This window comes from Salmo trutta, chromosome 19 (assembly GCF_901001165.1).
Source record: "Salmo trutta chromosome 19, fSalTru1.1, whole genome shotgun sequence".
NCBI lineage: Eukaryota > Metazoa > Chordata > Actinopteri > Salmoniformes > Salmonidae > Salmo > Salmo trutta.
In genome coordinates, this window is record NC_042975.1 from 11,232,280 (window position 1) to 11,376,458 (window position 144,179).

The following is a 144,179-nucleotide window of genomic DNA, read 5'->3' on the forward strand; positions in this document are numbered from 1 at the left end:
CCAACTTTGATGTAATGTCCTTAAAACAAGTCAAAATGAGGCTCAGTAGTGTGTGTGGCCTCCATGTGCCTGTATGACCTCCCTACAATGCCTGGGCATGCTCCTGATGAGGTGGCGGATGGTCTCCTGAGGGATCTCCTCCCAGACCTGGACTAAAGCATCCGCCAACTCCTGGACAGTCTGTGGTGCAATGTGGCGTTGGTGGATGGAGCGAGACATGATGTCCCAGATGTGCTCAATTGGATTCAGGTCTGGGGAACGGGCGGGCCAGTCCATAGCATCAATGCCTTCCTCTTGCAGGAACTGCTGACACACTCCAGCCACATGAGGTCTAGCATTGTCTTGCATTAGGAGGAACCCAGGGCCAACCGCACCAGCATATGGTCTCACAAGGGGTCTGAGGATCTCATCTCGGTACCTAATGGCAGTCAGGCTACCTCTGGCGAGCACATGGAGGGCTGTGCGGCCCCCCAAAGAAATGCCACCCCACACCATGACTGACCCACCGCCAAACCGGTCATGCTGGAGGATGTTGCAGGCAGCAGAACGTTCTCCACGGTGTCTCCAGACTCTGTCACGTCTGTCACGTTCTCAGTGTGAACCTGCTTTCATCTGTGAAGAGCACAGGGCGCCAGTGGCGAATTTGCCAATCTTGGTGTTCTCTGGCAAATGCCAAACGGACACTACGCTGACAGACACAGCAAATCTTCTTGCCACAGCTCGCATTGATGTGCCATCCTGGATGAGCTGCACTACCTGAGCCACTTGTGTGGGTTGTAGACTCCGTCTCATGCTACCACTAGAGTGAAAGCACCGCCAGCATTCAAAAGTGACCAAAACATCAGCCAGGAAGCGTAAGAACTGAGAAGTGGTCTGTGGTCACCACCTGCCGAACCACTCCTTTATTGGGGGTGTCTTGCTAATTGCCTATAATTTCCACCTGTTGTCTATTCCATTTGCACAACAGCATGTGAAATTTATTGTCAATCAGTGTTGCTTCCTAAGTGGACAGTTTGATTTCACAGAAGTGTGATTGACTTGGAGTTACATTGTGTTGTTTAAGTGTTCCCTTTATTTTTTTGAGCAGTGTATAATCCAGCTAGAATCAGGAATTCCCCAGGGTAGCTGTTTAGGCCCCTTGCTTTTTTCCATTTTTACTAATGACATACCACTGACTTTGAGTAAATCCAGAGTTTCTATGTATGCGGATGACTCAACACTATACATGTCAGCTACTACAACGACTGAAATGACTGCAACACTCAACAAAGAGCTGCAGTTAGTTTCAGAATGGGTGGCAAGGAATAAATTAGCCCTAAATATTTCTAAAACTAAAAGTATTGTATTTGGAACACTCACTAAAACCTAAACCTCAACTAAATATTGTAGTAAATAATGTGGAAATTGAGCAAGTTGAGATGACTAAACTGCTTGGAGTAACACTAGATTGTAAACTGTCATGGTCAAAACATATTGATGCAGTAGTATCTAATATGGGGAGAAGTCTGTCTATAATAAAGCGATGCTCTGCCTTCTTAACAACACTATCAACAAGGCGGGTCCTACAGGCCCTAGTTTTGTCGCACCTTGACTACTGTTCAGTCATGTGGTCAGGTGCCACAGAAAAGGAGTTAGGAAAATTGCAATTGGCTCAGAACAGGGCAGCACGGCTGGGCCTTGGATGTACACAGAGAACTAATATTAAATATATGCATGTCAATCTCTCCTGGCTGAAAGTGGAGGAGAGACTGACTTCATCACTACTTTTATTTATGAGAGGTATTGACATGTTGAATGCACCGAGCTGTCTGTCTAAACTACTGGCACACAGCTCGGACACCCATGCATACCCCACAAGACATGCCACAAGAGGTCTCTTCACGATCCAGAACAGACTATGGGAGGCACACAGTACTACATAGAGCCATGACTACATGGAACTCTATTCCACATCAAGTAACCAACACATCAGTAAAATTTGATTTAAAAAACAAATAAAAAAAAACACCTTATGGAACAGCGGGGACTGTGAAGCAACATAAACATTGGCACAGACACATGCACACACACACACACACACACACACACACACACACACACACACACACACACACACACACACACACACACACACACACACACACACACACACACACACACACACGACATACACACTATAAATACACATGGATTTAGTACTGTAGATATGTGGTAGTGGTGGAGTAGGGGCCTGAGGGCACACAGTGTGTCGTGAAATCTGTGAATGTATTGTAATGTTTGATTAACTGTATAAACTGCCTTCATTTTGCTGGTACCTAGGAAGAGTAGCTGCTGCTTTGGCAAATCATTGTTCTCTTATTGCTCCTGGACATCTAAAAAAATCTGATCTATGACCTGTTGGGCACTGAAACGCGCACTCATGGTCATCAAATCAAATCAAATCAAATTTATTTATATAGCCCTTTGTATATCAGCTGAAATCTCAAAGTGCTGTACAGAAACCCAGCCTAAAACCCCAAACAGCAAGCAATGCATGTGAAAGAGGCACGGTGGCTAGGAAAAACTCCCTAGGAAAAACTCCCTAGAAAGGCCAAAAACCTAGGAAGAAACCTAGAGAGGAACCAGGCTATGAGGGGTGGCCAGTCCTCTTCTGGCTGTGCCGGGTGGATATTATAACAGAACATGGTCAAGATGTTAAAATGTTCATAAATGACCAGCATGGTCAAATAATAATAATCATTGTAGTTGTCGAGGGTGCAACAAGCACGTCCGGTGAACAGGTCAGGGTTCCGTAGCCGCAGGCAGAACAGTTGAAACTGGAGCAGCAGCATGGCCAGGTGGACTGGGGACAGCAAGGAGTCATCATGCCAGGTAGTCCCGAGGCATGGTCCTAGGGCTCAGGTCCTCCGAGAGAAAGAAAGAAAGAGAGAAAGAGAATTAGAGAGAGCATATTTACATTCACACAGGACACCGGATAAGACAAGAGAATACTCCAGATGAAACAGACTGACACTAGCCCCCCGGCACATAAACTACTGCAGCATAAATACTGGAGGCTGAGACAGGAGGGATCAGAAGACACTGTGGCCCCATCCGATGATACCCCCGGACAGGGCCAAACAGGCAGGATATAACCCCACCCACTTTGCCAAAGCACAGCCCCCACACCACTAGAGGGATGTCTACAACCACCAACTTACCGTCCGAAGACAAGGCCGAGTATAGCCCACAAAAATCTCCGCCATTTTTCAATAAAATAAATGGCCTGCTCTCCAACTTTATTTAGAAAGGAAAGACCTCAAGAGTCAAATTGACTGTTTTACACTTCCCTTATAAAGCTGGAGGTCTTGGACTACCTCAGATGAAGATGTATTACTGGGCTTCACAACTGCGTTCACTTCAACAATGGACAGCAGACTATCCTTGTGCATGGAGGAGTATTGAAGCCATAAATGTAATACCTTATGAACATATTCACTACTTCGGGTCCAAGGCGTTGAAGAAAAAAACAGACAATCCAATGATTCTCAATTCCATTAGTATTTGGGAAAATGTAGATAAATTCATGGGGTGGAAAGAACTAATATCGCCAGGCACCCCTATTTGGAATACCTTTAAGTCCCTAAGATCAGAAATCTTATTTAATCGCTTCAACAGAATCTGGATGAACCAAAAGCATTTAGCATAGAAAAAATACTGAAAGAAGCTGCTACGCCAAAGAAGTGAATTGCCAAGTTATATAAAGGGTTAGAAAGAGGAGAAAGGGAAGCACTACTAAGGTACACAATAGTACATTTTGGTAGACAGAAGATGCTCTTTGGTAAAAGGGGTGAATTGGTCATCAAAAAGAAAGGAGGACCAAGGCACTCTTCATATAATTAATTAAAATGCCTTTATTTGTATGGCATGTTCAATAGAAACAAAGTTTTAAAAATCCGACACGTTTCGGCTGCATGGCCTTCGTCAGGGAGTAGCCGAAACGTGTCGGATTTGATTTTTAAAACTTTGTTTCTATTGAACATGCCATACAAATAAAGGCATTTTAATTAGTTAAATAAAGGGTTGTCTGAAACTCTACCTGGTGGTTCAGAACCTATAAAGAAAACATGGGGAACAGATCTAAAGGAAGAAACTGAGAAGAATCATTGGTCACAGAGATGTGAAAATGTTCATACCTGCTCCTTCTACCTAAGACATAAACTACTGCAATTTAACATAACTCATAGGACTTACTACACTCCTGCCAGAATGCATCTAATGCACCCAGAAATGTCACATCTCTCTTGGATTTGGAAAAAGCACAAAGGAACCCTATTACATATGCTGTGGTCCTTCAAAACGGACACCATTTTGGGATAATGTATGTGCTATCATTTCTTTGTGTCTAGGAATTTATATCCATCCGTCTCCATGATTATGTCTGTTGGAAAATGTAAATATTGGTGATCAATATCAGAGAAAGTTTTGTAATGTAGGTTTTATTGTTGTAAAAAAAATATAGCGCCCTCAAATGAAAAGCCTCATATTCACCCTCAATAACAAACTGGAGGACTATCTACAGTGAGGGGAAAAAGTATTTGATCCCCTGCTGATTTTGTACGTTTGCCCACTGACAAAGAAATGATCAGTCTATAATTTTAATGGTAGGTTTATTTGAACAGTGAGAGACAGGATAACAACAACAAAATCCAGAAAAACGCATGTCAAAATGTTATAAATTGATTTGCATTTTAATGAGGGAAATAAGTATTTGACCCCTCTGCAAAACATGACTTAGCCCTTACACAGCCTGGAGGTGTGTTGGGTCATTGACCTGTTGAAAAACAAATGATAGTTCACTTTAATATTTTGCTCAATAAAAAATAAAAAATAAAAATAAGATGAAAGAAATGGTGTGTGTTTGAATTAAAATGAACAGCTTAGTATGAGTTAAATGTCATACTAGCTCCATCCTCGTATCACAGTGGACCAGTTCCATGGATAGAGAACAGAAGATCGTAGGTTCGAAACTTACTGACACTGTGACACAATAAAAAATAAATGTGTTTCCATGATTAATGCCTAAGCAGATGAATTTCAGTTAACTGAAAACAGTTAACCCAAACCACGATGTTATTAAAAGACTTGAAACATAACCTTTCATTTCCGTTCTCACAAAATTAATAAAACCTCCCAGGAAAACTTTTAGGCAACCATAGCAAAATGTTCTCAGAACCTCCCTGCAACCTAAAAATGTAAGTTCCCAGAACAGGCTACATTTTTACTTCCGTTCTCAGAACGTTTGAAAAATGTTCCGTTTTACCGGTCAGGCAACCTATGGCTTCATTCCCAAAATCAGTGGGAAACCAAAAACGTAAGTTCCCACAATGCCCAAGGAACCAAATGTTCTAGCTGGGTTAGCACTTTACGGATCATACTTCCTTCACACAAGCTAATTCCCAAATGTACTGGCTGTGGAAAAGGGAGCGCTGATTCCGGGAGCCGAGCAGCGGCTAAGCCTGCCCTCTACACCTCACTGCCCTATTTATTAGACTGGTGCACAGAGAGAAACTGTAAAAGGCAACATGACCCCTGACCTCTCAAAGAGAGAAATGGACGGAGGGAGAAAGAGAGATGGAGGGAACGAGAGGGTGAGAGAGATATGGAGAGAACGGGAGGGTGATAGAGAGATATGGTGAGAATGGGAGGGTGATAGAGAGATATGGAGAGAACGGGAGGGTGAGAGAGAGATATGGAGAGAATGAGAGGGAGAGAGAGAGAGATAGATAGAACAAGAGGGAGAAAGAGAGATATGGAGGGAACGAGAGGGAGAGAGAGAAAAAGGAGTGAATAGAGAGAAAGGTGTGAGAGAGAAAAGAGGCAGAGAGAGGGGAGAGACAAAGAAAGAAAGAGGCGGGAAGAGAGAGAGAGAGAGAGAGAGAGAGAGAGAGAGAGGCACGAAGAGAGAGAAGGGTAGAGAGAAAAAATTAACATAAGGAAATAATTAACCTAATCCAGGAGCAGGCCGTGTATTTTATGGTCGCCCAACAAAGTCAGCATGATGTCTGGCTCTGGAGCGGGCCTGTAACATACATCCATTATATATTTATTTATTCCTTGAATTACTTATTTTTCATGTTTCAAGGTTTTTTAAATGGGGATAAAACCATTGATTAATATGTAATTCTAGGGAGTAAGTCAAGGGAGTGGGTTTTTCATGGGTTTTTTAGGCACTCACTTTTTTTGTTTTGTCATTATTATGATTTTTATGAAGCAAACATGGGTGTTTGATGTGGCTTTTCTGCATGTGGTTGATATTTGGCTTTTGCTGTAATGAGTATGTTGTGCTTGTGGCCCACTTATGTACGGGGAGAATAGCTCAGTCAAAGCTGAGGGTTGTGAAAGTGACTTTGCAGTTTGCTACAATGAATAGAAAGATCTGAACTGCAACACTATCAACTAAATGAAGTTATTCAAGAGTTACTGCATGGAGATTGAGGATAGTACTGGGAAGGGGATGCCTGGGTGTACTGGGAATGCTTGTCTGTACACATCAGAGATTTACAGTTCATCTGGATAGCTAGTAATGACAGTGCAGAGCAACTTGCAGACATAAACGTTGTGAACACATGCAGACATTAGGGGTGATTCACCCAAATGCAGCTCTTCCCCTTGGTTTTACAGCTTCATAATCTGCATCCACCCATCTCTCCTAGAGGGTTCCAGAGGCCCCCACCCATCTCTCCTAGAGGGTTCCAGAGGCCCCCACCCATCTCTCCTAGAAGCTTTCAGAGGCCCCCACTCATCTCTCCTAGAAGCTTTCAGAGGCCCCCACCCAGCTGTCCTAGAGGCTTCTAGATGCCCCCACCCATCTAGCCTAGAGGGACCATCTCTCTGATGTGAGGAGGAGAGCTTGGTGATGGTAGGGAGCAGGAAGGGAGCATTGTCCTGGGGGAGGAGGAGGAGGAGCAGGTGAGAGCACTGTCCTAGAGAAGGAGGGGGAGGAGGAGGAGGGAGCACTGTCCTGGAGGAGGAGGAGTAGTAGGAAGAGGAGAACTTGGCAGTGGCAGGTAGCAGCGAGACACCAGGGAGGGAACATTGTCCTGGAGGAGCTGGCGCGGTCGATGATGAGTCTAAGAAGCTTGTTTTTAAATCAGCGGTATGGTCGGGGAGGGACAATTCCTCAGTGACATGTTGTATCATATCCTAAGTGCAACATCCTCTCTGCAGGATAAATAAAAGAGCCGCCTGTGATCAGGGGGAGATATATGATCCCCTCTCTTGGCTGAAGTGAGCCTCTGGTGACGTGTGTCGGCTCCCAGCAAGCTTCGCTCGCTTCGTGGAGAAGGGCAGATAAATTCCCTGTTTGTTTTGTTTAATGTGACAGCAGGAAGGAGAGCAGATTAACAAGCACCGGGCCCTAGGCACCCAGGCACATGTTGATTGCACAACCAGGCAACTACTCTGACACACACACACACACACGCATGTACAGTACGCACACGCACACACACACGCGCACAAACACACACACACACACACACACACTTCTACGCCTATTAATTTCACATTCATATCAACATAACAAGGAAACCCTCCAATCACCCACAGCAGCACACACATTTATTAGTCTCAAACATGTCGCTGGTACACCATAGCGAAGCTGGTATAATAGCTATACCTACATTTTAGAAAAACAGGGTGATTAATACAAACAGACATATACTGTTAAGCTCAGGGAGACAGTTGCAGTCTGAAGACAACATCTCCATCTATGATCATAGGGGTAACTAAGTGGAGTCAGACTCAGAACTGGAATGAGGGAGGGCTGCAGGGCTGCAGAGCACAGGGCTGCAGAGCACAGGGCTGCAGAGCACAGGCCTGCAGAGCACAGGGCTGCAGGGCTGCAGCGTACAGGGCTGCAGGGCTGCAGAGCACAGGGCTGCAGGGCTGCAGGGCACAGGGCTGCAGGACTGCAGAGCACAGGGCTGCAGAGCACAGGGCTGCAGAGCACAGGGCTGCAGGGCTGCAGCGTACAGGGCTGCAGGGCTGCAGAGCACAGGGCTGCAGGGCTGCAGAGCACAGGGCTGCAGAGCACAGGGCTGCAGAGCACAGGGCTGCAGGGCTGCAGAGCACAGGGCTGCAGAGCACAGGGCTGCAGGGCTGCAGAGCACAGGGCTGCAGGGCTGCAGAGCACAGGGCTGCAGGGCTGCAGAGCACAGGGCTGCAGAGCACAGGGCTGCAGAGCACAGGGCTGCAGAACACAGGGCTGCAGGGCTGCAGAGCACAGGGCTGCAGAGCACAGGGCTGCAGGGCTGCAGAGCACAGAGCACAGGGCTGCAGAGTACAGCCACAGTCAAACATCTTCTCCAGGTGGAGTGTCTGCTATTATATTAGGCTGTTCCCGGACAAGATTTGTCCTGTGCTGAAATATCGTCCCTGTGATTTACTGACCCACAGGGCCCATGTGGAGATGTGCTGGAGCTTGGGAGGTGGATAGGTGAAGAGAGAGGGAGAGAGAGAGATAGAGGGAGAGAGAGAGATAGAGAGAGATAGAGAGAGAGGTGGAGAGAGGTGTAGAGAGAGGGAGAGAGAGAGGTGGAGAGAGAGAGAGAAAGAGAGAGAGAGAGGTGGAGAGAGGGAGAGAGAGGGGTGGAGAGAGAAAGAGAGGTGGAGAGCGAGGCAGTGAGAGGGGTGGAGAGAGGGAGAGAGAGAGGGATGGAGAGGGAGAAAGAGAGAGAGAGGGTGGAGACAGAGGCAGAGAGAGGGGTGGGGAGGGAGAGAGAGAGAGAGGGTGGAGAGAGAGGCAGAAAGATGGGCGGGGAGATAGAGACAGGGGTGTAGAGAGAGGCAGAGAGAGAGAGGCAGAGAGAGAGGTGGCGAGAGAGGGGTGGCGAGAGAGGGGTGGCGAGAGAGGGAGAGAGAGTGTAGCGAGAGGGGCCCTTACTTATAGTACTACGAGCTGAGCATTCACATATTATTACACATTCCTATGGTGGTTCTGTCATGCATCTATCATGCATCTTATTTTGCAAGAGACTTTGAAAGATAGTACAGTTAGAAAGTTAAATGAAAATGTCAAGTACATATCATCCAGTAAAGCACATCACTTCAGTTCTACTACTGGGTTTGTCAATTACTCATCCTTCATCCTTTTCAGTGTATTGGTTGTAGACAAATACCTTTGATGCAATACAACAGTACCAGTCATATGTGATGCAGGGACAGTTAACAGTGTAACCTGGGTTTTGTCATGTGTTGATTGGAGAGCACATACACAGTATGGGGAGGTTGAGGGCTTGTGTATGGTTATGATGACCAGCCAAGCAGAAAGGACCCCCCACCTTACCCATTAACACGCTGTGACCTCTCACCTCTGACACCTGACCTGCCAGAATGAATTATTAATGGAGGCCAGACGCTAACGCCAAGTGGGCTGGAGTTGTGGGGGGCGCTTGGCTCGGCTCGACTTAGTGGACAATTCACCACTGTCTTGGGACTCTGCGTTCACCCACTCTTTTTCCCTCAGGAGCAAGCAGAGTGAGGGGGGGAGAGAGAGAGAGAGAGAGAGAGAGAGAGAGAGAGAGAGAGAGAGAGAGAAAAAAATACTCAGAAGAGGAAGTTTACACAGCCGACTGGAGTGCTGCAGGAATATGGCTATTTTTAAAGCTAGCGATCCCTTGCTAAAATTAATAAATACACACAATTGAAGGCATCCTGTTATTTTGCGGTGAGCTCTGAGGAATTTATTTTGTGGTACACTGATCGTTTTGGTTAGAACACCAGGCTATAAATACTGTCAGCTCTGCATACCCGCGCCCTCACTCCAAATGAAAAACTGTTGTAGCAGAAAAAGAAGTGGGTTGTGAAAAATAAAACGTTTACAACTGTAAAGTCCTTCAATCTCCAATCTTGTTAGATTCACTGTCACAACTTTTCTCTGTAAGACGTCACCTTGGCATTGAGAACAAACGTGGCAAAATATTTCAAGGGCATGTTAATATTCCAGATGCTACTGAATGGTGAATCGCTCAGCGGATGTCTATCACATCAGCAGCATATCTCCAGCCTGCCACCAGATCCCTGTGGTGGGTCAGTCAGCCAGTCTCTCTGTTTGTTTAGGCTAGTCCCTGGTGGATAGGTTTTTATATGGAGCACTAGTTCGTAATGCTCCAGTCCAATAGAGGGTCCATCCCTCCCTACTCCTCAGCAGCACTTGGCCAGTTAGCCTCCCCACTGGCAGTCTGTCTCCAGTCTACTCACTGTGGGACCCAGACACACTCCCAGAGTTCACGGGCTCCAAGAGTAAACTTAGAGGAGAGGAGAGGAGAGGAGAGGAGAGGAGAGGAGAGGAGAGAAGTGGAGAGGAGAGGAGAGGAGGGGAGGGGAGAGGAGGGTAGAGGAGAGGAGGGAAGAGGAGGGTAGAGGAGGGAAGTGGAGAGGAGAGGAGGGAAGAGGAGGGAAGTGGAGAGGAGAGGGGGGTAGAGGGGAGGAGAGGAGAGAAGTGAAGAGGAGAGGAGGGGAGGGGAGAGAAGTGGAGAGGAGGGGAGGGGAGAGGAGGGTAGAGGAGAGGAGAGGAGGGAAGAGGAGGGTAGAGGAGGGTAGAGGAGAGGAGAGGAGTGGAGAGGAGGGGAGGGGAGAGGAGGGGAGAGGAGAGGAGGGAAGAGGAGGGTAGAGGAGGGAAGTGGAGAGGAGAGGAGGGGAGAGGAGGGTAGAGGAGAGGAGAGGAGGGGAGAGGAGAGGAGGGAAGAGGAGGGTAGAGGAGAGGAGGGTAGAGGAGGGAAGTGGAGAGGAGAGGAGGGGAGAGGAGGGTAGAGGAGAGGAGGGTAGAGGAGGGAAGTGGAGAGGAGAGGAGGGGAGAGGAGGGTAGAGGAGAGGAGAGGAGGGGAGAGGAGAGGAGGGGAGAGGAGGGTAGAGGAGAGGAGGGTAGAGGAGGGAAGTGGAGAGGAGAGGAGGGGAGAGGAGGGTAGAGGAGAGGAGGGTAGAGGAGGGAAGTGGAGAGGAGAGGAGAACACAAATTAGCTCTGACCATGGTTTGGAAATGTCAACGACAAGAAATGTGTAATGACTAGGCTATTGGGCTAGGGGTCTTTCCTGATTACGTGACTGACCGTCACAGGATAAACTCCAGCGGCCTGGCTTATACCCTATAACTAGGACCCCAGAGTTGTTCCTGGTCAGGTCACACATGGTCAGGAAAAAAAACCTGGCCCTGAAAAAGACAAACCAGGATTCCATCACAGATATGAGTCTCAGGTCATCTAAGGTCGTAGAAAAAGCCAGACCTTCAGATTTAGTATTTCCCTATGCACCCCTAGTTTGTCCCTTTAGTTAGAATGTCCGACAGCTCATCATTCAATCACCCCTAACTTTTAATCCAATCAGAGACAATCTATTTAGCCTGCTTGTTGTAAGTCCCGCCTCCAGCCTGTGAGTTTCGTTTAAGACAGAGAACAGACAGTTTGTGATTATCCACAGAAGTAATAAGAAGAGAAGTTGCAGCATGTTTAACTGTATTTGTGTGTGCATCTAAAAGTAAGAATATGTAATGTTTCTCATACTGTATGTATGCTGTCAGGGGGTGATGAAGTAATCTGGTTTATTATAAAGTTGTAATTTGTAATTGCTTATGCATCGTCATTGCTAGCAACTACGTTAGCTACGTAGCCAGGCTAACTGTTTTCTATGCGTCATGGACACAGTGCATTGCAGTTATGTTTATGCTTTAGATAAAATATTTAGGTCCCTTTATTATCGTGGTCATAAGATGCAGAGTTTGTTTACATTGTACAGCCTGCTGGTAACTGCAGCAGCTTAGTAGATATAGCAGGTTTAAGTTATGTTAGTGAGCGCTCTCGCTCTGTCCCACCAGTTTCATGGTCAGTTATTTCAACTTCCAGTTTTCACCTGTCCTTGCGGGCCACTTTATAATCGACCGTCCATGTTAGCATACTAGAGCTGTATTCTATGTTAGCATACTAGAGCTGTATTCTATGTTAGCATACTAGGGCTGTACTGTGTAGCGGTGTATGGACTGCAGCTGTATTCTATGATAGCATACTAGAGCTGTATTCCATGTTACCATACTAGAGCTGAATTCTATGTTAGCATACTAGAGCTGTATTCTATGTTAGCATACAAGGGATGTACTGTGTAGCGGTGTATGGACTGCAGCTGTATTCTATGATAGCATACTAGAGCTGTATTCTATGTTAGCATACTAGAGCTGAATTCTATGTTAGCATACTAGAGCTGTATTCTGTTAGCATACTAGAGCTGAATTCTATGTTAGCATACTAGAGCTGTATTCTATGTTAGCATATTAGGGCGGTACTGTGTAGCTGTGTATAGACTGCAGCTGTATTCTATGTTAGCATACTAGAGCTGTATTCTATGTTAGCATACTAGAGCTGAATTCTATGTTAGCATACTAGAGCTGTATTCTGTTAGCATACTAGAGCTGAATTCTATGTTAGCATACTAGAGCTGTATTCTATGTTAGCATATTAGGGCGGTACTGTGTAGCTGTGTATAGACTGCAGCTGTATTCTATGTTAGCATACTAGAGCTGTATTCTATGTTAGCATACTAGAGCTGAATTCTATGTTAGCATACTAGAGCTGAATTCTATGTTAGCATACTAGAGCTGTATTCTATGTTAGCATATTAGGGCGGTACTGTGTAGCTGTGTAAAGACTGCAGCTGTATTCCATGTTAGCATACTAGAGTGGCGCATCGGTCACTACAGCGCAGCGGTCACTACAGCACAGCAGTCACTACTGCGCAGCGGTCACTACAGTGTCACTACATTGTCACTACAGCCTCGGGTTCAATACCAGGCTGTGTCACATGAGGCGGCGCACAATTGGCCCAGTGTCGTCCGGGTTAGGGGAGGGTTTGGCCGGCCGGGATTTCCTTGTCTCATCGTGCTCTAGTGAGACCAGGCGCCTGCAAGCTGACTTCGGTCGTCAGTTGGACTGTGTTTCCACCGACACATTGGTGCGGTTGGCTTCCGGGTTAAGAGAGCAGTGCGTCAAGAAGCAGTGGCTGCTCCCGAGTCCATAGGGGAGTTGCAGCGATGTTACAAGACTGTGACAATTGGATACCACAAGAAAAAGAAGAAGAAAAAGAATGGTGGTTGATGGTGGTGACAAGCCAGTTAAGATGCCATCCATACTGCTCTAGCCTGCAGCCTTATAGTGATTCAATATCCAACCAAACAACCTAGTTTAGCTATCAGACACAGGTTTAACCCTGCCCTATTTTACAAGGCCATTATCATTAACATTTGTTACACTGTTGTTACACTGTTGAGCTCCCTCTAATGAACCCATCTCTCCTACAGTCCCCGTAAAGCCTGATTTTCCACTGCACCGCAGGTGGCAGCCATCATCTGCCACAGTGAGGCAGACAGACATCTACACAGACTTTAACTACCAGCAGTTGCTTTAAGAGGTCCACCCAGCTTGAACATTAGTAACCTTTCCCACCTCTCCCGTCCCCGTCCTTGCCGCTGGCGGCCTAGCCTAGGCAGCAGCGGGTAGCTTGGCTGCCGTGACCCTGGCCTGTTGCCGTGGGATATGAGCTGGAGCCAGCCAGGCTTGTTTATGGCCTCTGAGCGGCAGGAAGTGCCGTGAGGGATTCCTGTTGGATCTCGTAGTTCATTTTACTGCCACTTTTTTATTTACTTGTCATTCAGAGGAAAACAAGGTTTGAGCTTGTTACCGTCCTCAAACCCACCACCTTTTAACCCCCCTCCTCTTCCCTCCCTCCCCCATCCTCTGTGGAGGATGATAGTGAAAACGCAGGTCGGGTCAAAGAGAGATGCTGATATCATTCCTTTCAATCAGCGGGACTTGTCCTGGGAGTTATCCCCGGGCATCGGAGCTCTCTGTTTATTCCTCTCATATGTTTAACTCATTGAAGGACATCTTGATTAGCCAAGAGGTCTGTTTTTCATTCAAGATGTAAGATGGGAAAGAGAAAAGGTTAACCACAGAAATCATGTTGTATACACTTCTGTAATGTCTGTTAAGGCCCGAAAATAAAACTTGACTGATCAAAGTCACATTAAGCTATTGACTAAAGGTTGAATTAGAGCTCACATCTACATAGTTCGAAGCTGCTGTAACAACAAGAATCATTTAAATCAATGACACAGTGGCTTACTTTATTTTCTCTCAAAATACAGATGTTGATTTGGACATGAAAAGCACTGTTTGTGTTTTTGCCCTGGGAAGGACACATGTGTATAATGTAAGAGGCAAGCGACTTGGTCCAAGAGGCTTTACAGAGAGCATATCTCCAGTGTTCACGTGGCATCCGCCGCTATCCCAGGGTGCTCCACTCTAGGGCAATGTTTATGTGACCGGGCCGCACTCGTGACAGATAAAGACTGGCAGAGTAAACAGGACTGGCGATACTGTGCTGATAGAGTGTTCCCATGCTTCCGCTACCTTCTATTTACCATCTGATGAAGTGGCCAATAAGCCATGTCGAGCTGTGTGCTGTGTGGGGGTTGCGTGTGTGCTCGTGTGCACGTGTGCATGTGTGTGTGTGCGTGCATGCCTTTATATGTGTATACGTGTGTGTGTATGCCTGTATGTGTGTGTGTCTGTGCGTGGGCCTGTATTTGTGTGCAGTGATGTGCACACTGGCCAATTGGAGCAAAAAGCCTGCTGCAGCTGGGTCCCATTTCCACCTGGAGTGCAAATATTGTCAGATGGACATCAAAGTTAGGGGCAGGGTCAGACGGTGGTGCTCGTAAGGCCTCTCTCCTCTCCTCTCCTCCTCTCTTCTCCCCTCCTCTCTTCTCCTCTCCTCTCTTCTCCTCTCCTTTCCTCAGGTTGAACACGTGGCCCAGGGAGACAGACGTGGATCCCCGTCCCACAAGGTAATCAGTCGTAACGAAATCACAACCAAGCTGAGCCCAAACATCTATTCTCATGTACAAAGAAAATAGCAATTAACATCCCAGAGTTGAACGGTGGGAAAATATCCGGTAGCACCTCTGTCCTCCAACCACACACACTTTAATAATCACCGGAGAGCTGCTGCTGCCGAGGCACGTGGAGGGCAGGAGACAGACAGCAGTCCCAAACACTCATACTTATTAAAGGCTAATGTTACCTCATCCACAGTGTCTCTGGCTTTGGGCTTGGAGAGGTCTTGACTTGTATGACGCTTGAGGGATCTAAACATAGATAATTCCAGTATGCTCATACTTCAGATTTCTGATATTTTTCCCCATTGGCTACAGCAACATTAATGGAGATTGATCTGCATACAAAATGGAACCCCATTTCCTATATTGTGCACTACTTTTGACCAAGGCCCATAGGATAAGTATCGCACTGTATAGAATGTAGGGTGCCATTCGGGATGCACACTGATATGAAGAGGACTTGCACCACGATCCCAGCAGCCAGTGTCTCCATCATCGTAGCACTCGGTGTCGCCACATTCCACCCCCAGGTACCGGTGAATAAAGAGCCATGGCGTGAAGGAGGAGGACTACCAGACAAAAGCTCTCACGCTTCACTGCCAGGGACACCCTGTCATGCTCTTGACCAAAGAACAATTGTGTTCTATCGGACCATGGGAATAAAGTCGATGTGCATAGGGACTTCTGTGGGGGTTGCGATAAGCAGAGAACACGTCTTCTACTTGTTTTTGTCAGTTCTGCAGCAGGAACATAGAATAATACACTGTAGAATTACACATTATTAAAGCTCTATTCAAACAGACAGACAGAGACAGACTACTAGTAGATGGAAGTGTACAGCCTCAGGGGGAAAAGAGAAATTCCTCATGTTGTGAGAGGACTATGGGAGGCCTATCCATGGCCGTGGTTGGCTGAGGCCGGCTATATATGAGCATGCAGGGAGGGAGGGAGGCAGGCAGGGAGGGAGGCAGGCAGGGAGGGAGGGAGGCAGGCCCTGACCATGGCAGCAGCAGCACACATTGGGGAAAAGTCACAGATCAGTGTAGGAAATTGGGAATGTGAGGCATGCCAGATTAGAGAAAATCTGTGCCCCTGTAGATGAACACAGTCCTCTTTCCTGGGAAAACAACTAGCCCTGCTCCAGGGGAAAGGCTCTCTCCGTCCTGACCATAGAGAGCTCTTATTTTCTATGGGAGAGTAGGTCAGGGCGTGACTGGGGGGGTTTTATCTAGTTTATTTAGTTCTATGTTGTTTGGTTCTAGTTTCTGTTTTTCTATGTTGGGTTTTTTGGATGATCCCCAATTAGAGGCAGCTGGTCATCAGTGTCTCTAATTGGAGATCATATTTAAGTAGTTGTTTTTCCCACCTGTGTTTGTGGGAGATTATTTTTGAGTTAGGGAAATTATTTTTGTCGTCACGGTTTGTGTTTTGTTTTGTGTTTTGCAAAGTTTCACATTCAAAGTTTCACATTCACAGTTTTGCAAAGTTTCACATTCTAATAAAAGATGTTGAACGATAATCACGCTGCGCCTTGGTCTCATTCTACAAACGGACGTGACACCAGGAGACAGCAGACTTTAGTCGTGTTTGTTTGTTTGTTTGTTTGTTTGTTTATCTTTATTTAACTAGGCAAGTCAGTTAAGAACAAATTCTTATTTACAATGACAGCCTAGGAACAGTGGGCTAACTGCCTTGTTCAGGGGCAGAATGACAGATTCTTACCTTGTCAGCTCGAGGAATCGATCCAGTGAGTGGGGTCATTACCAGCACTCAACTACAGGCAAGTACAAGGAGAATAACAAAAAGTATCAATATACTTTAGCTACATTCAGTATCTTGTTTGAAAGTTAAGAGTGTTAAAGTTTGTTTATAAAAAATTACAATACTTCAGTTAATGCATCTCCATTAAACAAAACACTTGTTTTTTACTTATCTATTTTTTACTTAACACTTATTTTTCTTGAAACTGCATTGTTGGTTAAGGGCTTGTAAGTAAGTATTTCACTGTAAGGTCACCACTTGTTGTATTCGTCGCATGTGAAAAATAAAGTTTAATTTGATTTTGACTTCACAGTCCTCCAAAGCTGAAGCTGCTGATAACAACAAAGGTTATAGAGAGACAGACACACTGTGGCTGGAGTAGGGTTGGTGTGTGGGGTTTAAAGGCCTTGTTCTGTCCTGTCCAAAAAGGAGGGAGAAAACAAGACAGACAAAAGTCTGCCCAACCCAGCCACCTGCCACATTCCCCGACAAGGACAGAGCCAGCGGAAGGACTATTATTCAGGAAGCCCGGGTGGCTCAGCAGAGCCTCTTAAACCCATTACCAGTGAGAGAGCCAGCACGCTTGACTTGAGCGTTTCAAAGCAGGAAGGAGCTAGCCGCCACCGTGCACATTTAGGAGGAAGTGGGGGGGTAGGAGGGGATGTGGGGGAGGGGCAGGGGGGCGGGCACGAAAGGATTAAAAACAAGCATTAAACTCGCCGGCAAGCTCCCACACCTGCCTCACCTCAGAGGTAGTGGGCGGGCGTTTTGGGTTTGGGCAGATTTCCTATGGCTTACGGAATGGGAGGAATCCCTTCTCTGAATGTGTAAGTGAGGGAGCAGAGACAAACTTAATCGGAAGAGAGGAAGAGATCAATTCTGCACGGAACTTGGTGGTGTTATCCATCCATTGCTCACAGAAGGCTAATTTGCTCAAATGATTTGATCATATGATGATTTATCATATGATAAACAATAAGAAATATAACTGATACTCTTCATCTTCACCATCTTCTTCTTCACTATCCACTTCTTCGTGGTTTATTTACACACACAAACACAAACACACTCCCAAACTTGTAATCAAGAAATATGGTATTGGTTGCTATCCCCAGCCATAAGCCCATAACACTGATTGGTCATTCATGAAATGTGAGAGGTGAGGAGCCCTGGGATATCAGTATTACCATGGATACAGAGCCCCCTGATTTATTAACAAGGATTTCCACCACCTATACATTTAGAAAGTTAAAAAAAATACACAGCCTTTCTCTGTGTAGCATATAGTAATGGCTTTCCTGAAACTAAACGCAAAGCTAAACAAAAGCACCATCATTCCACAGGCCAAGGAAGGCAGCAGGAACATGTGAAAACAGTGTCTGTGTATTTAATAACGCTCTCTTTTGTCCATGTTTTCTCAGTCATCTGTGCTAATTTAAGACCATTAAAGGCCACTCAAAGACTCCAGCTTAAAACCACTTAAGATTAGGACCTCTCCCATTTCCCATCTTTATCCCCCACATCAAAGATCAGAAGAGGACAGCCGGCACACCACCTCATAACCATCCATGCGAGAGGGGATCCGCAAAAATCGCCCTTTTTTCAAGTGAGGTCACTGCCAATTAGGGCTCAGCCCTGGGCCTCAATACACACAATCAACCCAGGAGGGTCTCAGCAATAAAGAGGAACCACAGCCCAAATTCTCTCACTGACAAAACCTCTCTGCTCTCTCTATACACACCCAGCCTGCATGGAGTGGACCTCCAGCCTCACCCACAGGTTCTCCCTTTGTCCCTTCACTACACACTGACATGCTCAGCTCCAGCTCAACCTCAGCCCTCGCACCCCGGGTGCACCTACCCGGCATCCAGCACCTGTGCCCCTCCGCAGGGGGAGTTCTGGAGAGGAACCCCTTCAGTTCCCAAATTACACCTTCATTACCCTTCCTGGCCCTCTGGCCAGCACTTCCTCTCAACGATGCAACACTTCACAATAACTGGCTGTTACTCCAACACCTCAGCTGCTGACAGCTTCCTGGGAGCACAGAGTAGGCCTCGGTGAACAGGCTCCCATCCACCACACCACCTCTCTTCCTGCACCAAGCACAACACATGTCAACTGTCATCTGTCAATCACATTCTTTAATAGGCTCACTACAATTCTACTTCCATGGGTTTGTTTCCTCAAGCCTCTTTAGTGGAGATATCAAGAGGACACAACCCTCCTGAGCATGATGTCATGGAAGTGGAATGTGTGTACAGAGAACTAAAACAACCCCTATGGCTTTTCACTGTGTCCCACTGTAAATGTTGATCTGAGGCCAATGGAAGAATCCCAGCAGAGCCTTGATTGATAATGACCATGAATTAACCACTCGTTACAGAGTCTGTGTCTCATTTTCCAACCTTTGAAATGGGCCAAAAGTGAAATCATTAGTTCTGATAGGAAGGCAGAAAATAGATGCACCTAATATGCATGAGCAAGTGCCATTTGTATTATGTATTTGTATTTATGGATCCCCATTGGCTGTTGCCAAGGCAGCAGCTACTCTTCCTGGGGGCCATAAAAATTAAGTCAGTTATCATTTTTTTTAAACATTATAATACATTCACAACAGATTTCACAACACATTAAGTGTGTTCCCTCAGGCCCTTACTCTACTACCACATATCCACAACACAAAATCCATTTGTACGTGTGTGGATAATGCATATGTTAACGTGTGTGTGTGTGTGTCTGTGCCTATGTTTGTGTTGCTTCACAGTTCCCGCTCTTCCATAAGGTGCTTTTTTTAAATCTAATTTTACTGCTTGCATGGGTTACTTGATGTGGAATAGAGTTCCATGTAGTCATGGCTCTATTTAGTACTGTACACCTCCCATAGTCTGTTCTGGACTTGGGGATTGTGAAGAGACCTCTTGTGACATGTCTTGTCGGGTAGGCATGGGTGTCCGAGCTGTGTGCCAGTAGTTCAAACAGACATTCAACATGTCAATACCTCTCACAACAATACCTTTCACAAATACAGGTAGTGATGAAGTCACTCTCCCCCCACTAATAGTGTGGACTATTCAGCAGGAGTGTGGGGTGCTAAGAGGTATCTCAAAAACAAACATGTCCATAAGGAGCAGTACATTACTTTTTAGGTGTCCACAAGTCTGTGCCTATACTTGTAATAACTGGGGACGTGGGCTGGGAACCCTGTGAGGTGAGATGGAAGGTGTGTATGGTGAGACTTTGGAATAGACTGCAGAATAGCCAGTAAAGTTTTTCAATGGGATCTATCTATAGGGGGAGCCTGGGCAACGGAAATGTCTGACGTTTTTCAACAGTCTGACTGTGAACATCTGTACAAAAATCAAATTAAGGGAAACAGACATTATTAAAAATCACCTGTTGATGCAATATGAAAAGAAATAGGTGGAGAAGATTCGTCATAAACCCAAATTGAGAACCTTTTGTTTGATTAAAGGTGAATTTGTGCATGCGAGATATATTATGTATAACCTACCTAAAAGCAAGAGATCGCTATGTGCACAGGTCAGATCAGGGATATTGCCTCTGTGTATTGAAACAGGTCAGATCAGGGATATTGCCTCTGTGTATTGAAACAGGTCAGATCAGGGATATTGCCTCTGTGTATTGAAACAGGTCAGATCAGGGATATTGCCTCTGTGTATTGAAACAGGTCAGATCAGGGATATTGCCTCTGCGTATTGAAACAGGTCAGATCAGGGATATTGCCTCTGCGTATTGAAACAGGTCAGATCAGGGATATTGCCTCTGCATATTGAAACAGGTCAGATCAGGGATATTGTCTCTGCGTATTGAAACAGGTAAGATCAGAGATATTGTCTCTGCGTATTGAAACAGGTTAGATCAGGGATATTGCCTCTGCGTATTGAAACAGGTTAGATCAGGGATATTGCCTCTGCGTATTGAAACAGGTCAGATCAGGGATATTGTCTCTGCGTATTGAAACAGGTTAGATCAGGGATATTTCCTCTGCGTATTGAAACAGGTCAGATCAGGGATATTGCCTCTGCGTATTGAAACAGGTAAGATCAGGGATATTGCCTCTGCGTATTGAAACAGGTAAGATCAGGGATATTGCCTCTGCGTATTGAAACAGGTCAGATCAGGGATATTGCCTCTGCGTATTGAAACAGTTCAGATCAGGGATATTGCCTCTGCGTATTGAAACAGGTAAGATCAGGGATAATGCCTCTGCGTATTGAAACAGGTTAGATCAGGGATATTGCCTCTGCGTATTGAAACAGGTCAGATCAGGGATATTGCCTCTGTGTATTGAAACAGGTCAGATCAGGGATATTGCCTCTGCGTATTGAAACAGGTCAGATCAGGGATATTGTCTCTGCGTAACTATGTAACTATTGTGACCTCGAAGAAATAGAGAATGAAACACATGTTATCCTCTATTGTCCTTTCTACCACGATATAGGCTTGCTCTTATTCCAGAAAGCACACCAGATATACCCTGGCATTATGTGGCTGAGCCATGAGGAGACAGACCACCAGATATACCCTGGCATTATGTGGCTGAGTGATGAGGAGACAGACCACCAGATATACCCTGGCATTATGTGGCTGAGTGATGAGGAGACAGACCACCAGATATACCCTGGCATTATGTGGCTGAGCCATGAAGAGACAGACCACTAGATATACCCTGGCATTATGTGGCTGAGCCATGAGGAGACAGACCACCAGATATACCCTGGCATTATGTGGCTGAGCCATGAGGAGACAGACCACCAGATATACCCTGGCATTATGTGGCTGAGTGATGAGGAGACAGACCACCAGATATACCCTGGCATTATGTGGCTGAGTGATGAGGAAACAGACCACCAGATATACCCTGGCATTATGTGGCTGAGCCATGAAGAGACAGACCACCAGATATACCCTGGCATTATGTGGCTGAGTGATGAGGAAACAGACCACCAGATATACCCTGGCATTATGTGGCTGAGCCATGAAGAGACAGACCACTAGATATACCCTGGCATTATGTGGCTGAGCCATGAGGAGACAGACCACCAGATATACCCTGGCATTATGTGGCTGAGCCATGAGGAGACAGACCACCAGATATACCCTGGCATTATGTGGCTGAGTGATGAGGAGACAGACCACCAGATATACCCTGGCATTATGTGGCTGAGTGATGAGGAAACAGACCACCAGATATACCCTGGCATTATGTGGCTGAGCCATGAAGAGACAGACCACCAGATATACCCTGGCATTATGTGGCTGAGTGATGAGGAAACAGACCACCAGATATACCCTGGCATTATGTGGCTGAGCCATGAGGAGACAGACCACCAGATATACCCTGGCATTATGTGGCTGAGCCATGAGGAGACAGACCACCAGATATACCCTGGCATTATGTGGCTATTTTAATGGACAAAAAATTTGCTTTTCTTTCAAAAACAAGGACATTTCTAAGTGACCCCAAACTTTTTGAACGGTAGTGTACGTTTTTCCAACAACAGACTATGATCGATAATGTCAAAAGCCGCACTGAAGTCGGTAGAATACCTCATGATAAGCTGTCTACCAAGAGAGTTCTCATCTATATTATTCGTAGCCGTCAATTTACCACCACAAACCAATGCTGGCACTAAGACCGTACTCAACAAGCTGTATAAGGCCATAAGCAAACAAGAAAATGCTCATCAGGGGACTTTGATGCAGGCAAACTTCAATCTGTTTTTACCTCATTTCTACCAGTATGTTACATGTGTAACCAGAGGGGGAAAAAACTCTAGACCACCTTTACTCCACACACAGAGATGCATACAAAGCTCTCCCTCGCCCTCCATTTGGCAAATATGACCATAATTCTATCCTCCTGATTCCTACTTACAAGCAAAAACTAAAGCAGGAAGTAAGTACCAGTGACTTGCTCAATACGGAAATGGTCAGATGACGCAGATGCTATGCTACAGGACAGTTTTGCTAACACAGACTGAAATATGTTCCGTGATTCATCCATTGGCATTGAGGAGTATACCACCTCAGTCACCGGCTTCATCAATAAGCTCATCGACGACATCAAATCCACAATGACCGTACGTACATATCCCAACCAGAAGCCATGGATTACAGGCAACATCCACACCGAGCTAAAGGCTAGAGCTGCCACTTTCAAGGAGCGGGACACTAATCCGGATGCTTACAAGAAATCCCGCTATGCCCTCAGACGAACCATCAAACAGGCAAAGGGTCAATACAGGACTAAGATTGAATCCTACTGACGCTCGTCAGATGTGGCAGGGCTTGAAAACTTTAACTGACTACAAAGGGAACCCCAGCCGTGAGCTACCCAGTGACGTGAGCCTACCAGACGAGTTAAATTCCTTTCATGCTCGCTTCGAGGGAAGCAACAATGAAGCATGCATGAGAGCACCAGCTGTTCTGGTTGACTGTGTGATCACGTTCTCCGTAGCCGATGAGCAAGACCTTTAAACAGGTCAACATTCACAAAGCCGCGGGGCCAGACGGATTACCAAGACGTGTACTCAAAGCATGCGTGGACCAACTGGCAAGTGTCTTCACTGACATTTTCAGCCTCTCCCTGACCAAGTTTTTTATTTTTTATTTCACCTTTATTCAACCAGGTAAGCTAGTTGAGAACTTGTTCTCATTTACAACTGTGACCAGGCCAAGATAAAGCAAAGCAGTGCAACAGAAACAACAACACAGAGTTACACATGGAATAAACAAGCGTACAGTCAATAACACAATAGAAAGAAAAGAAAGTCTATATACAGTGTGTGCAAATGGCATGAAGAGGTAAGGCAATAAATAGGCCACAGTAGCAGAGTAATTACAATTTAGCAGATTAACACTGGAGTGATAGATGAGCAAATAATGATGAACAGATGAAGGTGTGTAAGTAGTGATACTGGTGTGCAAAAGAGCAGCAAAGTAAATAAAACAATATGGGGATGAGGTAGGTAGATTGGTTGGGCTATTTACAGATGGACTATTTACCGAGTCTGTAATACCTACATGTTTCAAACCGACCACCATAATCCCTGTGCCCAAGAAAGCGAAGGTAACTTGCCTAAATGATTACCGCCCTGTAGCATTCACATCGGTAGCCATGAAGTGCTTTGAAAGGCTGGTCATGGCTCACATCAACACCATCATGCCGAAAACCCTAGACCCACTCCAATTCGCATACCGCCCCAACAGATCCAAAAATTACGCAATCTCAATTGCACTCCACACTGCCCTTTCCCACCTGGACAAAAGGAACACCGGTGTGAGAATGCTGTTCATTGACTACAGCTCAGCGTTCAACACCATAGTGCCCACAAAGCTCATCATTAAGCTAAGGACCCTGAGACTAAACACCTCCCTCTGCAACTGGATCCTGGACTTCCTGATGGGCCACCTCCAGGTGGTAAGGTTAGGCAACAACACATCTCCCACGCTGATCCTCAACACTGGGGCCCCTCAGGGGTGTGTGGTTAGTCCCCTCCTGTACTCCATGTTCACCCACGACTTCGTGGCCAATCACGACTCCTACACCATCATTAAGTTTGCTGACAACACAACAGTGGTAGGCCTGATCACCGACAACGACGAGACAGCCTATAGGGAGAAGATCATAGACCTGGCAGTGTGGTGCCAGGACAGCAACCTCTCCCTCAATGTAAGGAAGACAAAGGAGCTGGTTGTGGACTATAGGAAAAGGAGGGCCGAACAGAACCCCATTAACATAGACGGGGCTGAAGTGGAGTGGGTCGAGAGTTTCAAGTTTCTTGGTGTCCAAATCACCAACAAACTATCATGGTCCAAACACACCAAGATAGTTGTGAAGAGGGCACGACAACACCTTTTCCCCCTGAGGAAACTGAAAAGATTTGGCATGGGTCCCCAGATCTTCAAAAAGTTCTACAGCTGCACCATCGAGAGCATCCCGGTTGCATCACCGCCTGGTTTGGCAACTGCTCGGCATCTGACCATAAGGCGCTACAGAGGGTAGTACGTACGGCCCAGTACATCACTTGGGGCAAGCTTCCTGACATCCAGGACCTATATACTAGGCCAGAGTGTCAGAGGAAGGCACCAAAAATTGTCAGACTCCAGTCACCCAAGTCATAGACTGTTCTCTGCTACCGCACGGCAAGCAGTACCAACCAGAGTGCCAAGTAAAGGACCAAAAGGCTCCTTAACAGCTTCTACCCCCAAGCCATAAGACTGCAGAACAATTAATTAAATGGACACCCAGACTATTTACATTGACCCCCCCCCTTCTGTTTTTACACTGCTGCTACTCGCTGTTTATTATCTACGCATTGTCACTTTACAAATTACCTCAACTAACCTGTGCCCCCGCACATTAACTCGGTACCGGTACCCCTGTATATAGACTTGTTATTGTTATGCCATTTTCTGGTCTTACTTTTATATTTTTAATATGTTTTTGTTTATTTAGTAAATATTTTCTTAATAACTCTATTTATTGAGCTGCATTGTTGGTTCAGGGCTTGTAAGTAAGCGTTTCACGGTAAGCGTTTCACCTGTAAGCGTTTCACCTGTTGTATTCAGCGCATGTGACAAATAACATTTGATTTGAAGTCTAACAAAACAGCCCCCCCAATCTTTTTATCATCAATTTCTCTCAACTAATCATCAGTCATTTGTGTAAGTGCTGTGCTTGTCGAATGGCCTTCCCTATAAGTGTGCTGAAAGTCTGTTGTCAATTTGTTTACTGAAAAATAGCATAGCATCTGGCCAAGCACAATTTTTGCCAAACATTTTCAAAAAGTTGGTAACAGGCTGATTGGTTGGCTATTTGAGTCAGTAAAGGGGAAGGAAGGCAAGCAGTAGGGAGGCAGGCAGCAGGGAAGGATGCAGTAGGGAAGGGCAGGCAGGGAGACAGGCAAGCAGTAGGGGGACAGCCAGGCAGGCAGTAGGGAGGAAACAGGCAGTAGGGGGCAGGCAGGCCGGCAGTGGGGAAGGACTGACTGATGACAGACCACTTCTGCAGTGGGATGACAATGGGATGACAGTGGGAGTGGATGGATGAGTCATAGCCAAGGCTCTCTTATGGAGAGTGCTTATAAGTGTTTCTCTGTACAGTGTACAAGAGGTGTTAAGGACATCCTGTTGTATCCAAATATAACATTGCCTATCATTGTTAGCATCTATGAAATCATCCAGAGGTCATTACATTGTGGTTGCTGTATTCCGTGGGCAGAGGGAGGGACATGAAGATCAAAGAGCATTGACACAGGACAATAGAGGCACAGTGATAGGATTGTCATTGCTTGTGACATTCCAAACTCCAACTGAGCATGCTCTTAAGCCACTCACAAGCTCTATATCCACCCCACCTCCCCTCACACACAAACATCTTCCCAAGCCTCCTCCATCTCTCTCTCCTCTCTTCTTCCTCCAGCTCTAAGGAGCAGCATCCAAATCCATTTGGTTAGATCATCGCAAAGCTATAAGCTATGCAGGCAGCTAATTATAGGCCACACTTTGGAGCGTAGGGCCGGATGTGACAGCATGCAGCGTTGGTGTGTGTGTGTGTGTGTTTGGCCAGGCTTCCAGCAGGAGATCGAATCCTAGCCCCTCCCACAGAGCACTGCAGCACTGACTCATACACGATCAAGGCAGAGACGGCCAGGGTCTGCTGACTGACAATGAGCACATGCAAATACATTCCTCTATTAGCATCACGCACACACCCACACCCACACACAGTCTACAGAGCCCAGCTGGTTATCCAGGGATACATTAACAGAAGTGTATGCACAATTCATTGATGAAGATGCTACATGCTGGGCTCTGTCCATTCTAGACTCTTTACCTTGACCCACTTCCTTTCAGTCAATGTAGCACTGGAATGCATGCAGGTTGCGCCGGTATTTGTATGTAGCACTGGAATGCATGCAGGTTGCGCCGGTATTTGACAAAGACAATTACAGATATTCAGATACATGATACAAGATGGCAAATATCTACAGGCATTTCAGTTTGAATGAATAAAGGACAACACTCATTCACAAATACTGTACACGTAGAAACAGCCTACGTAGGTGGCAATGGATGAGATCAGCATAGAACTCATTTCAGACATATTCAGCCCAGCTGCTTTGGGAGCTCTAGCTTGCCTTCTTTTTTTAGTTGTGAATGTGTGACACTGCTGCTTGGCTCCGTGAGTCCCCCCTCCCTCATTCCCCTCCTCCACCCAGTGAAAGCAGAGAGGTCCATTCATGCATTCAGTCAGCTGGGAGAGAGAGGAAATGGGGGAGGGCTGTGACGAACATATACAGTATATATATACACACACACACATACATACATACACACACACACACACACAATATATATATATATATATATATATATACACACACACACACACACACAGTTGAAGTCGGAAGTTTACATACACTTAGGTTGGAGTCATTAAAACTCGTTTTTCAACCACTCCACAAATTTCTTGTTAACAAACTAGAGTTTTGGCAAGTCGGTTAGAGCATCTACTTTGTGCATGACACAAGTCATTTTCCCAACAATTGTTTACAGACAGATTATTTCACTTATAATTCACTGTATCACAATTCCAGTGGGTCAGAAGTTGACATACACTAAGATGACTGTGCCTTTAAACAGCTTAGAAAATTCCAGAAAATGATGTCATGGCTTTAGAAGCTTCTGATAGGCTAATTGACATCATTTGAGTCAATTGGAGGTGTACCTGTGGATGTATTTCAAGGCCTACCTTCAAACTCAGTGCCTCTTTGCTTGACATCATGGGTAAATCAAAAGAAATCAGCCAAGACCTCAGAAAAAAATTGTAGACCTCCACAAGTCTGGTTCATCCTTGGGAGCAATTTCCAAACGCCTGAAGGTACCTCGTTCATCTGTACAAACAATAGTACGCAAGTATAAACACCATGGGACCACGCAGCCGTCATACCACTCAGGAAGGAGAAGCATTCTATCTCCTAGAGATGAACGTACTTTGGTGCAAAAAGTGCAAATCAATCCCAGAAGAACAGCCAAGGACCTTGTGAAGATGCTGGAGGAAACAGGTACAAAAGTATCTATATCCAAAGTAAAACAAGTCCTATATCGACATAACCTGAAAGGCCGCTCAGCAAGGAAGAAGCCACTGCTCCAAAACCGCCATAAAAAAGCCAGACTACAGTTTGCAACTGCACATGGGGACAAAGATCGTACTTTTTGGAGAAATGTCCTCTGGTCTGATGAAACAAAAATAGAACTGTTTTGCCATAATGACCATCGTTATGTTTGCAGGAAAAAGGGGGAGGCTTGTAAGCCGAAGAACACCATCCCAACCGTGAAGCACAGGGGTGGCAGCATCATGTTGTGGGGGTGCTTTGCTGCAGGAGGGACTGGTGCACTTCACAAAATAGATGGCATCATGAGGGAGGAAAATTTGGTGGATATATTGAAGCAACATCTCAAGACATCAGTCAGAAAGTGAAAGCTTGGTTGCAAATGGGTCTTTCAAATGGACAATAACGTCACGCATACTTCCAAAGTTGTGTCAAAATGGCTTAAGGACAACAAAGTCAAGGTATTGGAGTGGCCATCACAAAGCCCTGACCTCAATCCTATAGAAAATTTGAGGGCAGAACTGAAAAAGCGTGTGCGAGCATGGAGGCCTACAAACCTGACTCTGTTACACCAGCTCTGTCAGGAGGAATGGGACAAAATTCACCCAACTTATTGTTGGAAGCTTGTGGAAGGCTACCTGAAACGTTTGACCCAGGTTAAACAATTTAAAGGCAATGCTACCAAATACTAATTGAGTGTATGTAAAGTTCTGACCTACTGGGAATGTGATGAAAGAAATAAAAGCTGAAATTAATCATTCTCTCAACTATTATTCTGACATTTCACATTCTTAAAATAAAGTGGTAATCCTAACTGACCTAAGACAGGACATTTTTACTAGGATTAAATGTCAGGAAATGTGAAAAACTGAGTTTAAATGTATTTGGCTAAGGTGTATGTAAACTTCTGACTTCAACTGTGTATATACTGTGTATATACACACACACATACATACATACATACACACATACACACATACATACATACATACATACATACATACATACACACACACACACACACACACACACACAGTCTGACACACACACTTCCGTGGGGTCACTTAGAAATGTCCTTGTTTTGAAAGACAAGCACATTTTTTGTCCATTAAAATAACATCAAAATGATCAGAAATACAGTGTAGACATTGTTGATGTTGTAAATGACTGTTGTGGAAAAGGCAGATTTTTTATGGAATATCTACATAGGCGTACAGAAGCCAATTATCAGCAACCATCACTCCTGTGTTCAAATGGCACGTTGTGTTAGCTAATCCAAGATTATCATATTAAAAAGGCTAATTGATCATTAGAAAACCCTTTTGCAATTATGTTAGCACAGCTGAAAACTTTGTGCTGATTAAAGAAGCAATAAAACTGGCCTTCTTTGGACTAGTTGAGTATCTGGAGCATCAGCATTTGTGGGATTGATTACAGGCTCAAAATGGCCAGAAACAAAGTACTTTCTTCTGAAACTCGTCAGTCTATTCTTGTTCTGAGAAATGAAGGCTATTCCCTGCGAGGAATTGCCAAGAAACTGAAGATCTCGTACAACGCTGTGACTACTCCCTTCACAGAACAGCACAAACTGGCTCTAACCAGAATAGAAAGAGTGGGAGGCCCCGGTGCACAACTGAGCAAATGGACAAGTACATTAGAGTGTTTAGTTTGAAAAACAGATGCCTCACAAGTCCTCAACTGGCTGCTTCATTAAATAGTACCCACAAAACACCAGTCTCAACATCAACATTGAAGAGGCGACTCCGGAATGCTGGCCTTCTAGGCAGAGATGCAAAGAAAAAGCCAGATCTCAGACTGGCCAATAACAAGAAAAGATAAAGATGGGCAAAAGAACACAGACACTGGGCAGAGGAACTCTGAATAGAAGGCCAGGCCTTTCTACTGACTTTGAAAAACACTAAAAGATAGATTCCCAGGGTCCCAGCTCATCTGCGTGAACGTGCCTTAGGCATGCTGCAAGGAGGCATGAGGACTGCAGATGTGGCCAGGGCAATAAATTGCAATGTCCGTACTGTGAGACGCCTAAGACAGCGCTACAGGGAGACAGGGCGGGCAGCTGATCGTCCTCGCAGTGGCAGACCATTTGTAACACCTGCATAGGATCGGTACATCGGAACATCACACCTGCGGGACAGGTACAGGATGGCAACAACTGCCCGAGTTACACCAGGAACACACAATCCCTCCATCAGTGCTCAGACTGTCCGCAATAGGCTGAGAGAGGGCTTGTAGGCCTGTTGTAAGGCAGGTCCTCACCAGACATCACCGACAACAACGTCGCCTATGGGCACAAACCCACCATCGCTGGACCAGACAGGAATGGCAAAAAGTGCTCTTCACTGACGAGTCGCAGTTTTGTCTCACCAGGGGTGATGGTCGGATTCGCGTTTATCGTCGAAGGGATGAGCGTTACACCGAGGCCTGTACTCTGGAGCGGAATCGATTTGGAGGTGGAGGGTCCGTCATGGTCTGGGGCAGTGTGTTACAGCATCATCGGACTGAGCTTGTTGTCATTGCAGGCAATCTCAGTGCTGTGCGTTACAGGGAAGACATCCTCCTTCCTCATGTGGTACCCTTCCTGCAGGCTCATCCTGACATGACCCTCCAGCATGACAATGCCACCAGCCATACTGCTCATTCTGTGTATGATTTCCTGCAAGACAGGAATGTCAGTGTTCTGCCATGGCCAGCGAAGAGCCCGGATCTCAATCCCATTGAGCACATCTGGGACCTGTTGGATCGGAGGGTGAGGGCTAGGGCCATTCCCCTCAGAAATGTCCGGGAACTTGCAGGTGCCTTGGTGGAAGAGTGGGGTAACATCTCACAGCAAGAACTGGCAAATCTGGTGCAGTCCATGAGGAGGAGATGAACTGCAGTACTTAATGCAGCTGGTGGCCACACCAGATACTGACTGTCACTTTGGATTTTGACCTCCCCTTTGTTCAGGGACACATTATTCCATTTCTGTTAGTCACATGTCTGTGGAACCTGTTCAGTTTATGTCTCAGTTGTTGAGTCTTGTTATGTTCATACAAATATTTACACGTTAAGTTTGCTGAAAATAAACGCAGTTGACAGTGAGAGGACATTTCTTTTTTTGCTGTTTATATATACACACACAAGACATGAAAACTATGAAATAACACATATGGAATCACATAGTAACCATAAAAGTGTTAGACAATTCAAAATATATTTTATATTTGAGATTCTTCAAAGTAGCCACCCTTTGCCCTGATGACAGCTTTGCACACTCTTGGCATTCTCTCATCCAGCTTCATGAGGTAGTCACCTGGAATGCATTTCAATTAACAGGTGTGCCTTGTTAAGAGTTAATTTGTGTAATTTCTTTCCTTCTTAATGCATTTGAGCCAATTAGTTGTATTGTGACAAGGTAGGTGTGGTGTACAGAAGATAGACCTATTTGGTAAAAGACCAAGTCCATATTAAGGCAAGAACAGCTCAAATAAGCAAAGAGAAATGACAGTCCATCATTACTTTAAGACATGAAGGTCAGTCAATGCGGAAAATCTCAAGAACTTAAGACAGTTTCTTTAAGTGCAGTTGCAAAAACCATCAAGCGCTATGATGAAACTGGCTCTCATGACGATCGCCACAGGAAAGGAAGACCCAGAGTTACCTCTGCTGCAGAGGATAAGTTCATTAAAGTTAACAGCACCTCAGATTGCAGCCCAAATAAATTCTTCACAGATTTCAAGCAACAGACATCTCAACATTAACTGTTCAGAGGAGACTGCCTGAATCAGGCCTTCATGGTCAAATTTCTGCAAAGAAACCACTACCAAAGGACACCAATAAGAAGAGACTTGCTTGGGCCAAGAAACACAAGCAATGGACATTAGACCGGTGGAAATCTGCCCTTTGGTCTGATAAGTACAAATGAAAGATTTTTGGTTCCAACTGCAGTGTCTTTGTGAGACGCAGAGTAGGTGAACGGATGATCTCTACATGTGTGGTTCCCACTGTGAAGCATAGAGGAGGAGGTGCGATGGCACTTTGCTGGTGACACTGTCTGTGATTTATTTAGAATTCAAGGCACACTTAACCAGCATGGCTACTACAGCATTCTGCAGCAATATGCCATCCATTCTGGATTGCGCTTAGTGGGACTATCATTTGTTTTTCAACAGGACAATGATCCAAAACACACCTCCAGGCTGTAGATATTTGACCAAGAAGGAGAGTGATGATGCTGCATCATCCAACCTCAACCAAATTGAGATTTTTTGGGATGATTTGGACCGCAGAGTGAAGGAAAAGCAGCCAACAAGTGCTCAGCATACGTGGGAACTCCTTTAAGACTTTTGGAAAAGCATTCCTCATGAAGCTGTTTGAGAGAATGCAAAGAGTGCGCAAAGCTGTCATCAAGGCAAAGGGTGGCTACTTTGAAGAATCTCAAATGTAAAATATATTTTGAGTTGTTTAACACTTTTTTGGTTACATCATGATTCCATATGTTATTTCATAGTTTATGTCTTCACTATTATTCTACAATGTAGAAAATAGTAAAAATCAAGAAAAGCCCTTGAATGAGTAGGTGTGTCCAAACTTTTGACTGGTACTGTATATGAATAATTCACCTGAATTACATCACTGCTCTAGCAGAGGGGGGGAGGGATAGGAGAAAAGAGCAGACCCCCTCCCTCACCCTGCTCCTCTAGTATGAGTCAGACAGGCCAGTTCCCTTGATGCACTGCAGAAGCATAGTGTGACGTCTCAGTCTCCCCCCGTCTACCCCCCCCGACTGAACCAGCTTTCTGTCTCACACACACACACCAACACCACAGAGCAAGTGTCATTCACAAACACACAATCATCCTCACCAGTGAAATAACAAATGAGATGCGGAAGACAAGGGATGCGACACTCCAAAATAACTTCATTCATGAGCAACATTCAGATGTTTCCTGCCAGGTTTAGCACAGAGACAAAAAGGCATGATTCACGTTAACAATATAAGCCTGTTTTGAAATGATGCCACTGGGGTAGGCGAGGCTGAGGGGGAGTGAGTCAGAGTGGTGAGGATGAGGTGCAGGTGAGGATGAAGATGAAAGCGAAGCTGAGGGGGTGTGCTGAGCGGAGCGCCAAGCCAGCACGTGTGGTGTAGAGCATCTCTGGACTACCTGCTGTCTTTCCCCCGTGGCAACGGCAGCTCGACAATGAGTCACCGCTGCTCATCCGTAACCCCCGGCGACCAGCCCTCCCTCCTCCCACCAGCCAGTGCTAGCATCCTCTCCTCCCACCAGCCAGTGCTAGCATCCTCTCCTCCCACCAGCCAGTGCTAGCATCCTCTCCTCCCACCAGCCAGTGCTAGCATCCTCTCCTCCCACCAGCCAGTGCTAGCTAGCATCCTCTCCTCTCCACCCACCAGCCAGTGCTAGCATCCTCTCCACCCACCAGCCAGTGCTAGCTAGCATCCTCTCCACCCACCAGCCAGTGCTAGCTAGCATCCTCTCCACCCACCAGCCAGTGCTAGCTAGCATCCTCTCCACCCACCAGCCAGTGCTAGTATCCTCTCCACCCACCAGCCAGTGCTAGCATCCTCTCCTCCCACCAGCCAGTGCTAGCTAGCATCCTCTCCACCCACCAGCCAGTGCTAGCATCCTCTCCACCCACCAGCCAGTGCTAGCTAGCATCCTCTCCACCCACCAGCCAGTGCTAGTATCCTCTCCACCCACCAGCCAGTGCTAGCTAGCATCCTCTCCTCCCACCAGCCAGTGCTAGCTAGCATCCTCTCCTCCCACCAGCCAGTGCTAGCTAGCATCCTCTCCACCCACCAGCCAGTGCTAGCTAGCATCCTCTCCACCCACCAGCCAGTGCTAGCTAGCATCCTCTCTTCTCCTCCCACCAGCCAGTGCTAGCTAGCATCCTCTCCACCCACCAGCCAGTGCTAGCATCCTCTCCACCCACCAGCCAGTGCTAGCATCCTCTCCACCCACCAGCCAGTGCTAGCTAGCATCCTCTCCACCCACCAGCCAGTGCTAGCATCCTCTCCACCCACCAGCCAGTGCTAGCATCCTCTCCACCCACCAGCCAGTGCTAGCTAGCATCCTCTCCACCCACCAGCCAGTGCTAGCTAGCATCCTCTCCACCCACCAGCCAGTGCTAGCATCCTCTCCACCCACCAGCCAGTGCTAGCATCCTCTCCACCCACCAGCCAGTGCTAGCTAGCATCCTCTCCACCCACCAGCCAGTGATAGCTAGAATCCTCTCCTCCCACTGTCAGGATGACCTTATCAGTAGAGTCAGCCCCTTTCACAGCCCTGCCTCCCATCCCCCGACAAACACTCTCTCTCACACACACACACAACAGTACCCATATGAAGGGAGCAAGGGAATGGGAGATGGGGAGGGCCAGGCTGACTCACATGTCAGTGGTGACAGGCGACACACCTTCCTCCACACCAACCTGCTTGCTAAACCCCTTCCCCTGAAATCTGTTTATTTTTAACAATGAGGTCATTTGACTGTCTGCAATTTACATGAGGCTGATGTGGGTTGTTACCAATAGCAAGTACTAAGTGCTTCTTTCTCCCCAAGGAAGTCACACAGGACAGGGGAATGAGGTGATGGCCACTTAGCACCTGGGAGCCAGTACACATGGGCCATAACACTGAAGCAGGAAGCATTTCCATCAAATCTAAATGTCCCTTGATACACTATTTATACAAAAGTATGTGGACACCCCTTCAAATGAGTGGATTAGAACATTTCAGCTACACCCATTGCCGACAGGTGTATAAAAATCAATCATTTAGACAAACATTGACAGTAGAATAACCTTACTGAAGAGCACAGTGACATTCAACGTGGCACCGTCATAGGATGTCACCTTTCCAACAAGTCAGTTCGTCAAATTTCTGTCCCGGTCAACTATAAGTGCTGTTATTGTGAAGTGGAAAAGTCCAGGAGGAACAACGGCTCAGCAGCGAAGTGGTAGGCCACGAAAGCTCACAGAACGGGACCGCCGAGTACTGAAGCGTGTAGTGTAAAAATCTGTCCTCAGTTGCAACGCACTACAGAGTTCCAATCTGCCTCTGGAAGCAACGTCAGCACGAACTGCTGGTCGGGAGCTTCATGAAATGGATTTCCATGGCCGAGCAGTGGCACACAAGCCTAAGATCACCACTCTGTATCGGCATTGGAAATGGCTTCCCTAGAGTGATGAATCACGCTTCACCATCTGTCAGTCCGATAGACTTATCTGGGTTTGGCAGATGCCAGGAGAACGCTACCTGCCCCAATGAATAGTGCCAACTGTAAAGTTTGGTAGAGGAGGAATAATGGTCTGGGGCTGTTTTCCATGGTTCGGAATTGGCCCCATAGTTCCAGTGAAGGGAAATCTTAACGCTACAGCATACAATGACATTCTATACGATTCTGTGCTTCCAACTTTGTGGCAACATTCTGGGTTCCTGTTTGAGCATGACAATGCCCCCGTGCACAAACGAGGTCCATACAGAAATGGTTTGTCGAGATCGGTGGAAGAACTTGACTGGCCTGCACAGAGCCCTAACCTCAACCCCATCGAACACCTTTGGGATGAATTGGAACGCCGACTGCGAATCAGGCCAAATCGCCCAACATCAGTTCACAACCTCACTAATGCGCTTGTATCTGAATGGATGTTCCAACATTTAGTGGAAAGCCTTCCCAGAAGAGTGGAGGCTGTTATAGCAGCAAAGAGGGGACCAAGTCCATATTACTGTCCATGATTTTGGAATGAGATGTTCGACAAGCAGATGTCTACATACTTTGGTCATGTAGTGTACGTTGAGAACAGCGATAGGATAGTCTTGGTACCAGTCAGTTAGGCTATCATTCCACTCCTTACCATGCTAAACATATATCTTAGGCATATGACATGGAGTACAAGGTGTGGAATGTTAGCTAAATATACTTTTTTTACCCAGGCTAGGTATAAGATACAAGTTGACAGAAGATACTCTTTTAGATGACAAGTAACAAGGAAGCTCCACCCCCTCACCACTGCCTACTTTATCGCCGACGTGATGCTATGGGGTGTACACCATGTTAACCCAAAATGCAGAAGAGAAGAGATCAATGAAAGTGTTCTTATTCAGTTACTTACAGCCAGTGCATTCAAATACGGTAGGTAAAACAACATCAGTCATAAAACTTTCCTCAACATATTTTGACATAGTGATTTATTTAATGAAATCTAGAACACACAAATGCTCTGAAAAGTGTACATGCAGGCTCACATTACTTAAAGCGTGGGATTTCAATTTGGTGATGCATTATTTCAGTCCCTCAAATGTTTATAAAATGTGAACAAATTGTAGATGTGTACAACAGTTCAGCCATGGTAGGCTAGTTGTTCTCGAAGATTAGCTATTCCAATCTTCAGACTTAAGCAATTTAGGTAAACATTGCAACATCGGGGAGAAGTGAACTTCAAACCATCAACATTTTTTTTAGGTGAAGGCTCTTTCACTCTACGTACAGCCAAATGAAGAAATCAGGGCATAAACACATCAGCTTCTCCTTCCCCCGTCTTCAGATAGGGGAGTGAAAACGGCAGGTAACTCAGTTGATCATACGATACATTAAGGAACCACCCAGCACCTATATCTTCATGTGTGTTACACCAGATTCACTGACCAACCCCAAACATGGAGGGAACTATTCACTGCAGACGTGTACTCTACTACCCCAACATCCATCTCAACCCAACTTCCCACCTCCCTCTTAACCGCAGTAATAGAGAAATACATTAGATACCCCAGAACAATTGTTAAAAAACAAAATGCAGTAGACTGTAGAGATCGGTAATTATGGTGATAATAACAAACCGAATACTGATTTACAAGGGTTGTGTACAAAAACCTGTGCCAATCAAAACCGTCGATGCAAGGATTGATGAGTGTCAAATAGGATTGGTACATAAACCTGAACAGTTCAACCAATTTTTGGTTGTCATGCAGACCTCCCTTATAAAAAGAAGAGCTTAGTCTCAAGGGTCCCTGCTTAAATAAAAAGGTTAAATCAATTCCTCGGATACTCCTTAAATGTCTGAAATGCACTGACAAACCCTAGCAACAAGGTTCCAATGCCTACCTCCATGACTGTATTGACTAGGATTTCCAGAGTGAAAATGACACTTGAATACAAAATCATTCAGTTTTCTACACATTGAAGGTAACATCTTAAGACAGACTTTAATTTCATTATCATATACACATCAAGAAAAAAAAAGCACTGCTTTTGATAAATTTGACTCAATGCTCCGATCCACAGACAGAACTCCACAGACCGAACTCAATAGTACTGTCACAGGTTCAGCATACAGCTGAGCAGTCTCCATATCAAACACTTTGAAAGAGGACAGAAAAAGACAAGACTGCCCCCTATTGGCTAAAAGGGGTAGAGTACATACCATTGCTACAAACTGATAATAATATGTAAGGCATTATTTATACATCACAGATTTGATTGCAAATAGCACTTGACGAACCACTAATGATTGAATAGTTACAGAATTGTCAGCATCCACCAGTTTACATCAAGAGACCGAAAGTGTATCGTCCGATTCAACGGCAGCAAAACATTTCTCAGCCTCCCGTGATGGAGTTTAGAAGCCAGAGCAAACTTCTCTATAGAAGTCGGATTTCCACTTTTAGTAGATGAAAAGGACTCTGGTTCGCGGAAGAGTAGAAAACGAGTCAGCCATTTTGCGTATCTTGGCGTAGTTGATGAATCCTCTGAGGAAGAGCAGGAATCCTAGAAGACAGAGAATACAGGAGTCATTTTTCTACGATGTTTTTTGGGGCAGCAACTCAACTCCAGGCATCAAACAAGGCATTCTTGTTAGTGTGCGTTAACTCTTCATGCACACTGTCCATTCAATAGATACTAGAGTTGAATGGCGGGAACATGGTTACCGAGATTTACCTCCCAAAACCACTCTTTTCCCGGGAAAAATAACTGCAAGAAACCGGTAAATTCTAATAAATTATTTATATGAACAGCATGGCGTAAACTGGAACTGTTAAATTATATGAGATGTCTAAATCGGTCTTCTCTACAGCCTCTGCATGATGAATCATCAACGCTGAGGATGGGCACAGACCCATCTTAGATTGGAGCGCAGTTCACAAATGCATGCAGATCTTATCTCATCATGGTAACTGTTTTTCTTGTGACAGGTAGGCCTACATTTGCGGCAGCATAGTCTATAATATAAAAGACAGAATGTGCGTCTAATTTACCCATCTCCACCTGGCTTTCGGGGGTCACCTTATTTGTTTTAATGTAAATATCTCTTTTTTTATTGCAGCTGCAGAGTTTTAAAAACAGCCTGTCACTCAAATATTGTTGCTTTAAATCTCTCCCGCTCTCTCATTGCATCCAAAATAGATAATCCAGTTGTAGAGTGATACATAGCCCTATATGTCCTGGTCTACCTGTTTCAGGTAATACATTTAATGCAGTATTAGCCTTATATTTTTATAATTAATGACGGCTTATGAATAATAAGCTTCTTACTTATAGCCTCTGTCTCTTGCGCAATACGCAAGCACCTGTGCTCCACTAGCCTTGGAGTCCCATGCAGGAAAAGTTAGACTAGAATAGCTTGCTGGACATTTTTTTATACCAATAGACTATTCAAAGAGGTAAGCAAGCGCGTATGCTGAATGTTAAATACAGCAGCCAATAGAAATCACAGGTAGTTTGAAAGAGCAAATGCACGATGGCAGTAGGCTATAGAAGTTATTTATTTAGACCCATAACTATTCAATTATCTTCATCAAGAGAAGTGAAATCCTTCTGCATCTTATTCTAGTCCTATAATATTCAAGTATGTCATTAGAATGACGAAGATAAGGACAAAACTTATTTCATTTAACTGTTGAAAGCGAGGAAGAAATTAAACAAGAGAGAGCCTACTAGGTTAATAACATAAGGGGAAATATACTGCTCAAAAAAATAAAGGGAACACTTAAACAACATCCTAGATCTGAATGAAAGAAATAATTTTACTAAATACTTTTTTCATTACATAGTTGAATGTGCTGACAACAAAATCACACAAAAATAAATCAATGGAAATCCAATTTATCAACCCATGGAGGTCTGGATTTGGAGTCCCACTCAAAATTAAAGTGGAAAACCACACTACAGGCTAATCCAACTTTGATGCAATGTCCTTAAGTCAAAATGAGGCTCAGTAGTGTGTGTGGCCTCCACGTGCCTGTATGACCTCCCTACAACGCCTGGGCATGCTCCTGATGAGGTGGCGGATGGTCTCCTGAGGGATCTCCTCCCAGACCTGGACTAAAGCATCCGCCAACTCCTGGACAGTCTGTGGTGCAACGTGGCGTTGGTGGATGGAGCGAGACATGATGTCCCAGATGTGCTCAATTGGATTCAGGTCTGGGGAACGGGCGGGCCAGTCCATAGTATCAATGCCTTTCTCTTGCAGGAACTGCTGACACACTCCAGCCACATGAGGTCTAGCATTGTCTTGCATTAGGAGGAACCCAGGGCCAACCGCACCAGCATATGGTCTCACAAGGGGTCTGAGGATCTCATCTCGGTTCCTAATGGCAGTCAGGCTACCTCTGGCGAGCACATGGAGGCCTGTGCGGCCCCCAAAGAAATGACACCCCACACCATGACTGACCCACCGCCAAACCGGTCATGCTGGAGGATGTTGCAGGCAGCAGAACGTTCTCCACGGCGTCTCCAGACTCTGTCACGTGCTCAGTGTGAACCTGCTTTCATCTGTGAAGAGCACAGGGCGCCAGTGACAAATTTGCCAATCTTGGTGTTCTCTGGCAAATGCCAAACGTCCTGCACGGTGTTGGGCTGTAAGCACAACCCCCACCTGTGGACGTCAGGCCCTCATACCACCCTCATGGAGTCTGTTTCTGACCGTTTGAGCAGACACATGCACATTTGTGGCCTGCTGGAGGTCATTTTGCAGGGCTCTGGCAGTGCTTCTCCTGCTCCTCCTTGCACAAAGGCGGAGGTAGCGGTCCTGCTGCTTGGTTGTTGCCCTCCTACGGCCTCCTCCACGTCTCCTGATGTACTGGCCTGTCTCCTGGTAGCGCCTCCATGCTCTGGACAGTACGCTGACAGACACAGCAAACCTTCTTGCCACAGCTCACATTGATGTGCCATCCTGGATGAGCTGCACTACCTGAGCCACTTGTGTGGGTTGTAGACTCCATCTCATGCTACCACTAGAGTGAAAGCACCGCCAGCATTCAAAAGTGACAAAAACATCAGCCAGGACGCATAGGAACTGAGAAGTGGTCTGTGGTCCCCACCTGCAGAACCACTCCTTCATTGGGGGTGTCTTGCTAATTGCCTATAATTTCCACCTGTTGTCTATACCATTGGCACAACAGCATGTGAAATGTATTGTCACAGTGTTGCTTCCTAAGTGGACAGTTTGATTTCACAGAAGTGTGATTGACTTGGAGTTACATTGTGTTGTTTAAGTGTTCCCTTTATTTTTTTGAGCAGTGTATGATAAATATATACACATTCTTCAAAGTAGCCACTCCTTGCCTTGAGAGAATTGCACACTCTTGGCATTATCTCAACCAGCTTCACCTGGAATGCTTTTCCAACAGTCTTGGAGTTTCCACATATGCTGAGCACTTGTTGGCTGCTTTTCCTTCACTCCGCTGTCCAACTCATCCCAAACTATTTAAATTGTGTTGAAGGTAGGTGATTGTGGAGGCCAGGTCATCTGATGCAACACTCCACTCTCATTCTTTGTAAAAAAAACGTATTTAACTAGGCAAGTCAGTTAAGAACAAATTCTTATTTACATCCCTACCTTGTCACAACAACTGATTGGCTCAAATCCATTAAGAAGGAAAGAAATTCCACAAATTAAATTTTAAACAAGGCACACCTGTTAATTGAAATGCATTCCAGGTGAGACAATGCCAAGAGTGTGCAAAGCTGTCATCCCGGAGTTGCCTCTTCACTGTTGACGTTGAGACTGGTTTTTTGTTGGTACTATTTAATGAAGCGGCCAGTTGAGGAATTGTGAGGCGTCTGTTTCTCAAACTAGACACTAATGTACTTGTCCTCCTGCTCAGTTGTGCACCGGGGCCTCCCACTTTCTATTCTGGTTAAAGCCAGTTTGCGCTGTTCTGTGAAGGGAGTAGTACACAGATTTGTATGAGATCTTCAGTTTCTTGGCAATTTCTCGCATGGAATAGCCTTCATTTCTCAGAACAAGAATAGACTGACAAGTTTCAGGAGAAAGTACTTTGTTTCTGGCCATTTTGAGCCTGTAATCGAACCCACAAATGCTGATGCTCCAGATACAACTAGTCTAAAGGCCAGTTTTATTGCTTCTTTAAAATCAGGACAACAGTTTATCTGTGCTAACATAATTGCAAAAGGGTTTTCTAATGATCAATTAGCCTTTTAAAATGATAGCTAATCCAAGTTTAACACAACATGCCATTGGAACACAGGAGTGACGGTTGCTGATAATGGGCCTCTGTACGCCTATGTTTCCAGCTACAATAGTCATTCAGAACATTAACAATGTCTACCGTATTTCTGATCAAAGTTATTTTAAATGGACAAAAAAAATAAAGTGATTTTCTTTCAAAAACAAGGACATTTTAGTGACCCCACTTTTGAATGTTAGTGTATGTGTCAGCCTACCAATTATACAAATAGGCCCTACTATATTTCAAAATTAAATTTGCTAGCCTATACTTGTAACTTTGTAGGCCACATGTGCGGACCCAGAATCGCATGTTCTCTCCCTGCTTTATCATGGTTTGAACGATGTGCCTAATTCCAGTCCATATAATACAGTTCACACTCAAAAAGATTGGCCTACTGAAGCTAGTTTCATTTATTTACCCAAGAGGACATATAAGCTACATCTATGGGCTTTTCTGAAGCGCAGTAGCCTACATCATTTATGTATTGGATAACACTAATCATTTGGGCTTGGGCTCATTAAAATGTATTTCATGTATGGCTCAGGTAGCTTCAGGCTTGAATTAATCAAATCCAGGCATATACCTATTTATATGCTTTAATGATTAATTAATGCTTTTGAATGACACTTCCGGTTTTAGCGGGAAATACTGGGTTACCCAGGAGAAAAGTGATTTGTTCTCGGGATGGAACATTTGTAAAACACCGGGAAAATATTCAACCCTAATAGATACTGCTGGGTATTTCTATAAATAAAAATGGGGCCAATGTGTGACAGGATGAAAAAAATCTATATGTTTGAAACAAATAAAATGGACTTTCATGCAGTTCCATGTGCACTAACGAATAAAGTGAATATGCAAATTGGCCCATAACTCCACCTATACACCAACATAGGTCTAGGACTATACATCCTTTAAGCACGGTTCATACAGACATTGGCAAGTCATTCAAGGATTTTCAGAGACTTGATCAAGCACTTCATTGTAATTTAAGGACCTCAACATTACACAATTGTACAATTGATAATTGTACATATAGGGCCTAATATAGTAGCCTGTGTGGCCAACGCAGGCACACATAATGAAGCCATGAATAGCCGTAGCATTAATCTCACCATCTGAAAGTCACTAATGCGGTTTTTACAATGAGAGAGTGACCAAAAAACATGTTTATTTTTTAATGAAAGGATTTGTATGGAAAACCAAGTTGATGCCAACAGATGTCGTCCTCATAATCACCGCACGTGGTTTTACTGCAAGAGTGGCGCAACACCCTCCAACTGAAGCGACGGGAAACAAACAAAAGTGGACACATCTCCCACAAAAACAAATAAGTATGAGGGACCAGGAGAACTTAGAAACTGGGTACAATAACTTTTTATGCACCAAATTGAGGAAATGTCATTTAAAAAAAAAAAAGGTAGGCTTATTACAGTACTTGAATTTCTGAGCTCCAAATTCAAGTAGGCTACTTCAAGCCCCCTGTATGGTTTAAAATTGCAGGTCTAACATGGAAAACAAAATGTATGTTGTCATTTCATTACCAGATCATATCATGAATAAGCCAGTCATTATATCCAGAATAATTAATAGGAATAGCTTGGGTGTTGCATAGTAGTCTATTCTACACAATTGTGCACAGTAGACTCAGCGCCCAATCCGAGGCATAAAAACATTAACTTGCTGCTTTTTCTGTTTAATCTAACGAGACCCTGCTGTAAATTAAGCAGACAACAGATCAACATCAATTCTCTAGGGATATTAGATCCAACGTGGATCCAGGCACAACTGTCTTCACCGGCATAACGAATGAAACACCAAAATATTCTGGACATTCCTCACAAGCACCTTTTTTCCAGCACTTGGGCTGTTGTTGCGTCGCATGCGCTTCCACAACAGCCGTTCATCACTTGACTGTCATTAGGAAAACTCCTTCCTGTATCACCACGTAACTAATCAGCTGGACACCAAATGCGCATCCAACAAGTATTATGCATAATTATAGAAGAACCACGTTAATGACAGTATCGATTTAGGTTAAGCATCAAAGGCAGGCGACTTTCAGTTAGAAGCATTTGATTTTGCAATGCATACATGATTATGTGCCCATGAAAACTGTTTCAACCCCGTAACATAAGGAGACACAAAATGTTACGTAGTTACACTGAATTTCTGAGATCTCTACACAAAAAATTAAATAACTAAATAAAACTGTCCGACAGTTAATCTCATGACATAACTTACATTGCCATAAACGCAAGGTTTATGATATGTTTAATGTAACCATTTTGGACAAATCCGACAACATAGGTTTTAAAATCAACTTGTGAATTTTTTTTGAAAATAGCTCTGATCCCCATTTATATATTAAATGTAAATGAAAAACTGGCAGATTATTATCAATGACTTAACAGCTGTAACAAGTTGTCCAGTGTAGGAAATCGTCACTGGTACCCTAATTTATAAAAAGACCCCTCTACACCAATGCTACAATGCATTTACCCGTCTAGTACTACAAATTAAAACTACAGAGGAGTGGTTGTACCTACCCATTACCAGGAACACCCACCACAGCCAGTACTGCCCATCAAAGTACCCAGGGAAGTAGGTGGAGAACTGGGGGAAAAAACAAACATTAACAGATAAGTGGACCAGTCAGAGTAAACATGAACGTGATCTTGGGCTCTGGAAGAGGGAAACCTACACCAAACTGAAGTACTTTGCCATCAGATCACTACTCCAAGATGCCAACTTTGATTGTTGGGAAAGAGCTCACAAGTTTAGCATTTCACTGCACTGTTTTATACCCACTGTATCCTGTGCATGTGACATTAAAACTTAAGCTCAGAGGGTGTTGGTAGTGATATCTTGTGTAAAATAAATAAATAAATAAATAAATAAATAAATAAATAGGCACACACTAAATACTGCCTGGCCACGCCCACAGACGTTAGTTTCTCCTCTGCAGTGAGTCTGGATCTGAGTACCTCCCTGACCCTTCACCATGGGTTGGGCCATAGCCACGTGGGTAAAGCGGAGGTTTGAAAATGTGTCATTGGCTTTGATACTCGGATTAGTTAGAGACGATCCAAATCGTGCCCCTCGTCACCACAAGCGACTTCAAATGATTGCTACATTCTTGAGTCTGAAACTGCAATCTACAGAACAGCGGAATCATTTAGTGGGAGTTGTCAGGCTACTGTAAATATGCTCCCAATAGTTGAATGGGTAAACTGAAATGTTAGTGATATGTTACCCGGACGATGAGGATCCACTTGATGAGAGACAGGCCAAAGCCAGAGATGGCCCCATAGCGGCCAGCTGCTGAGGTGGTCAGACAGAAGGACAGGAAGAAGCCGATCCAGTTGAAGAGGAATGCCACTGAAGAGGAGAGAGAGAGAGGAGGAGCTTTAAAACAGACCTGTTAATATGGTTGACTAGGATGGGCTGTTTCTCAACACAAATACTATTCTAAGATCACATCAAATACCTTTATCATCAAATAAATACACGACATGCCTCTTCATTTTGCTGAGTGTATTATACTAACCCCAGTCTTCACCAAGGAGAAGATTCAACATCAAGATGTGACTTACTAAAAAAGGTCAACATGAAAATCCCATCGTTGCCTATCTGCAGCTGGTCCGCATCCTCAAAGTCATCCCTGGCTGCAAAGTCATCATCCTGCAGAGATAAAGAAATGGTGGAGATGATCGTCAAGTTATTTTTGATGATGGAAACCTCACTGCAGTCTATATCAACCAAGACAGCAAACATTCATGCTACGATGTCCTTCTCTTTACATTGCCCTAAAGTAGTGGATGTACAAGTTATTCAGCTGGAGATGTTCCAATTCTAATTTTGTCATTTTAATTTAAACTAGGCAAGTCAATTAATAAATTCTTATTTACAATGACGGCCTACCCCGGCCAAACCCTAACGACGCTGGGCCAACTGTGCGCCACCCTATGGGACTCCTGATCACGGCCGGTTGTGATACAGCCCGGGATTAAACCGTTTCAAAACAGACTTGACCTATACCGAGTACAGTATACAGCGCCTTCGGAAAGTATTCAGACCCCTTGACTTTTTTCACATTAGAGCCTTATTCTAAAATGGATTAAATCTACACACATTACCCCATAATAACAAAGCAAAAACTGGCTGAGACTTTTGCTAATTTATAAAAAAAATACTAACCTTAAAAAGCTCACATTGACATAAGTATTCAGACCCTTTACGCAGTACTTTGTTGAGCACATTTGGCAGCAATTACAGCACTGAGTCTTCTTGGGTATGACGCTACAATCTTGGCACATCTGTAATTGTGGAGTTTCTCCCATTATTCTCTGCAGATCCTCTCAAGCTCTGTCATGTTGGATGGGGAGCGTTGCTGCACAGCTATTTTCAGGTCTCTCCAGAGATGCTCGATCTGGTTCAAGTCCGGGCTCTGGCTGGGCCACTCAAGAACATTCAGAAACTTGTCTCGAAGCCACTCCTGCGTTGTCTTGGCTGTGTGCTTAGGGACGTTGTCCTGTTGGAAGGCGAACCGTCGCCCTTGTCTAAGGTCCTGGGCAGGTTTTCGTCAAGGAGCTCTCTGTACTTTGCTCTTTTCATCTTTGCCTCAACCCTGACTAGTCTCCCAGTCCCTGAAAAACATCCCAACAGCATGATGCTGCCACCACCATGCTTCACCGTACGGATGGTGCCAGGTTTCCTTCACGAGACGCTTGGCATTCAGGCCAAAGAGTTCAATATTGGTTTCATCAGACCAGAGAATCTTGTTTCATGGTCTGAGAGTCTTTAGGTGGCTTTTGGCAAACTCCAAGGAGGCTCTCATGTGCCTTTTACTGAGGAGTGGCTTCTGTCTGGCCTCTACCATAAAGGCCTGATCGGTAGATTGCTGTGGAGATGGTTGCCCTGATGGAAGGTTCTCCCATCTCCACAGAGGAACTCTAGAGCTCTGTCAGAGAGACCATCGGGTTCTTGGTCACCTCCCTGACCATGGACCTTCTCCCCCAATTGCTCAGTTTGGCTGGGCGGCCAGCTCAAGGAGGAGTCTTGGTGGTTCCAAACTTCTTCCATTTAAGAATGATGGAGGCGACTGTGTTCTTGGGGACTTTCAATGCCGCTGGAATGTTTTGGTACCCTTCCCCAGATCTGTGCCTCGACACAATCCTGTCCCGGAGCTCTACAGAGAGTTCCTTCTTCATGGCTTGGTTTTTGCTCTGACATGCACTGTCAACTGTGGGACCTTATATAGACAGGTGTGTGCCTTTTCAAATCATGTCCAATCAATTTAAATTTACCACAGGTGGACTCCAAGTTGTAGAAACATCTCAAAGATGATCAATGGAAACAGGATGCACCAAAGCTCAATTTCGAGTCTCATAGCCAAGGGTCTGAATACTTATGTAAATAAGATGTGTTTTTATTTTTAATACATTTGCAAACATGTCTAAAAACCTGTTGTTGCATTGTCATTATGGGGTATTATGTGTAGATTGATGAGGATATATATATATATTTTTTTTAATCCATTTTAGAATAAGGCTGTAACGTATCAAAATGTGGAAAAGGTCTGAATACTTTCCGAAGGCACTGTATAACTACACACACCCATGGTTAAACAAGCGCACTTTGATATTATATGCAATGGGGTTCATGGAGTCATTTTCAGAAACTAGCCCGCATCCAGCTCAATGTAAATAGTACACAAAACTGAGGCACGGTTGGTTACTTGGGAGATCAGCCACACCATCAAAAAAAGAATGTAGAAAATGTACTCAGGAAGTATTCTGACCGTCAATAGACAGGGACTGAATTTCTTTCTGCCACACCCACAACACTGAGGAACAACACAGAACCTGGACGAACACAAAATAGTCCAGCAAAACTACAAGGGATGGTTGCGTGGAGTTTGTAGTGCTGGAAGACTCACCCTTTCAGCCACCAAGGGAACATGGACTTCAGCCTTTGTTCTCTCTGCCTCGTCATAGGAAGGGAGAGTTGTGGCCACGTTGTATGACGGTGGCTTGGGGAACCCCCCGTCCTCTTTGTAGTCAAAATAAGCTAAGGGAGGTAAATAAGTGAAATAAGCTGCTGTGTTACACTTGAGTGCAATATATCCCCTTTTGGTAGGCTAATTGCTGTAACACCATAAGTAAACCTAATGCTAGGCTAGCAGGGAAATCGCCTGTTATAAAAAAAGATACTTGACTTGTCCTAGTTTAGTTCTAGACTGTAATTGTCCAATGACTCGGGGCAACGGTAAAGACATTGACCCCCAGGCCAAACCATAACACTCCACTGTGATGTGTGTATTTGTGTATGCATTGAACTATTACCTGCATTATCTGCTGCAATGCTGCTGTAAGGGGGTGGGGCTTCAGCTGCCACCTGGAGAACCTCCTCTGGCTCCTCTTCATTGGGCAGCTGAATAGGGGAAGAGTCAATAAACTGGTTATGCCTAGCTGACAGAACATCAACATGACCTAGTGAAGAGATCAGTTCAAGGCCTGGAGAAAGTGCTCTTGTTGTATTCAGGCTCTAAGCTAAAGGGTCAGGCGAACACATATTATAGCAGACTTCTGGACAGAAAACAAAATAACGAACGCCAGCCGTTCTCAGTAGATCACCTGCTGGGTGACGAACTGTGGCGATTCAGCACGTAGAATCATCAGGAAATTAACAGAAAATGAAGGCCGATGTTCTGTAATCAGAAGAGACGAGGCTGCGCGGTCGACAGCTGCTGTTTCGTTCCCTCTCGTAGAATAAAAAGAAGAAGTGGTCACACTAGGTTCCAGCATCACGCTTTGACAGGAACTCACATGACCACCTACTTATTTGACAAAATGGCAAGCGGACAGTTCCCCATTTTGGTTGTTATTTCTTTCATTTTCATAACAGGTCGCTGAACGATCTATGGGAACTCCTTCCCCGTCACACGGTATGATTGAAAAAGCATAATATCAAAGAAGTTTAGTCACGCCACGCACTTACTGTACCCAGGTGGCGATCACTACAGTGGGGGGAAAAAAGTATTTGATCCCCTGCTGGTTTTGTACGTTTGCCCACTGACAAAGAAAGGATCAATCTATAATTTTAATGGTAGGTTTATTTGAACAGTGAGAGACAGAATAACAACAAAAATATCCAGAAAAACGCATGTAAATTGATTTGCATTTTAATGAGGGAAATAAGTATTTGACCCCCTCTCAATCAGAAAGATTTCTGGCTCCCAGGTGTCTTTTATACAGGTAACGAGCTGAGATCAGCAGCACACTCTTAAAGAGTGCTCCTAACCGTAGCTTGTTACCTGTAAAAAAGACACCTGTCCACAGAAGCAATCAATCAGATTCCAAACTCTCCACCATGGCCAAGACCAAAGAGCTCTCCAATGATGTAGGTCTACAATCTTGTCCCTGACAAGGCTGGAATGGGCTACAAGACCATCGCCAAGCAGCTTGGTGAGAAGGTGACCACATTTGGTGTGATTATTCGCAAATGGAAGAAACACAAAAGAACTGTCAATATCCCTCGGCCTGGGGCTCCATGCAAGATCACCTCGTGGAGTTGCAATGATCATGAGAACGGTGAGGAATCAGCCCAGAACTACACGGAAGGATCTTGTCAATGATCTCAAGGCAGCTGGGACCATAGTCACCAAGAAAACAATTGGTAACACACTACGCCGTGAAGGACCGAAATTCTGTACTTTGTCTGCTGTACTGGTTTTTGTATATGCTCAAGAATACATATACATGCCCGTCTGAATTCTGCCAATGAACATCTGAATGACTCAGGACAACTGGTGAAAGTGTTGTGGTCAGATGAGACCAAAATAGAGCTCTTTGACATCAACTCAACTCGCCGTGTTTGGAGGAGGAGGAATGCTGCCTATGACCCCAAGAACACCATCTCCACCGTCAAACATGGAGGTGGAAACATTATGCTTTGTGGGTGTTTTTCTGCTAAGGGGACAGGACAACTTCACCGCATCAAAGGGACGATGGACGGGGCCATGTACCGTCAAATCTTGGGTGAAAACCTCCTTCCCTCAGCCAGGGCATTGAAAATGGTATTACAGCATGACAATGACCCAAAACACACAGCCAAGGCAACAAAGGAGTGCCTCAAGAAGAAGCACATTAAGGTCCTGGAGTGGCCTAGCCACTCTCCAGACCTTAATCCCATAGAAAATCTGTGGAGGGAGCTGAAGGTTCGAGTTGCCAAACGTCAGCCTCGAAACCTTAATGACTTGGAGAAGATCTGCAAAGAGGAGTGGGACAAAATCCCTCCTGAGATGTGTGCAAACCTGGTGGCCAACTACAAGACCCGTCTGACCTCTGTGATTGCCAACAAGGGTTTTGCCTCCAAGTACTAAGTCATGTTTTGCAGAGGGGTCAAATACTTATTTCCCTCATTAAAATGCACATAATTTTATAACATTTTTGACATGCGTTTTTCAGGATTTTGTTGTTGTTATTCTGTCTCTCACTGTTCAAATAAACCTACTATTAAAATTATAGACTGATCATTTCTTTGTAAGTGGGCAAACGTACAAAATCAGCAGGGATCAAATACTCCCCTACTCCCCACCCCACCGTACAAAGAGGTATGGCGCGACTAACTTTTTTCCTCACCATCCCAGAGTGCAATTTCAACTGTCCCAAACAGAACTTGATCATTCCCAAAATGAAAAAACAATTTATTTTATTTTGTTATGCCAACATGGGGCTAGGACTAGGTCATTTGCAGGGCTTTTAAAGTAATTGGTGTATATTTCATAACCTTAATTTGTTAAGAAAAACGTTTAGCATCATGAAGTATATTGTTTAATTTATTTTGTGACATGAGTCTTTTAAATCAAAATATCACAGATGAGACAAATGTTCACCTGGTTACCGTAGTAATGCGACTCCAGTCATGTTTGTGTGATTGAGAGTGACTAGTATCCGGGGTGCTTCTCTTCCCTAGCAGTTGAAACTAAACATTGAAAAACAACCTAGCTTGTGAACAAAACAATATAAATAGCCAAGGAACACAAGCACAAAGTCTCACTTCTGTAGACTGTATGCCTGTACGCAGCAATTCTAAAAATATATCTGTCACTCAGCTCTTCACGTGTGCACATACAGTCCCCAGCCAGGCAGTGTTGCAGCGCGAGGCAGAAATACTTTGAACATTTTACTGTTTGCATTCGTTTCTGGAGATACAACCATATTCTCTAGAATACCATAGTAGCTAGCCATAGCATACAGACAATGCAAATGGCACAGCAACTCCCTGCACGCGAAATATCCGCTCCGGGCTGGCGGCCCGCAGACGGGCTGGGAGAGTCAAATGTGCATTCTAATAGGCCTATTTGCTCAACATTGGAATGATATTCTAATATTATGTTACATATGCGATGCCTAGCCAGCCATATCACTGTTTGAAACCTGGACCTTTTACATGGCATATCTTACCTTGCTTTTAATAGACTACATCCAAAATCCAACCAAAGAAAAAAAAAAGCAAAGACTTCCTGATAGGCCACTGAAAGCGTTCTTCTACTGTCCAAAGTCAGAATTCTATTGTTGCATCTTCAGATACTCTACGTTTCTACCATTAGTCTGTATATCCATCTGTCGCATTATAAAAACTGCTCGCATCAGGTGCGTGTTTGAGAATGGTGTTTAAACATTTTAGGACGCCCTTAATTTTGAGCCCTGGCCGTGAATAGTTGATTTATGCATTTATAAAATACAGCATAAAAACATTGAGCATGACATCCAGACATATCCTCCAACATAGCACATATACACAGTATCTCACAAGGTACAATACAGAACTAAATGGGTTCACAAGCACAAGTCATCACATCCCAGTTCTAGGAATTGTTGATTTTTATCTAATCTAATCCCCCTCTGTCGTTATTGTGCTGGCCCATACGAGCTAACTTGTATTGCTTTTTGTCAGGCATTTCCATCTTTGTGTGTTCTCTAGCTAGCTAGTTTTCGGGATACACTCGAAGCTACCTCAAAAGTTAGCTCGTAGCTAGCTAGCTAAATTAGCCACACATAGCTACCGTAACTAGTTGGTTTGTTGTACCCGGTTGTTGACCCGCCATGTCGGGCCAGTCCCCGCAGACTAGCCCGTTGATCTAGCATTACCATTCCCTCACTTGGAGTTCTGCTGTGACCACAGTGCTCAGCGGTGCTGTTGGCTACCAGTCCTCTCTTGACCAAGTCCACCAACGCTGAGACTTACAGTCCACTCTTAACTCTGCCAGTCTGATGGCGTCATATAGGCGGGAATTTCGAGTTGGGTCCTTGATACATATTTAGGTGGGAGTCTCGACTCCGAAGCACGATGGGTCGAAGCCAACGGTAAATATTACTTTCTAAGCATCCAAAGCCAATACCGAGGCAATCGAAGCACACAGAGACAAAAAGCTACTTCTTGTTACCTTTTTCTTGGAACACACTTCTCTTACGTGAAATCTGTTCTTTCCACACTGACTCAGTGCTGTACACATGTTGTCATTCCACCCATGTCAACTAGAGGTCGACCGATTAATCGGAATGGCCGATTAATTAGGGCCGATTTCAAGTTCATAACAATCGGTAATCGGCATTTTTGGACACCGATTGTGGCCGATTACATTGCACTCCACGAGGAGACTGCGTGGCAGGCTGACTACCTGTTACGCGAGTGCATCAAGAAGCCAAGGTAAGTTGCTAGCGAGCATTAAACTTATCTTAACATACTCACTAGTTAACTACACATGGTTGAGGATATTACTAGTTTATCTAGCGTGTCCTGCGTTGCATATAATCGATGCGGTGCCTGTTAATTTTTCATTGAATCACAGCCCACTTCGCCAAACGGGTGATGATTTAACAAACGCATTCGCAAAAAAAGCACTGTCATTGCACCAATGTGTACCTAACCATAAACATCAATGCCTTTCTTAAAAAATCAATACACAAGTATATATTTTTAAACCTGCATATTTAGTTAATATTGCCTGCTAACATGAATTTCTTTTAACTAGGGAAATTGTGTCACTTTTCTTGCGTTCTGTGCAAGCAGTCAGGGTATATGCAGCAGTTTGGGCCGCCTGGCTCGTTGAGAACTGTGTGAAGACCATTTATTCCTAACAAAGAACGTAATTAATTTGCCAGAATTGTACATAATTATGACATAACATTGACGGTTGTGCAATGTAACAGCAATATTTAGACTTAGGGTTGCCACCCGTTAGATAAAATACAGAACGGTTCCGTATTTCACTGAAAGAATAAACGTTTTGTTTTCTAAATTATAGTTTCCGGATTTGACCATATTAATGACCTAAGGCTCGTATTTCTGTGTGTTATGTTATAATTAAGTCTATGATTTGATATTTCATAGAGCAGTCTGACTGAGCGGTGGCAGGCAGCAGCAGGCTCGTAAGCATTCATTCAAACAGCACTTTCCTGCGTTTGCCAGCAGCTCTTCGCTGTGCTTCAAGCATTGAGCTGTTTATGACTTCAAGCCTATCAACTCCCGAGATTAGGCTGGTGTAACCGATGTGAAATGGCTAGCTAGTTAGCGGGGTGCGCGCTAATAGCGTTTGTCGGTAAAGTCACTCGCTCTGAGACCTTGAAGTAGTTGTTCCCCTTGCTCTACAAGGGCCGCGGCTTTTGTGGAGCGATGGGTAACAATGCTTCGAGGGTGGCTGTTGTCGATGTGTTCCTGGTTCGAGCCCAGGTAGGGGCGAGGAGAGGGATGGAAGCTATACTGTTACACTGGCAATACTATAGTGCCTATAAGAACATCCAATAGTCAAAGGTATATGAAATACAAATCGTATAGAGAGAAATAGTCCTATAATAACTACAACCTAAAACTTCTTACCTGGGAATCTTGAAGACTCATGTTAAAAGGAACCACCAGCTTTCATATGTTCTCATGTTCTGAGCAAAGAACTTAACATTAGCTTTTTTACATGGCCCATATTGCACTTTTACTTTCTCCTCCAACACTTTGTTTTTGCATTATTTAAACCAAATTGAACATGTTTCATTATTTATTTGAGGCTAAATTGATTTTACTGGTGTATTATATTAAGTTAAAATAAAATAAAAAGTAATTCAACATTGTTGTAATTGTCATTATTACAAATAAAATAAATATATATTTTTTAAATAAAAAATCTGACCGATTATTCGGTATTGGCTTTTTTTGGTCCTCCAATAACTGGTATCGGCGTTGAAAAATCATAATCGGTTGACCTCTAATGTCAACAGTGTGAAAAACAACTCCCAGCCTCAGATGAGCACACACACTTCTTTGTTTGGGAGCTGAACATGCTCAAGCGGACAGGGTAGAAGCTCATGCACTCAGTCAGAAATTCAAACCAAGATCATTGAAATCTCGACTTGCGCACTTTGCATCAAATGAGTCTACCACACAGATCTAACACTCCAGGTCTAATGATGGGTCTCACTCCCCTCGTGATCCACCGCTCAATAAACACCATAGCTCATCCTTGCCAGGGCACAAATTGACACAGATGCGCAATGAGATTAAATTCAACCTTTATTTAACTAGGGTAGTCAGTTAAGAACAACTGCTTATTTACAATGACGGCCTACCCCGACCAAATCCGGACGAAGCTGGGCCAATTGTGCGCCGCCCTATGGGACTCCCAATCATGGCCGAATGTGATACAGCCTGGATTCGAACCAGGGACTGTGGTGACGCCTCTTGCACCGAGATGCAGTGCCTTAGACCACTGCTCCCGAGTGGCGCAGCGGTCTAAGGTCTGCCCTTAAGCACATCCTGGCCAGGCTTCCCCTGCCGGTACCAAACCCCTACATCTGATGATGTTGTCATGTACCACAGCTCTAGTATCGTCTAAGCCTGCCGGCCTAGCAGTGACGGTCGACCAGAAAATACATTTGTCTGAAATATTTGAGAGGGCAAGCAGGAACTTCAACATGGAACATGCACTTACTGCCATGGCATCCTCATCCAAGTTTGATCAATTCAGTTTTTTAAAAGACAGACATAATCCCGTTGTTCAAAGATTTGGCGTGCTCCAAGGCACTTGGTTTTGGCCATTTCCCCCGTGTGGATAAATCATTTGCTTCACTTGTCCTGCCTGCTTCTCTCGCTCTCTTTTCAGACAAAGAGCTGCCTAACAAACAATGCAGGGCATCTGATTGCATCCTACGCAGGACATATGACAGCACTGCTTCAGCCAAAAAGCTTAGCAATTCAGCAGCGATAGTGGCCTTCAATTAGAAGGAACTGCAGGAACGCAGAGAAGCACAAATGGAGCTTAATTTCAAACCATAGAATGCATCAGCCAGCAAACCATTACTCACGTCCCACAGCCTTGCACACATCAACTGCACCAGGTAACTACTGCTGCTATGGGCAAACAGACACCTCACATTCTTCAGAGCAATACACCTGCCAGGGGTGGAGAATCAGGCAGCAGGCCCTCTCTCCAGAGGCCCTCTTCCTTCAGACTGGAGAATATATCCCACAATAGTGGCGATGATCTGGGCACGACTCAGAAGGGCCGTTGCCGATCTGTTAGCGTTGCAAGACTCATCCCATTGTCCTATGTTGTTCTCCATAAAAGGGTATAGAAGGTGTGTTCTCTGGAGTGATGAATCACGCTTCACCATCTGGCAGTCAGACAGACAAATCTGAGTTTGGTGTATGCCAGGAGAACGCTACCTGCCCTAATGCATAATGCCAAATGTACAGTTTGGTGGAGGGGGAATAACGGTCTGGGGCTGTTTATCATGGTTTGGGCTAGGCCCCTTAGTTCCAGTGAAAGGAAATCTTAACGCTACAGCATACAATTACATTCTAGACAATTCTGTGCTTCCAACTTTATGGCAAGTTCTGGGACAGCACTTTCCTGTTTCAGCATGACAATGCACCCGTGCACAAAGCAAGGTTCATAGAGAAATGGTTTGTCGAGATCAGTGTGGAAGAACTTGACAGAGCCCTGACCTCAACCCCATCTTACACCTTTGGGATGAAATGGAGCACCGACTGAGAACCAGGCCTAATCACCTAACATCAAGGCCTGCAGCAATGTTCCAACATCTAGTGGAAAGCCTTCCCAGAAGAGTGGAAGCTGTTATAGCAACAAAGGGGGGACCAACTCCATATTAATGCCCACGATTTTAGAATGAGATGTTCGATGAGCAGTTGTCCACATGCTTTTGGTCATGTTGAGGTGCGCAGCGGCCTAAGGCACTGCCTTGCAGTGCTAAAGGCGTCACTACAGACCTGAGTTCAAACCCAGGCTGTGTCGAAGCCAGCCGTGACTGGGAGACCCATGAAGCGGCGCACAATCGGCCCAGTGTCGTCTGGGTTGGGCCCGGCCAGGATGTCCTTGTCCCATCACGCTCTAGCCACTCCTTGTGGCGGGCTGGGCGCATGCATGCTGACTTCGGTCGACAGTTGTACGGTGTTTCCTCCGACACATAGGTGTGGCTGGCTTCCGGGTTAAGCGAGCAGTGTGTCAAGAAGCAGTGCGGCTTGGCAGGGTCATGTTTCTGAGGACGCATGGATCTCCGTACGGGAGCTGCAGCAATGTGACTAGACTGTAACTACTACCAATTGGATATCACAAAATTGGGGAGAAATGGGAGTAAATGTAAAAAAAATATCAAATAAAATGTAGTGTAGTTTGTTAGCTATCATTATTAGTTAATGTTACACTATCAAAACATTACCATTACGAAAGTTGACCAAGTTAGCAAAAATGCATTGCTAACCAACAAAACAATGACTAACATGTTAATGTAGCTATAAAGCATTTTGACGTGTTAATATTAATTTGTTAACTTACGTTTCAATCATGGTGCCATTCAAAACAACGAGGCCTAGCTAGAGCCAACCCATCACCAGTGTTTCTTGCAAACCTCTCGCTAACTAACGTTTGTTAGCTAATGCTTGCCAACGTTAACTCAAAGACACGACAAACGTTTTACTCACCTGCTGATATCTAGCGCTTGGCTCAGACATCCTGATATGAACAGAGGCAAATCCTTGTATTTAAACAATAAATCAATTAGATTATCACCAATGTAACGTTATTCAATACAGAAATTATAGCTATAAGCGTAATATAAACTCTTTCCTCGGGACACTGTCTCTGCTCAGATCCCTCCCCTCGTTTCTTCTTCTTCGTCTTGTTCTTCTTCTTTGGGATTTGGCTGGCAGATCGCATCCAAGTTTTATGTGCATACACCGCCACCTACTGTACCGGAGTGTGAGGCCAATCACGGCATACCTACTTTAAATTATCTTCATTAATCCTGTTCCTATAAGAAAGTGAAACAGAGCCCTAGACACCACTTCCCTCCCCCATTACACCAGCCAAACTACAACTCTGTCCAGCATCTCGAACCCTTTCACATAATCTCTCCCTAACTACTTCATACAGTTCACAAAATATCAACATATTGTAACGACCCGGTATTGTGTTCTGTGTTTGTGGGTGTGTTATGGTTCTCATGGCTACTAGCAGGGGTTGAATGTGTCAGGACAGAGGGAAAGGGTGGGGGGGGTATGATGGGTAATCCCGCGGGATTTGGAAATGCATAAATAGGGATTACTGTCTCATCTCTCTCTCTTTTTCTGTTCGGGGCCTTGATCTGTTCCTATGGGGGTGACCCTTAACTCGACATGGTATAATTGTGTACGTTCGATATTTAGCGGCGTGGGCTGTGGCCACAACAATAGCCCAGTTTAGGAATAAACCTGTGTTCTAACCTGCACACCTGGAGTCCGTCTCTTTTCCTTTTATGACCCAGCCGGGTCATTACAATATGCTCCACCGTTTCCTCCACTAAACACTCATCACACAGACCTGTTTCATGTCTCCTTATCATCCACAATGTTGCATTCAAACCTGTGCCCAAACTGTAGTCTACTCCACACAACTTCCTCTCTCCTACATCCCATACTCCCCACCTCTTCCTTTACTGACCGGTGCGCACGATAAAATTGCCCCCCCTTACTACTAGCATCCCACTCCCTTTGCCAAAGATTGAGCCCTTTTTCCTGGATCAAGGACTTGACTTCCCTGCGGCCCAGCGGGACCTGAAAATCTACTCCCTCTCTCCTCACAGCACACTTATGCCAAAGATGTTTATATCTAAACCAAGACAGACCACAACCTGTCGTTTCAAACGGGAACAAATGAGCCATAGTGGGCAACACAAGCAATGGGGTTGGCAGAGCCAAGCAGGAGCTAGCGAGATCCTATTAGCGCATTCTAGCATTCATTTGCACATTTCCGTTGGGGAACGCCTACTAAACAACGCAAATTGTGTGTCAGCCAAAATCCATCTCGTTCCATCTTCTCCCACTGCCGGCCCACATGTTTGGTAGTGAATGGAAACGCCAACCGGATGCTCACATTTATACATCCGGTGAAATATCTGTCTCATTGTTGTATCTGTGCTTATGCTGCGTTTTACATGGTACGAGGTAGATGATAAGCGGCAAACCGGATGTCATTGTTTTCAATGAGAGCACAACGGTAAATGCCGTTGAAGCTGCCGGTGAATGCTGTCAGCCGCCCCTAGACAGGACTTGCCGCCGAAGTTCAAATATTTCAACTTTTGCCGTCTGGTCTGCTGTCGAGTTGTTTTCTTTCGGATGTTGATTTGCACTGATTGTTTACTGAAATCACCATAGCAACACATACTGTCGTGCTGGCTTTCTTTTGCTGTCACTCTCTTTCTTAATTTCTCATCCCACTATGCTGACAGGTATGACGTTTTTAGCGTCCCTCGTTTAAACGCAGCATTAGTCACCAAATCGACCTTCTCATTACCCTCCACACCCACATGGACAGGAACCCAGTAAAAGCTTACCACCACTCCTATCCTCTCCAATCCCATTAACAGACTCTGAGTGGTTTCACCTCCTCCACCCATCTCAAGCCTATCATCATGGCATCAACTTGGCCGCATACACTGACACGTAATCAGTTAACCTGCTTATATACTCTAATATTGAAATCGGGGATATTCACCCCTGACCCCAGCCTACCACTGACTGTAGCCTTTGAACCATCTGTATATTTCCTTAAAAACAAATTAAACCGATAATCTATATATCATTCCACACACCGTCTCACGTCCTCACCCCATTCTCTCCTGCCTTCAATCATGTCCACATCTACACTTGGTTTCAGAAACAACCACGGAGGAACGTTCCCCAATGCAATTTCCGGCCCTATCTCTCTCTCCCCCAGTCCATATTCTACCACCTTCTGTCTGATTGTCCACCCGTAAACCTTCTGCTTAACCACTCCTCGCTCTCAGCATTCCCCAGTTGCCGTGACTGCAGGATGTCCTTCTTAACTCCCTTTCAACCTCGCCCAGTAGCCTAATGCAAGTTTGTCCCATCTTATCCTCAGTGGCAGTTACCCACTATCCACCTGCAATGCCTCAACAGGTATCATTTTGAAGGCACCCACACATAATCTCAGGGCCCTTGACTGTATCCTATCCAGGCGCTGTAGTACCGTTTTGGCTTCTGATCCATATACAAAGCACCCATAACACACAAAGATAACCTGATCAATGCCTGATACATATACAACAATGTTTGTCTATACGACCCCCTATCCTGCCACTGCCCTCATGAGGTTCAGTACCTTCATGCACTTAATTTAAATATGCTCAACATGTCTCTTCCACGTAAGCCTTTCATCAAACCACATACCTAAATACTTAAACTCAGACACCCTACCTATATCCTGACTGTATATTTACAGCCTAACATATTTAACTTTCCTCCTAGAATACACCATAAAGCAAGACTTGGCCACAGACATCCTAAACCGCATGTTAGATACCAATCTTCCACAACTCCCACAGCTTCTTGTATCTTCCCCATCATTGAAAATAATAATTTGTTCTTAACTGACTTGCCTAGTAAAATAAATACAAGGCCACACCCACTCACTGTCCCTCTCTTGCGAGCTTGTGACGTCAAGACTCCAAAACATGGTAGCATTTGCTCTTTCAGCAGCCTGGTCTCGCTCTTTACTCTACTGCCCCAACAGAACACACTGGCAAATATATTTGTACAGTGGAGGCTCCTCAGAGAAAGGGGAGGACCATCCTCAGGAAATTTCATAAATATAAAAATAGTGAAACATTTAAAGTGATCTTTTTTAGATAAAACTATACAAAATATATTCACGTCACCAAATAATTTGTTAAAACACACTGTTTGGTAATGAAGGTCTACAGTAGCCTCAGCTGCACTCTATAGGGTAGCACCACGGTGTAGCTTATATCCTCCTCTGGGTACATTGACTTCAAAACAAAACCTAGGAGGCTCATGGTTCTCACCCCCTTCCATAGACTTATACAGTAACTATGACAACTTTCGGAAGACATCCTCCAACCTATCAGAGCTCTTGCAGCATGAACTGACGTTGTCCACCCAGTCAAAGGATCAGAGAATTAATCTAGTACTGAAAGCATAAGTTACAGCTAGCTAGCACTGCATAAAATGTGGTGAGTAGTTGACTCAAAGATAGAGAAAGACAACAGACAATTTCTTAAAAAATGACAGAGCAAGAGAGAAAGATTCTTTTTTCTTCACTTCCACTTACTTAGCTAGCAAATGCAGCCAGCTAGTTAGCCTACTCAAACACCTGGGTCAAACAGAGGGATGCTATGTTAGCTAGCTGGCTATGACTATCCAACACTGGAACTCTTCCAAGTCAAGGTAAGCTTTTGGTTTTACAACTGTATTGCCACCGGGGCTCGTTAGTGTAACTGCTTACTGACTGTACACTGTACTGCATGAGTGTAGCTGGTTTACTAACGCGTTAATTCTATTAGCTATGTTGACTATGGCGTTACTTTAGCTAATGGTGACAATGATGTAGACCGTGTGTAGCGGTTATGGTATGGTTTGGCTTGGAAAGGGTTTTTCACCTGGTCACAGACAGCTGATGTGTTGTGCATTGAAGTCCACAAGCAAAGGGAAAAGGTGAGAGGAAGAGAGCGTAGATGTGAGAAGGAATATATTGAGCTGTTTGTGTGGCTATGAAAGTTAACTGTTTGCATGTGATCAGGGGTGTATTCATTCCGCCGATACTGTTGAAAAGTGTTAGTGAGGGAGGCCCTGCTCTTTCGCTTCCCCAGTTGTTTAGTTAATTTTCATTCCAATCTCCTTTGCATTAGCGTAGCCTCTCCTGTAGCCTGTCAACTATGTGTCTGTCTATCCCTGTTCTCTCCTCTCTGCACAGGCCACACAAACGCTTCACACCGCATGGCCGCTGCCACTCTAACCTGGTGGTCCCAGTGTAACCGATGTGAAATGGCTAGTTAGTTAGCGGTGGTGCGCGCTAATAGCGTTTCAATCGGTGACGTCACTCTCTCTGAGACTTGAAGTAGGGTTTCCCCTTGCGTTGCAAGGGCTGCGGCTTTTGTGGCGCGATGGGTAACGATGCTTCGTGGGGTGTCAGTTGTTGATGTGTGCAAGGGTCCCTGGTTCGAGCCCGGGTTGGGGCGAAGAGAGGGACGGAACCTACACTGTTACACCAGCGCACACGACCCACGTGGAGTTCCAGGTCTCCGGGCAGCCTCTGGAACTGCTGGTCTGCGGCCAACAAGGCAGAGTTCATCTCAGCCTATGCTACCCTCCAGTCCCTCGACTTCTTGGCGCTGACGGAAACATGGATTACCACAGAAAACACTGCTACTCCTACTGCTCTCTCCTCGTCTGACCACGTGTTCTCGCATACCCCGAGAGCATCTGGTCAGCTGGGTAGTGGCACTGGAATCCTCATCTCTCCCAAGTGGACATTCTCTCTTTCTCCCCTGACCCATCTGTCTATCGCCTCCTTTGAATTCCATGCTGTCACAGTCACTAGCCCATTCAAGCTTAACATCCTTATCATTTATCACCCTCCAGGTTCCCTTGGAGAGTTCATCAATGAGCTTGACGCCTTGATAAGTTCCTTTCCTGAGGATGGCTCACCCCTCACAATCCTGGGTGACTTTAACCTCCCTACGTCTACCTTTGACTCATTTCTCTATGCCTCCTTCTTTCCACTCCTCTCCTCTTTTGACCTCACCCTCTCACCGTCCCCCCCCCACTCACAAGGCACGCAATACGCTTGACCTCATCTTTACTAGATGCTGTTCTTCTACTAATCTCACTGCAACTCCCCTCCAAGTCTCTGACCACTACCTTGTATCCTTTTCCCTCTCGCTCTCCTCCAACACTACTCACTCTGCCCCTACTTAGATGGTGTTGCGCCGTCGCAACCTTCGCTCTCTCTCTCCTGCTACTCTCTCCTCTTCCATCCTATCATCTCTTCCCTCTGCTCAATCCTTCTCCAACCAATCTCCTGATTCTGCCTCCTCAACCCTCCTCTCCTCCCTTTCTGCATCCTTTGACTCTCGATGTCCCCTATCCTCCCGGCCGGCTCGGTCCTCCCCTCCTGCTCCGTGGCTTGACGACTCATTGCGAGCTCACAGAACAGGGTTCCGGGCAGCCGAGCGGAAATGGAGAAAACTAGCCTCCCTGCGGACCTGGCATCTTTTCACTCCCTCCTCTCCACATTTTCTTCCTCTGTTTCTGCTGCTAAAGCCACTTTCTACCACTCTAAATTCCAAGCATCTGCCTCTAACCCTAGGAAGCTCTTTGCCACCTCCTCCCTCCTGAATCCTCCTCCCCCTCCCCCCCTCCTCCCTCTCTGCGGATGACTATGTCAACCATTTTGAAAAGAAGGTTGACGACATCCGATCCTCGTTTGTTAAGTCAAACGACACCGCTGGTCCTGCTCACATTGCCCTACCCTATGATTTGACCTCTTTCTCCCCTCTCTCTCCAGATGAAATCTTGCGACTTGTGATGGCCGGCCTCCCAACAACCTGCCCGCTTGACCCTATCCCCTCCTCTCTTCTCCAGACCATTTCCGGAGACCTTCTCCCTCACCTCACCTCGCTCATCAACTCATCCTTGACCGCTGGCTACGTCCCTTCCGTCTTCAAGAGAGCGAGAGTTGCACCCCTTCTCAAAAAACCTACACTCGATCCCTCCGATGTCAACAAGTACAGACCAGTATCCCTTCTTTCTTTTCTCTCCAAAACTCTTGAGCGTGCCGTCCTTGGCCAGCTCTCTTGCAATCTCTCTCAGAATTACCTTCTTGATCCAAATCAGTCGAGTTTCAAGACTGGTCATTCAACTGAAACTGCTCTTCTCTGTGTCACGGAGGCTCTCCGCACTGTTAAAGCTAACTCTCTCTCCTCTGCTCTCATCCTTCTAGACCTATCTGCTGCCTTTTGATACTGTGAACCATCAGATCCTCCTCTCTACCCTCTCCGAGCTGGGCATCTCTGGCGCGGCTCACTCTTGGAATGCGTCCTACCTGACTGGTCGCTCCTACCAGGTGGCATAGCGAGAATCCATCTCCGCACCACGTGCTCTCACCACTGGTGTCCCCCAGGGCTCAGTTCTAGGCCCTCTCCTATTCTCGCTATACACCAAGTCACTTGGCTCTGTCATATCCTCACATGGTCTCTCCTATCATTGCTACGCAGACGACACACAATTAATCTTCTCCTTTCCCCCTTCTGATAACCAGGTGGTGAATCGCATCTCTGCATGTCTGGCAGACATATCAGTGTGGATGACGGATCACCACCTCAAGCTGAACCTTGGCAAGACGGAGCTGCTCCTCCTCCCGGGGAAGGACTGCCCGTTCCATGATCTCGCCATCACGGTTGACAACTCCATTGTGTCCTCTTCCCAGAGTGCTAAGAGCCTTGGCGTGACCCTGGACAACACCCTGTCATTCTCCGCTAACATCAAGGCGGTGACCCGATCCTGTAGGTTCATGCTCTACAACATTCGCAGAGTACGACCCTGCCTCACACAGGAAGCGGCGCAGGTCCTAATCCAGGCACTTGTCATCTCCCGTCTGGATTACTGCAACTCGCTGTTGGCGGGGCTCCCTGCCTGTGCCTTAAAACCTCTACAACTCATCCAGAACGCCGCAGCCCGTCTGGTGTTCAACCTTCCCAAGTTCTCTCACGTCACCCCGCTCCTCCGCACACTCCACTGGCTTCCAGTTGAAGCTCGCATCTACTACAAGACCATGGTGTTTGCCTACGGAGCTGTGAGGGGAACGGCACCTCCGTACCTTCAGGCTCTGATCAGTCCCCACACCCAAACAAGGGCACTGCGTTCATCCACCTCTGGCCTGCTCGCCTCCCTACCTCTGCAGAAGCACAGTTCCCGCTCAGCCCAGTCAAAACTATTCGCTGCTCTGGCACCCCAATGGTAGAACATGCTCCCTCACGACGCCAGGACAGCGGAGTCAATCACCACCTTCTGGAGACACCTGAAACCCCACCTCTTTAAGGAATACCTGGGATAGGATTAAGTAATCCTTCTAACCCTCCCCCCCCTACCCTCCCCCCAAAAAAGATTTGATGTACTATTGTAAAGTGGTTGTTCCACTGGATATCATAAGGTGAATGCACCAATTTGTAAGTCGCTCTGGATAAGAGCGTCTGATAAATTACGTAGATGTAATGTGTTTCTAAAACTGAAGCAAATGGAACGAAACGGGGATAAACATACCTGAATTTGCCCAATAGAAACTCTTGTTTGCAACTTTTGGACTAATGATTACACACTAGATCAGGTAGATGCAGGCAAGAGTATGCAAGGTTGTATTGAATGTGTCACTGTCTGTCACCTCAAATCTTTCTCTCGACCTGTGTGCACCTACATTGTAAACTTTCATTCATAGGCTGGGTTGTAGCAAGCTAATGGTGGGTATAGGGACAATTTGAGTATCATCAATGTTACATTGAACTGGGTGAATGGAAAATGAATGACAGTCATCTAGTATGCTCTAATAGAAATTAAGGCCATGCTCATAAGAAAAATAAATCGGCTTCCCTCATCTTAAATGGCACCGATCGCCACAGTATTTGTAACTAACACTTCTGTCCGTGACACTGGCATCTACCATTGACATTTAAAGAATAGCCATCCATATTCCAGTTATTGTACATTTTGGCTTAGAATTTAGTGTATTTCACTATTCAGGAACTTGAATAGTGAAATGATACAGAGGTTACCTCTGAAGATTGTGCTGACAGTTCTTCTTGATATTGTCTTTCACATTCAATATTCAGCTTTTGTGTGATAGTGCAGCAATAATGAATAAAGCAACAGAACACTTTTACAGATTTATTGTTTCTTTATTTAAATGAAAAAGACAAAAACAATACACGTGACACATGGATGAGAGTGTATTTGATAAGTTTGATTAGGGTTTTTAGTTTTTTTCTTCGTTTTGGTACTTCACAAGAACAGGGTAGGTTGTGCCGATATGCTTCTTGTTACAGTGGTGACAGACGACGTCCACCTCATAGATACTGTAGAACACTGACACGCTCATTGGGTGAGAACAGGAAACACAGGGTATAAAGGGCAAACTCAAATTCAGGACTGACGCCAACGAAGATGCTGCCTTTGGGTTTTATTCCATTCTTCCAACTGAACTGTAGCGCCAGGTTGTGCTTGTTCTCGTCAGGCTGGTTTTGACATAAAAGAGAGAAGAGAGAGACAACAATGAAGACATACATCCACGAGAAAGAGTCATTCGTTATGCTTGACATATACACAGAGTATGCAAAAAATTAAGGGCACCTGCTCTTTCCATGACAGATTGACCAGGTGAATCCAGGTGAAAGCTATGATTCCTTATTGATGTCACTTGTTAAATCTCCTTCAATCAGTGTAGATGAAGGGGAGGAGACAGGTTAAAGAAGTATTTTTAAGCCTTGAAACAATTGAGACATGGGTGGTGTATGTGTGCCATTCAGAGGGTGAATGGGCAAGACAAACTATTTAAGTGCCTTTGAACAGGGTATGGTAGTTGGTGCCAGGCACACCGGTTTGTGTCAAGAACAGCAACACTGCTGAGTTTTTCACGCTCAACAGTTTCCTGTGTGTATCAAGAATGGTCCACCACCCAAAGGACATCCAGCCAACCTAACAACTGTGGGAAGCATTGTAGTCAACATGGGCCAGTATCCCTGTGGAACGCTTGACACCTTGTAGAGTCCATGCCCCAACGAATTGATGCAAACGGGGGTGGGGGGAGGTACAACTCAATATTAGGAAGGTGTTCCTAATGTTTGGTATACTCAGTGGAAATACTGCGGTCATCCCCCTCTTCAAAGGGGGGGGGCACTCTTGACCCAAACTGCTACAGACCTATATCTATTCTACCCTGTCTTTCTAAGGTCTTCGAAAGCCAAGTTAACAAACAGATTACCGACCATTTCGAATCCCACCGTACCTTCTCCACTATGCAATCTGATTTCAGAGCTGGTGAGGGGAACGGAACCTCCGTACCTTCAGGCTCTGATCAATCCCCACACCCAAACAAGGGCACTGCGTTCCTTCAGGCTCTGATCATGGGTGCACCTCAGCAACGCTCAAGGTCCTAAATGATATCTTAACCGCCATCGATAAGAAACAATACTGTGCAGCCGTATTCATTGACCTGGCCAAGGCTTTCGACTCTGTCAATCACCACATCCTCATCGGCAGACTAAACAGCCTTGGTTTCTCAAATGATTGCCTCACCTGGTTCACCAACTACTTCTCTGATAGAGCTCAGTGTGTCAAATCGGAGGGCCTGTTGTCCGGGCCTCTGGCAGTCTCTATGGGCGTGCCACAGGGTTAAATTCTTGGGCCGACTCTTTTCTCTGTATACATCAATGATGTCGCTCTTGCTGCTGGTGAGTCTCTGATCCACCTCTACGCAGACGACACCATTCTGTATACTTCTGGCCCTTCTTTGGACACTGTGTCAACAACCCTCCAGACGAGCTTCAATGCCATACAACTCTCCTTCCGTGGCCTCCAACTGCTCTTAAATACAAGTAAAACTAAATGCATGCTCTTCAACCGATCGCTGCCTGCACCTGCCCGCCCGTTCTGACTTAGAATATGTGGACAACTACAAATACCTAGGTGTCTGGTTAGACTGTAAACTCTCCTTCCGGACTCACATCAAACATCTCCAATCCAAAGTTAAATCTAGAATTGGCTTCCTATTTCACAACAAAGCATCCTTCACTCATGCTGCCAAACATACCCTCGTAAAACTGACCATCCTACCGATCCTCGACTTCGACGACATCATTTACAAATAGCCTCCAATACCCTACTCAATAAATTGGATGCAGTCTATCACAGTGCCATCTGTTTTGTCACCAAAGCCCCATATACTACCCACCACTGCGACCTGTACGCTCTCGTTGGCTGGCCCTCGCTTCATACTCATCGCCAAACCCACTGGCTCCAGGTCATCTACAAGACCCTGCTAGGTAAAGTTCCCCCTTATCTCAGCTCACTGGTCACCATAGCAGCACCCACCCATAGCACGCGCTCCAGCAGGTATATCTCTCTGGTCACCCCCAAAGCCAATTCCTCCTTTGGCCGCCTCTACTTCCAGTTCTCTGCTGCCAATGACTGGAACGAACTACAAAAATCTCTGAAACTGGAAACACTTATCTCCCTCACTAGCTTTAAGCACCAGCTGTCAGAGTAGCTCACAGATCACTGCACCTGTACATAGCCCATCTATAATTTAGCCCAAACAACTACCCCTTCCCCTACTGTATTTATTTATTTTGTTCCTTTGCACCCCAGTATTTCTACTTTGCACATTAATCTACTGCAAATCTACCATTACAGTGTTTTACTTGCTATATTGTATTTACTTCATGGCCTATTTATTGCCTTTACCTCCCTTATCTCAGCTCATTTGCTCACATTGTATATAGACTTATTTTTCTACTGTATTATTGACTGTATGTTTGTTTTACTCCATGTGTAACTCTGTGTTGTTGTTTGTGTCGAACTGCTTTGCTTTATCTTGGCCAGGTCGCAGTTGTAAATGAGAACTTGTTCTCAACTTGCCTACCTGGTTAAATAAAGGTGAAATAAAAAATAAATAAATATTATATATACATATATATACACACACACACACACACACACACACACACACACACACACACACACACACACACACACACACACATCTCACGTCATTTCTAAAGAATACTCTGGAATTGTTAACTCATCAAAGTCGCACATCTGATTCAACATGATAATCAAAACATACATTCATCATGTCAGTATATTTTTAACTAGCCTGGGGAGAATTTGCATTCACACTGTAGTGTAGCCTTTAATCAATGTTTCCCAGCTTCTCTTGCAAATACAACTGGATCCAGTTATGAAAGCCGATGACTGTGCGGCCCCCTCTGGTCTCTCCGACAAAGACATGCTCAAACCCTGAGGAGTCCGGCCTGGAGGAACATGGGAGAACATTATGAGGCTGGAACATAGAACACCACTGCTTTTCCACCCTCTTCCTGAAGGGATGATATTGAAGAGTAATGGGAGGTCATCCACCACTTAGATTAGCTTGATGAGGCACACGATGACATGATAGCACAATCTGCGGCTTCACATACTGTACAGCATAGGTGAAAATAGACTACTCCTAGGAATACACAAAAGCTAAGGGCAAGTCAAGTCATTGTAATCTCAAGTCATGTGGAGTCACAAGTTTGTTTTTTTCTCCCAAGTCTCAAGCTCGAGTCATTGGTCATATTTTCCCTAGATGTAATGATGACTATGGAACTATATTTTGTCTAGTCATTGAATGAAACAGCAACAGGCCATTTTCATTGTGTCATATAGTAAGATAAGCTATCAAATTCGGACTAAGCTGTACAGAAACAGGCCAGAACAAGCCTTTCGAGACATCAATCTCAAGACGAGTCCGGAGTCTCGAGGCTCCAAGTCAAGTCTCAAGTTATTTACTTTCCTGCCAAGTCAAGTCTCAATTCATCAAATGTGTGCCTTGAGTCAGTCCAAGTCTCGAGTCTTAAGTCCACACTGTATGCCATTTGAAAAGACAGGCATAAAGACTAAATAAATGAGAGACTGAGGTGACAATACAGCCTTCTTTAATTGTGAATGGATTTCACATTGAACAAACATAACCCTAACCAGTGAAGAGAAAACATTTAGCAGCCTAATGAAGAACTATTTTGACATCTGAAAAGTAACAGTTACATAAGAGGAGAGTTCTACCCACTTGCTAGTTCCTCGTCTGGCGTACAGCTCAAACCAGATACGGTAGAGTTGCTCCTTGAATTCCGGTAATCCCTCTGGGGAGAGCGGTTTCTCTACTAGGTACTAATGTGCAATCTAAAAATGAGAGAAACATATGGAGACAATTTCAATCATGGGGTGTTGATTGACTCACTTTAGCTTGTAAAGGTTCCAACTTGGCCATGGTTTTCCCTGTGAATTGATGTGACATTAAAATGGTTTTAACTTTTTCTGCATGCATCTGTGATTTGACTTTATGTTCCTACTCACCAGACTAAATAAAGATACAGTATTCTTGTTACCGACCTATCCACCATATGTTTTAACTGATACCTTCATGGTGGGCATTCGAAGCATGTAGTCCAGAAACTTGTGGTTTTCTGCTTCCTCATCTGGGGTTACAGTCTCAGGCTCACCGGTATCACTTTCAGAGTTATCCAGTAGAGATAAAGGCTGAAAGAGGACATGCAGATCGGTTTCGAGGGTAGCATGTGTTCTGATCTTACAAAAGGAATATTTTGTTTTGTCTATCCACTCCTCCTGGATGTCAGTACACATCCTGTTTGTATCATGTGCAATTATACTTGAACTCCTGCTACTCTCTATGTACGTAATACATTGCAGATATGATAGGATTTCCAAAGGAAAATAATGGTAACACACAGGAAACGGTTGAAATCAAAAGTTCATAAAAATGAAAGCACTAACGCTCACACCTCAAGCGTTTACCTAAGAAAGACTCCTTTTTGAAAATGCTTTCATCGACAAACGAGAATAGAGGATATCCAGCTCCATCACTGTCATCATTCATGTCAGCATTCACAGTCCCGGCTTTCCCCTGCACAAAGCACAGCAGAGGAAGAGGAAATCAGTTACACATTACAAATATGTAAGCATGCCCACCAATGACCTAGGGATGAAGCTGTCCACTTTTGTTTAGAAACATTGTATCCTCTTGAAAGAAATGAAGCATGACCCAGTGCCCTTTGAAGCTGCAACTCCACATTTGTTTATGAGTCAGGAGATTCCAACAGCAGCATGTTTTCACTGGACTTGCACTCTCTATCTGTGGCACAGTGTCTAACATGCTATGGTGTCCTTTAGAACAGGGATCATAAACTAGATTCAGTCGGGGGCCATTTTTTTTCTTGAGCGGATGGTCAGGGGGCCGGAACATAATTACAAATAATTTGTAGACCAAAAAATGTAACGCAAGAAGCCCAAACAGATATATTTGACTAAAACATAATAATTTGAAACTTTGCTTACATTTGTGTACGATCACATACAGTATATCTCTCTATTATGCATGGAAATACTTTGAAACAGATTTCCAAAATTAAAATCACTTGGAGCTGATTTGCTGATGTTTTTACAGTCTTATGTCCAACAATAAAAAAATAAAAAGGGGGCCAAATCAAATGCGGGCCAAATTCGGCCCGTGGGCCGCCAGTTGGGGAACCCTGCTTTAGAAAGACCACAACAGCAACAATATAGAGCATTTTAGGGGTCTGGATTTGTTCAATGTGCTGTGACCTTACAACAAACAATGCCTGTGACCTTACTATTAGCAAAAACATGCATAAGTTATTTTGGAGTAAAATATGTTTGCACAATCTGTCACGGAATGCCGTCAGTAAATGAATAAATGTCATCCACATACAGTAGTCCCGTTTGTATAGTTTTTCTACCTGCAGAGAGATCCGGTAGTCTGTCCCTGGTTTCAGTCTGTTGACGTCTTTATCCCATATTTCCTGCACCATGACTGATAGCTCTCGGTAAGCTTCAATCATGACGTGACTGGTTGGTCCCTCTGTACTCTGCAGGCTTGTTGGCTGGGTCAGGTTCCTCTGTTGTGAAGATGTGATGTACAGTGGATCCTATGCTTAATTACGATACATCAACTCTAAATTGTCTTGTCATTCCTGTATTCCAACAACTGTAAATTATTCATCTTCTCAATGTCTTATTTGCACATATTTAAAAAATGTAATACCCTCCATAAAATACACATATTCAATGGTCACTCAAATTATCATAGATAAACATTCTTCTGTGTTCATCAAGGTAAACACATAGTTTAAGTGTACAACAATTAACAGACATATCACTGAATAATTCAGTGAACTGATCATTACCATCTCTAACAACAACAAAAAATCACATTTCTAGATAAAATCATTACGTTTAACAGTTTGAGTTCAATAACATTCAGGTTTTGATTGATACTAACATCCATCCAGTATCTTTCCATCAATGCAAGCTACTCATCAATCTGTCTCAAATATCAATTTTATTTATATAGCCCTTCTTACATCAGCTGATATATCAAAGTGCTGTACAGAAACCCATCCTAAAACCCCAAACAGCAAGCAATGCAGGTGTAGAAGCACGGTGGCTAGGAAAAACTCCCTAGAAAGGCCAGAACCTAGGAAGAAACCTAGAGAGGAACCAGGGTATGAGGGGTGGCCAGTCCTCTTCTGGCTGTGCTGGGTGGAGATAACAGAACATGGCCAAGATGTTCAAATGTTCATAAATGACCAGCCTATCACTGACCAGCATATCACTGACCTTGTTCGGCTTTGGCCTGCTCACTGGCGTATGAAGACAAGTGTTCAAGTGTGTTTGGGGAAGCCAAGGGGATTCAGTCCTGTGGGAGGATTTGTGCGGGAGAAACTGGCCTGTTGAAAGCAGGTATCTTTATGTATAAAGACAGAGGGCGCTCCAACATCACGAGGCAGGACAGGGGCCATTTTAAAGGGTTAGCCACTGTCAGCAACTCTAGACGAAGGGATTAAACTGTTGTACTGACTGCTTTTGAATAACTTGCTACAATGTCGGCTTCCTTTTTGTTTCTTTAGTACTGCATTGTTTTTCTCCCGTCTCTGTCTTGTCTCTCCACCACCGTGTCCTCTTCCCAAGTGGGAATACACACACACAGTAGAAATAAGGTTATTGTGTATAATAAATAGGGCCATATGAAAAGGCAGGGAGACCAGTCCAGAGGTGTTTATGATGAAGCACAGATTATAGGGGCCGGTTGAATCAAAGACAACAGTTACATTGTACTGTCTGTTGCATCATGACATCGTGACACAGTAAAAACAATGTTCTCAATTCTCTAACATTTTGTAGATGAGTGACAAATCCTGATCTACTAAATTGTTGTACACAATATGTATCATTCATGACAGGAAACTAAATAAATATATTTACATTCTAAAATGGAAGGTTCAGACCTGAACATCGATTAAGGCAGACCCCTGCACCTCTCTGATTCAGAGGGGTTGGGTTAAATGCAGAAGACACATTTCGGATAAATGCACTTCAGTTGTGCACCTGACTAGGTCTCCCCTTTCACTTAATTCCCAATAAAAGCCTCACCTTAAATTCCGCCACATTTCAACCTCATTCATTATCTCCAGCACTATACCAGTGTCTACAAAAGTATGTGGACACCTGCTCGTCAAACACCTCATTCCAAATTCATGGGCATTAATCTGGAGTTGGTCCCCCCTTTGTTGCTATAACAGCCTCCACTCTTCTGGGAAGGCTTTCCACTAGATGTTGGAACATTGCTTCCATTCAGCCACAAGAGCATTAGTGAGGTTTGGCACTGATGTTGGGTGATTAGGCCTGGCTCGCAGTCTGCATTCCAATTCATCCCAATGGTGTATGATTGGGTTGAGGTCAGTGCTCTGTGCAGGCCAGTGAAGTCCTTCCACACTGATCACAACAAACCATTTTGTGCACAGGGGCATTGTCATGCTGAAACAGGAATGGGCCTTCCACAAACTGTTGCCACAAAGTTGGAAGCACAGAATTGTCTAGAATGTCATTGCATGCTGTAGCATTATGATTTCCCTTCACTGAAACTAAGGGGCTTAGCCCAAACCATGAAAAACAGCCCCAGACCATTATTCCTCCTCAACCAAACTTTACAGTTGGCACTATGCATTGAGGCAGGTAGCGTTCTCCTGGCATCCGCCAAACCCAGATTCGTCCGTCGGACTGCCAGATGATGAAGCGTGATTCATCATTCCAGGAACACATTTACACCACTCCAGCCGACGCTTTGCATTGTGCATGGTGATCTTAGGCTTGTGTGTGGCTGCTCTGCCATGGAAATCCATTTCCTGAAGCTCCCGACAAACAGTTATTGTGCTGACGGTGCCTCCAAAGGCAGTTTGGAACTCTGTAGTTGCAACTGAGGACAGACAATTTTTGCGTGCTGCGCCTTCAGCGGTCCCGTTCTGTGAGCCTGTGTGGCCTACCACTTCGCAGATGAGCCACTGTTGCTTCTAGAGGTTTCCACGTCACAATAACAGCACTCACCGTTAACAGGGGCAGCTCCAGCAGGGCAGAAATTTGACAAACTGACTTGTTGGAAAGGTGGCATCCTATGACGGTGACATGTTGAAAGTCAGTGAGCTCTTCAGTACGGGCCATTCTACTGCTAATGTTTGTCTATGGAGATTGCATGGCCGTGTGCTCGATTTTATACACCTGTCAGTAAGGGGTGTGTCTGAAATAGCCAAATCCACTAATTTGAAAGGGGTGTCCAATACTTTTGGCCATGTAGCGTATGTGAAAACAGTGTTTCTATGATCTGTGGTTAGAAAGATAAGAAAAAAGGTCCTAAAAAAATGCTTCTCTGTGACATCTCAGGGTATGATTCAAAGTAAGAAAAACTGTGATTTTAAAAACCTGCAACAAGTTTCCAGCCAGAGAGAGTGTATTTTCTTACTCCTCGGGTAACCGGGAATGTCAGTGTTTGAAAAATCACTGTGTGAAATGTCAGAATAATAGGAGAGTGATTTATTTAATATTTTTTCTTTAATAACATTCCCAGTGGGTCAGAAGTTTATACACTCAATTAGTATTTGGTAGCATTGCCTTTAAATTGTTTAACCTGGGTCAAACATTTCAGGTAGCCTTCCACAAGCTTCCAACAATAAGTTGGGTGAATTTTGGCCCATTCCTCCTGACAGAGCTGGTGTAACTGAGTCAGGTCTGCAGGCCTCCTTGCTCACACATGCTTTTTAGGTTCTGTCCTCAAATTTTCTATAGGATTGAGGTCAGGGCTTTGTGATGGCCACTCCAATACCTTGACTTTGTTGTCCTTAAGCCATTTTGACAACTTTGGAAGTATGCGTGGGGTTATTGTCCATTTGGAAGACCCATTTGCGACCAAGCTTTCACTTCCTGACTGATGTCTTGAGATGTTGCTTCAATATAGCCACCAAATTTTCCTCCCTCATGATGCAATCTATTTTGTGAAGTGCACCAGTCCCTCCTGCAGCAAAGCACCCCCACAACATGATGCTTCCACCCACGTTCTTCACGGTTGGGATGGTGTTCTTCAGCTTGCAAGCCTCCCCCTTTTTCCTCCAAACATAACGATGGTCATTATGACCAAACAGTTCTATTTTTGTTTCATCAGACCAGAGGATATTTCTCCAAAAAGTACCATCTTTGTCCCCATGTGCAGTTGCAAACCGTAGTCTGGCTTTTTTATGGCGATTTTGGAGCAATGGCTTCTTCCTTGCTAAGCAGCCTTTCAGGTTATGTCGATATAGGACTAGTTTTACTGTGGATATAGATACCTTTGTACCCGTTTCCTCCAGCATCTTCACAAGGTCCTTTGCTGTTGTTCTGCGATTGATTTGCACTTTTCGCACCAAAGTAAGTTCATCTCTAGGAGACAGAATGCGTCTCCTTCCTGAGTGGAATGACGGCTGCGTGGTCCCATGGTGTTTATACTTGCGTACTATTGTTTGTACAGATGAACGTGGTACCTTCAGGCGTTTGGAAATTGCTCCCAAGGATGAACCAGACTTGTGGAGGTCTACAATTTTTTTCCCCGAGGTCTTGGCTGATTTCTTTGGTTATCCCATGATATATATATATATTTAAGATAAGCTTGAAATAAGCATGGTTTGATTGACCTAACAATCGAAAACACATTTTATTTTAGCTTTCCTAATGAACCAGAAAATATGTAGCTATTTATGTTTGTTTATCAAAGATAGCCAGCTAACTCATTGGTCCTGCTTTGAAGGCTAGTGTACCACTCAGGATTTAATCGAAGTCAGAACCTTCCATGTAAGAATGTAAACATAATCAGCAAAATGTCTAAAAACCTATCATGTTAGTTCAGTACTTTTGGTCGAACAATGATGTGTTTTTAATCATTTTTGGATTCCTGTATGACAGCACTGCCTTCTGTGTTAAAGACAATGACAGCGCAGCCCTTACACACTCCTGTGGAAGGAAAAGGCATTGTATGTTCTTGTGAGAAACGTTGAATGCTTTGGAGTCTCATCTCATCACTAGTTCATCAATGTCAGTTTTTCAGCAAATCCAACAGTTAATTTACTAGAGGCAATGAAACTAAAGAGTAAGTACCTTTTTTTTTAAAACAATGCCAAAAACAAAGGAGAATTTCGACCAGCAGATGGATGCGACTATGGGACAAGATATGAAAAAAAATGTAGCTGCATGCAGCAGTATCATGGTCCAAAAGCACCTTTACAAGCATAGGAATAGACCTGGCTCAGTTTCCCGATAGCGATGGAATTTAGGCCCACGAGTGTTAACGATGCATCTTTCTTACAAACGGCCGAAGATGTAACATGCGTTTTCCAAAACAGCACGTAGAGAACAGTTGCTAATGAGTCATTGGAGCGTCGATACAGATAGGTTCGAAAGACAGCGTTGCTGATCAGATCTCAAATCAAATATTACCTTAACATTATAACTATTTCACATGACAGATCAGCACCTATAGAGATGAACATGTACGGCTGCAAATATTGAGGCGGATTATTCTAACGCTTACCCATAAAAAATGCACATTAAATCACCAAATGTTAGGATACACGTCATGAAATATATTGAGACATTTCAGACAGTAGCCTAAAAGTAGCGAAATAGAAGTCAGTGTATTGAACAAGAAATGTATTTCAATATGAATGACATAGGCCTATAGCCTACTGTAGGCTATTTATATTTAATGCAGTCATCTCGGTTTTCATTTGAAGCATTATTTTATACTTGACTTGTTTGTTTTATAGCTACTGTTTATAGGCCTGTTGGGCCATATACAGCGTTCCTCACGGAGTTCCCTGAATTCCTATCGAACCTTGTAGTTATGGCAGATAATATTCACATTTTTTGTGACTTTAATATTCACATGGAAAAGTCCACAGATCCACTCCAAAAGGCTTTCGGAGCCATCAGACTCAGTGGGTTTTGTCCAACATGTCTCCGGACCAACTCACTTCCACAGTCATACTCTGGACCTAGTTTTGTCCCGTGGAATAAATATTGTGGATCTTAATGTTTTTCCTCATAATCCTGGACTATCGGACCACCATTTTATTACGTTTGTTATCGCAACAAATAATCTGCTCAGACCCCAACCAAGGATCATCAAAAGCTGCGCTATAAATTCTCGGACAACCCAAAGATTCCTAGATGCCCTTCCAGACTCCCTCCACCCACCTATCCAAGGACGCCAGAGTACAAAAATCAGTTAACCAGCAAACTAAGGAACTAAATTTAACCTTGCGTAATACCCTAGATGCAGTCGCACCCCTAAAAGCAAAAAACATTTGTCATAAGAAACTAGCTCCCTGGTATACAGAAAATACCCGAGACCTGAAGCAAGCTTCCAGAAAATTGGAATGGAAATGCGCTACACCAAACTGGAAGTCTTCCGACTAGCTTGGAAAGACCATACCGTGCAGTATTGAAGAGCCCTCACTGCTGCTCGATCATCCTATTTTTCCAATTGAGGAGAATAAGAACAATCCAAAATGTATTTTTTATACTGTCGCAAAGCTAACTAAATCAGCAGCATTCCCTAAGAGAGGATGGCTTTCACTTCAGCAGTGATAAATTAACTTTGACGGAAAGATCAAATCAAAGTTTATTTGTCATGTGCGCCGAATACAACAGGTGTAGACCTTACAGTGAAATGCTTACTTACAGGCTCTAACCAATAGTGCAAAAAAGGTGTTAGGTGAACAATAGGTAAGTAAAGAAATAAAACAACAGTAAAAAGACAGGCTATATACACAGTAGCGAGGCTATAAAAGTAGCGAGGCTACATACAAACACCGGTTAGTCAGGCTGATTGAGGTAGTATGTACATGTAGATATGATTAAAGTGACTATGCATATATGATAAACAGAGTAACAGCAGCGTAAAAATGATGATCTTCATGATCATTAGAAAGCAAATGACAGACTCCTCTTTAAATCTGCACAACACTGCCAGGACCTAGGATCAAGGGAGACACTCACGTTTTTTAATACAATATCTCTTGACACAATGATGAAAATAATCATGGCCTCTAAACCGTCAAGCTGCATACTGGACCCTATTCAAACTAAACTACTGAAAAAGCTGCATCCGGTGCTCCGTCTCTCACATGGATAGGCAGACCATTCCATAAAAATGGAGCTCTATAGGAGAAAGCCCTGCTATGTTGAATATAATAAACAGCTCCCTATCCACCGGATCTGTACCAAACTCACTAAAAGTGGCAGTAATAAAGCCTCTCTTGAAATAACCAAACCTTGAACAAGAAAATATTTTAAAAAACTAAAACTAAAAAAACTTTAAAAAAATAATCGGCCTATATCGAATCTCCCCTTCCTCTCAATTTTTGGAAAAGCTGTTGCGCAGCAACTCACTGCCTTGCTGAAGACAAACAATCTATACAAAACAGTTCAGTCTGGTTTTAGACCCCATCATAGCACTGAGACTGCACTCGTGAAGGTGGTAAATTACCTTTTAATGGCATCAGACCAAGGCTCTGCATTTGTCCTCGTGCTCCTAGACCTTTAGTGCTGCTTTTGATATCATCGATTACCACATTCTTTTGGAGAGATTGGAAACCCAAATTGGTCTACACGGACAAGTTCTGGCCTGGTTTAGGTCTTATCTGTCGGAAAGGTATCAGTTTGTGGATGGTTTGTGTTCTGACAAATCAACTGTAAATTTCGGTGTTCCTCAAGGTTCCACTTTAGGACCACTATTGTTTTCACTATATATTTTACCTCTTGGTGATGTCATTTGGAAACATGTTAACTTTCACTACTATGCGGACAATACACAGCTGTACATTTCGATGAAACATAGTGAAGCCCCAAAATTGACCTCCCTGGAAGACTGTGTTTCAGACATAAGGAAGTGGATGGCGGCAAATGTTCTACTTTTAAACTCGGGCAAACCAGAGATGCTAATTCTAGGTCCCAAGAAACAAAGATATCTTCTGTTGTATCTGACAATTAATCTTGATGGTTGTACAGTCATCTCAAATAAAACTGAAGGACCTCGGCGTTACTCTGGACCCCGATCTCTCTTTTGACGAACATATCAAGTATATTTCAAGGACAGCTTTTTTCCATCTTCATAACATTTCAAAAATCTGAAACTTTCTGTCCAAAAATGATGCAGAAAAATGTATCAATGCCTTTGTCACTTCTCGATTAGACTACTGCAATGCTCTACTTTCCAGCTACCCGGATAAAGCACTAAAACTTCAGTTAGTGCTAAACACGACTGCTAGAATCTTGACTAGAACCAAAAAATGTGATCATGTTACACCAGTGCTAGCCTCTCTACTCTGGCTTCCTGTTAAGGCTAGGGCTGATTTCAAGGTTACCGCTGACCTACAAAGCATTACATGGGCTTGCTCCTACCCCTCTTTCCGATTTGGTCCTGCCGTACATACCTACACGTACGCTACGGTCACAAGACGCAGGCCTCCTTACTGTCCCTAGAATTTCTAAGCAAACAGCTAGAGGCAGGGCTTTCTCCTATAGAGCTCCATTTTTATGGAATGGTCTGCCTATCCATGTGAGAGACGGAGACTCGTTCTCAACCTTTAAGTCTTTATTGAAGACTCATCTCTTCAGTAGGTCCTATGATTGAGTGTAGTCTGGCCCAGGGGTGTGAAGGTGAACGGAAAGGCACTGGAGCGACAAACCGCCCTTGGTGTCTCTGCCTGGCTGGTTTCCCTCTCTTCACTGGGATTCTCGGCCTCTAACCCTATTACGGGGGCTGAGTCATTGGCACTCTTCCATTCCGTCCCTATGAGGGGTGCATCACTTGAGTGGGTTGAGTCACTGACGTGATCTTCCTGTCCGGGTTGGCACCCCCCTTGGGTTCGTGCCGTGGGGGAGGTCTTCGTGGGCTATACTCGGCCTTGTCTCAGGATAGTAGGTTGGTGATTGACGATATCCCTCTAGTGGTGTGGGGGCTGTCCCTTGGCAAAGTGGGTGGGGTTATATCCTGCCTGGTTGGCCCTGTCCGGGGGTATCGTCAGACAGGGTCGGGACACACTGTAGCCCTTTGTCTCAGCCTCCAGTATTTATGCTGCAATAGTTTGTGTCAGGGGACTAGGGTTAGTCTGTATATCTGGATTATTTCTCCTTTTTTAACCGGTGTCCGTATGCGCCCTCTATTTCTCTCTCAGGAACTGAGCCCTAGGACCATGCATCAGAACTACCTGGCCCGATGACTCCTTGCTGTCCTCAGTCCACCTGGTCGTGCTGCTGCTCCAGTTTCCACTGTTCTGCCTGCAGCTATGGAACCCTGTCCTGTTCACCGGACGTGCTACCTTGTCCCGGACCTGCTGTTTCGACTCCCTCTACCGCACCTGCTGTCTAACTCTGAATGATTGGCTATGAAAAGCCAACTGACATTTACTCCTGAGGTGCTGACCTGTTGCACCCTCGACAACCACTGATTATTATTATTTGACCCTGCTTGTCATCTATGAACGTTTATAACAGGACATGGCCAAGATGTTCAATCTCCACCCGGCCCAGCCAGAAGAGGACTGGCCACCCCTCAGAGCCTGGTTCCTCTCTAGGTTCTGGCCTTTCTAGGGAGTTTTTCCTAGCCACTGCTTCTACATCTGCATTGCTTGCTGTTTGGGGTTTTATGCTGGGTTTCTGTACAGCACTTTGTAACGTCGGCTGATGTAAAAAGGGCTTTATAAATAAGTTTGATAGATAAAGACATTGGGAACGTTGTATTTGTGGTCAACTTTGTTCTGAAGTTCTCGGCGGACATAGAGAGATGTATAAACCATGTAATTCTATGCATAAAGTGTATAAACTGACACGAGAGGGCAAAAAAGCATCTAAAGATGAACTTAGTTGTTCTACGCATGGTCAGGCAGGTGTGAGATTACATGCGTTTAAGTACAATGTTAATAACAATGGTTTTGGGGAACAGCTCGAAGATATAAGGATGCTCCTACGAAGGTTCTAACGATTAATGTAGCCTTGAAACTCTTTTGGGAAACCGGGCCATGGACAGGAAGTTGATTTGCTGTAATCACACGTTCACTGTTAATACAAAACAAACGAGGAGTCCAATCGCCATAAAACATGTATTGAGAAACATAGGAAAAAGGACTAATCTTTTTGTACTGAAAAAATATTTAACTAAACAGTGTGTCCCATTCAAACAAATAATTTTACATGATAAATAAAGTGTACCTTCTGGTGAAAAAGGAACACATTTTTTTTTTAAAGTGTGTCAAAAAAATCCTATTCCAGCAACATAACATTAAGTATTATGCCTTGATGGCCATTGGCTGAATGTCACATTTGGCAATGCTTTATTTACCCTTCAAGTTGTTAGCTCATGGTTTGGATGGTATCCGGGAGTACACACATTCTTCCACAGATTTTAACTCATGATCAAAATAAATAGTAAAAACATCCAAAAATGTTGTTCTCTGTTCTTGATTGTAAGATTTCACCCCCAGAATAATTTTTAAAATTGAGATTGATAAAACATGGCAACATTATCTGTTCAAATCATCTAAACTGAGCATTAGAACTGTAACCCAGCACATTAGAACCCCCTCTTCACGAGCATGCTTTCAGAAAAATACTGGCCCTGAGTATTTGACTTCTGTATGGAGTAAGGTAATGTGCCTTGGTAATGTGACTTATCAGCTTGCAATCGCTCTCTGCTAGCCAGTCAACCATTAGAAATGACTGATATATTTTGACATAGTAAATGCCTGATCAATGATGGTGAGAAATGGTGTTGGCTAAATCCATATGCAGTTTGGGTAGTGAGGGTGAGATAGTGTGCTTCATTTGTTTGCAATTTGAGGTATTGCACACATCAGTCCTCTTCATCACTCAAGGCATCATCTTCATCAATATCCACACCCTGGAACAACCTAGAAAACACATAAGCAAAATGTCATTTTTACTAATTATGAAGTCAATAAAAAAGGTTAGATAAACATTCTATGAGCATAATCCTGATTTATCGTACATCTAAAATGGCCACACAGAGCCAAACATCAATGAAGCCTTCCAAAAAAGGAAGGAGACAACAACGAAGCTACTCACTGGTTGAAGCAAGGCGAGGAGGGGTTATTGAAGTGGCTGTAGGGGTTGACATGTGTGAGCTGGCCCAGACACAGCCAGCAGAAGTACTGTTTACACGAGGTACAAGTCATCTTGTTGCAGCCATCTACCTTCTACACAGAGAAACCAGAGAAGATTATCAATCAAATTAACCTATAGATAGAATCATGGGGGTTAAAACAACCCAAAAAAATCCCATGACTGAAACTTGTCAGATCGATTATCTGGGGCCAAGTTAACCTCCCCCTCATGTTAGAAAGTCATGACCATCATAGTTAAGGAAAGATGATCATTTTGTACCGATTCGAGCCCCCTTGCTTAAGGGGTCCGTGGTCCTCCTTGGGATAAATGTTTATGTTGAAGGACTGAGAAGCTCAGTTCTGGTGAAATTCTACTCCAAAATTAATTCAAATAAAATTATGCTGACTAAAATCTAAATTCCACTTCCAGAAATTGGCCCAATAACAATTATTTGACCATGCATATAGCTTATTCATATTCTATATTATCAAATCTGCTATTAGCAATAAGAAATCTGCCATTAGCAATAAGAATGAATACCTGTAGCCCAAATGATGGTTATATCCACGGGGCAGACGGGTTTAGGGTCATGAAATATTGTGTGGATGAAGGGTGGGTGGGGTGCGAGTTTAATAAAGAGAAAAGAATACCTTAAAAAAAAAATCCATAAGTGTATAATTCTTGTTCAATTTATATGAATATGCTGCATTGATTTTTTTCTTACATAATTTTCAGCTGTCTGGCAATAGTGCGTAAGCCTAAACTTTAAGGCCTAACTGTATGCGCACCAAATAGCCTACACGCTAAATGCTTTTGGAAACGGGCAGAAAAAGTTAATGTCGATGCACGGAGGCAAAAAGGAAAATGTCAGAGTTGAAAATAAAGAGGGCCGATAAAAGTAATGTTTGGGAAAGATTTGGTGAAGTTGTAAAAGAGGATGATAGCAGTGCTGGTGATGTTACAGTACATGATGGTTGTGAGGGGCTATACAAATTCGACATTCAAAGATGGGGACTCCAAACATCAAGGGAACTGTAGCCTACTACTGTTCAGAAGGGTTAAATGGAAACTAAAATCTAGACACCGACTGTGTGTCTATAACCGCTCACATAGCCTTAATACTAACTCCTGCAGAATTAAGTATTTATTGTAGTAAAATGATACAAATGTATGCAACATTTTGACTTGGGAACAGGAGAGGAGAAATATTGATTTATTTCAGCATCTTGAGATAATGAGCAGTTAGCTAGGCCTATAGGAGGTGCCATCTAGATCAGCATTATAAAAACAGATAGCATTTCAACCACAAAATAGAACTAAACCAAGCAGAACTAAAATCTTACCAGAAACATGTTGGGCCGTTTACACAGCTTTCTAATTCCTTAAACTGGTCAAACTAATTTTACACAGAAAATCTTAACTGATAGTCAGAAGTTTACGTACACTTAGATTGGAGTCATTAAAACTCATTTTTCAACCACTCCACAAATTTCTTGTTAACAAACTATAGTTTTGGCAAGTCAGTTAGGACATCTACTTTGTGCATGACAAGTAATTTTCCCAACAATTGTTTACAGACAGATTGTTTCACAATTCCAGTGGGTCAGAAGTTTACATACATTAAGTTGACTGTGCCTTTAAACAGCTTGGAAAATTCCAGAAAATGATGTCATGGCTTTAGAAGCTTCTGATAGGCTAATTGACATCATTTGAGTCAATTGGAGGTGTACCTGTGGATGTATTTCAAGGCCTACCTTCAAACTCCGTGCCTCTTTGCTTGACATCATGGGCAAAGCAAAAGACATCAGCCAAGACCTCAGGGGGGGAGAAAAAAAAAAAAAAAACCTCCACAAGTCTGGTTCATCCTTGGGAGCAATTTCCAAAAGCCTGAAGGTACCACGTTCATCTGTACAAACAATACTACGCAAGTATAAACACCATGGGACCACGCAGCCGTCATACCGCTCAGGAAGGAGACACGTTCTGTCTCCTAGAGATGAACGTACTTTGTTGCAAAAAGTGCAAATCAATCCCAGACCAACAGCAAAAGACCTTGTGAAGATGCTGGAGGAAACAGGTACAAAAGTATCTATAGCCACAGTAAAACGAGTCCTATATCGACATAACCTGAAAGGCCGCTCAGCAAGGAAGAAGCCACTGCTCCAAAACCGCCATAAAAAAGGCAGACTACAGTTTGCAACTGCACATGGGGACAAAGATGGTACTTTTTGGAGAAATGTCCTCTGGTCTGATGAAACAAAAATAGAACCGTTTGGCCATAATGACCATCGTTATGTTTGGAGGAAAAAGGGGGAGACTTGCAAGCCGAAGAACACCATCCCAACCGTGAAGCATGGGGGTGGCAGCATCATGTTGTGGGGGTGCTTTGCTGCAGGAGGGACTGGTGCACTTCACAAAATAGATGGCATCATGAAGAAAGAAAATGATGTAGATATATTGAAGCAACATCTCAAGACATCAGTCAGGAAGTTAAAGCTTGGTCGCAAATGGGTCTTCCAAATAGACAATGACCCCAAGCATACTTCCAAAGTTGTGGCAAAATGGCTTAAGGACAACAAAGTCAAGGTATTGGAGTGGCCTTCACAAAGCCCTGACCTCAATCCTATAGAAAATCTGAGGGCAGAACTGAAAAACCGTGTGCGAGCAAGAAGGCCTACACACCTGACTCAGTTACACCAGCTCTGTCAGGAGGATTGGGCCAAACTTCCCAACTTATTGTGGGAAGCTACCTGAAATGTTTGACCCAGGTTAAACAATTTAAAAGCAATGTTACCAAATACTAATTGAGTGTATAAACTTCTGGCCACTGGGAATGTGACGAAATAAATAAAAGATGAAATAAATCACTCTACTATTATTCTAACATTTCACATTCTTAAAATAAAGTGGTGATCTTAACTGACCTAAGACATGGAATTTTTACTAGGATTAAATGTCAGGAATTGTGTAAAACGGAGTTTAAAATGTATTTGGCTAAGGTGTATGTAAACTTCCGACTACAACTGTGTGTGTGATATATATATATTTACATACATACATACATACATACACACACACACACACACACACACACACCAAAGTCCCTAAAAGTATTTTTCTAAGCTGCATGTATATAGTTATAGACAAGTTTACTAAAAACAACCTAATAAAAATGTCGGAAATGATAAGAAACATATCTAAAGTCAACAACAGATCCTGCACGCCCGGTGTAAAAATATCTTCCTGCCATCTTGGACTGTAGCCTACCTGACCCTAACCCACAGTCAGGACCTCAGATTTTCACTTTATCACATACAGGCATAGTCTGCATTTACCCCATTGGACACATCCTGATGTATATATTTGTTTCTATTACAAAAGAGCTCTGTTGGGCAGCTGAGCCTAAAAACTGGAAACTCCTCAACCCCGCTGCTGGAAACTCCTCAACCCCGCTGCTGGAAACTCCTCAACCCCGCTGCTGGAAACTCCTCAACCCCGCTGCTGGAAACTCCTCAACCACGCTGCTGGAAACTCCTCAACCCCGCTGCTGGAAACTCCTCAACCCCGCTGCTGGAAACTCCTCAACCCCGCTGCTGGAAACTCCTCAACCCCGCTGCTGGAAACTCCTCAACCCCGCTGCTGGAAACTCCTCAACCACGCTGCTGGAAACTCCGGTTGTAAAACAATGCCAAACGTGCAATTGAAGGAGAAGATAAATAAACATGGTAGCAATGGAAAACTAGGACCCCGTCTTTTTTAAAAAGGCCAAAACTGCTTTCAAAAGTGTTCTCCCGCGATTGCATTAAGAATTGTAGTACATTGACTGCTTGCCAGAATAAATATTCTTCTCGAGGTGCATGTATCTCGCATAAAAAGACAACAAGCCGACTAAGTAAATAGGTAAACTATTATACTATGGGGTTGTCTGATTTTGTTTTAACATTATATGGCAAAAATGGAAGCACTGGAAAGTTCCATTCTGAGTGATAAAGTATAGGTTTTTGAATGACTTAGCCAGCAGCTACAGTAGGCTAGACACCACGGTCTGGGATGAGCGCTGTGTATTACAAACTTTCCTTCCTGTCATCTGAACATCAGAGTGTCAACAATCATGCATGTCAGTTCAGTGCACACAGCGTAACAGAGAAAATTTAATATTTGAGAATACATTTATCTGGGAATATATTTCGTAGAACAGACACGCGTCTGTCTGTATGAGGCTGTGTCACCTCCAAGAACGCAGAGATTTTTATTGGACATCTACAATGATCTCAAAAACTGCCTCTTCAGAATCTATATGATGGAAATCTGTCACAACGACAGGACTTTTACCCCTGGGATCGGTCAAAAAGAGGGTGTTTATACATGTCCTGTTTCACACATGTACAAGTGTGTAACCTGTACAGTGTGTGGTGTGAAACGGAAATGTATTTTTTGCATATCAAACTCCCCTGGAGACACTCAGATAGGGGTCATGGCATGGGATCACCATTATTGACGGCGACCCGTGAGAAATTGGGGTTAAGTGCCTTGCTCAATAGCAAATCAACAAATGCGTTTTACCGGGGATTCAAACATTTTGGTTACTGGCCGAACGCTCTAACCGCAACCCCATGTAGGAGCAACAAAACATAACTAAATAATAGTCTTCTTGTGCAGAGCGCAACATACCTGTATGTTAGTGCCACAGCGCGGGCAGCCTTTACAGTTCTCATAGAGCCAGTCGCTGCTGAAGGACTCCTCCACGGCACGCTGGATAACCCTCTTCCCAAAACGCTGCTCCATGAACTTCTTCCCCTCGGCACTGGCAGAGGTATACTCATCCCTTAGGCCTCGCAGCTCATCTACATGGCAGGAGAGAGAGGCCCTTCTTAATTCCAAAACCATTATTCTAACCTACATTTAGATTGATCATCTTTAGTGCACGGCATATAACTCATTAAATTGTCAGGTAATATAATATAGACTATGTAATACAATGTACAATTATTTCCTTTACCTGCTGAGACCTTGCAGTGGGACAGGCCGTGGTATCCACATTTGCAGAGGGTGCAGAAGGCGTACTGACAGGCAGGGCAGATGCCCATGGTGGTGTCTTGCTCCACCATCACAGCCTGACAGCATGACTGGCGAGGGCAGTACACCACGTCAGCCATCAGGTCCAGGCTGGACTGAAGCAGGAGACGGTCATAACGAGTAAACAATTCCTCCCCGACAAGGAGCTTGACCTGTACAAGGGGCAGTGTATTAGTCAGTGCTCATAAGAGCACCATAAGAGCTCATTATGGTCATAAGAGCTCATTTAAGAGTTGAGTCAAAAGTTACCTGTGAGGGTGTAGCCAAGGAGGTGCACTTGGGCTCGGGGCAGTTAAGGCACTGAACGTTGCCGTCACGGATCTGAATCTCGAAGTACTCCGTCATGCAAGCCTTGCAGTACACATGCTGGCATTCCTTGAAGCACAGGCAGCTCGAGCCCAGCTTCTCCATGAAGCAGATGCTACAGCAGAACGCCTTGCCGTCAAACACCTTCTGCCTGTGAGCTTCGTCAAAGTCCAGTAGCTGAGGTAGGATATCAATACGGGGGTCCACCACCAGCACAGCACGGGGGTCCAGCTCCAGCAGAGGCTCCAGTTTGCCTTCCTCTCCGATTATACTCCCCGTCCGCTTCACGCCAGCCTCGCTTCTCTTCGTGTCAACCGGAGCCTTGCCTGCCGTAACAACCTCTAGCGGAGACTTGACATCCAGGAAGACAAACGCCTCCTCCTTGAGGAACTGGATCCATTTGTAGAGGACAACACAGCCCTGGTTCTCTCCCCACAGCTCATCCAGACGCTTGCACAGAGAAGTCATCTGAGGGGTAGAAAGAAGGGTTGGTCAGGAAGACAAGGGGAATGTTGTTGAAAGATGTTATTTGATTTCTTACATTGATGCATCTGCCTCACCTTGTCCCTTGACAGCCATTTGGAACTTAGTGTATAGACCGGAGATGAGCAGGAAGGGTAGTCGGCAGGAAGCTCAAAGTTAAGCACCAGAGGAGGTAGGAAAGATACGTCATATTCTGTCTGCTTGTCTCCTGACAGAAAGAAACATTCAATTTCAGGTTAATGTTGATAAAAATAAAAGTAGTATTAATGCAGTGGAAAGGAAACACAGCCTTACCTTTGACTATCAACTTGAAATTAGGAGGAAGTTCAAGGCATAGTTGTATTTCTCCGCCTTGTGCCGATTCAGCTCGGTGAAACTCCTCTTCGTCGTAAATACTCGCTAGAGCAAGCAGCTCATCCTCCTGCGCTGCCTGGTCCTCTGACATTCACATTCCTGAGAGGCAACAACAACAGTAAGACTAAACCATAGAAAGAAGAATGAATAGAACGTCGCCATTCATGTCAATGATGATATAATGGGTGGACTGGCAGCCATTGCGAGTGTACCCATAGGAGCAAAGCAGGAAGTTTACCTATCAATCTGTGCTGTGATTTCTTCAGTCAACCACAGATGATCCATTATATTGACCTGATACTGTAGTGGCCACTCTAACAATGAAAAGAAATGTCTTCAAAAATGGAAGGCAGTCAGGAGGCAAGATTAGGTGGGACCATTTTAGCCAATGAGGCGGCAGATAGGCCTGCAACTTTAATATTCATGTTGACAAAGAGACCGACTCCAAGGCCACTGAATTGATACATCTTTAAAGCTCTATGGACTTTATCCAACATGTTACTGGGCTCACCCATAACCGCGGCCATACTCTGGATCTGGTTATTACCAAGGGGCTTTCTATTGTTGATGTTGCTTTATCTGATTACCACTGTCTTTTTTACTACCTTGGTGCCCATAGCACAGGGTAATACGGAACGCATTATAAAGAAACACTATCTCTGAAGTTGCTACAGACATCACCTATTATGCCTTCCTCTTGTGATGATTTAGTTGATAACTTTAATAGCAAATTAAGGGCAACCATTGATACCATAGCTCCAGTAAAGTTGAAAAATTGGAGAGCGCCTTGGATGAGTGAGGAAACAAATTACAACAGCAGAGCAGAGGAGAAAGTCATAGTTGCAGGTCCATTATGATAGAAATGTTTCTATTTGCTCTAACTTCCTCACTATTAGTCAGACTAATGAGAGTGTTCTTCTCAACCATTGATGGCCTGATAAATTAGGGCTGGGTGATATATTGAATTAATTCAAATGTATGTTTTTGCGCGATATTACAAAATGCCTGTATTGCAAGAATCAAGGTTTTGTTATTTTTTGTTTTTATATCTGCTTGTTCTCATGTTGTATTTTTGGTCTAAACTCCTTTGCTCCTTTGGGCACCTTCCCATTTACACCCGAGATCTGTATATAATGACGAGATGCATATCTCCACCCTAACAACGGGAGTCGTTGTCCCAAAGGCAGGAAGGCAGGCTTAGGTAAAAAAAAAAGCCCATAGAAATGCATTGGCCTTATTTTAGACAGATTTTAGCAAGAGTGAAACCTCTCGCTGCGCCTCTTTGGCTTACACGCACCAAGCCCCTCCCCCTCATGCCAACAAAGTTGAGAGATCACATCTTCCTCTCTGACAAGCGGTTTCAACTAGGGCTGGGTGATATGGGCTAAAAATAAAATATGTTTCAAACTTATGGGCGATTCACAATATATATTTTTCTAAATAAGTTATACTATTAAAAAAAGATCAAATACACTGCATTTCAACAGTCAGCAATAATCTAATGAATGCAGGGCTTGTGACGTTATACTGAGGCTAAATATAAGCCTTCCTCAACCATAAGACCCAATCATAATTTAATTATTTTATCAAAAAAATTTCACCTGCTTTTTTTGTTTTTGCAATAGTCACTAATCTGGCTTTCAAGTATGTCTCTGAAAATGGCATTTTGTGTTACAAATTTAACTACAACCATGCATAATGCACATTCACTAATAATTACTAACTTCTTGTAGCAGGCATTAGGCTATAGAAAATGAACACAGGTCTCAACTATTTCTCAAGCCCAAGTGACTAGCCAGCTAATCTTTAGATTTCAAGTTTAGCCAACTTGGATCTATTTGCAAGCTAACAAGGTTGAATAGTTATAAAAACACACCCCTCTGTGTCTCCAACTGTTTGAAAAGCATGTTAGCCTGTCCACTTTGTGCAGATGATTTCAACAAGTGGTCTACCTTATTTCTTAGAATGAGAATGAGTTGCCAATTCCTTATTTAATTGTGTTTCATGCTTATTGCACATTTATAAAAACACAGACTAGACAGCTAGTATAACAACCTTTGGCTAAAATGCTGCTAGCAGTATGTGGTACCCCAATGCTGCGAGTGACAAACTGAGAATTCATTTTCCCAGAATCAATGTTCATTGCTCTACCAACTGTGGCTCAGTTGGTAGAGCATGGTGTGTGCAACGCCAGGGTTGTGGGTTCGATTCCCACGGGGGGCCAGTACAGAAAAAAATAAAAATAATGCATGAAATGAAATGTATGTATTCACTACTGTAAGTCACTCTGGATAAGAGCGTCTGCTAAATGACTAAAATGTAAAAATGTAATTAATACTTGGTTTAGTAGTCTGCTCTGCACACAATTTGAGTAGTTGAGACCTAAAAAGGTTCTCATTAGAAAAGTTTACTTATTCTTTATTACACTAAAATAATGTCTCAATGTGTTGGTGTCTATGTGACAGATTCTGTTGGACCAAAGCGGAAAGGCAAGTGAGTTGAAAGTAAATATTTCAGCTTTTGTTTTCATATCGCTTTTTTTTTATTCGTTTTTTCCTGTGATGCAAATTGCATTTCACGTATGAAATGTTTTGTATAAATAAAGCTTGATTTTATAGCTTACTTCTTGTTTGCATCATGACTGCCCCTCAGTCCTACCAATCATTATTAGAGCCAACACAATAAGGGAGAGAAACAATCAAATCGTTTCAGAGAGAGGATCAAACGATGTGTTCTCTCTAGGTATATAGCTAGAGCTCAAAATTAACGGGCGTCCCGTCGTCCATGGATAAACAAAATATGTCTGACGGTTCAGACTGTGGAAATGTTCTGGAACGATATTACGAATTGTGCTGAACTATCGCCTACAAAAACACCCCGAGAGAGACAGCTGCATGTGAGCTTTCACATTTTAACATATTTTTTACAAAAGGATAGATTTGGAGTTTGATAAACTTGGATTTTTCGGCAGGTACATATCCAGGATGCTACCCTCCAGATCAAAACTCCAAACCTACAACCTAATTTTGACCAAAATTAACCAGAGATTACTTTTGCCAAGGTTTCCTTTTTCCAAGCTATACGGAGGGTGCTCTGGCAAACAAACAGCAGAGACCTGAGGACACCAACCAACCTGGAACTGAGTAAATAGTGTTCAGTTTGATGGTATTTTGAAAGCCCAGAAGAAGAAAAAAGAAAAAAAAGAACGTACATTACAATAATATTTCTGATTTGTCATAGACGCTTGCTAAAAAAAAACTTTAATGAGCAAGCCTCTAAAATGGTATAGAATCAGCTTGATCCCCTCTGTCGAAGACGCTTGGACCTTCTTTTTAAAAATATTTTCAACAAACACGCCCCCATAAAGAGAATGAGATTTTTTTTTTTTTTTTTTTTTTTTTAAACGGTTCAGCCCCTGGTTCGACCATGATCTTGTAGAGTTACTTCACCTCAAGAATTGCATTTGGCGAAAGGCTCGGCACATACATACTCAGGCTGACTGGCTCTCGTTCAGGCAAATGAGAAATAAGTGCACTCAGGCTATCTAGAAGGCCAAAGTTAGTTACTTTAAGGAGCAGTTCTCTCTGTGTGGGTCTAAACCCAAGAAGTTCTGGAAAATGGTTAAAGACCTGGAGAATAAACCCTCACAGCTGCCGATGTCCCTTAATGCTGCTGAGGGGAGGTCGGATCATAATGGTTGGAATGGAGCAAATGGGTTTGATACCATTCCACCAACGCCGCTCCAGCCATTACCACGAGCCCATCCTCCCCAATTATGATGCCACCAACCTCCTGTGGATGACTCGGACATCAGGCTGCAGCCACACATTAATTGCCATTTTTCTGAAACAGGTTGTCAGTCAGAGGCTACGTTTATATGCTAATTTTGGGGACTTTAAACCAATTAATTGTTACTAAAGGTTAATAAAATAGTGCTACTTCTTGAAAGAAAGTCACTTTGCAATCAGCAAAAAAACATGTGGGCACTTTAAGGGTTAACCAGAGTGTATCCAGAATAGCACTGTGGTGAAGCTGTCCGTAGGTCATGGTGGTTGGAACAGAGAAAAAAAGAAACCCAGCTAGTGGGGATGAGGGCTCACCCTCTGCACACACCTGTCGGTTTTATGTAGAGTTGAGGGGGTGATCCAAAAAGAATGCCTATTAAGTGGCCTATTTGTTCCTCAAAACCACCACTGGCCATAGAAGGGATTTGCCAATTTGAGATTTAAAGCAGAACGTCTAAACATTGCATTTTGTTTATACCACCTTTGTGAATTTGACAGTATACTAACAGCAAATCAGAACAATGCATGTCAAGGCACTTAGCCAGCTAAAGTTATATTAAATGTTATTGGTCACATACACATGGTTAGCAGATGTTAATGCGAGTGTAGCGAAATGCTTGTGCTTCTAGTTCTGACAGTGCAGTAAATATCTAACAATTTCCCATCAACTACCTAATATACAAATCTAAAGGGATGGAATAAGAATATGTACACACACGGATAAGCGATGGCCGAGCGGCATAGGCAAGATGCAATAGATGGTATAAGACAGTGTATATACACTACTCATCTCATATGTAAGATATGTAAACATTAAAGTGGCATTGTTTAAAGAGACAAGTGAGTCTACGTAGGCAGCAGCCTCTCTGAGATAGTGATTGATGTTTAGCAGTCTGATGGCCTTGAGATAGAAACTATTTTTCAATCTCTGTCCCAGCTTTGATGCACCTGTACTGACCTCGCCTTCTGGATGATAGCAGTGAGAACAGGCAGTGGCTCGGGTGGTTGTTGTCCTTGATCTTTTTGGCCTTCCTGTGACATAGGGTGCTGTAGGTGTCACGGAGGTCAGGTAATTTCCCCCCGGTGATGCGTTGGGCAGACCGCACCACCCTCTGGAGAGTCCTGCGGTTGTGTGTGGTGCAGTTGACATACCATGCAGCGATACAGCCCGATAGGATGCTCTCAATTGTGCATCTGTAAGAGTTCGTCAGGGTTTTAGGTGACAAGCCAAATTTACTCAGCCTGCCGAGGTTGAAGAGGCACTGTTGCGCCTTCACCACGCTGTCTGAGAGTGAACCATTTCAGATTGTCCGTGATGTGTATGCCGAGAAACTTTTTAAAAAAAAGTGAAGAAAAAAAATAAATAAATGTTCCACCTTGTCCACTACTGTCCCGTCGATGTGGATGGGGGGTGCTCCCTCTGCTGTTTCCCGAAGTCCACGATCATCTGTTTTGTTGACATTGAGTGAGAGGTTGTTTTCCTGACACCACACTCCGAGTGCCCTCACCTCCTCACTGTAGGCCGTCTCGTCGTTGTTGGTAATCAAGCCCACTACTGGTGTGTCGTCTGCAAACTTGATGATTGAGTTGGAGGCGTGCATGGCCACGCAGTCATGGGTGAACAGAGAGTACAGGAGGGGGCTGAGCACACACCCTTGTGGGGCCCCAGTGTTGAGGGTCAGCAAAGTGGAGATGTTTCCTACCTTCACCAACTGGGGGCAGCCCATCAGAAAGTCCAGGACCCAAATGCACAAGGCGAGGTTGCGACCCAGGGCCTCCAGCTTAATGATGAACTTGGATGGTACTATGGTGTTGAATACTTATGTAAGAATGCTGTACATTGACTACAGCTCAGCATTCCTCTTGTCCAGATGGGATAGGGCAGTGTGCAGTGCGATGGCAATTGCATCTGTGGACCTGTTGGGGCTAGGGTGGCAGTGGGTCTAGAGTGGCAGGTAGTAGAGGTGACATGATCCTTGACTAGTCTCTCAAAGGACTTCATGATGACAAGTGAGAGCTACGGGGCAATAGTCATTTAGTTATCTTTGCTTTCTTGGGTACAGGAAAAATGGTGGCCATCTTGAAGCATGTGGGGAGAACAGACTGGGATAGGGAGCGATTGAATATGTCCGTAAACACACCAGCCAGCTGGTCTGCTTATGCTCTAAGGACGCGGCTAGGGATGCCGTCTGGGCCAGCAGCCTTGTGAGGGTTAACACGTTTAAAAGGTCTTACTCACATTGGCCACGGAGAAGGAGCCCGCAGTCCTTGTTAGCGGGCCGTGTCGGTGGCACTGCATTATCCTCAAAGTTGGCAAAGAAAGTGTTTAGTTTGTCTGGAAGCAATACGTCAGTATCCGTGACATGGCTGGTTTTCTTTTTGTAGTCCGTAATTGCCTGTAGACCCTGCCACATACGTTGTGTCTGAGCCGTTGAATTGCGACTCCACTTTGTCCCTATACAGACATTTCGCTTGTTTGATTTCCTTGTGGAGGGAATAACTACACAGTTTATATTCAGCAATATTCCCAGTCCTCTTCCCATGGTTAAATGTGATGGTTCGCACTTTCAGTCCATCCATGGTTTTTGGTTAGGGTAGGTTTTAATAGTCACAGTGGGTACAACATCTCCAGTGCACTTCCTTATAAACTCACTCACCGTATAGATCGATGTTATTCTCTGAGGCTGCCCGGAACATTTCCCAGTCCGCGTGATCAAAACAATCTTGAAGCGTGGATTCAATTTGTCAGACCAATGTTGAATGGTTCTAGTCACGGGTACATTCTGTTTGAGTTTCTGCCTATAGGACGGTAGGAGCAAGATGGAGTCGACATGCAATCAACATGTTGATAGAATTTAGGTAGCCTTGTTCTCAAATTTGCTTTGTTAAAATCCCCAACTACAATAAATGCAGCCTCAGTATATGTGGTTTCCAGTTTACATAGAGTCCAGTGAAGTTCCTTGAGGGCCGTCATGGTATCTGCTTGAGGGGGTTTATACACAGCTGTGACGATAACTGACGAGAATTCTCTTGGGAGATAATATGGTCGGCATTTAATTGTAAGGAATTCTAGGTCAGGTGAACAGAAGGACTTGATATGTTGTTATGGTTACACCATGAGTCGTTAATCATGTAGCATACACCCCCGCTCTTCTTCCCAGAGAGATGTTTATTTCTGTCAGCGCGACGCATGAAGAAACCCGGTGGCTGTACCGACTCCGACAACATAGCCCTTGAGATCATGTTAGGGCCTAGGGTTTTACAGAGCTACTTATGAGCATAGTTCTAGTTGAAACTGTGTAGCTTCCATACTAGTTAGTGAGGTAACGTTAACATTTCTGTTAGATAGCTAGCTGGATAACATCAGCTTTTCCCCAAACTCGGTCCTGGGGACCCCAAGGTGTGCACATGTTGGTTTTTTCCCCTAGCACTACACAGCCGATTCAAATAATGAAATCTTGATGATTAGTTGTTTCTATGAATCAGCTGTGTAGTGTTAGGGGGAAAAAAACTAAATGTGCACCCCTTGGGGTCCCCGGGACTGGATTTGGGAAACCCTGTGTTAGTTGATTCTCTTTAACAAGGGTGTCAAACTCATTCCATGGGGGGCCCATGTCTGCTGTGATAGTTAGGCAGCCCAATTAGGATCTTTTTTTCTCAATAATTGATGTTTTGACCAATCAGATCAAAAAGATCTGATGTGAAAAGATCTGATGTCAAGATACCAATTAGTGGGAGAAAAGAAAATCAGAATTGGGCTGCCAGTCTAAACCTAACTATCACAGCCAGTGTAACTTTATAGAAAACAAAAACCAGCACCCCTGTTAAAGAGAATCAACTCACAGGGCTTCCCAAAAGCAGTCCCTGGGACCCAAGGGGTGCACGTTTTGGTTTTTGCCCTACTACACAGCTGATTCAAAGGAACAACTAATCATCACGCTTTGATTATTTGAATCCGATGTGTAGTGCTCGGCCAAAAACCAAAACGTGCACCCCAGGACTGAGTTTGGGTAAAAACGTATCTAACGTTACCTAGCTAGAAACGTTAACTGACTAACAAGTATGGAAGCTAGCAACCTACACGGCTTCAACTAGATCTATGCTCTAGAGTGGCTCTGTAACAACCCTAGACCCTAACACGATCGCAAGGGCTAACTGCCTTGACAGCCGTATTAATAGTAGCTAAATTAGATAACTAATGTTAACAGCATACTAGTAGGTAACTAACTAGCTACCGTTTGTTAGGCTAGAAACGTTGGCCTACACATCTTCATTTGTTAACTATAGTAGCTATCATGAGTAATCAGTCACTGGTTAAAATAAGTAGATTACAAGCATTTTCTTAGATCGTGGTAATGTAACTATGTGTTATTTACCTTATATTCCAGCCCCACTAAAGACTTTTGGATGATGACATACTTCTGTCGCGTTCCAGACAACGCGGAAACTCCCGACTGGAAACTCGTTGGAAGATGATGCCGCGTTCAAGACAAATCGGACATTTCCGACCTGGAAACAAACTCGTTGGTACGCATATTGGAGCGTCCTTAGATCTGCCAGATAATGGGTGGCATGAATGGTATCAAACACATGGACACCATGTACGTGTTAGATACCCTTCCATTTATGCCATTACTGTGAGCCGTCTTCCCCAATCAAGGTGCCACCGGCTGCATGACCCCCAGGATGTCGGTGCAGAGTGACCATGTTGTGGAGTGCAGCCTTAACTCAAGGGCCAATTATGACCCCAAGTGGCCAAACGTCATATTTTCGAAACCCTTTTTTTGATCCTGCAATTCAAGGCCTTTGTCAAACAACTAGTTACTGACAACAACAAAAACATTATTTACAATGATTTTTGTAGTAATATGGCGGAATTAAAATAAATCTACTTTGTATATTAGTGGTGCCACTAAACTGAAAATGTGGACTCAATAGTAAACTTGTGATAAAAGCACCAAAGCAGTAGAACATCTAAACATTGTATTTTGTTTTTTCCACCTTTGTGAATTTGACAGTACACTAACAGCAAACCAGAACTTTGTATAATCATTTTCCTTTCGTGGAATTCAGTGTGTTCCACTCCAGGTCCCGTGGAGTATTCTCTCAACATGTTCCTCATTGCATTTTCAAATAACCTTTCAAGCACTTGAACATAATTCTCATACACCAAAATGTATTTATTTTGCTTTTGGTGAGTGGTAACAGCACCAAATTGGTATTCACCATTCATTCACACCATTGTACAGAGTAGAAAAACAAAACAAGGCTATACCAGAGAACAACCCACAGATCATTGCCTTTAAATGTGACAGCCTTATATTGAAATATTGCATGACAGTAACTCAAATCTAATTAAACATATAGTAGACAGATAATTGGTGCCTCCATCATATCTCTGAATACACTAACCTTTATTCCATCCAATCTCTCCCCCATCAGGGTGTCCTCTACATTTATCCAACAGGGAATAATAATACATTTCAAGCTTGAACCCCCTTCCCATTCAAACATAAGTTAACATTTTTCACTAAACTTCTGTACTTGCTTTTTCGCGGCTTACGACCTCTTAATATTTCAATCTCAGTGGAAATAGGCTAAAGAGATGCTGAGAACATTCCTTACTAAATGGCCATTGAAGCAATACACAGAAAGCAAGTTTCTATCCTGCGGCACTCACAAGATTTGATGTCAAACAGCTTGATGAATATGCATTCATTGTATTCAGCAAAAAATAGTGGAACATGCCAAGAAGGCTGATTGACAGTATTTATAGGAATAGTTTGACTGTGTCATCAAAAGAGAGGCTATAATCAGTAAGATCTCAGAGAGGTGCAAGGCGGGTGGGGAGAGAAGGCTGGGGCAGCTGTAGCAGTTAGTCAATGTCCATCTCAGGCAGCTTGTTGCCCTCTGCAGATTCAGGAGCCACTGTGCTCCCTGCTGCACCCTTCTCTGGGCTGCCTGGCTGGGCATCTGTGTCCTCCTGTCCATTAATAGGTCCATTCTGTTCTTCCTTCTCATCCTTGGGGATCTCCACTTTGGGCTTGGGTTTTGAGACGATAGGGTTGCAAGCTGAGTAAAGCTCCTAAACAGATGGAAAGAGGATGTTAAATTAACTTTATGAAATATTACCTATAATTAATTACAATATTAGTGAAATTGTCTTCCTTCCAAAACATGGTAATTGTGACAAAACATGCAATGTCTAGTGCAGAGCATCATTGTACCATCTAAACCGCTGTGAAAAATATTTTCAATATCTCCAAATATTGTATTTTCAGCTGTTTGAAGCTGGTGTATAAAACCGAAAGATCCAAACATGAAAATGTATGAACAAAAAGCATAGAAATAGCACACATAGAATTGATCTACAACTTCTTAGACTTGCTTTCAATAAGAATGACAGATCTACAACTAACATTTCTGTGTGAACTTGGTCAGGTTCGCCCCCAAAAATGAAGATATTGCAGCATTAAGTATATTAAAAAGCAGCTTTGTGTTGGAATGGTGTGGGCATACCCCAACAACAGAAGGATGGGGGTGTATACCGGTCAAAAATATTCACATGAGTAAACCACTGATGGCCAGCTAATCTTACTCAGGATGACATCATCCTCAATGAGGAAATAGTAAACCTTTTTGAAACTATGTTTGAGGTGGCTTTTTTGAAGTGTTTTTTCCCCCCTTCAATTTATGCTTTGGCCACAAATAGGAGCATACGGTGAGTCCACAACATTATTTGGGTACGAGTTGACAGAATAATGAACTTTAAAAAGTGAGCTTTGGGACATTCTGAACTTTGGATGACCATATGCCATATTAGGACCTGGAGTTGTCCCCGACCATGTGACCTGACCAGGCAGAACTGAGTCCTTGACAGACTATACAAAACTATTGTCTGCACTAACCTTTGTTTTTGCCTGAATCTCCTGGACTTTGACGGCAGGCTCCTGGGTAAGATTCTGTTTGCTCTGCGCATTCATTTTGCTGTTCATCCAAATCATGGCATCGTTCACCTGCTTATCCACCTTCAACATCTCCAACTCATCCAAATGCTCATACTGCTCCTCCTGGGTGTCAAGACAGACATAAGGAACATTTCAATGCTGGGAGACATTAAGATATATCATTACATGTCCAGTGACTCAAGGTTGATAAAACTACATGTGCACAACTATGCAATGACAATATCTTAGAAGTTACCTTTGTTTTGTAAGCTTCTACAATCTTCATGTACTGTTGGATATGCCTTCCGAGTTCATCGAATGCTTTTGGTCTCTCCTCAGCCTCGATGTATCTTTCCTGGATGGGCTGCCCAAGTTTCTGTAGAAGGGACATTTGGTTGAGTCACATAAAATACATCCTAGAATCAGAGACAGGAATTGACTGGAAATGTTACCTTTAATTCAGCCAGTTTGTCGATGTACACTTGTTTCTGTTGGTCCTCGCCGTCATCATACAACCAGTTCTCTGTGTCTTCAAGTCTTAATGCAAAGGTGTCTCGGTCCTGCATTTAGTAAAAACAAACTTGTAGTAACTCCACATCATTTGTTTTTATACATGTAAAGGTTACATAATACACTGGGATTAATACAAAATAAAATGTGGCTTAGCCTTGCTGTTAGCTAGTGCTTTTCTACTCAGCCAGCTTGAGGGAATATACTCACAGATTCACTGACAAACTTCTCCAACACTCCGTGCAGTTTGTCCCTCATCTCATAGACGTACTCCTCTACATTGTTCTTGGCATCATTTCGCTCCTTCTCCAGCTTGTCCTGCATAATCATTTTACCCTGCGGTGGACACAAATAGAAATTTGTAGCACTCAGTACTGTAAGTTGCTCTGGATAAGAGCACCTGCTAAATAGTAACATTTAAATAAAAACAAATGTGTTACTTTCCTTCCTATCACAACTCTCAGGAGACACAGATGAACATGCTTAAGCAACCCATTAAACCTAATTTTACAGACAAAAAGGTTGAGAAATTCTTTATACTGTACAACAGTGGTATGATACAGTGTTCTGTGTTAAAATTATGCTTGTAACTTGTAAAACAATAAACAGACAATACAGGACAGGTTTTCAACTAATGAGAACAAAAGTCAGAAACATATCCAGTCTCAGTGATGCCAAGCCAATCAGATAATACTGGAAAAAATTAATTCATGTTGATACTAGTTATGGTGTCCTACAACATTACCTCATTCTCCATGAACAGATTGACCAGGTCATTGGTTAGTTGCCAGCGCAGGCTGTTTTCGATTGGGAGTTCGACAGTCTTCGTTTTCACTTTGGGTTTCTTTGCCGATGGAGCGTGATTCTTCTCCTGTTTTCCATCCTCCGATGTCTGAGATAAAAATTTAAAAAAACATATACTACGTTTTAGGTAAATGTGCACTGGTCCCATACCTTTATCATGAATACGTACACACAAAAAACATCCCCTAAGAATGTTGAAAATATGTAGTCAGTCAGTCACCTCCATTTCCTCAGTCTCTGACTTCTTGTCAGCATCGTCTTTATGTCCATCACCTTTGGCTTTTTGGTCATCTTGTTCGGTCTGCATCTTACTCTGATGAGACAAACATTATTAGCTCTCCATTCATGTGGCGTTAACACCAAACGTTAGCTTGACATCACAATGCAAAGATGGTAAGATAACACAAGAAAAACAAGCAGGCAAAGGAAAATACAAGAATATATTTTCTGAAGCAGGTTTAACTTGTTGAGACATGACAGATTAATTAGTAGCCCTTTTACTGAATATGTCTGGGTTGATTCATTGTCCAATAAACTAGGTGTGGGAAGAGTATAGGCATTATTGCCGATGTAGCCTTGGCTTCCAGGCCTCCCTCACGTTCTTCTCCAGAGCCTGGGGAAGTTCATATTAGAAAAGTGGGTATGAGTGGAGCGCTGATTGCCAGCAGCTGCTGACTGATTGGCTGTGAGTAGATGATTATTCAAAAACAACCACCCCTTCCATTCCTCAGCAGAAGTGCTAATTATCCAGATAAGCTAATTAACGGTGCGAGCATACTACATTTTTCCCCCATGGATATTTATAATTTGGTTGAAATGACACGATCCCACATGGGCAACAAAGAAAATTATTGGCGTTTGACTTCCAATCGCTGCCTGTTTGAAAGTGCCTATTCTAATTGTTCGGGAGGGGCAAACAACTTGGATACCCTCCACCTTCTTTTGGCCTCTTTCTGACAGGAACTTCCACAGGCTTTTATACCGAAGGTGAGGTGAAAGCCTGGTAAAGGCCATAGCCTATGTAAGCGCTGTGCGAAAACAGTGCACACAAACCTCCTCTTCCTTCCCGGCTGGGTCTGTCTCCATTGGCTCCTCTCCCTCATTAGGTTTCAGGAGCTCTACTAGAGAGGCACTGGACACACTGAAGACCCCGTGGACATTCACCCTGACCTTTACCTTGACCTTTGAACTCTCACCATTTGCCTGGGGAACCACTTTCTGGACCATGAACTGACCTGACGAGTTCACAAGCGGAGTATTAGAAGACAACCAGTAACCTGGCCTCAGAGACAACCATTAAAAGTACAAAATTAACTGAACAGGTGCAAGCCTATAGCTTATTAGAGGCATTTAAAGTTTCAGGACTGTTTGTTCTGGTACCTATTGTGGGGTCCGGGTACGGCAGCTCTTTGGGGTTGTTGTAGTATGCCTCCAAGGAGAAGGGCTCTCTCCGGTAGAATGTCAACACTTTGGAGAAGGGTGCTGCATGGTTCCTTGGGAATACCTCGCAATCACTGACGGAGGAGAGTAGACCAGAAGATGACGTAAGTCACTGCCTATCAGAGTTCAGTGCAATCAGTGTTAAATAAGTCTATGTCAAATGTAAAGAAGATATCATTACCTTAACCCCTCCTCTGCAGCAGAGTTCCACTTCAAGGATATGGGATAGTGGACGACATCCGTGATGGAAAACTCTCTGACTTTGAAGGCAGGGGACAGGATTGCACACTAAGGAGATAAACCACCTGCATTATAATATGTTCGCTAAGTGTTTAACAAACTGTATAAAGTACTTAATGGTATGTCAACAGGAAAAGTTATTACCTGCTAATTGTTTGTGCTATGCCAGTAAACATCAGGTCAACAACTACAGCGATACCGACCAGTTCCATGAGTGAGACATGGGCGTGCCATTTTTAGCCATTTGCTGAAGAAATCATTGGGGACAGTGAGTCATAACATGATACCTGCAGTGCACATCCTCTTGCGACAGCCTCGTCTGCGTTTAATGTCGTGCTCAGCTCTTTTCCAAAGAATTTGCTGACTCTTTCTTTGACGGCAGGGATCCTGGAGGCACCGCCCACGATTTCCACAGCGTAGATGTCTTCCTTCTTCAGCTCTGGACAATGCATGAAACATATTAGTAGTTAGATTTAAACAGCCAATCCAGGTCTTAGCAAGAACATGAACAGGCTGAGCATGTGCACGTGGCTCAGGGATATTCCAGCTACTATTACTACAGCTACTCACTGGCTTGTTCCATGACGCTGTGCAGGGGAGCTTCCACTTTGGCCAAAAGCCCTGCACACATCTCCTCAAAGTGGCCTCTGGAACAACAGTGGTCATGGGATATTAATAGATACCGTACACACATGCAGCTGCTTGCATCATGATGATAAACATGCACCGAATGAAAACACTTCCTGACACATGGCTTTTCCACTGCGGATGGCCAAATGTGTCATGTAGACATACCGAGATAAATGAGAGGACTTGTTTTATGCTCCACTAACCTGTTGAGTTTCCCAGTCACGTCGATGTCATTCATGAAGCACTCGATGTTGAGGGGCAGATCAGAGGAGTTGGCGCTCATCAGCTTCTTGAGCTTCTCACACTCCTGGTAGAGACGAACCAGGGCTCTGGGCTTGGTCTTCACATCCAGCTTGTACTTCTTGCGAAACTCCTCACAGAAATGGTTCACCAACACCTCGTCAAAGTCTTTGCCACCCAATTCTGCATCAAACGCAGAAGCTAGCATCTGAAAGAGAACAAAAAAATGTACTTAATGCCTTATTCTATCTTTATTTTTTTTGTGTTACGTTGTCTTTGAACATATCAAAAACGTACCTTGAGCTTTCCTTTGTTGAATGCACAGACAGAGACCTGATAACCAGAGTGGCCCAAATCTACAAATACCACATTTCTTGGCTTTTCCTCAGGGGCAGGGAGATCCTGTTTATAGATCCCATATGCCAGTGTAACTGGAATAGACAGAGAAATTGGTTCAGACCAAGATTTACATGGGATAACATTGTTCAGTGTTGGCATGGTAATGGCATTACCTGCAGTGGTGTCATTCATGAGTCGTAGGCAGTTGAGCCCTGCAATCTGAGCTGCATCTATGACAGACCTCCTCTCTGCATCAGTGTAGAAGCTGGGGACCTGGAGGACATTAGGAGAAATTATGACAGTTGACAAAAAAAAAAAACAGGCCTTGACTGCCTAAACTGTGTGTGCGCGCACTTGTAACTGCATATTTTCTATAGGGCATAGGCATCGCTGTAGGCATGAGAGTTTGTAAATTAACCAAAAAAAGAATACTCTATCTTTACGCCTGTCTAAATAGATCTAAAACTGCTTACAGAGATGACACAGTCAGCCACAGGTTTCTTCATTGCCGTCTCAGCAGTCTCCTTCAGTTTGGTCAGCAGCATGGCAGTGACTTGTTCAATGCTAAAGACTTTCTCCTCCTCCATGTACATCACCTAGTAAAAAATTGAGTAATGAAGTAAAAATGTATATCTCAAACCAGCTCCCCGTTCAGTCGCATCTTCACTTCTGATCATTTACCTTGATGCCGGTCATCCCAGAAGGCATCTGGGCCAGGTCGTAAACCAAGCTAGATTTTGCTGACTGGACATAGGGGTCTAAGAATGCCCTGCCATGGAATCGCTTGAACCCTTGAACAGTGTTCTTACAATTTGTTACAACCTTACAAAAAGAAAAAAGAACAAATGCCACGGTCAAATAACATGCTACTTTATTTTCACAAATGACTTGTATTAACGATACGTCTTAAAGCAAGGCTTACCTGGCCTTTCGCTGCCGCTCCTACTGAACGATTCCGTGGTCCAAAGGACACACATGCTCTGAAAAAGGTGAACAAGATAATTGATAAGATCCTTCCCTGTGTGCATGGTGCTTTAGATTCTATGGCATTCCATATCTTAGTGTGAATTATCCTATGTAAAATTTAGAGACTGAGATGAGATAAGTAAAGTAATCTATAACTTAGCATGTCATCACATTAAATTGTTTAGCCTACATTAAGCTTGGGCGGTTTACCGTATATCAGGGTATTTTGAAATACAGACAGTATGATTTTCAACACTGTCAACAAAAAAAGGTGCGTACTACGCCACTGCTTATAGGTTATGACAAGATTTCTATCGAAGATGTGCCAAATAGATTATCTTCAGCTCAGGGCTCCAACTATGCATTTGGTTTTCTAGCATTACAGCAGAGACAATCAATCCCCTCCTGGATCAAGATCCCTGCTGCTTAAATTTATTTTGCACGTTAAAAAACTTGAACCCGATCGAACGTCTCTAGATATCGAACATCTCTAGATAGACCTGAAAATAGCTGTGCAGCGACGCTCCCCATCCAACTTGACAGCGCTTAAGAGGATCTATCTGCAGAGAAGAATAGGAGAAACTCCCCAAATACAGGTGTGCCAAGCATGTAGCATCATAACCAAGAAGACTCAAGACTGTAATTACTGCCAAAGATTCTTCAACAAAGTACAGAGTAAAGGATCTGAATACTTACATAAATGTGATATTTCCCTTTTAAAAGTGATGGAAACACTAAAGTAACTCATATTACCTGTCCAACAAGTATTTGTAAATATAAATGTCAATCTGGGACAGAATCTTGAGAATTTGTTTTTTCAATGTTGGACTTTGGTAAAATATTGGGTATCGACATCCATCTGCAAGCTTGTGATGTTCTTTTTGATAGTCCATGATCCTCCACTAACGAAAAGTATGTGATGAATTCGATTATGATTCTTGCTAAATATTACATCCATAAAATGAATAAAAAAACATCCTATTCAATATTTTTTAAGGTAGATTTAACTTATTACTTTACCACATTGAATACTATGCTCTGTAAGAATAAGGTAATGAAATCAATTGATACTCTTGTCTTTGAATGTAAAAACCCTGTGTTCCTGTTTTTGTGTTACAATTTTAAAGAAGGATGTATAGATTTTTGTAAGACATTTAAATTTGTATCTTTCAATTTATAGAATTTCTCAAATATATATCTAAATGCCAACTGCTTGAAAAATGTATATTTTTTTCAACTAGAAAAATAATGTCATTTGCTGGACAAGGATTGTCCTGACTTTCAAAAGTGCCTGAATTGCTTCGACTTTCATTTCTGATTGACTGGATGCAAGTTTAAACATCCAATTATTTCATATCTATAGGAATGCAAGTTTCACCGGTGTTATGCAATCAATTATTTCATTCCATCCATGCTGCCTGAAGAAGACTCTAGAAGTCGACAAGGTGTGACGTCATGACGTTCAGCTGTTTTTTGTTTTTTCCCCCAATGGAAACGTACCTTACCCCTGGTTTTATGCTGCTTTCACAAACTAGTCGGAACTAGGAAACTCAGAAATGTGCGATTTGCTAATTGATAGAACGCGGCACGTGTATAACTACAACCATTTAGCAAGTCAGATATTTCTGAGTTTTTCAAGTTCCAATTGGCGACATATTTTCATTAGAATATTCTAAAATCCGCATAACAACAATTTGCGCATTTTTCCATCAAATTGACTTCTTAAATAATAATAATAAAAAAGGCTGTGCGTGATGACGTGGGCACATAAAAACACCCTTTGCGGTTCAATTCCCATGTACCAAATAAAAAATACAAGTTACATTTTCAACTCTACTGATGGTTCTCTCACAAAATATGTTGGATTATATATCCAGTGTGCACACTCTGGTATTGGCACGTGCACTCTAGCTACATTATGAGATTATCATTATAGACAAAAGAGCGTTATTATTTTTATTTATCAAACGGCAACCAATCATCGATTATCATGTCACCAGAATAAGACCCTCGATATTTATTGGAAAGGCGCATTAATACATTTACATTTTAGTCACTTAGCAGACACTCTTATCCAGAGCGATTTACAGCAAGCAGTGAGTGCATACGTTTTTCATACTTTTTTTGTACTGGTCCCACTTGGGAATCGAATATTGCACTTTCACCACCCTGTGAAATGAATCGTAACTGGTTTTATCTGTAGCCTAATAAACTGCATATTTTCCCCGAGTAGTAGTGGTAGGACCACAAACGTCATCGCGTGACTCCAAGTGTACTTCGATATGATGGCTATGTTAATATTTGCGCATAAAAGCAATTCCACCGTCATTTCTCGCATAATTAATTTTTATCGGCACTAAAAGATAACTTGTCTAGCGTATTTTGTTTTGTTTTGTCGACGTCCGGAAGTTTAACGAAAAATGTTGTTCCCATCAGGCCGGTCATTACATGTTTTATCCGACATGTACTTTACTTGCATAGGAAGGTTTGATGGAACCTGGTTTATGACCGTTTTAGGCAGTTATCGCATGTATTTTCTGTCAACTTTCTTAATAAATGTTGACGAAAAAAAACGCCACAAAAAATAAAAATCCCGGAACAAGTTAATGGAAATATTGACTTAAATCTGACAGTACTGTAAATTAAGTGGCCAGTTGTGCTATAAACTAATAATATGGTATACTTTTTTTTAAATAAAGGTTTTTAAAAAAAAATCTCATTGGATGGTGTACTTTACCACACAGTTTTACGCACTGCAAAATTGCTAGAATATTCCTACCGGCGACTGACGGATGTCGTCATAGCAAGTGAGCCAGTACAGTAAACGGTGAGCTAGCTAACTGGCTAACTATGTTAGCATGCGAACTCATAAGTAACTGCTAGTTTAATATCAACCATTAACTAGTTCAATGTGAAATAAGTCCATCTGATAAAAGCGGGATGGAGAAATTAGATGGATTTAACGTTAGCTAGCTCACTAACGTAATGCAGCTGAATTCACGTGCAGTACCCTGTACACACAACCGTTAACTAACTAGCTAGCAGCTAGTTGTCCAGGCCGCAAAAACAGAAACTGGCCACTCTCACAAACCAATTGTATTTGTCTCAAGTGTATGGTTAGTCTAGACTAGAGAAATTAGTTTTAAAATATTTTACTTACGGTGTACTTCGGTCGCTGTATTCGTTAGCCACGGTCTCAATTCCTCCGGCTCGAGCTACAGCAACATAGCAGCTTTGAAAGCCCACATCAATTCCCACCACTGACATCTTCCACGCTAACGTTACCTTGCCTGTATTCTACTATTGTATGAAATATTGACGTCAATAACTCCTTAAAATAACAGAAACGTGTTTGAATAATTTTTTGAAAGACGTACAAAAGTCAGTGGATATTGTTAAATCAGAAGTGTACTTCAATTCATAATCCGCAGCACTGTACTGAGTAATCTGATAGCTGTGCACACCGGGCGGTAGATAGCAAGATCTGCTATAACTACAAGGTGGTTTTGTGAGTTCACGCGGAATCTCAATGCAATATCGCGAGAATTGAATAATTCTCGATGGCTCTGGACCTTTCTATCAGAAAGATGTCGTTCTAAACCATGTGGAATTTTTTGTATTTTCTCCAACTAATGATATGTAGTAGTCACATATGGCAGTATCTCAACTGCTGCTAACTCAAACTTGGCATGTAAAATGCGTATATATATTATATTATATAAAATCAAAATAATTCCACATGGTTTAGAACGACATCTTTCTGATAGAAAGGTCCAGAGCCATCGAGAACTATTCAATTATTCAACTATTCAATTATATACACACACACTACCGTTCAAAAGTTTGGGGTCACTTAGAAATGTCCTTGTTTTTGAAAGCAAAGCACGTTTTGTTGATCATTAAAATAACATCAAATTGATCAGAAATACAGTGTATGCATTGTTAATGTTGTAAATGACTATTGTAGCTGGAAACGGCAGATTTTTTATGGAATATCTACATAGGCTTATAGAGGCCCATTATCAGCAACCATCACTCCTGTGTTCCAATGGCATGTTGTGTTAGCTAATCTTAGTTTATAATTTTAAAAGGCTAATTGATCATTAGGAAACCCTTTTGCAATTACGTTAGCACAGCTGAAAACTGTTCTGATTAAAGAAGCAATAAAACTGGCCTTCTTTAGACTAGTTGAGTATCTGGAGCATCAGCATTTGTGGGTTCGATTACAGGCTCAAAATGGCCAGAAACAAATAACTTTCTTCTGAAACCTGTCAGTCTATTCTTGTTCTGAGAAATGAAGGCTATACCATGCGAGAAATTGCCAAGAAACTGAAGATCTCGTACAATGCTATGTAATACTCCCTTCACAGAACAGTGCAAACTGGCTCAAACCAGAATAGAAATAGGAGCGGGAGGCCCCGGTGCACAACTGAGCAAGAGGACAAGTACATTAGAGTGTCTAGTTTGAGAAACAGACACCTCACAAGTCCTCAACTGGCAGCTTCATTAAATAGTACCCGCAAAACACCAGTCTCAACGTCAACAGTGAAGAGGCAACCCCCGGGATGCTGGCTTTCTACAAATTATGATGGATGGTTAGTGCTATCCAGAATCCTTGGGATGTCCCTAAACCCTAACCCCCCGCAGGAGGCTGGTGAAGGGAGGGAGGCTCATAATAATATTCCGGGAAGAGAGCGAATGGAATGGCATCATGGAAACATGATGCCAACCCTAACCCTAACCCTAACCCATGTGTTTGACGTATTTGATATTATTCCAGCCTTTACCACGAGCCCGTCCTCCCCAATTAAGGTGCCACCAACCGCCTGTGAGTCTCTTACCCCTTGCTTACCCTAACCCTTACCTAACTTTAACCTTAACCCTTACCTTAAACAATTTAAATGTCAACTTCAATGAGGTAACGTCAGAGTTGGGCCGTCCCACGGATCCCCAATATCAAGGATCAATTATGTACAGTCATTTTCAGCTACCTACAGTATATTTTATTTATTTTATTTCACCTTTATTTAACCAGGTAGGCAAGTTGAGAACAAGTTCTCATTTACAATTGCGACCTGGCCAAGATAAAGCAAAGCAGTTCAACACACAACAACACAGAGGGACACATGGAGTAAAACAAACATACAGTCAATAATACATTAGAAAAATAAGTCTATATACAATGTGAGCAAATGAGGTGAGATAAGGGAGGTAAAGGCAAAAAAGGCCATGGTGGCAAAGTAAATACAATATAGCAAGTAAAACACTGGAATGGAAGATTTGTAGTGGAAGAAAGTGCAGAGTAGAAATATAAATAATGGGGTGCAAAGGAGCAAAATAAATAAATAAATACAGTAGGGGAAGAGGTAGTTGTTAGGGCTAAATTATAGATGGGCTATGTACAGGTGCAGTGATCTGTGAGCTGCTCTGACAGCTGGTGCTTAAAGCTAGTGAGGGAGATAAGTGTTTTCAGTTTCAGAGATTTTTGTAGTTTGTTCCAGTAATTGGCAGCGGAGAACTGGAAGGAGAGACGGCCAAAGGAAGAATTGGCTTTGGGGGTGACCAGAGAGATATACCTGCTGGAGCGCGTGCTACGGGTGGGTGCTGCTATGGTGACCAGTGAGCTGAGATAAGGGGGACTTTACCTAGCAGGGTCTTGTAGATGACCTGGAGCCAGTGGATTTGGCGACGAGTATGAAGCGAGGGCCAGCCAACGAGAGCGTACAGGTCGTAGTGGTGGGTAGTATATGGGGCTTTGGTGACAAAACGGATGGCACTGTGATAGACTGCATCCAGTTTATTGAGTAGGGTATTGGAGGCTATTTTGTAAATTACATCGCCGAAGTCAAGGATCGGTAGGATGGTCAGTTTTACGAGGGTATGTTTGGCAGCATGAGTGAAGGATGCTTTGTTGCGAAATAGGAAGCCAATTTTAGATTTAACTTTGGATTGGAGATGTTTGATGTGAGTCTGGAAGGAGAGCTTACAGTCTAACCAGACACCTAGGTATTTGTAGTTGTCCACATATTCTAAGTAAGAACCGTCCAGAGTAGTGATGCTGGACGGGCGGGCAGGTGCGGGCAGCGATCGGTTGAAGAGCATGCATTTAGTTTTACTTGTATTTAAGAGCAGTTGGAAGCCACGGAAGGAGAGTTGTATGGCATTGAAGCTCGTCTGGAGGGTTGTTAACACAGTGTCCAAAGAAGGGCCAGAAGTATACAGAATGGTGTCGTCTGCGTAGAGGTGGATCAGAGACTCACCAGCAGCAAGAGCGACATCATTGATGTATACAGAGAAAAGAGTTGGCCCAAGAATTGAAGCCTGTGGCACCCCTATAGAGACTACCAGAGGCCCGGACAACAGGCCCTCCGATTTGACACATTGAACTCTATCAGAGAAGCAGTTGGTGAACCAGGCGAGGCAATCGTTTGAGAAACCAAGGCTATTGAGTCTGCCGATGAGGATGTGGTGATTGACAGAGTCGAAAGCCTTGGCCAGGTCAATGAATACGGCAGCACAGTATTGTTTCTTATCGATGGCGGTTAGGATATCGTTTAGGACCTTGAGCGTGGCTGAGGTGCACCCATGACCAGCTCTGAAACCAGATTGCATAGCGGAGACGGTGCGGTGGGATTCGAAATGGTCGGTAATTTGTTTGTTGACTTGGCTTTCGAAGACCTTAGAAAAGCAGGGTAGGATAGATATAGGTCTGTAGCAGTTTGGGTCAAGAGTGTCCCCTCCTTTGAATAGGGGGATGATAGGAGCTGCTTTCCAATCTTTTGGAATCTCAGACGACACGAAAGAGAGGTTGAACAGGCTAGTAATAGGGGTTGCAACAATTTCGGCAGATAATTTTAGAAACCAGATTGTCTAGCCCGGCTGATTTGTAGGGGTCCATATTTTGCAGCTCTTTCAGAACATCAGCTGACTGGATTTGGGAGAAGGAGAAATGGGGAAGGCTTGGGTGAGTAGCTGTGGGGGGTGCAGTGCTGTTGACCGCGGTAGGGGTAGCCAGGTGCAAAGCATGGCCAGCCGTAGAAAAATGCTTATTGAAATTCTCAATTATAGTGGATTTATCGGAGGTGACAGAGTTTCCTATCCTCAGTGCAGTGGGCAGCTGGGAGGAGGTGTTCTTATTCTCCATGGACTTTACAGTGTCCCAGAACTTTTTATTTTTTAACCTGTCTTTAGTTTTCTGCTCATATTGGAATTCCTTGCTATGTTTTGCTCTGGTTGTCTGTGTCTAATAACATCTGTAAATATTTTAAATCGACGCTCCAAAACCTACAGCTTGATATTTATAGTCAGTTTACTCCAATATTTTTCTGTTGTTCAAGGCTCAAACTCCCATAATTCCATTCGGCAAAACCACTCCCACCATTACCAACCGAAATTGCACTCAGGTTTGCGCTTTCCTAATAGCCTATGGTCTTGTTCAACATTGCAGGCGACAGAGAAACCTGCATCATAAATAACTATTGATATTATTCTAGATCAGTCAGCCATTCACAATTTACCCATGATGCATTATGGTTTTGATCCTCTCGAACACTGTAAACGTTTTATTAGTTCCAATAGGCCTCCAGTGTTGTTGGTTGTACAGTCACTGAAGGTGTGTTTGTCTGTTATTGTTGAAAACACTATTTTAGATGCCGCAGGTTTAGCTATTTAGCTAGCTTGCATTGCTAACGTCAGTACCAAAGATACAGGCTAAAGGACTAGGATTCCATAATAATTTGCCTGTACATTTCATAGTAAATGTTGTTTTCTGACAGGCCTGCATGTTGTTTGGACTGTTATTTAAGACAAGATGTTATTGTTGCACAGGGACATGTCCCCCCCACATTCTGAAACTGCATTTTTGTCCCCCCCCCCAGTTTAAGCATTGGAATGTGATACAAAACGTGGTACCGGTGTGCTTTAGGACCATGTGAATACCTCCGAGCGGTCGGGTAGACTGTTTGGAGTGTTTACCCAACTGGATTTAGGACCAAGCAGACACCACAGAGTGGGCTGACAGGCTGTGTGAAAGCAAAGCTTCTGGAAGGCTGGCTGGATCAGCATGGGAGAGTTGAGCATGGTTCAGTGTGTACGTGTTGCGCTCTTTCACCGAGTTGTAACAGGCAGCAGAACAGAAACTGGCTACTCTTTAGTTGACTGATGTAGCTGGCAAGGTAACTGCTGTTTAAATTAACAGATTTTTTTTTTAACTAGTGTTTATTCGAAGTGCTGAGATGGTATTGTAACTGACATGTAACATTAGCTAATGTTAAATCCCCTCTCGACTGAGGTGAATGAATAAGCTATGCTTGTGAGTAGCTACCACAGCCAGGTCAGCTCTAGCCTCTAGTTATCTGTCAGATAGCAATAATAGCCATCTCATATTGCTATCTAACAGCAGTTGTTTGTATGGAAATGTTTTGTAGCTTTTGTTTTGTCCCGTTTCAGAAGTATATAAACTTGGCAAGCTTTCGCCAGTTGATGTACCGTTAGAGAGAGAGCTGGCCAAAAGTTGGCTTACATTGGCTAGTATTTTTGCCTCAATCAAACTAGACCTGAATCAAACGATGAAACCATCAGCCAAATGATTGAAGATTGATATTCTGATGTTTTTTCATTGCAATGTGAGTTGTATTAGTCAGTATGGCAATGTAACTTTATTGATCTGTCAGTTTCCCTAGCTAATTCCCTATTTTTCACACTGACACAGCCAGTAATAAAATTTTCTAGCATTGCAGGCTTCACTGTCATAGTGCACAGTAGAGGTCTGAGCGGGACCGATTTCTTCATCCCACCCGCACCTGCTTTCTGTTTGACTCCCTCTCCCACGCGCTACTGCCCTCCATTTGGCAAATCTGACAATAACTCTATCCTCCTGATTCCTGCTTACAAGCAAAAACTAAAGCAGGAAGTAGCAGTGACTCGCTCAATACGGAAGTGGTCAGATGATGCTGATATTAAGGTACAGGACCGTTTTGCTAGCAAAGACTGGAATATGTTCCAGGATTCTTCCTATGGCATTGAGGAGTACACCACATCAGTCACTGGATTCATCAATAAGTGCATTGATGACTACATCCCCACAGTCACCGTACGTACATACCTCAACCAGAAGCCATGGATTACAGGCAACATCTGCTTTCAAGGAGCAGGACGCTAACCTGGATGCTTATAAGAAATCGTGATATGCCCTCTGACGAACCATCAAACATGCAAAGCGTCTATACAGACTAAGATTGACTCCTACTCCGACGCTCGTTGGATGTGGCAGGGCATGCAAACTATTACGGACTACAAAAGGAAGCACAGACGCCAGCTTCCCAGTGACACCAGCCTACCAGATGAGCTAAATGACTTCTAAGCACGCTTCGAGGCAAGCAACACTGAAGCATGCATGAAGCATGCTGTTCCGGACGACTGTGTGATCACACTCTCCGTAGCCGATGTGAGGAAAACCTTTAAACAGGTAAACATTCACAAGGCCGCAGGGTCAGACGGATTAGCAGGATGTGTACTCTGAGCATGCGTTGACCAAATGTCAGTGAAGTTTCTTCACTGACATTTTCAACCTCTCCCTGACCGAATATGTAAGAACACCAAGGTTACCAAGGTAACCTGCCTAAATGACTACTGACCCATAGCACTCTGTAGCCACGTCTGTAGCCATGAAGTGCTTTGAAAGGCTGATCATGGCTCACAACACTATTATCCCAGAAACCCTAGACCCACTCCAATTTGCCTACCGCCTCAACAGATCCACAGATAACGCAATCTCTATTGCACTCCACACTGCCGTTTCCTACCTGGACAAAAGGAACACCTACGTGAAAATGCTATTAATTGACCACAGCTCAGCGTTCAACACCATAGTGCCCTCAAAGCTCATCACTAAGCTAATGACCCAGGGACTAAACACCTCCCTCTGCAACTGAATCCTGGACTTCCTGATGGGCCGCCCCCAGGTGTTAAGGGTAGGTAACAACACATCTGCCACGCTGATCCTCAACACGGGGGCCCCTCAGAAGTAAGTGCTCAGTTCCCTACTGTACTCCCTGTTCACCCATGACTGCATGGCCAAGCACGACTCCAACACCATCATTAAGTTTGCAGACGACACAACAGTGGTAGGCCTGATCACCGATAACGATGAGACAGCCTATCGGGAGCAGGTGAGACAGCCTATAGGGAGGAGGTCAGAGACCTGGCAGTGTGGTACCAGGATAACAACCTCTCCCTCAACGTGATCAAGACAAAAGAGATGATCGTGGACTACAGGAAAAGGAGGGCCAAGCATGCCCCCATTCTCATCGACCGGGCTGTAGGGGAGCAGGTTGAGAGCTTCAAGTTCCTTGGTGGCACCAACAAACTATCATGGTCCAAAGGGGGAAGTGAAGAGGGCACGACAATGCCTATTACCTTTCAGGAGACTGAAAAGATTTGGCATGGGTCCTCAGATCCTCCAAAAGTTCTACAGCTGCACCATCGAGAGCATCCTGACTCGTTGCATCACCACCTGGTATGGCAACTTCTCACATCTGACCACAAGGCGCTACAGAGGGTAGTGTGTACGGCCCAGTACATCACTGGGGCCAAGCTTCCTGCCGTCCAGGATCTATACCAGGCCGTGACAGAGGAAGGCCCTAAAAATTGCCAAAGACTTCAGCCACCCTAGTCATAGATAGTTCTCTCTGTTACCACACAACAAGCAGTACCGGAGCGCCAAGTCTAGGTTGAAAAGGCAGCTTCTACCCCCAAGCCATAAGACTGCTGAACAGCTAGTCAATTGGCCACCCGGACTATTTGCATTGACCCCACCACCCCCCCGCCCTTTTTTTACACTGCTGCTACTTGCTGTTTATTATCTATGCATAGTCACTTTTCCACTACCTACATGTACATGTTTCCTTAATTATTTCGACTAACCTGTACCCCTGCACATTGATATATAATCTTGTTATTGTTATTTTATTGTTTTACATTTGAAAAAATGTTTTTGAAATATATTCCTATTTTTCATTAAACTGCATTGTTGGTTAAGGGCTTGTAAGTAAGCACTTCAAGGTAAGGTCTATGTGCCAAATACGATTTGATTTGTTTGCTGGGTCGTACTTGATGACTATTTGACATATATTCTAATAGTCAAGGTTTGAATGAAAAAATAAATAATTATCAAATAGACCTTTTGAAGTTTAATATTTATCCACTTTTAATAACAAGTCAGTAGAGGAGATGTCTTGTTGGGATAACTATTCAACATAGAAGAGCAACAAGCTGCATACTACTCTGTATCCCACTGCTGTCTTACCTCTGAAGCTAAGCAGTGATGGTCCTGGATGGGAGACCAAATGCTACTGGAAGTGGTGATGGAAGGCCAGTAGGAGGCTCTCTTTCCTCTGGTTTAAAAATAACAATATTCTAGGGTAGTGATTAAGAACATTTCCCTGTGTAGGGTGGGAAGTTAACTGGGTGTCCTGACTCTGTGGTCACTAAAGATCCCATGGCACTTATTGTAAGAGTTGGGGTGTTAACATGGCCACATAATCTTCCCCAGCTTCCGATTTGCTCATTCCTCCTCTCACCTGTAACTGTTGCTAATGCTAATGCTGTCTATTTGCCATTGAGTGGATTTGAAGCCACCGGCCGGCCATATTGGCACTCCCTAGTAGGAGCAGTTCTCCATAGGAATGAATGGAATTCTACAGTAATTCACTTAAATGTTTCAAGGACAAAAGTACATGTATTTAAGTATTTTTTTTCTGTTGTAGTGGGGACTGTAACGAAGGGTACTCTCTAATATTTATATATATATATATATATATGTATGTATGTATGTATGTATGTGTGTATGTGTGTGTGTGTGTGTGTGTGTGTGTGTGTGTGTGTGTAGCTCACATAATTTCATGTAAAATTATGCATTAAGGTGTCTGTAATCGAATAAATAAATGTGTCAAAAACGAATGTAGACATTATTGAATATATTTCTATAGCTTCCAAACTATAGATTCCAAAATATTTTTTACAATTGAGGAGTACCAAGATGGTTGCGTGGTGGCTTCAATACAGCTCCCCTAGTATCATCCAGGGTTTCTACACATCACTGGCATCAACCATAGGCTTTTGATTGGCTGGCGGTGTCCTCATGTCGCCCAATCGGCATCTTTTTGTTTCGCCATCCCGGAAGGAGCTACATTTCAACCAAATTGTAACATGGCGACACCCATGCACAGAATTATTGCCCGTCGGCAAGCGTAAGTTTGTTTGTTACTAAAATGCTTAAGAATTTTGGTATACTTACTCGATTCAGCGTATTTAGTGATCACCGTGTTTACTTAGAGCAATAAGTAAGACTGAGCTGCGAATAGTTGGCTAACAATACTATTCTTACTAAACGCTAGTTAGCAAGCTACTGTAACGTTACTTACAACGTTGTTTGAGATGTGGGCAATAATGATGTACAAAGTTAACAAATTAAATGGTTACATTTAATAAATAGTATGTTTATTTGTCTAACAAGCATAGATATCATACTGTCTGCACGTTGAATAGCCGACACATAAGTTAGCTAGCGCTAACGTTAGCTGGGTAAAATCGTCCGTATCCTTCCCATCCGAAAGGTTCGTGTATTTATGACTAAATTGTGACGTTTTGGTCTTCGGCAAGGTTTTTTTCTGGCTGTTCGTGGAAGGGTGCAATTGCGGCCTGCAATTTGGGGCGTTGGGTAAATGTTTAAGCTAGGACAGGTGTGGGTGCTCCAGTACAGTAGGTGGCGTTAATGCACAATAATGTTAAGCAGGACCCATGACATTTTTAACAAGGCTTTTTCTGATTAAAAAACTAGTTAATTGCATCTGCTGTGGACCCCAGTTTCATAATAGTACCATATGGCCCAGCTACTTGCTGTAGTTTTGAAGTAATCACGAAAAAACAGGCTGCAGACTGCGGCCACTACATATCACGCCCACTACCATTGAGGCTGGTAGCGCTGTTTCTGGCCCACACTCCAGCACGGTAGGTGGCGGTAAATGCACCATTGCTGGATGCCAACTGCCGAAAATCCCACCGAAGGAGGCTGCTAGTTAGTTTAGGTGACACCGGTACACAGTGTCCTTCGTCCCCACCTGCCATGAACTGCTTTCCCGCGGTTCTGTTAGCAACTTCCCCTACAGTAAGGTTGGTTAGGGCATTGGGCCAGTAACCGAAAGGTTGTTGGATCGAATCCCTGAGCTGACAAGGTAAAAATCTGTCATTCTGCCCCTGAACAAGGCAGTTAACCCACTGTTCCCCCGTAGACAGCATTGTAAATAAGAATGTTCTTTACTGACTTGCCAAGTTAAATAATAAAAATAGAACACTGGTACACAGCAGTGAGCACGACATGTAGTAAGTTATGCGTAGTGGGCGTGGAATGTAATACTTAGTCAGCAGCTTGACACTACTGGTTTGTGCACACTTTCTTTAGGCAAGTTGAAGTTTGGTAGCCAAAACCTACGCCCCTTTGTCAGTAATTTGTCAATATTAGGGATTTTTTGCTTGAGAAACACTGCCCCAAACATCTTAGATGTAAAATTGTGTGACTAAGAACTGCTCAGTAAAACCACAACTAAAGAAATCTGTCATTTTAAATCTTTGATTAATTCATACTATTTTGAGGAAGTGTATACTGGCTACGGCGTCTCAAGAGTGACACAGTAATATTGAAGCTTTTTTCTCGTTTTTCAAGCGAAGGTCTTTAGGGAGTATGCGAGTCAGACGTTCACTTTGCCTAGCCAAGTTCTGCTAGGAGCAAACCGAACATAGCTAACGTTAGTTAAGTCATCCGCATACTATCTAGCTAACTTGCTTGCTAGGTAACTAAAAGTCTGAGACAAAATATCCACAGGAAAGTATTGTTCACCTGACTATTTTCTCTGATGGAGAACAATCGATTTGAAATCTGAATAAATAAAACAATTCACACAAAGATGTCTATTCTCCATCCTCCCCCGATTTAGGATATACAATTGTCATGGCATGCTTTGTTCAATAGCTATTGGCGAGAGAACTGAATATTCAATGTGAAACTAACTTTACTTCAGTACCAAACCATATACGGTGCACCAAACCATATACAGTGCATCCAGAAAGTATTCAGACCCTTTGACTTTTTCCACGTTACAGCCTTATTCGAAAATGCATTAAAAATAACATTTTCCTCTGCAATCTACACACAATACCCCATAATGACATAGTGAAAACAGGTTTTTAGAAATTTCTGCAAATGTATTAAAAAATAAAAAAACAGAAACCTTATTTACATAAGTATTCAGACTCTGCTATGTGCCTCGAACTTGAGCTCAGGTGTTAATTTGTTTATTACAGCCTGATTAATCAGACTAGCTAGCTAACAAACTACTCGGGAGAAACTACAAGGACACTGCTGACTTGCAAAACAACTAACCAAAATCTAAAACAGAACCTGATCTTGACTAAACATCAGACTGTTACCATGGTTACCCCATGGAAATATTCAGTCTGAAAGAAGTCTGCCTTCAAAAGACGTTAGTCTCTACAAACCAGTATGTTGAATAAAATATTTACACGCTGATTGCTTGGGACAACATTTGGTCTGTAGTTCAGTTAGGCTCGGCCATATTGTTTGCTGCGTGTGAGGAAAAATATATACAGACCAGCATACTGAAGGTTGGATCAATAACGCTTCACTGTGAAAAATAAGTTGAAATCTAGTTAGTTCAACATTGACTCGTAATGCGACTGTTTGTAAAAATGCTGAGCCTACATGTTAGACACAAGAGCGTAAGTATTTCACTCTCAAATCCTGAGGCTAACCCTGGTTTGCACGTCAGGAGTGCCCGTACAGCCTTTTCCTAACAACTCAAGTACAACACTAGCGACTGGAGAACAGGCATAGTGCTTGAGCCAGCAACTACCTGTGCTACATTGGTCTCAGGATCTCTTGACAAAGGCTTTAGAAACTCAGATACAGTCAGAGAAGTTACTCAATTCTTCTGAAAAAGTGTCCTGACTCCACTTATCCTGATTTGGCCCAAGAAACAGCAGGGATTATCCAACTATTGCTACCATTGTAATGAGGGGCTAGGTTCTATTAACATAGGGAGGGGGTGGGGGGTACACAATGTTAAAGTCTACCTACAGTTATAAATAACTCTTACTCATGTCTCTTTTTTTCAAACAGGGAGGCAAATAAACAACATGTTCGGTGTCAGAAGTGTTTGGAGTTTGGACACTGGACATATGAGTGTACTGGCAAACGAAAATACCTTCACAGGCCATCAAGGACAACAGAAATGAAAAATAAACTGAAGGAAAATAAAAATAAACAGGTCAATGCCACAGGGTAAGTCAGCCACAAGTATGTATTTGTATTGGATGACTGCTGTCATACTATTAAGTCAGCTTGATAGAAGATCACTTTTGAGTTCTGAATATGTTAACACTGTGGAAAGTCACCTTGGTTGTGTCTATTAGGGAGACATTTTTTGGAAACAGAGGAAGGCCTACTACTAGAGCCTTTCCAATAAGAAACATATATTTTCATTTTCTATTGCAAAACCATTTACCCAAATGAACGTGACCCTGGTGTCTACCATATGATGTCACTTTTGAATAGGCTGCATAGTCATGGTTTTGAAGACTTCAAATCAGTATTTTGTGGCTACAATGTACTGCAATAGCCTGAGCTTACAGAAATGGTTTGCTGTACAGCGGTTACAGCGGTAATTAGTCTGTGACAGTATTTATAAGGTAAGTACTGTAACCCAACCTCATAACTGTCTAGTACTGCTATCTAGAGGAGATGCAGTATAACTCGTCATTGGGAATTCATTTCCTCTGTACAATGATTCATAAGTGTTGCCAAGTTTCTTTCCACTTTTATTTTCCCCTAGTTGGTTTAGAATAATCTTTGGAATTTTTTCAGCCATGGCATGTTGTAACTACCTCAATCTCTATTCACTATTCAGACCAGGAAAGGAAAGCTCCAATGAGAAAAAAACTAAGAAGAAAAGGTAACTGTCACAGCGTCCCTTTTTAGCTCAACCCCATAAAATTGTTCCAACATTGACTGTTGCAGATAAACTCAGCAAAAAAAGAAAACGTCCCTTTTTCAGGACCCTGTCTTTCAAAGATAATTCATAAAAATACAAGTAACTTTACAGCTCTTCATTGTAAAGGGTTTAAACACTGTTTCCCATGCTTGTTCAATGAACCATAAACTATTAATGAACATGCACCTGTGGAATGGTGGTTAAGACACTAACAGCTTACAGGTGGTAGGCAATTATGGTCACATTTATGAAAATGAGGACACTAAAGAGGCCTTTCTACTGACTCTAAAAAACACCAAAAGAAAGATGCCCAGGGTCCCTGCTCATCTGCGTGAACATGCCTTAGGCAGGCTGCAAGGAGGCATGAGGACTGCAGATGTGGCCAGGGCAATAAATTGCAATGTCCGTGCTGTGACGCCACAGACAGTGCTACAGGGAGACAGGACGGACAGCTGATCGTCCTCACAGTGGCAGACCACGTGCAACAACACCTGCACAGGATCGATACATCTGAACATCACCTGCGGGACAGGTACAGGATGGCAACAACAACTGCCCGAGTTACACCAGGGATGCACAATCCCTCCATCAGTGCTCAGACTGTCTGCAATAGACTGAGAGGGCTTGTAGGCCTGTTGTAAGGAAGGTCCTCACCAGACATCACCGGCAACAACGTCGCCTATGGGCATAAACCCACCGTTGCTGGCTGGACCAGACAGGAATGGCAAAAAGTTATCTTCACTGATGAGTCGTGGTTTTGTCTCATCAGGGGTGATGGTCGGATTTGCGTTTATCGTCGAAGGAATAAGCGTTACACCGAGGCCTGTACTCTGGAGCGGGATCAATTTGGAGGTGGAGGGTCCGTCATGGTCTGGGGCAGTGTGTCACAGCATCATCGGACTGAGCTTGTTGTCATTGCAGGCAGTCGCAACTCTGTGCATTACAGGGAAGACATCCTCCTCCCTCGTGGTAGACTTCCTGCAGGCTCATCTTGACATGACCCTCCAGCATGACAATGCCACCAGCCATACTGCTCGTTCTGTGCGTGATTTCCTGCAAGACAGGAATGTCAGTGTTCTGCCATGGCCAGCGAAGAGCCCGGATCTCAATCCCATTGAGCACGTCTGGGACCTGTTGGATCGGAGGAAGAGTGGGGTAACATCTCTCAGCAAGAACTGTCAAATCTGGTGCAGTCCATGAGGAGATGCACTGCGGGGCGTCAGGTAGCCTAGTGGTTAGAGTGTTGGATTAGTAACCGAAAGGTTGCGAGATTGAATCTCCGAGCTGACAAGGTAAAATCTATCGTTCTGCCCCTGAACAAGGCAGTTAACCCACTGTTCCTAGGCCGTCATTGAAAATACAAATGTTTTTCTTAACTGACTTGCCTAGTTAAATAAAGGTAATAAAAACTGCAGTACTTAATGCAACCGGCTGGCCACACTAGATTCTGACTCTTAATTTTGACCCCGCCCCCCTTGTTCAGGGACACATTATTCAATTTCTGTTAGTAACATGTCTGTGGGACTTGTTCAGTTTGTCTGTTGTTGAATCTTGTTATGTTCATACAAATATTTACACATGTTCAATTTGCTGAAAATAAATGCAGTTGACAGTGAGAGGGCGTTTCTTTTTTTGCTGAGTTTAGATCTCAAATGGGTAGAGCATAGTCCACTCGACACACTTTTCTGTTATATGCAGTAGAGATCTAGGCTATGCCTGCAATATGCCTTCTGCAATGTACTCACTATTCTGCTTATGTAATAATGGTTTTGTAAATTGTGCCACTTGCTTTCAGGTCAAAGGACGCAAGTGGTGGTGGTAGTAGTAGCAGCAGCGACTCTGACAGCTCTTCCAGTGACTCATCGTCTGACAGTAGTGACTCCTCAAGCTCTTCGTCGGACGACAGTGACAGCAGTAGTGACAGTTCTGACAGCTCTAGCTCCTCTTCCTCTAGCAGTTCAAGCAGCTCGGCCTCTGATTCATCAGAAGGAAGTGATTCAGATCAAGGTCCTCCCAAGAAGAAAAAGAAGAAGAAATGAAAAAGATTTAAATGTATTGTGTTCCACCATGACATTAACCTGAGCTCCACTCTGACCCTCTAGCTGTTCAGGAGCTGTCTTACGAAGTATACGGTGTAAATTGTAATGAACAAGCAGCAGATTTGGGTAGGTTATTTTCTAAATGTGATCCGTTAGTTACTAGTTAGTTACCTGTCCAAAATTGTAATCAGTAACGTAATCTGATTAGTTTTTGTTACTTTTGGATTACTTTCCCCTTAAGAGGCATTTATAAAAAAAAAAGGATCCATCAAATGCATTTGGTGTGTCGTGGTAGTGGTCTCTGACTTGTGAACAGACTCGCTCAGGTGGAACAAACTTAAACTTGCGCATTTTTTTCAATGCTAAATTGAATGTCATTAATTAGGTTTCCATCCAATTGGCGACAGACTTTAATGCCAATATTAAAAAAGCTGCATAAATAAAATCTCTGCATTTTCTCAGCAGAAATGTTTCCATCAAATTGACTTGTTGTGGATAAAAGCCTGTGTGTGATGACGTAGTGCACATAAGTTACTTTTGCAGTTAAATTCCCATGTACCGAATAGAAAATACAAGTTAGATGGGTTTCTGTTGAATTTTCAACTCGTCTGATAGTTTTGTCAGAAACAATATTGAGTTATATAGCAAATCTGCGCTCTAGCCAAGAGCTCGCAGATAGAGTTCAGGTGTAGCCTATATGATGAGACTATTATGGACAAAAGAGCGATATTATTTTAATTTGTTAAACGGCAACCAAACATCGGTCACCAGAATAACACCCTCGATATTTATTGAAAGGAGCATCAAGCTCATCACCTTGCACTTTCACCACCCTGTGAATTTCATCACACATTTAAAAAAAAATAATAATCTGTAGCCTAATAAACTGCATGTTTTCCTGAGTCGTAATGGGAGGACCACACAAAATATCATTGCGTGACTCCAAGTTTACTTAGATATAATGCTTATTAAATAAATAGTTACACATAAAAGCGCCATTTCTCACACAATGAATTTTACAGACCCAAGAAGATCCCTCTTTGTCTAGCGTATTTAGCTTTGTTGAAATTTTGGAAGTTTATCGACAAATTTGCTGTTTACATCAGCCTGTCGTGACTTTTTGTTGTTGTTGTACTTTACTGGAAACCTGCTCAGTGAGAACAAAAAGGTGTCAACGTCCTTTCTGAATTTAAAAGTAATCATCTAGTTTTTCAAAAGGATCTGTAATCTGGTTACAATATGTTTGCTGGTAACGTAACTGATTAGTTACTTTTTTTTTTTTTTAAATAAGATTGCGTTTAACTGATTCCATGTAATCCGTTACTCCCCAACCCTGACAAACAGTGAGGAATTTTGTATTTACCAGAATGTGTTCTCTCTCCTGCATTTCTCCCTTGTACAGTCAGTGAAGAAGTGTGGTCATATCTCAACTTCGTTTCAAATCACAAGTTTGATAATTCGTCTAGATTTAAAATGAGAAATGTATGTGCTTTTTACATACCTGCTGTACTTCCTTCTATTGCTTTTGAGTGACACTCCAAATGTGCAGTTATGTAGCTACTGAAAGATATGTAATGCATAATTTGGAGGGCCTGCAGCATTAGATGTATTGACCCTTTTCACACTATCATGCTGAACTGTACTGTACTGTGCTGGCTCAGACATTTTCTTTTCCTGTTGTTTTTTTCCTAGTACGATTCTGGAAACAACCAGCCCAGTACAGCTTGGATCTGGTTGTACTGTGAACCGTGTTATTGATTATTTTTATTATTAAAACATGTTTTACCCCCAGATGATTATAAACAGAAAAATGTTATTGACTGTGTTGATAAACTGCCCCCCCCCCCCCCCCCCCCGTTAGTTGTGCTTTTGATTTGTTTGTTATCAAGTGCCACATCCTTTAATCATTTTTTAATAAAAGGGCACTTGCAAGTGTCTTCACTTGTTGGGGTTTTTCATGGGGTTTTTTTTCTTCTCAATCAGATGGAACGAAGTCAACCATTTATAGCATGAGGGTACCTTGGAAAGTGTAGTAAATTGTATGCACTGGTGTTACCCTTACAAAAAAAAAGATTGCAGTTTTGAAGCTGCAGTAAAAGTGCAGTAACTGCAGTCAAGTGGTATTTTTGGATATGGTAATTGCAGGATAACTGCAGTTATACTGCACTAACTACAGTTACACTATAAAACCATGAGTAAAAAAATATTTTGGGATGCGGCATACTGCAGTTATACTGCACTCTGCAATGTTTTTATCTTGCCGGATTCTTGCCGTCTTGCTGATCCATATGTGGTGTCAGGTTGGGTGACACCACATAATGTGTAGTATCGGTGGAAACAGTTGTGTGTGTGAGGCAGGTAACCTAGCGGTTAAGAGTGTTTGTGCTAGTAGCTGAGAGGTCGCTTGGTCGAATTCCCGAGCCGACTAGGTGAAAGATCTGTCTGTATCCTTGAGCAAGTCACTTAACCCTAATTGCTCCCGTAAGTCACTCTGATAAGAGCATCAGCTAAATTACTCAAATGAAAATGTAGAATGTGTTAACTATAGGGATACCCATGATCAGAATTGTCTGGTGGGAGAAATGCAGGTTGAGTGCCAGGATCAGAGTAGTACAGGTGTCATATGCTGAGGCAGTGAAAATGAGAGGAAGATGGATACAGGGCATGAGGCCAAAAGAGAGCGATAGGAGTAACGTGTGCTTCAGTAAGTTTGGTAATGGAACATCATTCACAGAAAATAGATGTGGTGGCAGCTGCAGAGAAGTACTTGGGTGTACGAGATTTTACTGCAGACGAGTTACAAGGTGTTTTGAACGATTTTGTCCCGTCAGATAGGGCCAAGTAGTGGAATAGTGGTGAGTTTTTTTTATGAGTGTGGGGTTTGTTGGTAGGGCAACTAACCAATCATACTCCAGTACAGTAGGAAGCGGTGTATGCGACACCTTTCAGTTGGTTGCGACCCGACGATAGACATTTATAGAAGAAGAAGACGCCTGGGTCAAATGATTAAATTCGTTGAACGCATTCAGAATAACTTCCTTTTAGCAATTTTATTGTCTGATTCATTCATTCATTGATGTATCTATTAAAAATACAATAACAAAATATGACTTTCTAAAATAGTATTCATGATCCGAATCCTGAGAATACGCCATGGTCACGTGATCAAGTTTAGGGAACCGAATTCATCCCAGCTGCTGGCTTTCATGCATCCACTCATCGCTGCCTAGTTAGGCACCTTGCTAGCTTTTGTTTTAAAAAATGGATAGAGAAGATAATGACGACTAATTTTTTGATGTTATCACAGCTATACTTGATAGAGGATGTAGCCTGTTCACATGTTTTGAGTATTTTTACTATTATTGTTACATTTTTGTCGGGTTCATTTCGTTAACTGGAAAAGACAAAGAGAAAGGGCTTTCCAATAGCTATAATGGTTTGGGCCTAAAAAGAAGACAAGAGGTAATAAACAACTAACATTAGTTAAAATGTTTACTGTTATACTAGTTAGCTGTTATGGTAACAATTTATTTGCATTGCAACTTAGCTATTGTGTGTGTATATGAAAGGTGGCTAGGTTGCCAGTAATATCGAGCAAGTAAGTGGTAGTTACTATTAGCGAGCAACAGGATATCTCTAGTTTACGTTGTACGTCGTTAGCCAATGCTAGCAAGCTAATTACCAATCAATGGTGGCGTCCCATTGAAAGTTTCCGTACCGTCGACAGTGTTATTTCAAATGTTAACATTTGTTGACAGATTCAAGTCTTTTTCTGACTTTAATGGGTAAATATTTAATTTACACTTGTGGTTACTGCAGTTAACTAGTTGATATGTAAGTTTGCATGGAAGCTTGGGACGGCTAGCAAGTTGGCTAGCGGTTTCGTTCATGAGTATTTTGTCAACTGTCTGAAGCCGCGAGTCAGACATTCAGAGATAATCTCTGGTCATTTTTGTTTGGAAGTCGTTGAACATGTAATTAAGAAATTCACTTGTTTTATTACAACAAACAAGTTCGACAGAAATGTGTCCGAAGTCAATTTGTATTTTTTTTGTTTAATGTTTACAACTAATAAAGTCAATACTTTGATTATGTCATTGCAACAAAAAAAAGTATAAAAACCTAGCAAGGCGCTCATTAGCCTTTGCCTGTAAAAACAAAACCAAGATTGAGAACCCTCTCTGCCTAAATGACCCACTGGGTGTTACTACACAAACGAATCCATTTTTCTTTGAAGGTATTTTTCTCTGATTTTTATATCAAACCAGACCAATGCATGATGACATTACATGCATCCCTGGCTTAGTGGTCATGTAGTACTATACTCCATTAAATATTATTTTTTGGTTTCCCTTTACATGAGCACTGCTGTAACAATAATCATGTGTTTAGTTATACTTTCTTCAATGTGGACCCCAGTGTCTTCAATTACATCCCATGTAATTAAATATGCAAAACGGAGCTAAATATCTTAATTTTTCTCTAACGACTGTTGACTTTCTGAGTCTAGGAAGCCATTTTAAGTGTTACGGTGGGGGAAGGGCATCCTCACAAGTTTTAATAGTTGTTACATAATTACACGTTTCACAAAGACATGCCCTCTGGTGGCAAGCCTAATTCTTGGTATAGTAGACAGAGTAAGTTTTAATCGTTTTTCTTGTTTCAATGTAAGTAAGTGGGGCAGTTTTCTGTTTTGGGGCAGTTTTCTGTTTATGAACAGTTCATGTTAAGTAGCAAACACCTGTAGACTGTCAGTAATTTTAGATTGGGGGTGTTGGGAAAGTGTGGTTGTATTTAGATAAAGTCATTGTTTACATTAACACTTTGTTTCTCTTATGCTAGCTACTTAATTTCTGTCCCATCTCATTATTCTGTAAGTATAGGGTTGTCTGTTTATGTGCTCATAGCTATGCTTATGTGTGAATTCATCTCAACTTCCTGTTTAATCTAATCAAATTTGATTGGTCACATACACATGGTTAGCAGATGTTATTGTGAGTGTAGCAAAATGCTTATGCTTACAGATCCGACAGGGCAGCAGTATCTAACAGGTAATATTTAACAATAACACAACTAAACCTAATATCTAACAAATTCCACAACGAAATCTAATACACAGCGCGGCTAAGATGCAATAGATAGTATAGAATAGATAGTGTATAATACAGTATATACATATGAGAAGTAATGCGAGATATGTGAACATTCTTAGTGGCATTATTTAAGTGTCTAGTGTTCCATTTTTTAAAGTGGCCCAAGATATCAAGTCTGTAGGTAGGCAGCTGCTTCTCTGTACTTGTGATGGCTGTTTAACAATCTGATGGCCTTGAGATAGAAGCTGTTTTTCAATCTCTGTCCCAGCTTTGATGCACCTGTACTGACCTTGCCTTCTGGATGGAAGATGGGTGAACAGGCTGTGGCTAGGGTGGTTATTGTCAGTGATGATCTTTTTTACCTTCCTGTGACATCAGATGCTGTAGGTTTCCAGGAGGGCAGGTAGTTTGCCGCCGGTGATGCGTTGTGCAGACCGCACCACCCTCTGGAGAGCCCTGCAGTTGTGGGTGGTGCATTTGAGTTTGCGCAGTGGCGTCAGCTAGCCTAACTGCCATTAGGTACCGAGATGAGATCCTCAGACCCCTTGTGAGACCATATGCTGGTGCGGTTGGCCCTGGGTTCCTCCTAATGCAAGACAATGCTAGACCTCATGTGGGTGGAGTGTGTCAGCAGTTCCTGCAAGAGGAAGGCATTGATGCTATGGACTGGGCCGCCCGTTCCCCAGACCTGAATCCAATTGAGCACATTTGGGACATCATGTCTCGCTCCATCCACCAACGCCACGTTGCACCACAGACTGTCCAGGAGTTGGCGGATGCTTTAGTCCAGGTCTGGGAGGAGATCCCTCAGGAGACCATCCGCCACCTCATCAGGAGCATGCCCAGGCGTTGTAGGGAGGTCATACAGGCACGTGGAGGACACACACACTACTGAGCCTCATTTTGACTTGTTTTAAGGGCATTACATCAAAGATGGATCTGCCTGTAGTGTGGTTTTCCACTTTAATTTTGAGTGTGACTCCAAATCCAGACCTCCATGGGTTGATAAATTGGATTTCCATTGATTATTTTTGTGATTTTGTTGTCAGCACATTCAACTATGTAAAGAAAAAAGTATTTAATACGATTATTTCTTTCATTCAGATCTAGGATGTGTTATTTTAGTGTTCCCTTTATTTTTTTGAGCAGTGTAGTTTGTTCAGAGTTTGTTTGGATGTTTCAACCAGCATGTCCTGATCGCACCTGGTGCGTATAGACAAATTCCACATGCACACATGCAGAGCTGGCTTGGTCATCATGTTAGTCTACACCTGTCAGATTCGATTTGATTGCAGTCAAGGGTTGATGAAACTGCAGATTTGGCCTACCGGCAGATAGCAAAAAACAGCTTCAAGCCCCCGTCTCTAAAGTATTCAGACTAGACTATTAGTCAGACTCTTTAAAAAAAAATATATATATATTGTTCCTGCCAACCCAGCACCTCAACCTAGATGCACTGCTGTGCATAGGGCTTCTTAATTTTTAGTCAGACTAGTTTATATTCGTATATACGCTTAGTGTACAAAGCATTAGGAACACCTGCTCTTTCCATTACAGCTTTCACCTGGATTCACCTGGTTAGTCTATAATCCCTTATTGATGTCACTGAAGGGGAGAAGAGCGGTTAAAGGAGTTTTTAGCCTTGAGACAATTGAGACATGGATTTTGTGTTTATTTCATTCAGAGGGTGAATGGGCAAGACAAAATATTTAAGTGCCTTTTGAACGGGTTATGGTAGTAGGTGCCAGGTGTCAAGATCTGCAAAGCTGTTGGGTTTTTCATGCTCAACAGTTTCTCATGTGTATCAAGAATGGTCCACCACGCAAAGGACATCCAGCTAACTTGACACAACTGTGGGAAGCATTGTAGTCAACTTGGGCCAGCATCCCTGTAGAACGCTTTAGACACCTTGTGGAGTCCATGCCCTGAGTAGTTGAGGCTGTTCTGAGGGCAAAAGGGTGGGATACAACTCAATATTAAGTTGTTTCGAATGTTTTCTACACTGTGCATTTTACTAACAATCTAGCCTTGTCAATTGGTTTTATGCTGCATACTGTAGGCTAGTCACAAGATAGTGGTTTGAGGCCCTTACATCACCAATGGCAAGCTCTTGGTTAAATTAATAAGCCATCGGCTGCTTCATAAGGGCTTTTCCGGTCACAGCAAAACATATGCTGCTCATTGCTTCATGAGCTCACCAGCCCATGTTGCAGCATTTATTCCTTTGGACTCTGGATACAATAAGGTTGTATGACAGCATATCATGCAAGCTATTTTATTGAACACACAGCCTACAACAACGTAAGCCTACATCATAAAGCCTAGGCCTACAACTTTATGTTCAAATGTGACATATCTCTGGCTAGATAAGGCTTGTTTGAGCTGTCTGTTTAGTGAAATAACAAGAACAATCAGAGGCGGGTTTTGTTAAAGGGCAGCTCTGCCACTTAACATTTGGGTTGTTATTATGAAGTATTTGATGTCCTACACAGTTTTAGTGTAATTGTGTGATTTCATGTCTATTGACTGAGCGATTAGCAAAACTGGAAATGGCTTATCTGATGTTTTCAAGTAGGATCCCTGAGATGACTAATAAAATGAATTATGGCCAGTCATTTTCAGCTAACTCATCTAGTTTTCTGGTCATATTGGAACTCCCTGCTGTATGTTTCTCTGGTTGTCTTTGTCTAATAACATCTGCTAATATTTTAAATAGATATTCCAAAACCTACAGTCGGCTTGCATCTGTAAAAGTTTGTGAGGGTCTTCTAAAACAAATTGCCATGAACTCTCAGCTAAATTTAAGAAGGCATTACTTACATAATCAACTTAAAACTAGGCTAGCTTTTATCAATATGTTAGTAAGAAAGAGCTTGGCAAGGGGTTATTTGAAGGGTTAAGAATGATCTTACTTCCCCTTTAACCATTTTGAAATGGGCCCATCTAATTTATATTTATATTTAACCAGGAAGGGCTCATTGAGATTTAAAATCTATTTTTCAAGAGCGTCCTGGACAAGATAGCCAGCACCAAGTCATTACACAATTACAGACGAACAACATGAAAAACTACAGGTGATCTAGTAAAATAACATACAATTCACAAGACTAACAAAATCATAAAACAGCAAATTAAAAACATTGACAGGTCAGGGAATCAGCCTCAAATCCTTCAATGATTTTAAAAAACAATCGGGACAAGTTCTTCCAGTTTAAAAGTATTTGGTAAGGCGTTCCAAGCCGATGGCGCAGAGTACATAAAAGCCCTTTTACCGTATTCCGTTCGCACATTTGGAACAGTTAGCAGGATAAAGTCCTGCGAACAATTGATCCACCCAAACTGCTTCTGACTGTCCACCTTCATTTTTATATTTAAAGCATCGGAAATAGTATTTCCCAAGCTGTGTTAATGGATTTGCTCAAGTCATCAATGTCCACTTAGGCCTAGTGTTTCCATTCGGAGAGTGGCACACATCCTGCTGCACACAGTTGAGTGGTGTCCTCAGATTTCAGCTGTTGTCGTCTCTAACGGTTTTCCAGGAATTTCATTTTCAGGGTGCCTTGGCTTGACAATGCGCAATGGAGTAGGCAAAAACACAAACAGAAGGCCAGTAACCCAAATGTTACTGGTTTGAATCCCTGAACTGACTAGGTGAAAAATCTGATGTGCCCTTGAGCAAGGCACTCAACCCTCATTGCTCCTGTGAGTCGCTCTGGATAGAAGAGTCTGCTAAATGAGTCAAATGTAAAATATAAAGCCATCGCCATTTGCGCCCGTTCAACAGCCTAGATTTACATTTTTGTTACTTCTAAACAAAATAACTTTTGGGGGTTCTCATACGCTTACAATTATGTTTTGATTCTTGCTTGAACAGTCACTAAGATTTATATTTGGTTGTGATCTTTGCAAAAGCTAGAATGCTAATGCTCACTGATATAGGCTGTAGCAAAAGCTAGCCAAAGAGTCATTTTACTAGTTGAAGTATAATGCGGTTGATTTGTGATGTTGACACAAACATATTAAGCAGGACATTCATAAGAGCCTTAAAATCCAATTATAATCCAAAATTAGTTTCAAATGCACTCATAAGCAGAAGCTTTTTATATATAAGAACTCCCCCTTGTTCTGCCACCAACATGCGCGCATCGCCCTTGTGCTGCAATGTTTGTAAGCACAGAAAGTGGTCTATTGGTCTAGAACTCTCATTGCATTCAATTAGCCTACTGGTCATAGACAATTCTTTAAAAAATCTGATTTGGTAGGACTACTTAGTGGTTAGGGCCTTTGAATTAGGCAATGTTTTGGTTTCTTCCACTTCCATTCAAGTAGGTCTAGTTATTACACTTCTGGATATTAGGCCTATGTCATCATATTGCTGATAAAAATGTCTGTCTTGGAAATGCCTGAAGTGTGTTTTGACAGGGCTGACCCATCTACTAGTAGAAAATGGGCTCTACTTTAAAGAAATTGCTGCTAGTTTACCCAGTGCTCCAGGGCATAGTGGAGGAGGGAGTTTGTTGATGGGAAGACAGACTGTGGTTGGCTTTGGCATCCTCAGTCATGACATCACAAAGAGGTGAGGCTCAATGGCATAACATATCCTTTTATGGAGTTAAATGGACTGTTCCATTTTCCAGGAAGAGGTTGCTATTCTCTTTAACTGTTGACACTCCTTATTTTTCCTCCTAAATTGTAGGCTGACATTCACCAACGTGATTGTTCCACTATTTTAGACCCAGGCGTATGTTTTTCTCCCGTCTATTCATCTTCCTTTGATTGTCTTTTTACTCTATTGATTTTGTTTAGATTAGATGAATTAGTTTAGAGAAGGGCTGTGTTGTTTTTTCTTCTGGTCTACTGCTGGGCTTGCGATGTAAAGGCACACTTGATGATCTTGCCCTAGCACAGTGATAGGCATTCCTTTCCATCTTGTTAGAATTATTCTCTTTTTTAAAATGATTTCCTTAATTAACACTTACAAAGACTCATAACCTCTTGTCAGTACTATTTTGCCTTACTGCATTACAACTCGTTTGTCCCAATTATATATATCTAAGCCTACAAGAGTGTATGACACATTGTGCACTCATGCAGGCAACCCCCCCATCTCTCTCACACAGAGCCTCCTTTCAACTTCACCTATTGTCCCCTGCCTTTGGCACACCCGCTGTTCGGCAGTGTGGTATCTCCCGTGAACTAGCAGTAACCTCCCTCTCCCTGAGTCAGATTTATCTCTACTCCAAGGAATTACTGTAATGTCCGCTGTAGATCAGGAAACCCAGTTTTGAGAATGTCTTCTCATTAAAGGAATACTAGCAGAGAGCAGACTGGCAGAGCATGACAACACTTCTGAATCCCCTGGCGTTTCACTGAATCCCCTTTCTAATGTTTCAGTGGTTTGCGCCATGTCGCCTCTGTCAGGGTAAGCAACACAACTAGTTGGTTTCTCTTCTTGGTTTTCCGTCTACATTTCCTGTGAAGAGCGTTAGTCTAGCTGTTGTGCTAGTCAGACTGTCCCCAAACTTCATTATCAAATTGTGATTAGAGGTCGACCGATTATGATTTTTCAACACCGATACCGATTATTGGAGGACCAAAAAAAGCCGATGACGATTTTTTTTCAACTTAAAAAAAAACAGTTTTTGTAATAATGACAATTACAACAATACTGAATGAACACTTATTTTAACTTAATTAAATCAATTTAGCCTCAAATAAATAATGAAACATGTTCAATTTGGTTTAAATAATGCAAAAACAAAGTGTTGGAGAAGAAAGTAAAAGTGCAATATGTGCCATGTAAGAAAGCTAACGTTTAAGTTCCTTGCTCAGAACATGAGAACATATGAAAGCTGGTGGTTCCTTTTAACATGAGTCTTCAATATTCCCAGGTAAGAAGTTTTAGGTTGTAGTTATTATAGGAATTATAGGACTATTTCTCTCTATACGATTTGTATTTCATATACCTTTTGACTATTGGATGTTCTTATAGGCACTTTAGTATTGCCAGTGTAACAGTATAGCTCCTACCTGGGCTCGAACCAGGAACACATCGACAACAGCCACCCTCGAAGCAGCGTTACCCATGTAGAGCAAGGGAAACAACTACTCCAAGTCTCAGAGCGAGTGACGTTTGAAACGCTATTAGCGCGCACCCGCTAACTAGCTAGCCATTTCACATGGGTTACACCAGCCTAATCTTGGGAGTTGACAGGCTTGAAGTCATAAACAGCGCAATGCATTGCGAGGGGCGCTGGCAAAAAGCGCAAAAGTGCTATTTTGAATGAATGCTTACGAACCTGCTGGTACCTACCATCGCTCAGTCAGACTGCTCTATCAAATCATAGACTTAATTATAACACAATACACAGAAACACGAGCCTTAGGTCATTAATATGGTCAAATCCGGAAACTAACACGTTTATTCTTTCAGTGAAATACGGAACCGTTCCGTATTTTACCTAACGGGAGGCATCCATAAGTCTAAATATTCCTGTTACATTGCACAACCTTCAATGTTATGTCATAATTACGTAAAATTCTGGCAGATTAGTTCGCAATGAGCCAGGCGGCCCAAACTGTTGCATATACCCTGACTCTGCGTGCAATGAACGGAAGAGAAGTGACACAATTTCACCTGGTTAATATTGCCTACTAACCTGGATTTCTTTTAGCTAAATATGCAGGTTTAAAAATATATACTTCTGTGTATTGATTTTAAGAAAGGCATTGATGTTTATGGTTAGGTACAGTTGTGCAACGATTGTGCTTTTTTCGCAAATGCGCTTTTGTTAAATCATCCCCCGTTTGGCGAAGTTGGCTGTCTTTGTTAGGAAGAAATAGTCTTCACAGTTCGCAACGAGCCAGGCGGCCCAAACTGCTGCATATACCCGGACTCTGTTGCAGAGGTGACACATTTTCCCAAGTTAAAAGAAATTCATGTTAGCAGGCAATATTAACTAAATATGCAGGTTTAAAAATATATACTTGTGTATTGATTTTAAGAAAGATGGTTAGGTACAAGTTGGAGCAACGACCGTCCTTTTTCGCGAATGCGCACCGCATCGATTATATGCAACGCAGGACAGGCTAGATAAACTAGTAATATCATCAACCATGTGTAGTTAACTAGTGATTATGATTGATTGATTGTTTTTTATAAGAAGTTTAATGCTAGCTAGCAACTTACCTTGGCTTCTTACTGCATTCGCGTAACAGGCAGGCTCCTCGTGGAGTGCAATGTAAAGCAGGTGGTTAGAGCGTTGGACTAGTTAATCGTAAGGTTGCAAGATTGAATCCCCAAGCTGACAAGGTAAAAATCTGTCGTTCTGCCCCTGAACAAGGCAGTTATAACCCACCGTTCCTAGGCCATCATTGAAAATAACAATGTTTTCTTAACTGACTTGCCTAGTTAAAAAAATATTTATATATATATATATATATATATATTTTTTTTTTAAATTAATCGGCAAATCGGTGGCCAAAAATACAGATTACTGATTGTTATGAAAACTTGAAATCGGCCCAATTAATCGGCCATTCCGATTAATCGGTCAACCTCTAATTGTGATTGTTGGCGCTATGAAGGGTGGAATTGTCAGTTTCTCAAAGAGGCATGGCCCTAAACTCATGGTCTTCAGACACCTGTTAGTGTATCGGTTTGTCATATAGAAGTGAGTTCAGGAAGCCTTATTACCAGTACCAGTGGTCCCCCCCCCCCCCAAGTTAATATTTCAACTAGACTTGGATTTTGCATGCTCAAGTAATGTGTACAGTTAGCTACTGAGGTTGGTATGAAAACGCATTGCTTGGCCTCTTCAAATTCCTATCTAAATTGGGACACACATGGTTGTGTATTTGGCCATATATTGTAGGATTTTGTGAAAAATGTATTTTACCATTGTTGGTTTTATGGGTAGCCTAATTGTGGTGCTGGTTTTGGTAGGCTTGCTATCAATCCATTCCTTTCTACTAATTTGTTTGGTAGCACAGCTTTTGTCTTTTTTTTTATTTTTATCAGTGCTAAAATATGAGTAAAAGGAACCTTTTCAAGGTAACGCATTCGGGCAGGTATTGTCGTCTTTCATGTTTGGTAGCAGTGTCTTCAGTATTAGTAATATATACTGAACAAAAATATAAACGCAACATGCAACAATTTCAAAGATTTTGCTGTGTTCCAGTTCATATAAGCAAATCAGTCAATTGAAATGAATTCATTAGGCCCTAATCTATGGATTTCACATGACTGGGAACACAGATACCTTAAAAAAAAGGTAGGTATAAAACCAGTCAGTATCTGGTGTAACCTCAATTTGCCTTATGTAGCGAGACTCATCTATTTCGCAAAGAGTTGATCAGGCTTTTGATTGTGGCCTGTGGAATGTTTTCCAACTCCTCTTCAATGGCTGTGCGAAGTTGCTGGATATTGGCAGGAACTGGAACACGCTGTTGTACATGTTGATCTTGAGCATCCCAAACATGCTCAATGGGTGTAATGTCTGAGTATGCAGGCCATGGAAGAACTGGGACATTTTCAGCTTCCAGGAATTGTGTACAGAATCAGAATTGTGACATGGGCCCGTGCATTATCATGCTGAAACCTGAGGTGATGGTGGCAGATGAAGGGCACGACAATGGGCCTCAGGATCTTGCTACGGTATCTCTGTGCATTCAAATTGCCATCGATATAATACAATAGTGTTCATTGTCCCTAGCTTTTGCCTGCCCATACCATAACCTCACCGCCACCATGGGGCACTCTGTTCACCCACACGATGCCATACACGTGGTCTGCTGTTGTGAGGCCGGTTGGATGTACTGCCAAATCATCTAAAACCACGTTGGAGGGGGCTTATGGTAGAGAAATTATCTGGCAACAGCTCTGGTGGACATTCCTGCAGTCAGCATCCTAATTGCACACTCCCTCAACTTGAGACATCTGTGGCATTGTGTTGTGACAAAACGGCACATTTTAAAGTAGCCTTTTATTGTCCCCAGCACAAGGTGCACCTGTGTAATGATCATGCTGTTTAATCAGCTTATTGATATGCCACACCTGTCAGGTGGATGGAATGTCTTGGCAAAGGAGAAATGCTCACTAGCAGGGATGTAAACAAATGTGTGCCTGTAATTTGAGAGAAATAAGCTTTTTGTGCTTATGGAACATTTCTGGGATGTTTTATTTCAGCTCATGAGACATGGGACCAAAACTTCACATGTTGCGTTTTATATTTTTGTTCAGTATAGATCAGATTAAGCTGGTCCACATATTGCTACAGTGTGTTGTTCAGTGGAGGCTGCTGAGGGGAGGACGGCTCATAATAATGGCTGGAATGGAGTCAATGGAGTGGTATCAACCACATGGAAACCATGTTTTTGATGTGTTTTATACCATTCCATTGACTCCATTCCAGCCATTACTATGAGCTGTCCTCCCCTCAGCAGCCTCTACTGGCCCAGTTTCAATTTAAAGGAAAAATCCACTCAAACTATATTTTTGTATTTGTTTCATTAGTTCACTGTTGATACAGGCCCAAAATGTTTGGCATGTCAGCAGTCAAGTTTTCAAGATATTATTCTTTCAAGAAGCGAAGTATCACTTGCCACGTCATCATGATGCGGCAAGTAAGACTGCTTTTTGAAAGTCCAATATCTTGAAACTTGACAGCTGACATGCTAAACATAAGTCAAAGTTAAGTGCAAGGCCTCATTCTAGGGTCATGTATTTTAATGGCTTGTTTACCCTTGATTACCGTTATTTAATTTATTTTTTATTTCATCTTTAACTAGACAAGTCAGTTAAGAAAAAATGACGGACTACCAAAAGGCGTCCTGCGGGGATGGGGGCTGGGATTAAACACGCATCACGACGAGAGACACCACAACACTATGTAGAGACATAAGACAACAACAGCATGGAAGCAGCACAAAACATGGTACAAACATTATTGGGCACAGACAACGGCACAAAGGCAAGAAGCTTGAGACAACAATACATCACGTGAAGCAGCCACAACTGTCATTAAGTGTCCATGATTGAGTCTTTGAATGAAGAGATTGAGATAAAACTCTCCAGTTTGAGTGTTTGTTGCAGCTTGTTCCAGTCGCTAGCTGCAATGAACTGAAAAGAGGAGCAACCCAGGGATGTGTGTGCTTTGGAGACATTTTTCAGAATGTGACTGGCAGAACGGGTGTTGTATGTGGAGGATGAGGGCTGCAGTAGATATCTCAGATGGGGGGGAGTGAGGCCTACGAGGGTTTTATAAATAAACATCAACCACTGGGTCTTGCGACGGGCATACAGAGATGTTTACAGAGGAGTATAGAGTGCAGTGATGTGTCCTATAAGGAGCATTGGTGGCAAATCTGATGGCCAAATGGTAAAGAATATCTAGCTGCTCGAGAGCACCCTGACCTGCCGATCTATAAATTACATATCCGTAATCTAGCATGGGTAGGATGGTCATCTGAGTCTGGGTTAGTTTGGCAGCTGGGGTGAATGAGGAGTGATCACGATAGAGGAAACCAAGTCTAGATTTAACTTTAGCCTGCAGCTTTGATATGTGCTGAGAAAAGGACAGTGTACCATCTAGCCATACTCCCAAGTACTTGTATGAGGTGACTACGTCAGGCTTTAAACCCTCAGAGGTAGTAATCACAACGGTGGGGAGAGAGGCATTCTTCTTACCAAACCGCATGACCTTTGTTTTGGAGGTGTTCAGAACAAGGTTGAGGCCAGAGAAAGCTTGTTGGACACGTTTAACACAAAATCCATGGAGGGGGCCAGCTGAGTGTAAGACTGTATCTGCATATGAATGGATGAGAGCTTCCTATCGCCTGAGCTATGTTGTTGATGTAAATTGAGAAGAGCGTGGGGCATAAGATTGAGCCTTAGGTTACTTAGCTGGCACACAGGAATGCACAGGTGCCATTGAAACCCGTAATAGGGTTGTTGATGCTCTCCAGATAATTTTCTTTAAGCCCCAACTTGCCTCATAATATACAGCAGGTCATTTAAATAGGATGAATATTGAGGGGAGCTGTTACTGAGGGCCAGGACATTTGTATATCTGATCAGCAGCTTTGTCCCACTGAGTAAATGAGTAGTGTGCTTCTATAAATACTAATGACAACATTCCCTCATCATTTTCTGAATCATTTTAGTTAGGCAACACCTACTCCTTATCTGAAGGTCTTTGGGAAAACGTTGGTAGGTTTTTATTTACCCATCTCCTGTTCCTCATTATTCCGACCATATGCTAAAAGGCCACATGATGGGGTCGAATGTGTTGATGAGACTGAATGGTATAAATGTTGTTTTAATGGTGGCCGTTGTAAAGAAGCAGTTTAATGACTGTATCGTACCAGTTATGACTTGTCACTTCCCGTTCCTGACGTGTGGTTAATGGAAGGTATAAAACCATCTGCTTTCAGTGATGACTCAACCCTGTAGTGTATAGTGTATTGAGCAGTCAGGGAATTGCCATAGACCTTATGTAGCCTAGTCTAACCAGGAAACAGTTAAACAGCACACGTGCTGTGCCTTGTGTTTTGAGGGGAGGTGGGGGACAGGGTAATCTTACTCTGTCATCACTCCTTAAATCATTGTTCTACTCTTCACTGCAAGAGAGGCCAGGGTAGGCCTGCATATGTCAAAGTGTGGGCATATTTTTGGGAAACTACAAACAACCCTTTTTAACTTCATGGAGATCTCTAATAGATACCACTGTTCAGGTGATGCCTGCCATACCTTCTAATCTCTCGTGGAAGGATTTTTTTAAAACCACAATAGTAGAACTCAGGACTAGAATGTGTACACGTTTTCACTGGGATTTCACCAGACGCTTGCAGTGATGATATACAAGCCGTTAGTAGAAATTATGTTGATGGTCCTGTTGGCAGATTGTCTTTTGGCCACATGCATTGTACATTACATTTTAGTCATTTAGCAGACGCTTTTATCCAAAGCAATTAGGGTTAAGTGCCTTGCTCAATGGCACATCAACAGATTTTTCACCTAGTCGGCTCAGGGATTTGAACGAGAGACCTTTCGGTTACTGGCCCAACGCTCTTAACCGCTAAGCTACGTGCCGCATATAGTGCCCAAAAGCTTGTTTTCACATGCCATCAGAAATATTAGCTACTATATTGCTATAGATGAAGAAAAACGACAACCAACATGAAATTATGATTTGTTGTATATTTTTATTGGCTTGATATATTGGGGGGTGGGATATGTACTGTAGAAAATTGAAGTGGGTCGTTAAGAAGCAGTATACGCAGATAGCCTAGCTGTTCAAATGCTAATTTCATTAATTCTATTGAATTAACTGTGTTATCTGTCCCACAGTTGTTCCAACATATACCATAAGAAATGGTATCATTTTGATCACCATGAATCATTGTAATAACTCTTTAGACTTGTTTAGATGTTCCAGTCCCCTTTTAAGCCATTTGAAACATGCCCTTCCCCTAAGTTGTTGTATCAGTATTTCTTTGTGTACTCTGCAGTGTCACTTGGTGTTTTTTCATGTAGATAGAAGTATTTGGAAGCTGCCATTTTCTCTTCTCCACGCTTAGTGACTGTGTCTCTGTTGTTAGCAACATGAACCGTGAAGACCGGAATGTGCTCCGTATGAAAGAAAGAGAAAGGCGAAATCAAGAAATCCAGCAGGGAGGAGAGGCCTTTCCAGCTCACTCCCCTCTCTTTCCTGAACCTTATAAAGTTGTAAGTTTATTTTGTTATTCATTTTGTTTTGCTTCTGTCATTTAGTTAACTATTGGAGTTCAGACTTTGGTTTCTCCTATAGCCTAAGTATTCGCTTTATTCTATGATTGATTTGCAGGATTCATTGATAACTCTTTTTAAACCAGAGAAGACCCTACTTGTTTTTATATCTGAACAGTGGCAGGGAGAGAGTGAGGTAAGTGCATTGTTTGGGGGAACTGCATCAGCTGCAGATAATGTGGGCCCAGGGCTGTTGTTTGCTGCTCAGGGGGAATTTAAGGCCCAGGCCTCGCTGGCTGAGGTGTCCTGCCCTCGCTGGCTGAGGTGTCCTGCCCTCGCTGGCTGAGGTGTCCTGCCCTCGCTGGCTGAGGTGTCCTGCCCTCGCTGGCTGAGGTGTCCTGCCCTCGCTGGCTGAGGTGTCCTGCCCTCGCTGGCTGAGGTGTCCTGCCCTCGCTGGCTGAGGTGTCCTGCCCTCGCTGGCTGAGGTGTCCTGCCCTCGCTGGCTGAGGTGTCCTGCCCTCGCTGGCTGAGGTGTCCTGCCCTCGCTGGCTGAGGCCCTTTAGCTTGTCTTTCCTTCCTTACTCCTCCTCACAGAAGAGCCTGAGGTAAGTGCATAACCCCCTAGCCCCTTTTGTCCCATCAAATTGCTAGGTCATTGTGGGAAATAAACAGTTCACATGTAAAGGGGACCTGCATACTGATATCTGTAGGATGCGTGTATGGCACAGTGCCCCATCATATCGCAGTTTAGTAGTAGACCAAACACTTATTGATGTTGATGCTTACCAGGCCTCTGTAGTCAACTAAACCAGTGGTTCACAACCTTTTTCGGTTACTGTACCACCAACTGAATTTTGCTCTGTCCATAGTACCCCTGAAGAACCCCCTCATGTGCATTATGACCAGTAAGCCTATGGTGTCATGAGTCTTCTCAAGTACCACCTGTAGATAGGCCAAGTATCCCCAGGTCCTAGTACCCCTGGTTGGGAACCACTGAACTAAACAACAGTAAACAGTTGGTTTAGGGATGCACGTTCAGCATGAGCACTGATGTGGGGCAGAGCTCTCAACCCGCCAACTCAATTATTTCAGCCCCTGGCTGAGTCTAATCTTTGCCGCTAACCAGATTTAAACGGAGATAAGTGGCTCCTCTCTTAGCTAGAGGACCCATGAAGGACGGCTTGGAATGCATCCTGACAGGTAGCAAATGGAAAGGTGAGTGCTACCTGGAAAGCCAAGTCTTTTGCCCCCACATAGTGAAAGGTAAGCAGCTGATTTGCCGATGAAGAATAGGACCCAGGGAAATGGCTCTCCTACCGCCATCCATAGACAACCATGGCAGCCGTGTTGTGTTCAGCAGTTTTTAGAGCCCTGGGTTCACTGTTTACCCTTGCCGTTACAAAATGAGGCATGTAATGTAGAAATGGGAAACATGCACTGGCTAACTAAAACTCCCATCTTCTTATCTGGGCAGTAGAATGCCGCTTTGTGATATTTTCTAGAGTTAAGTGACATCAGTCGTGACCAGTAGTATTCATGGTCAAGTAAAATGAGTTTACTTTGTCTTCCTGTAAATTCCATGGCTGTTATTTTAAAGATTCATTAAACAAAGCTGCCACTGAAGTTTTACAGCTATGGAAGTGGGTTAACATTTTTACTGCTAGAACAGATGCAGCTCAGCTTTCCCCAGTCAGAAGAAAAATGCTGATCTTAAATGTCATTGTAGAATGACTTCACTTCAGATGTATTTGTTTAGGCCTGTTGCTTTTCTCTTTGAAGTATATTGGTCTCTGATTATATCATTTTTGAAGTGATCTCCTGATAACTTTGTAAATGTCGTTTTAAAACTGGTGCATGAATTGTAAAAGATAAGGTTAAATATGACAGTTTTTGCTTTCTTGTTTGCTACCAAAAGCTTTTCCATCAAAGTGTAGGCCTTGCATGGTGGCACACTTAAGCATTGTACACAAACAACATATTGCAAGGCAACCCCCAATCACTAGTGTGAATGGGCAATGATGGATTTTCTCTCCTTTCCTCACAAGTGCTGTCTTTCCATTCATGTCAGACAAGCTCTGTGTAGCACGTGTTCTTACATTTCCTGTTACAGATATTGGCTTGTGTTTCTCACCCCACAGCTTGTATGTGTCAGAAAGAATTGGTTTGGGGCCCCCATGTGAAATTGGATAGGCTCCACACTGTGGTTTACCTCTTGTCATCTGTAGCGGGAGTGATGGATTAACCTCTAGTGGAGCCATGGAAGGGCCTTATCTCTCTATGCAGATGAGCCCCAATGGTCGTGAGGCGACTGAAATAAGCCAATCATCTCGTTTGAATAGGTGATAGGGCTCTTTTCAATATTGTTTAAGCTTTTAGAGGGCTAATAGTATCCATTTTTTCTGAATGTTTTTTAAAAAATGTTATAAGAAACATTGAAGGATCTCTTGCCTCAAAAGACAAGTGTTATTTGTAATTTGTTTCGCCACAATAAATACGTTTGGGTAGCATATTTCATTCATGTGCAATGCCTTCGGAAAGTATTCAGACCCCTTGCCTTTTTCCACATTTTGTTAAAGCCTTATTCTAAAATGAATTAAATAAAAAAATCCTCAGCAATCTACACACAATCCCCCTTAATGACAAAGCAAAAACAGTTTTTTAGACATTTTTGCAAATGTATTAAAAATGGAAAACGGATGCTTTATTTACGTAAGTATTCAGACCCTTTGAATGAGACTCAAAATTGAGCTCAGGTGCATCCTGTTTCCATTGATCATCTTTGAGATGTTTCTACAACTTGATTGGAGTCCACCCGTGGTAAATTTAATTGATTGGGCATGATTTGGAAAGGCGCACACATGTCTATAAGGTCCCACAGTTGACAGTGCATGTCAGAGCAAAATTCAAGCCATGAGGTCGAAGGAATTGTCCCTAGAGCTCAGAGACAGGACTGTGTCGAGGCACAGACAACCATCTCTGCAACACTCCACCAATCAGGCCTTTATGGTAGTGGCCAGACGAAAGCCACTCTTCAGTAAAAGGTACCTGACAGCCCGCTTGAAGTTTGCCAAAAGGCACCTAAAGACTTGCAGACCATGAGAAACAAGATTCTCTGGCCTGATGAAACCAAGATTGAACTATTTGGCCTGAATGCCAAGTGTCACGTCTGGAGGAAACCTGACACCATCCCTATGGTGGTGGCAGCATTATGCTGTTTTTCAGCAGCAGGCAGGCAAAGATGAATGAAGCAAAGTACAGAGAGATCCTTAGTGAAAACCTGCTCCAGCGTGCACAAGATCTGGCTGGGGTGAAGGTTCACCTTTCAACAGGACAACGACCCTAAGCACACAGCCAAGGAAACTCAGGAGTGGCTTCAGGACAAGTCTCAATGTCCTTGAGTGGCCCAGCCAGAGCGCAAAACTCCCCATCCAATTTGACAGGGCTTGAGAGGATCTGCAGAGAAAAAGGGGAGAAACTCCCCAAATACAGATGTGCCAAGATTGTAGCGTCATCCCTAAGAAGCCTCGAGGCTATAATCGCTGCCAAAGGTGCTTCAAAAAAGTACTGAGTAAAGGGTCTGAATACTTAGGTAAATGTGATATTTTTATATTTTATATAAATTAGCAAAAATGTCTAAACCTGTTTTTGATATGTCATTATTGGGTATTGTGTGTAGTTTGAGGAGAAATAACAATTTAATACATTTTTAGAATAAGGCTGTAATCTAATAAAATATGAAAAAGTCAAGGGGTCTGAATACTTTCCGAAGGCACTGTATTTGACTACGTAAATTAATTCAAGGCCTTAACTGCTGTCCTGAAGGTGACTCTCTCTCTGTCTCTCTCTGTCTCTCTGTTTTTGTCTGTGCAGTCCAGCAAAGAAGATAAACTGTCCAGTCGTATCCAGAGTATGCTTGGAAACTACGACGAGATGAAGGAACCTATCGGAGACACAATTCCAAAACTCGGTGGCAAACCCTCAGGCTCATCCTCCTCCGAGGAGAAGTCTGGCCAGTCTCTATTTGGGGAGCAGCGAGGCAGTGGCCAGAACAGTAAATGGACACCAGTAGGCCCAGCGGCCAGCACCTCGTCCTCCCAGTCCTCCAAGAGATCCAGCCTCCAGGGCAGCCACAGCGGTAGCAGGAGTAGCCAAAGACACGAGCGGGAACACAAGAAGTCCAGTAAGCATGGCTCAGAACACTCCAAGTCCCACACGTCCAGCCCAGCCAAGGGTTCCCTGAGCTCCAGTCACTCCCGTTCACTGGGTGCTGAGCACCACGGCAAAGAGCGCTATCGCTCCAAGTCCCCGCGCGAGCGCGAGGCCAACTGGGACTCCCCGTCGCGTGTGCACACGTCCTTCCCCAGCGGCCCGCACTCCAGCCAGGCCTTCCCCCCTTCGCTTATGTCCAAGCCCAGCTCCATGCTACAGAAGCCCACAGCCTACGTGCGCCCCATGGATGGCCAGGAGACGGTGGAGCCCAAGACCTCGTCAGAGATGTACAGCGGCCAGTCCCACAGCAGCACCATGGGGGAGATGAAGTCTAATGGCAAGGCCTCGCTCTCCAAGCTCAAGATCCCCTCGCAGCCTGTTGAGGTAAAACCACAGAACTAGAATGAATAGAACATTCTAGAGAATAAAACTCGTTTCATTACAATGTCATTATGTTAGCATGCCATGTAATCATTTACAAGATGAAAGATGACACACTAACATTCGTTGTTTTACAAGCCATTTTTGCAAACTTTTCTTAGTGGTATGATCTTTGTTATTTGTAGGGTCCCATGACTGGGGATGCTAATTGTGTTGATGAGATTTTAAAGGTAAGTATGTTATTCAGATGATAACATGTATTGTAAGAAATGCAAGTTTTTTCCCCCCAAGTCATTAAGGTCTTCACTTCACATTTTCTATTTTTCTCTCCAGGAAATGACTCAGTCCTGGCCCCCTCCGTTGACAGCCATCCACACCCCCTGTAAAACGGAGCCTTCAAAGTTTTCATTCCCTTCCAAGGTCAGACTGCAGAGCAGGCCTTAGTGACGTACAGAGGTTGAGGATTATTCAAATATGAGAATTTCCATCTCTTGCAAAGATCTGAATTCAGCCGGCACTATTTTTGACCTAGTCATTGATACAATAAGTAAAATCTATTTTTTTCATGGATTTCTTTTGGGAGGGGGCG

At 43.3% G+C, this 144,179-nt stretch overlaps 5 protein-coding genes and 1 pseudogene across 7 annotated transcripts in view; 2 read left to right on the top strand and 4 right to left on the bottom strand.

The window, feature by feature from the left end:
- Nucleotides 1-36,018: 36,018 nt before the first annotated feature.
- On the bottom strand, nucleotides 36,019-56,516 carry LOC115153983 (NEDD4 family-interacting protein 1-like). 2 transcript variants are annotated; one of them, XM_029699720.1, is made up of 7 exons: nucleotides 56,313-56,516; nucleotides 47,663-47,750; nucleotides 47,257-47,387; nucleotides 44,912-44,999; nucleotides 44,572-44,696; nucleotides 43,865-43,931; nucleotides 36,019-37,611 (listed from the first exon to the last, which is right to left on the bottom strand). In XM_029699720.1, exons 1-7 carry the CDS (start codon nucleotides 56,340-56,342, stop codon nucleotides 37,508-37,510), a joined length of 633 nt encoding a protein of 210 aa, XP_029555580.1. In that variant the 5' UTR covers nucleotides 56,343-56,516; the 3' UTR covers nucleotides 36,019-37,507. The 2 variants fall into 2 exon arrangements, with proteins under 2 accessions (XP_029555580.1, XP_029555579.1); XM_029699719.1 differs by lacking the exon at nucleotides 56,313-56,516 and adding an exon at nucleotides 47,954-48,065.
- Nucleotides 56,517-64,555: 8,039 nt separating this feature from the next.
- LOC115155070 (poly(U)-specific endoribonuclease-B-like) lies at nucleotides 64,556-70,367 on the bottom strand (annotated as a pseudogene).
- A 9,555-nt stretch (nucleotides 70,368-79,922) lies between these two features.
- Nucleotides 79,923-95,635, bottom strand: LOC115153985 (E3 ubiquitin-protein ligase RNF14-like). Its single transcript, XM_029699722.1, has 8 exons — nucleotides 95,338-95,635; nucleotides 87,117-87,275; nucleotides 86,900-87,030; nucleotides 86,283-86,807; nucleotides 85,957-86,185; nucleotides 85,629-85,801; nucleotides 80,919-81,049; nucleotides 79,923-80,743 (listed from the first exon to the last, which is right to left on the bottom strand). The coding sequence occupies exons 2-8, from the start codon at nucleotides 87,265-87,267 to the stop codon at nucleotides 80,686-80,688; spliced, it is 1,398 nt and encodes a 465-aa protein (XP_029555582.1). The 5' UTR covers nucleotides 87,268-87,275; nucleotides 95,338-95,635; the 3' UTR covers nucleotides 79,923-80,685.
- A 482-nt stretch (nucleotides 95,636-96,117) lies between these two features.
- On the bottom strand, nucleotides 96,118-106,567 carry LOC115153984 (heat shock 70 kDa protein 4). The gene is made up of 19 exons (XM_029699721.1): nucleotides 106,238-106,567; nucleotides 103,034-103,091; nucleotides 102,793-102,933; nucleotides 102,585-102,707; nucleotides 102,285-102,384; nucleotides 102,070-102,203; nucleotides 101,736-101,980; nucleotides 101,473-101,549; nucleotides 101,190-101,341; nucleotides 100,844-100,950; nucleotides 100,603-100,736; nucleotides 100,276-100,457; nucleotides 99,443-99,535; nucleotides 99,164-99,310; nucleotides 98,629-98,754; nucleotides 98,361-98,468; nucleotides 98,165-98,284; nucleotides 97,870-98,031; nucleotides 96,118-97,046 (listed from the first exon to the last, which is right to left on the bottom strand). Exons 1-19 carry the CDS (start codon nucleotides 106,342-106,344, stop codon nucleotides 96,837-96,839), a joined length of 2,526 nt encoding a protein of 841 aa, XP_029555581.1. The 5' UTR covers nucleotides 106,345-106,567; the 3' UTR covers nucleotides 96,118-96,836.
- Nucleotides 106,568-115,237: 8,670 nt separating this feature from the next.
- On the top strand, nucleotides 115,238-123,126 carry zcchc10 (zinc finger, CCHC domain containing 10). Its single transcript, XM_029699725.1, has 4 exons — nucleotides 115,238-115,325; nucleotides 118,271-118,432; nucleotides 119,058-119,102; nucleotides 120,937-123,126. Exons 1-4 carry the CDS (start codon nucleotides 115,285-115,287, stop codon nucleotides 121,178-121,180), a joined length of 492 nt encoding a protein of 163 aa, XP_029555585.1. The 5' UTR covers nucleotides 115,238-115,284; the 3' UTR covers nucleotides 121,181-123,126.
- Nucleotides 123,127-124,345: 1,219 nt separating this feature from the next.
- The window catches only part of LOC115153986 (AF4/FMR2 family member 4), a 28,731-nt gene continuing 8,897 nt past the window's right edge, over nucleotides 124,346-144,179 (top strand). Inside the window, exons 1-5 of one of the 2 annotated variants that reach the window (XM_029699724.1) lie at nucleotides 124,346-124,642; nucleotides 138,874-139,000; nucleotides 142,871-143,593; nucleotides 143,776-143,820; nucleotides 143,924-144,010. In XM_029699724.1, the coding sequence (XP_029555584.1) occupies nucleotides 138,878-139,000; nucleotides 142,871-143,593; nucleotides 143,776-143,820; nucleotides 143,924-144,010 (978 nt within the window). In that variant the 5' untranslated portion in view covers nucleotides 124,346-124,642; nucleotides 138,874-138,877. Of the gene's footprint in view, nucleotides 124,643-131,076; nucleotides 131,696-138,873; nucleotides 139,001-142,870; nucleotides 143,594-143,775; nucleotides 143,821-143,923; nucleotides 144,011-144,179 lie in introns of those variants that run through there. The other variant, XM_029699723.1, reaches the window with a different exon arrangement.

What these genes read in the sequence shown, in the direction of transcription:
- LOC115153983 (XM_029699719.1), bottom strand. Translation starts at nt 47,995, where the DNA reads ATGATTCTACGTGCTGAATCGCCACAGTTCGTCACCCAGCAG. An exon ending in TTTCATGTTGACCTTTTTTA is followed by an intron (nt 44,697 to 44,911) that starts GTAAGTCACATC and finishes TCTCCTCTTCAG; the next exon opens with TGGCATTCCTCTTCAACTGG. An exon ending in GTGGGTGTTCCTGGTAATGG is followed by an intron (nt 37,612 to 43,864) that starts GTAGGTACAACC and finishes TCTGTCTTCTAG; the next exon opens with GATTCCTGCTCTTCCTCAGA.
- LOC115153985 (XM_029699722.1), bottom strand. Translation starts at nt 87,267, where the DNA reads ATGTCAGAGGACCAGGCAGCGCAGGAGGATGAGCTGCTTGCTCTAGCG. An exon ending in CCTTGGCTACACCCTCACAG is followed by an intron (nt 86,186 to 86,282) that starts GTAACTTTTGAC and finishes CCCCTTGTACAG; the next exon opens with GTCAAGCTCCTTGTCGGGGA. An exon ending in CCACTGCAAGGTCTCAGCAG is followed by an intron (nt 85,802 to 85,956) that starts GTAAAGGAAATA and finishes CCTGCCATGTAG; the next exon opens with ATGAGCTGCGAGGCCTAAGG.
- LOC115153984 (XM_029699721.1), bottom strand. Translation starts at nt 106,344, where the DNA reads ATGTCAGTGGTGGGAATTGATGTGGGCTTTCAAAGCTGCTATGTTGCT. An exon ending in GCTGCAGAGGAGGGGTTAAG is followed by an intron (nt 100,737 to 100,843) that starts GTAATGATATCT and finishes CTCCTCCGTCAG; the next exon opens with TGATTGCGAGGTATTCCCAA. An exon ending in CAGAGACTGAGGAAATGGAG is followed by an intron (nt 99,311 to 99,442) that starts GTGACTGACTGA and finishes TTTTTATCTCAG; the next exon opens with ACATCGGAGGATGGAAAACA.
- zcchc10 (XM_029699725.1), top strand. Translation starts at nt 115,285, where the DNA reads ATGGCGACACCCATGCACAGAATTATTGCCCGTCGGCAAGC. An exon ending in ATTATTGCCCGTCGGCAAGC is followed by an intron (nt 115,326 to 118,270) that starts GTAAGTTTGTTT and finishes TTTTTCAAACAG; the next exon opens with GGAGGCAAATAAACAACATG. An exon ending in AAAAAAACTAAGAAGAAAAG is followed by an intron (nt 119,103 to 120,936) that starts GTAACTGTCACA and finishes ACTTGCTTTCAG; the next exon opens with GTCAAAGGACGCAAGTGGTG.